The 122557-nt window shown below is 44.5% G+C and overlaps 3 protein-coding genes and 4 long non-coding RNA genes across 12 annotated transcripts; 3 read left to right on the forward strand and 4 right to left on the reverse strand.

Annotated features, from left to right (window-relative positions):
* Positions 1 to 8216: 8216 nt before the first annotated feature.
* Positions 8217 to 10409, forward strand: LOC118472078 (uncharacterized). Its single transcript, XR_004849620.1, has 2 exons — positions 8217 to 9748; positions 10098 to 10409. It is a non-coding gene; the product is annotated as an uncharacterized lncRNA (long non-coding RNA).
* A 26991-nt stretch (positions 10410 to 37400) lies between these two features.
* LOC109939580 (DNA-directed RNA polymerases II, IV and V subunit 11-like) lies at positions 37401 to 40979 on the forward strand. Of its 2 annotated transcripts, none has more exons than XM_035959214.1 (5): positions 37401 to 37586; positions 37928 to 37997; positions 38087 to 38165; positions 38258 to 38353; positions 40751 to 40979. In XM_035959214.1, the coding sequence occupies exons 2-5, from the start codon at positions 37960 to 37962 to the stop codon at positions 40793 to 40795; spliced, it is 258 nt and encodes an 85-aa protein (XP_035815107.1). In that variant the 5' UTR covers positions 37401 to 37586; positions 37928 to 37959; the 3' UTR covers positions 40796 to 40979. The 2 variants fall into 2 exon arrangements, with proteins under 2 accessions (XP_035815107.1, XP_020393352.1); XM_020537763.2 differs by lacking the exon at positions 40751 to 40979 and adding an exon at positions 38949 to 39133 and having other exon boundaries at positions 37496 to 37586.
* A 3271-nt stretch (positions 40980 to 44250) lies between these two features.
* LOC109939982 (DNA-directed RNA polymerases II, IV and V subunit 11) lies at positions 44251 to 99061 on the forward strand. 3 transcript variants are annotated; one of them, XM_020538601.2, is made up of 5 exons: positions 44251 to 44427; positions 79273 to 79362; positions 96168 to 96246; positions 96339 to 96434; positions 98833 to 99061. In XM_020538601.2, exons 1-4 carry the CDS (start codon positions 44375 to 44377, stop codon positions 96381 to 96383), a joined length of 267 nt encoding a protein of 88 aa, XP_020394190.1. In that variant the 5' UTR covers positions 44251 to 44374; the 3' UTR covers positions 96384 to 96434; positions 98833 to 99061. The 3 variants fall into 3 exon arrangements, with proteins under 3 accessions (XP_020394190.1, XP_020394191.1, XP_035815108.1); XM_020538602.2 differs by lacking the exon at positions 44251 to 44427 and adding an exon at positions 78762 to 78931; XM_035959215.1 differs by lacking the exons at positions 44251 to 44427; positions 79273 to 79362 and adding exons at positions 95551 to 95667; positions 96009 to 96098.
* On the reverse strand, positions 45993 to 100599 carry LOC109939981 (DNA-directed RNA polymerases II, IV and V subunit 11). Of its 3 annotated transcripts, none has more exons than XM_020538598.1 (5): positions 100509 to 100599; positions 100078 to 100167; positions 92415 to 92493; positions 92226 to 92321; positions 45993 to 46099 (listed from the first exon to the last, which is right to left on the reverse strand). In XM_020538598.1, exons 1-5 carry the CDS (start codon positions 100559 to 100561, stop codon positions 46055 to 46057), a joined length of 363 nt encoding a protein of 120 aa, XP_020394187.1. In that variant the 5' UTR covers positions 100562 to 100599; the 3' UTR covers positions 45993 to 46054. The 3 variants fall into 3 exon arrangements, with proteins under 3 accessions (XP_020394187.1, XP_020394188.1, XP_020394189.1); XM_020538599.2 differs by lacking the exon at positions 45993 to 46099 and adding an exon at positions 80377 to 80605; XM_020538600.2 differs by lacking the exon at positions 45993 to 46099 and adding an exon at positions 82518 to 82677.
* On the reverse strand, positions 48601 to 72087 carry LOC118472079 (uncharacterized). The gene is made up of 3 exons (XR_004849621.1): positions 71960 to 72087; positions 71772 to 71867; positions 48601 to 48724 (listed from the first exon to the last, which is right to left on the reverse strand). It is a non-coding gene; the product is annotated as an uncharacterized lncRNA (long non-coding RNA).
* On the reverse strand, positions 64432 to 64826 carry LOC103627421 (uncharacterized). The gene is made up of 3 exons (XR_553597.2): positions 64741 to 64826; positions 64558 to 64661; positions 64432 to 64491 (listed from the first exon to the last, which is right to left on the reverse strand). It is a non-coding gene; the product is annotated as an uncharacterized lncRNA (long non-coding RNA).
* On the reverse strand, positions 65560 to 65797 carry LOC103627420 (uncharacterized). Its single transcript, XR_553596.1, has 2 exons — positions 65756 to 65797; positions 65560 to 65647 (listed from the first exon to the last, which is right to left on the reverse strand). It is a non-coding gene; the product is annotated as an uncharacterized lncRNA (long non-coding RNA).
* Positions 100600 to 122557: the final 21958 nt, after the last annotated feature.

Raw genomic sequence — 122557 nt, forward strand, 5'->3', positions numbered from 1 at the left:
CAGCTAGAAGGGCACCAACATGCTCATACAGTCAATAGCACTGTGCCTGAATTCAAGCACATCTACTGAAGAATATCCTACCTCTGGTGCACCTTTATCTTTTCTGTCGTTTTATTTTTCTTGTATGAAAAACAATTCATGAAGGATTGAATTCTGATTTCATGTAATAATATTGTGCTCATATCATCGAGTGGAATGCTTCTTCTTAACGAGATTTCGAAGCTATAAAAGTCGTTCCTAAGGGAGCGCAGAGTAAGATTTTGAAGCTATAAAAGTCGTTCCTAAGGGAGCGCAGAGTAAGTTCCGAAGCTGTCGGAGAGGAAATTCTCCGGCCGGGTGGCGGAACGCACCCGCCCTAAATCCTTAGATGAGAAGGGGCTTAAGCGTTTTGCCTGTTGGCTAGATGATCGATGAACACGAGTGAACACGAGGATTTAGAGTGGTTCAGGCCACCGGAGCGTAATACCCTACTCCACTATGTGTTGTATTGAATCTGTGAGCTTGAGAGCTTGAGTGTATGAGAGTCTATGTGAATCTGAGTTGGGTCTGAGTGAGTGTCTGCCTTGTAACGTTGTGTGCCCTCCCTTTTATAGCTCAAGGGGGGCACGTACAAGGATGCTGAGCCCCGACATGTGGGCCTAGGAGCAAAACGGAGGGAATACATTATAGAAGTAACTAATGTGAGTACGCCTGAGCAATCTCCTGGTGCCATGATGTTCGTAGTCCCTGCAGTATTGATATGCTGTGGTTGCCTCCTTGGTAACGCACGAGTGATGATGAGCATAGTGCATGCGGCAGCATGGGCGTACTGCCTGCTAGTGGAATGGATAGGCACGCCGCCTACGGAATGGACTGGTCGCCGCCTGCCCACGGAATGGACATGTCTCATTAAATGTGGAGGCGGCACATCGCCTGCCAGTGGAATGGACAGGGCTCAATAAATGCGGAGGCGGTACATCGCCTACCAGTGGAATGGACAGGCGGCGCGCCTTGTCTGCAATAAATGCAGAGGCCGCGCAGCCCAGAGGCCTTACGTCAGGCTCCGCCCGTTGGCTTACGTCACGTGCACCGTGCCACGTGGTAGCATCGGGGCTCCGCCTGACCGGGCAGCAGAAGCGTACACGATATGGTCCGGACACGTGTCGGCTCCGGACCCCCGCCTGGCCTTGATTAAGGCCTAGGTATTCTTTGTCCCAGAATCCTGGGACCCTATTGTGAGTGGCCCGGACCCCACTCAGAGGGGTCCAGAACCCATCCTAGGGGTCCGGTTTGCGCCCGTGGAGGTCCTGGACCTTTCCCGGAGGTCCGGTCTGTATATACAGGGGTCCGACACCCTCCCATGGGGGTACGGACTCACTGATGATGCCTTGGAGTACATTACCTCTTCTGGCCATGTGGTGGCCCTGGAGCCGTCCACGTGGTGGGGTCGGGAGCTGTTACCGGACCATAGTAGTCACCCGAAGCTGGGGTGAGTCATGGCCTGGCCTAGCGCACAGCTCCTTTACCACGCGACTAAAGATCTCTGCGCTGGTATTGTGTCTTCATATAGTGGTAAGGGGTACCCTAGTTTTAGGTTACTGACAGTGGCCCCGGGGCCCACCTCAGGGGAGGATGCGAGCCTGCAGGTGGGGCCAAAGCTTGAACTTCACCTCAACATGTCTTGCTTGGTGATTGGCACATCGTTTCAGTGCGTTTGCTTATGTACTCACCGTTAATCCGCCCTCGGTCACGCCAACTGCCATATTTGTCCCCGCGACTGACAGTCCCACGGCCCCACATCTGGCGGTTCAATCGGGCCGCGCGCAGGGCGCTTCGTTGTCGCCGCCTTAGTTAAAAAAATATCTCTCTGCAGCGGCCCCGAAGCGGCGCGTGATCGTGCGTGGCGGTTCGCTCCCCGCGTGGCGGTTCGCTTTTTCCACACACGGAGACCAGCACACCAGCTGCATGACTTGTGGACCCGGGCCCCCGTGCTAGAGACTAGCTGTCTGGGCATCGGTCGCGCGTCGGACGGGATTTCCTGTAACGTCTCGGGGCGCGGGTGGGAGAGTCTGCCTTGAAAATGAATTCATCTCGCGTGCAGCAGTTACGCCTTAGCATTCTCCCCCAATCGCTGCGCCCTTTCGCCTTCGAGCCCTCTGCGCCCTTATGCATTCGCGCTCTCCTGCTCTACACCCGCGCCGCCACCGTCACCATGACTTCGGTTGGGCAACCCGACCGCTTCCAGTCTGAGGCGGCACTCAACCTGGTGCACGGCCTGCTCGGGTGGCATGCGCCGATGCTCACCGGAAGAATCCACGCTGGCGCCGTTCCCCTCGGTGACCTCACCGCCAGGGAGTTTGTTTTGTTCGTCTCCTACATCTCCTGCGGGTTGGCGCTGCCAATCTCGCCGCTTTTCCTGCTGCTATTGGAGGATTTCGGGCTCCAGCTTCAGCACCTCACCCCCACTCCATCCTTCAGGTGGCCATCTTCATCCACCTCTACGAGATGTTCGTGGGGGTGGCCCCCTGCACTTCCCTCTTCTGCCATTTCTTCGTGTTGGTCAAATCTGGGAAGGCTAGGACCATCTTGGTGCCTACTATTTTCAGACGAGGCCGGATTCGGCTGTGTCCTACATCTCCACCCTCGGCGGCGCAAGGTGGGAGAACTGGCGCCGACTGGGTGATCGCCAGCGCCGAAGCCAACGACCGCCTCGTCCTGCCGAGCAACGGGCCAAACCTCAACCGCAAGCTCTTGAGGACCCAGCTGTCGTTATCGCCAGATCTCTTGCCCGTGCTGGATCGGATCGAGACCTTGGCAACCGGTGGCCTGACCTCCATGCATGTGGTCGGTGATTTCTTGAAGCGTCGGGTCATGCCGCTGCAGAGGAGGTCGCGCCTGTGCTGCTGGTTCACCGACCCGAATGATATCGGTAGGATCCAGCGCGGGCTAGGTACCGATCTGTCCTGGGAGGAGCTGGAACTCCTGGTGAAGGGGATTACCAGTGAGTCCTTTATCCCTAAATCCTTGATACTCCCCTAGGACATCCTGGCGCTCTGTGATGATCCAGGGATGCGAACGGCGGTGCTGGCCTCGCTGCCGACCCTCGATGAGAGCGGCGTGGTGGTTCATCAGACCGGCGGTCGGGACCCCCTCCGCGGGATCCAGATCCCTGGAGTACCATCTGGGGGTCCCCAGCCTGCCAGTGGGGCTCCTAGTGCTGGTCCCGCCACGACCCCTAGCCCCTTGGACAAGGGCAAAGGGGCTGCAGGCGGCGCCTCCGCCCCAGGCAGCTCCAGGGGCTCGGGGGAGGAGAGGCAGCGCAGGCTACACCGTGCCGACGGGTCATTTGTCTCGGACCCCCACAGAAGCGTCAGAGGACTGCTAGTGGGGCCAAGGAGGTCGGCTCCCAGGCTCAGGGCGCAGAGGCGCGTCAGTCCTCCGCCGCCACCACCACCGGGTCCGCCGCCACCACAACCACCACCACCATCGTTCCCGCCGCCGCCACCACCACTTGGGGGTGATCTCCCCCAGGGGCACCAGCAGCAGCAACAACAACAGCAACAACAACAACAACGGCAGCAGCAACAGCAGCAACATCAAAAGCAGCGGTCGCCCCGCTTCCAGGGTCGCTGGAAGGTCCAGGGCCCCAAGTAAGTGTAGCCCCTTTTTCCATTAGTCTATCTATTATGTTGACGGGTCTTAACCCATCCTTTGCTTGTCAGGGCTTCCTCCCCCTCTGCTCCTAAGGTCGCGCCTCCTCCGCCCCCGGCTGCTACCGCCGAGACATCGCAACCGGGCTCCCATGCTCCAGCTGGGGGTCAGGCAGCAGCGGCGCCAATGTCAAGCAGCGTCGCAGCGGCGGAGGGGGTCCCAACTGCTCCGATGGCTACCACAGCCTCAAAGACGGCGATGTCGTCGAGTACACCATCGGCAGTGGCAGAGGAGGCCCCAACTGCGCCCGCCCCCACCATCGAGGTTGACGCGGGGGGCGCATCCAACTCCATCCCGCCGCCCACTCCGGAGGAGACGGAGGTGGTTTTTGGGCGGCGACTCCGGTCCGGCGCCAAGCCAGAAGCGGCACCGGTTCCCCTCCCCCCGGGTGATGTCTCGTGCCCATCAGGCTCTTCATGAGACTGAGGCGGCGATCCTGCGGGAGTGGGAGGCGCTTGAGGCCGAACACCAGTGCCTCAGCGACTGGCGTACCCAGCTGGAGGAGCGCACCAAGGCAGCGTCCCGCCAGTTCGCCTTCGAGCGGTCCGAGCTTGAGCGGGACCGCAAGGACTACAAAAAGGACCTCAAGAAGGTGTACGCCCGGGAGCTGGAGGTGAGCCGGAAGGAGAAGAGGTTGGCCAAGAAGGAGGAGGCCTTGAACTAGAGGGAGGAGGTCATCATAGAGCTCCAAGCCAAGCTGAGTGCCTTCAACGAAATCCTAGAGGAGCAGCGGGTCCAGCAGACCGCGGCTGTGGAGAGGCTGCAAAAGCTGCAGCGAGAGCTCGAGGGCAAAGCCCGCGACGCCGCCCTCACCGAGGACAAGCTTAAGGCGAAAGGAGAGTCCTTGGACAGGCGGGAGGCGAACCTCGCCAGGCGGGAGACGGACCTCGCCAGGCGGGAGAAGGATCTCGCCTTCAAGGAGGAAATGCTTGAGAGGCGGGAGAAGTTGCTGGCCGAGCATGAGCTCGAGGTGGAAGAGAAGGAGCGGACGCTGGAGGAGTGGGTCTGCCAGTTCTAGGCAGCGCAGGCGGCACCGGGGCCCCAGGTGGTGGAGGCGACGAAGAAAGCACTTGAAGATCTTCAGGCGGAGCATCGCACCGGGGTCCAGCGCATCACCGCATGGGCCAGCGAGGCGAGCACGGCTCTGGTGCCGCTAGGGGTGAGTCCCATCCCGGTGTCGCAGCTGCCGACGTCCATCTCCAACGCGCTCCCGGTGCTGGACTCCACCGCTGACCGCCTCCGATGCCTGGATCAGATTCTTGGCGCCCGCCTAGAGGCCGAGGGTGGCAGGCTCTACCGGGCGGTGATCGAGTACATCCTGACGTGCTTCCGGAGCCACGACCCGGCCATCTCCTTGGAGCCGGTGATCGCTGGTCCGGTGGCCGACACTGAAGACACCGCCTAGGAGGGCATACAAGATGTCGTGGAACTGGTGGCCGAATGTTTCCAGTGGGATCCTACTGATGATGAGTAGCTAGATCTGCAGAGAGAAGGCAAGGGTCCCGCTGGGGAGCGGCTTTGTAATATTTTTTGGTCTTTGTAAGATACTTTTGAGTACTATTTATCGAGCAGTGTTAGCACTTATCTGTATGCTATTTGTCCTTGCTGTGTGTGCCGTTACCAACTCCTCCCTGGTACTTGCCCCCCTGGGATGTAGGCTCAACGTGTCGAGGCTGGATACCAGTATACCTAAGAAAGAGTTGGTGACCCGGCCCCTAGGAGGTAGCCTTGACTAGGACCTAGACCTGTACACAGCTTCGGCTAGGAAGTGTTAGTAGCACACCCATAGGAACCATCATCTGGTATCAGCCATCCTTTGATTCATGCAACAGGACCTGCAGGATTGAGTCTGGGGAGCCAAGCCTCATGTCCGGACCTACAAGATCACAACTCCAAATACTAGGGCACCCGTTGTAGGGTGGTGGAGGCGCAAGCTTAGGGTACGAGACCAGGCTAAGCGTCTACACAGCTCTAGACCACCCCAGGAAACAAGCGCTCATTCTCTAGAACCAGACCCGCAGGTTGTTGGACCCCCTGTATCAGGATAGGGGTCCCGAACTGCAAGCCTGGCTTACTCAATTCGGATGTCATCATACCAGCAAGGGTGGGAACTGTATGGGTGGGTTAGATAAAATAGCTCGAAACTGTAGCAGAATAAAACCATCACATAAGCACATCTAGGGGGTAAATCCTTTCTTTATAACTTGATATACATACGTGTAGATCAACAGGCTGGGCTTATGAGGGCGGACCTCACCGGGCTGACGTACACATATGCACAACCCAGTTACAAAAAGAAGAAACCTCAACCCCTCAGACTTGCTCCTATGGATAGAACTTACGGAGATGCTCTATGTTCCAGGGATTGGGAAGAGGCACTCCTTCAGTTGTGGCAAGGCGGACACACCCGGGTCGGCATACTTTCCATCACCTTGAAGGGTCCTTCCCAACTGGGGGAGAGTTTGTGGAGCCCTTCTCGGTTCAGTACTCGCCTTAGGACTAGGTCCCCGACCCCGAGCTCCCTACTATGCACGAACCGTTGATGGTAGCGCCTGAGCGCTTGGTTGTACCGTGCATTTTGGATCGCTGCTTGCCATCTGCGCTCGTCGATGAAGTCCACGTCCTCACATCGTAGCTGTTCCTGCATAGACTCATCAAACGACTGGACCCGTGGGGAGCCCATAAGGATTTCTGGGGGAAGGCAGGCTTCGGCCCCGTAGACCAGGAAGAACGGGGTCTCCCCGGTAGCTCGGCTGGGTGTGGTCCGATTCCCCCATAGCACGGACGGTAGCTCATTGGCCCAATTTGCACCATGTTTTTTCAAGCAGTCATAGGTGCGTGTCTTGAGTCCCCTGAGGATCTCTGCATTTTCCCTCTCAACTTGGCCGTTGCTCCTGGGATGAGCCACAGACGCAAAGCAGAGTTGGGTGCCGATGCCCTCGCAATACTCCTGGAAGAGTCGACTTGTAAACTGGGTCCCGTTGTCCGTAATGATACGGCTTGGGACCCCGAATCTGCAGACGATCGACTTGAGGAAGGCAACAGCAGCACCTTGGGTGATGCTAACCACAGGGGTGGCCTCAGGCCACTTCGTGAACTTGTCGATGGCGACGAAAAGGAATCGGTACCCACCGACGGCCCTAGGGAATGGTCCTAGGATATCCATCCCCCCATACGGTGAATGGCCAGGAGGGTGGAATCATCTGCAGAGCCTAAGCTGGTGTGTGTATCTGCTTTGCATGGAATTGACACGCCTTGCAGGACTTTACCATCTCAGTTGCATCCTGGAGAGCTGTTGGCCAGTAAAAACCATGCCGGAAGGCCTTACCAACAAGTGTGCGGGATGCTGAATGACTTCCGCACTCTCCTCCATGGATCTCCGTGAGTAACTCACGGCCCTCCTCCTAGGTGATGCACCGCATAAGAATGTCGTTGGCGCCACGGCGGTAGAGAACCTCTTCCACCACCGCTTAGCGTTTAGCCAACCGCACTATACGCTCTGCGGACACATGATCTTCAGGAAGGATATTTTTCTTCAGGTAGTCCCGAATCTCGGAGATCCATGCATCGGGACCACTCTGAGATATTGGCTGTGGCGCTAAGGGGCTGGCAAGACCTCCTGAAGCACACACAATCTTTGGTGGGTTGACTGGGTTTTGTATATGGTCTGCCACCGGGACCGCTAGCTTCGAGGTGCTAGTCTCGCCCCCTTCATCCAGTTCGGCAGGCTGGGCGGTGGATGTAACACCCCAGGTGTTTATATTCCGCTCGACAACGAGTATGAATTTAAGCACGTAATATCAGTGGGTAAACGGACGCTAAATTTTAATCATCTTCGCCTATCGCGATTTTAATATCGCGTCGGTTTCGTCTGTCGCGAGTGTGACATCGTTTTTATTTTCATCTATCCGGACTCGTCCTAAATTTTCGTGATGTTCGGAACCTAGTTGTTCCGAAAATCGATGCGTCCGGTGATTATTTAAAATTCATCGCTCGTGCGTATACGAGTTCGGAAGCTCGACTCACTCTGTGATTTTGTCCGAAACAAGATTTATTAGAACTCGACGACTAAAATGTTCAAGGCAAAATAATCCGAATCGCACACCGTCTGAGAAAAATCATGTGCGAGATTAATAATCAGAAGTATTTGGTAATAAATCGATTAAAACAGATAAAGGTAATTAGAGCTGAACTCGAATAATTTCTAATCGGTTTAACTTCAACGAAATCAGTCGTAAATTAAAATACCAAAGCCGAAATCCGTGTAGTTCGGTCCGTGTGTTCTCGTCTCGATCTAAATCTCCAGATATAAATCACGGGAGAAAACTCAACTGATTCCGAAAAATTTACCAAATCACATCCTATCAAATTGTTGTTATCAATCCTAATTATTCGATCCATTTTTCGCTAAAATCTGGAGTTAGAAATATCTGCGAATTTCTAAAAACAAAAAAGATAAAAGAAAATCAAAAAAAGGAAAAATATCCCGCCTGGCCTTATCCCGCCGCCCCCTGTTCAGATTTTTCACGCCGCTTCTTCTTTATCTTCTCCCTAGCCGCCTTCATCTTGTTCGTGGCTCCAGTGCCCACACGGTCACGGAGCACCAGTTCTGGTGCTGCGGAAGCAGCCATCCGCGCCCAGGCTCGCCCTCGCTCCATCTCTTCCCTGACGCGCGTCCTCCCTGCGTCGCGCCTCGTGCTCCGTGCGCGTGCTCATCTCCCTCCACGCCGCGCGCCCCTGGAGTCTCCTCGCCGTGCGTCGCTGCTCCATGGCTGGCTCCCTGAGCTCGGCCCCTGGCTTCTATGCTACGCGCGCGCGGTTTCCTCTCTCCTCCCTTCATTTCTCTTCAGCCGTCGCGCCCTAGTTCTCTGCTCGGCCATGGAGGTCGCGGTTCCCTGATCTCCTGCTCGCCTGGCCACGCCGAGCTCCATCCAGGGCCGGAGTCTCTTTGCTCGGATTTCGTCGGGCCCGCGAGCTCCCCTACGCGCTCGTACTCCAGCTCGGTTTTCCTTCACCGCGGCTCTCCCTGACCCAGCTTCTCTCTCCCCATGGCCACGGCACCCCTGCTCCCTGGTACAGCGCGCAGCTTGCCTGCTCGGCTGTAGCCACCGCGCGTTCCCCTGCCCTCGGCTTCCTGCATCGCGTGGTCGCACCCCTCCCTTGCTTCTCCAGCTCGACCGTTCCTCCTCTCTTTTCCTGCTAATCGCGCGCCATGGTGTTCTCTGTGCGCGCCCCAAGCTCCCAGCTTCCCCGACGTTTCCCCCTGTGTCGCGCCTGCTGCCGGCGTTTTTCCCTGACGCGCGCTCCGCCTTGCCATCTCCCTGCACGCCGTGGTATCCCGGCTCTTCCTAGCTCGGACCGCGCTCAGTCCCCAGCTCGCCGCGTCCGGTCGAGCTCTCTGCGCACACGTCGCGCGCAGCCGTGTCCCTATGCTCGCCGTGGCCGGTCCCCTGCGTCGCGCCCGGGATTTTGTCGCGCATCCCTGCGCCCCACTGTTCCGTGACACTCGTGCTGGCTCACTTCATCACCGATTTCTAAAGAACCAGCTTCGTCTGTTTGTCGGTCTCATTCTAATTTGATTTGGAATTATTGCGCCTCAGCCTTGATCTGTCAAGGCTGTCACGGCCGCCGCCAAATCGTTAGAGTCGTTCAACTCGCCGATCACATCTTGGTCGGTCGTCGATTTCTTATTCGCCATGGTACAACACCGCTGTTAGATCCTGTCTCCAACCTGTCATGGCGCTTGCCGGACTTCGCCGGTGAAGTTCGTCGTGGTCATCTGGTCCCAGCCCGACCCATCCGTACGCTCGCTCCTCATCCATCGGGTTTCGGCGTGTTCGCGTTTACCGTCGAGTCATCGAACCCATCATCCCCTGCTCGACCCCCACCTTACCAGCTCGCTCCAGACTTCAATCGAAGGTCGTCGTCGTTCCGCGCGTCATCAAGAAATCCCAAACGTCGGGTGAAGACGAAGCCAGCAGCGTGGTGTTCACCAAGTGCGCGACAAAAAGCTCGAACAAGTCGTCGATTTCGTGGTTTCAAATCGGATGTCATAAGGGTAAGTTTATTCGTATTCCAGTCAACTAGGTCTATAAAATAGATTAAATAGAATTTTTGGTCACAATAAATATTATTAATTTAGCATGCGTATATTGTGATGATCGATTTAGATAAATCGGTAAATCAAGTAATTAAGATACACAGTTTAAAGAGCTAATAAAAAGCTAGGAATAAAAATAGATTTTCTAGTGTTATTATGTCAGTTTGGTTAATGGATGAAGTCGATACCCTACTTAATTAGTTATCTTATTCTAGATTGGGTGTTTAATTCGCTGTCGTATAAGTATTATTTAGGTTTGCGATATTCCTCCTTATATGCATACATGTGCATTATGCATATCATTCAGGTACCTTAATTAATCATGTGATGCGGAAGACGACCCAAGTCGATCCCAAGCGTGGGCTAATCCGCATGGTGATGTTGATGGATGAACCTGAAGATAGGATGATCTAATCAAGTGCTAGGACAAGGATGATCGCCAAGTGGACGTCACCTAACAACACTGACCTAGTGTTATTCAGGCAAGCCCCGGTGCATTTGTCACCTCCTTGTGTTTTAAAATCTTTATCACCTTGTTTGATGCATTAGGTGATAGGAGTTGTATGCTAAACGATTGATGCATTTTCTTCCTTGAAAAATTGATTACCCTTCCTTGATACCCTTTTTGAAAAGGATTTTTGATGCTTAGCCTTGCTCTAGAAAAACAAAATGTTTTGTTTTTAAAACAAAAGTGATGCTTTAGTGGGTGGGAATGTTTTCAAAAAAAATTGTGATGGTGAATCCATCAGGGCCTTGATGGGTTCAACATCGGAAAAGATGTACCTCTGCTAGGTACCAAACTTTGGGTTTTAAATGATAAAGCTGATACCGGGTGGTTGACTTGCACGAGAAAGGAGTCTCGGTGTAGTGTCTCCGTCTGAGTCGATTAAGGACCGTGTTGATGTAGGCTTGATGATCGAGGACCCTTTAACTGGTCACATGCCTCATCATGGGTAAGCTTTGCCTCGGCAAGACTAATACCAGAATAAGATAACACGCAATGGTCGTGGAGAGATGGCGAGAGTAGTGTGTACCCTCCATGGCAAGAGGTTGGACGGTGGTGTATCTGTGCTCTCGGTTAGCGTGAACCTGATCTGGTCTTAAGAACCCCGATGGCGAGTTGACATATGCAAGGGTTAAGTGCTACATATGTCGTGTGATCGGATATCCCCAGCTGGGTATTAATCGATTCGGATCGCCGTAACTTCGCGGACATGAAGACTTGGTCACTGACTTACACATAGAAATCCAGTGAACTGATGGGATGATAAAAGACGGCTAGTGCAGGTCAACTGATTAAACTAGGGTAGAAAGAACTCTAGATGCAGGTAATTTTACTTAACCTGACAAGTAAAAATGGATTTTTAAGGATCCACTCATAGTAAGCATTCTGCAAAACAGAGTCTTTGATTCTTGATAAGCCATACCTTGAATCCCTCTAGCCAGCATATCCTTGAGAGTCTTTTCTTTAGTCGGGTAAGTCTTGCTGAGTAATTCCATACTTAGGGTTTTATTCCCTGTTGTTTTTCAGGTTATAGTTTTGTGCTGCTGATGATGGTGTTAAGTGCCGGTGGGCTCGGCCTTCTTATAAGTCTAAGTAACCCTTCTATACTTCTTATTGAGGATGATCCCTTGAGCTAGCATATATTTCAAACTTATACTTTTGCAATCACTCCGATAAAATAATGTAAAATTTTTGTAACTTGTAAAAATTGGTAATAAGATTTCAGCTGCAAAAATATTGGTATGTGTGATTTGTGTTACTTAATCTTGCGGTCCTGGTTGTAAGTGGTTTATCCGATGTCCTTGGGCAATTGGACGGATCCTGTTAAGTTATCTGGTGCACATGCATAGCCGTCTGAGGTCTTTGAGACAAGGACAGGTGCATGTGGGCCCAATAACTTGGGAGGTTCTACCACAGCTGGTATCGGAGCAGGATTAAGTATATACGGTCACATACGTATTTTCAAAACAAAAGTTTTTGTTTCGAAAAACCTATTTTCAACTAAACACATTGTTTGGCTTTGAAAAACAGATTTGAAAAACTATAATGCTAGCGACATCCTCTATTAAGCCCTAAGTTAAGGACTATCAGGTGGCTTAGTTTAAAACCACTAACCCACAACCAGGGGTATTGCATACATGCGTACTTTTATTTTTGAGGCCATTCAGTTTTGAATGGATCGACGCTCAGGTAAGGTGAGATGTGAGAGCATGACCGAACAACCGTCGGTCTAGGGGAGTGCTTAATTGTGGCGCTTGACTATATACATGTTCTACATATGTATATATGAAAGCTGCGATGTGGAGTAATTATTTTTCTGGGAATTCAGTACCCCATGGATGTGTATGGGTATACAGACATGGGAATACTGAGAAGTGTAATGTACTTGTAATGACGCACCTACGCTCAGGTAAGAAGGTGAGTTACCATAATGAGTTGCCCTATGGTTAAAGTGTGGCAACGGTGCCTATGTGTGGCTCGACGCTTAATGATGGGCTGGCCTCCATATAGCAATATATGGAGTATAAACTGTGATAAACTGTCATGTGTGAATTGCATCATTGGGAAATTGGGCTGTGATGGAATTTTCTGTAGGTACACTAACCTCGAAAACGTATGTGTAGCTGACGCCTAGCAAAATACCGAGAGAGAATGTATGCCACCGATATAGAACGTTATTGCCACATTATGTTGGCAAAATCAGTGAGGACGTGTAGGACGAGCATGCATCCTGATTGTTGCATCATGTTTGTCACCTATACATCCAAAATGCTTCTCTCATCTTTATTCCAGCAACCATTGATTGTAGTTAATGTGGTGAATTGCGGTATTATGAACGTCAGTGAAATAGTTATTCTCTGTTTCCTTAGGTAACCTGTTAGGGTGTTATATGTGTTTGCTCTTGAACTTGATGTGCCAATAGAGAGTTGGTGACTTGATTGCCTAAACCCAAAATTAGGCCATGTTCTTATTTAGTGAACCATGACTTAAGTTTGAATTTTCCGTTATCCCTCCATGACCAAACACATACAAATAAATGCCTAGATAATTTCTTTGTTGAACATAAAAGTGTACCCGAGCTTAAAACAAGAATCTCGAGTCATGTTTCCTTCTAAAACCATTCCCTTGTTTGATTTGTGCAAGCTGATGTCTCTATTCTAGTTTGCCTGTTCTTGAAGATCGCCGTGTTGTTTTACCAACCTAGTTTAGGAAAGCATGTCCGATCATTTTCTTGAATTTGGTGCCTTTAATTTTCTCATATCTATCGAAGGCATACCAACTTAATCTTATGTTTGTTTTCCCTCCGTATCTAATCAGATACTAATCCTTGACCTTGTAATCTCTATGATGGGCATAGAAATATGCTTGGGGCTGAATTAACAGTCTCCCATTGTACTCCCTTCATTAACAAATTTAGGTTATGGCCATGCCTTGTTCATTTCATCGGGTCATGATATGTTTGGCTCTCTACTTGTAACCATCCTTACAAGTGGAGTATCTCTTTGTACATTGTCACCCTTGCCCAATTCATTTGTGTCGCGTGAGATTTCTTATTGGTTATGTCTGATAATGGTGTTATGACTAAAACCAGTGGTGCCGTGACGAAACTGAGGGCCTTCTGTGTGTGCGCACATGGTTGCGCTACTCGGCACACGCTAGTATCACAATTAGTAGTCATAATCCATTATGATATTATATCAATATGTTATCTTCCGTCAACCTCCTCCTTGAAACAATTTCTATGTTGTTTGTCGAGGTGACCAAGCAACATCTATCATCTCTGTTGGATCAAAAGGGCATACCACTTTCATTTGTGGTTGATCTTGGTAGTGACTTCACACATACAAGTTTCATTTGCATCTTTTGTGTAAAGGTGAAGCCTTGGAGCTTTTTAGTGTTGAAAAACAGCTGGTTAGCTCTCAAAATGGAGATTTGTTTCCCCTGCTGCTGAGATGCAGGAGTTTGTTCATTCGCTCTCTTATTTAATCCATGCATGCCCGAACCAAGTCAGTTTATCTCGCATGAAGAAACGAATGAACAACGTGACCAAATGGATTCCTACCCAAGTGTATGATCTCTTGTTAACAAATGTGAACTCGTAACCCTTGGCTTATCGATGGTACCGAGAGGACTTACTTGCTACCCAAGTCAGTTGGTTTTGACTAACTTGTAACAAATGTGAACTCGTTACAAATGTGAACTCGTTACCCAAGTCAGTTGGTTTTGACTAACTTGTAACTGCATTGTGAACAAAAGTTGAGTTTAGAGATCGTTTTGCCGAGGTTTCTAAACTCACTTTTGTACAACCCCTCTTAAGGAAGTGTTTATAAGAACCGGGATTAAGTTGGCCAATGACTACCTAGTTATCGCTCTAGTCATGCCCCGATTGCCTCACGTGTGTTTTTCCAGCATGTGTGATTAAGTCGATCCATGATTAGTGCTCGATAAAATGGATTGGTTACGAAAACATCATCTACATATCTCTCCGCTGGTGGTTTTCTCGAATCTATATCACCTTTCGTGGACTTGGATTCTCTGGCTAACACGAGTTAACTGTGATGTTGTTTGACATTCACACCCGTCTCGTGTGCTATAAACTTACCATGACCACTTGTTGGTAAACCTCCTTCTGTGTGTTTTACCCAAGAGGTTGCATCTGGTTCTGTTTGGGTAAAATCGCGTATCTGTCGCTTGCTCAACAGACTCAGATAATACAGTGTCATCAGAAAAAGCAAACTGCACACATGAAACCTTATGTGTTCCTCTGGTAGACATCGTCTCTATTGGTGGACATTTCTAAATTAGCTTAAAGCGATGCATGTTATGCCCACTAGAGAAACGACATCCTGAGACACTTATCTTTATTTGGAATTGTCTCATGATTATCGCTGATATGGACATGGGTTACATGCTTCTCTACTCTTAAAAGTCTTTCGCTCCGAATCTCGGGACGAGATTCTTTTAAGGGGGAGGGTTGTAACACCCTATGTGTTTATATTCCGCTCGACAACGAGTATGGATTTAAGCACGTAATATCAGTGGGTAAACGGACGCTAAATTTTAATAATCTTTGTCTATCGCGATTTTAATATCGCATCAGTTTCGTCTGTCGCGAGTGCGACATCGTTTTTATTTTCATCTATCCAGGCCCGTTCTAAATTTTCGTGATGTTCGGAACCTAGTTGTTCCGAAAATCGGTGCGTCCGGTGATTATTTAAAATTCATCGCTCGCGCGTATACGAGTTTGGAAGCTCGACTCACTCTGTGATTTTGTTCGAAACAAGATTTATTAGAACTCGACGACTAAAATGTTCAAGGCAAAATAATCCGAATCGCACACCATCTGAGAAAAATCATGCGCAAGATTAATAACCAGAAGTATTTGGTAATAAATCGATTAAAACAGATAAAGGTAATTAGAGCCGAACTCGAATAATTTCTAATCGGTTTAACTTCAATGAAATCAATCGTAAATTAAAATACCAAAGCCGAAATCCGTGTAGTTCGGTCCGTGTGTTCTCGTCTCGATCTAAATCTCCAGATATAAATCACGGGAGAAAACTCAACTGATTCCGAAAAATTTACCAAATCACATCCTGTCAAATGGTTGTTATCAATCCTATTTATTCGATCCATTTTTTGTTAAAATCTGGAGTTAGAAATATCTGCGAATTTCTAAAAAGAATTTCTAAAAACAAAAAAGATAAAAGAAAATCAAAAAAGGAAAAATATCCCGCCTGGCCTTATCCCGCCGCTCCCCTGTTCAGATTTTTCACGCTGCTTCTTCTTTATCTTCTCCCTGGCCGCCTTCATCTTGTTCGTGGCTACAGTGCCCACACGGAGCACCGGTTCTGGTGCTGCGGAAGCAGCCATCCGCGCCCAGGCTCGCCCTCGCTCCATCTCTTCCCTGACGCGCGTCCTCCCTGCATCGCGCGTCGTGCTCCGTGCGCGCGCTCATCTCCCTCCGCGCCGCGCGTCTGGGTGCCTGCACGCGCCTGGAGTCTCCTCGCCGTGCGCCGTTGCTCCATGGCCGGCTCCTTGAGCTTGGCCCCTGGCTTCTCTGCTACGCGCGCGCGGTTTCCTCTCTCCTCCCTTCATTTCTCTTCAGCCGTCGCGCCCTGGTTCTCTGCTCGGCCATGGAGGTCGCGGTTCCCTGATCTCCTGCTCGCCTGGCCACGCCGAGCTCCATCCAGGGCCGGAGTCTCCTCTTTGCTCGGATTTGGTCGGGCCCACGAGCTCCCCTACGCGCTCGTACTCTATCTCGGTTTTCCTTCACCACGGCTCTCCCTCTCCAAGCTCCCTCCCCCAGCTTCTCTCTCCCCATGGCCGCGGCACCCCTGCTCCCTGGTACAGCGCGCAGCTTGCCTGCTCGGCTGTAGCCGCCGCGCGTTCCCCTGCCCTCGGCTTCCTGCATCGCGTGGTCGCGCCCCTCCCTTGCTTCTCCAGCTCGACCGTTCCTCCTCTATTTTCCTGCTAATTGCGCGCCGTGGTGTTCTCTGTGCGTGCCCCAAGCTCCCAGCTTCCCCGACGTTTCCCCCTGTGCCGCGCCTGCTGCCGGCGTTTTTCCCTGACGCGCGCTCCGCCTTGACGTCTCCCTGCGCGCCGTGGTATCCCGGCTCTTTCTAGCTCGGACCGCGCTCAGTCCCCAGCTCGCCACGTCCGGTCGAGCTCTCTGCGCACACGTCACGCGCAGCCGTGTCCCTATGCTCGCCGTGGTCGGTCCCCTGCGTCGCGCCAGGGATTTTGTCACGCGTCCCTGCGCCCTACTGGTCCGTCTCATTCTAATTTGATTTGGAATTATTGCGCCTCAGCATTGATCTGTCGCGTCCGCCGCCAAATCGTCAGAGTCGTTCAACTAGCCGATCACATCTTGGCCGGTCGTCGATTTCCTATTCGCCATAGTACAACACCGCTGTTAGATCCTGTCTCCAACCCGCCATGGCGCTTGCCGGACTTCACCGGTGAAGTTCGTCGTGGTCCTCTGGTCCCAGCCCGACCCATCCGTGCGCTCTCTCCTCATCCATCGGGTTTCGGCGTGTTCGCGTTTACCGTCGAGTCATTGAACTCATCATCCCCTGCTCGACCCCCACCTTACCAGCTCGCTCCAGACTTCAATTCAAGGTTGTCGTCATTCCACGCGTCATCAAGAAATCCCAAGCATCGGGTGAAGACGAAGCCAGCAGCGTGGTGTTCACCAAGTGCGCGACAAAAAGCTTGAACAAGTCGTTAATTTCGTGGTTTCAAATCGGATGTTATAAGGGTAATGTTGGGGACTTGCTCTTAAATGCTATGAATTAAGAACAAGGCAATACAAAAAGGGGTTATTGTTTAATGTCCTTCGTCCTTCGAAGCATTATTTTCCTTAGGATATAACGATCTTTGGACGAAGGTCATGAAGGACATACCTTCATCATCACAGTATATAATGATGAAGGACGAAACATATGAAACATAAGAAATAATATGAATAATCATATGACATTATCTATATATATATATCTTTATTATATTATCATGAATGAATAAAAACAACATTGATTCACTTTTGTACCTTCGGCTTGAGAGAAGACAAAAGTACAAGCGTGACGCATGAGCGAGTACAAATCAGCGTGAACAGTGTGAGATCACTGTTCATCTATTTATAGGCACGGGACGCAGCCCATGTAAAGTTACACCCATGCCTTTTACATCTGCTAATAACTCTATAATAATCCATCGAGGTCAAAATAGCATTTTCATCTTTAAGTCGGTATCATTTTCTGCTGTCATGCCGAAGCTCTCCTGCGCACAGCTTCGGGATCAACTCGTCCTTCGTCCCAATCACCCTTCGTCTCGATCAGGCTTCGTCCCGACCATGCTCTCTGTATCGTATATGCTTGTGATCCGAGTCCGAAGGTACCTGTTCATATATTTCACTTGGAAAACATTGTCAAATCATGTTTTTGAGGACCTTCGGAGGACGAAGGCCCCCAACAGTAGCCCCTCGTAATATTAATTTGTAATAAATTCAGATTGCGATATGGACGAAGGCCTTAAGCCGAAGGTCCGAAAAAACACCTTCCCTTTGCTAGAATAGCAACAGTCACTGACAAGTGGGGTTCTCCAATTTTCGATGCACTAGGCGTATAAATAAGAGCACGCCGCGAGCACGTTTGGCACGTTTCTTGCCATCTGCTCTTGCTTTCCCAATTTTTAGATCTTGCCTACCATCGCTTGGCTGGCTTTTTAGATTTTTTAGCTTCGGCTCTAAGAGCACGTTTTCAACATTTCCGAAGATGCCTCAAGATAACAAAGCTGTCGCCGAAACAAAACTAAGCCTTTCTGAGGAGAAGAATCTTGGGTTTCTTGAGTCAATAGCAAAGACAAATACAGAGAAAATTACTAGGGAGATTTTTGAAGGTTTATCTGAAGACACTGGTGATAGTGACAGCTATGATGTGGAAAGCGGCGGGGAAGACTCCGAAGATCGACCTTGGCGACCAAGCCATGCAGTTTTTGGAAAATCGAGTATTAAACAAAGTCATCTCGATAACATGAGGGGGAGATATTTTTGAGACATGTCTATTGTGAGGGCAGATGACGGAGAGAGGACTGTGCCTACTCTCGAAGAGAATGAAGTTGTGATCTTCCGAAGCTTTTTTAAAGCTGGGCTTTGGTTCCCCTTAAGCAAATTTGTGGTTGAGGTTTTAAAGACCTATCAGGTCTACCTTCATCAAATTACTCCCGAAGCAATAATAAGAATGGGAATCTTCGTCTGGGCCATGAGGAGCCAGGGCTTGGAGCCAAATGCAAAAAGTTTCTGCAGTATGCATGAATTGTTATATGAGACGAAACCCTGGGGCAAAGAACAATATCATAACAATTTTGGCTGCTATAGCTTCGTCGCTCGCTCTGGCTCGAGCTGCCCCATGCCAACCTTCCGGAAAAGATGGCCTAGGGACTGGATGAAGGAATGGTTTTATGTAAAAATGATTTAAAGGCACGAGAAGACATTAAAGATATTATCATGCGCCCTATCTGGCAACGCTTCGGCCTCCAGAAGCCGAAGGTGGAAATTGATGAAGCAGCCGAAGAATGCCGAAAGGCCTTCGGCATAGTCTGTTCCTTCATCGGGACAAGAGACCTAGTTCAAGAGCATGTGGCCTATAGGATATGGCCATTGGTAGCCAACTGGGATATGCCAAATGAAACTATCAACAACCCCCTCGAAGGTGGTTTGATTCGACTAAAATATGCCTTCAGATTTGGAGACCAATTTGACGAGCCAGACGATGATTGGCTGAAGAGTGTCGAAGCTACAAGTGATGAACTGCTTGGGCCGTACTCCAAAACAGAAGATAATGCATTATCAGCAGCCTTCGGAAGCCGAAAAAACAAGAGACTCAACAGAGTTTTCGACGCTATTAGGTTCATGTACCCTGACTACCGCTACCCGTTACGGGGGCAAAAAAGAAAAGGTACAACCTCCGGGAAAGATGATGCTTCAGCTGCTCCAAGCGAGCCTGCGCCGAAGAGGAAAAAGGTGAAAGTCTTTACTCACCGACCGCACTTTATTGAACCGGCCATAGTGCCCGAGTTTGTCGGTGAGACCTCTTCGGCTACTGAAGCCAAAGAAATTGCGCTTGCGCAGAAAACTGAAGAGCTGAGAGCAAGGCCGAAGGTTGAAAGAATTGAAGAGCTGAGAGCCGAAGGGACAAGAGCATCAGAAGTTTTAAGTCCTTCGGCAGGAGTTGAAGTGCCAAAAACCCAGAAAGGTCTAGCAGTGACCCCCAAAAGAAAAAGGATGGTTAATGTTCTAGATGTACTGGAGACAATAAAGTCTTCATGTGCCACTCCGAAGAAACCTGTCGAAGCTCCGAAAATGCAAATTGAGGCAAAACCATCCGAAGACGAAGCTGCAAAGAGCCAGACCGAAGCCAAGGCTGGGCCTTCAGAGCCCGCCAAGGAGAAATCCTTGGAAACCGGAGAAGAAACGAAAAAAGAGACTATAAAGCAAATTCTGCCTGGAAAAAACTCTCTCTTCAGCTCCCGAAGCATCTTCCAGGGAATCTGATTACATTATGCGACATGCTTCGGGCAAAAGGCTATCTGAAGAGGAAAAGCGAGAAGCTCATCATTATGCCCCGAAATTAAAATATCCAAAAGGGGCGTTGATATTTAACGGCAGTGGAGAGGAAGACTTCTTGTATTGTCTCCCAGACAACAAAGAGATCTCTGTCTGCCGGGAGATAGGAAGAAGCTTCGGTTTCCCGACGCTAGAAGATGGGCTCTCAGTATTATCAAAAGATGAATTTGCCGACAGCTTAGCATACAATAGCTTAAAGGTGAGAAAATGAATTTTACTGAAAAGCAAAATTTTTCCATTTTCTTATACTTAATACCGTATTCCTTTTTCAGGGCCTTATTCTTAGCAACGCCCTCAGGGCGCAAAAAAGTGCTGAAGACGAAGGATGTACTATAGCTTTGAACAACCTTCATTCCGAAGTAATTGAACTAAGGAACGAAGGTCTTGAAAAAGATAAAATATTAAACTCATTGGTAAACAAAATAAAAGAAGATGAAGCTTCCTTCAGAGCCCAAACTGAAGCTCAGAAGTGCGAAATTAAAGATCTTCATAAACAGCTGGCTGAAGTGAAGTTAAAATGTGCAATTGCCGAAGCTGACCGAGACGCCAGTGACTACTGGAAAAATTACTGGGAAAAACAGTTGTGGAGCTTCGTTCTTCAAAAGAAAGATGCTATGAAAAATCTGTGGCATGTGTACAAAAGATAAAAACCAGTTTCGCCAAAATCGGCGCGTATTCAAATGAGGACAACTTCGTACTAGGCGATCCCGATGGTCCAATCGAATGGATCAACGGCGAAACCGAAGCCTTTGAGGAAGTTTTGAGTGGCCGTGGAGATGTCTGCGCCTTCTCAGGTGCCAGGGGAATTGCGGCTATCTTGGAGAAGGCAGGATGCGAACACGTGAAGGTTCTGGCCCAAGCCAAAGCTGCGTTCTCTATTGAAGATACAAAAGACCCCTCAGCCGAGGCGAGCTTAGTTGGCGGAAAGTTTTTCACCGACATCTGGGAAAATGGTGGCCGAGGGATGGCTCACGAAATTATAAAGAAAAGTGAAGGAGATACTCACGATGCTAGAGAAGCAGCAAAGGCAGCTGAAAAAACTGCAGAACTTGAAAGGCGGATAGGTATTACCTAATTGCTTTTGACTTATGTTTTATTTCTGTGACTTCGAACTTATTTATGTTTTGTATCGCAGCTGAACTATCTCCTCCCCCGGAGCCTTTCGAGTCATTGGCCGACCCCGAAGCAAAAAAGGAAGATGAAACTACAAAGATGGCCGAAGCTATTATGGACGAAGTTGTGACTCAACTACTAAACGAAGCTACAAAAGAAGTTTTAAAAGAAGAATAGCTGTTATTGTAAAAACATTTGGAATGTAATATTTGTCAAACAAAGTGTGTAGTATTTCTATAATTTTGAATGTAATATATAAGCTGCTTGCAACTCAATTCTTTACGATGCATGAAACTTTACATACATACCGTTTTTTGAGCCTTCGGCGAAAAAACACCTTCCCTTCTTTTCATGCTTCGTGAAGAATATCCATATTTCGTAAAAAACATCCAGCCTCCGTAAAAACATTATGCTTCGTAAGCAATAGATCTTTTCATATTAGAATTGACAAAACTGTACTTCTTCAAAACTTATTTTGTGCCTTGGCACTGCTTCTTCGAAATAATCACCGAAGATCAACATTATATCCCCTTCTTGTGCCATTGATGCAATATGATGTATGATGTTATGCCATGCAAATGATGTGATGATGTATGCTATGCAAAATGATATTTGTGCCAAAGATACACGATGTATCAGCGTTGACTTTTTGCTGTAAGCCTCCCTTGGGAGCTTCTTCGCCTTTTACTTCGGCGGAATCAGCGTTGACTTTTCGCTGTAAGTTCTGCATCCCCTTAGGAACGTCTTTTGAACTTCTTCGCCTTTTACTTTCGGCGGTATCAGCGTTGACTTTTCGCTGTAAGCCTCCCTTAGGAGCTTCTTTGCCTTTTACTTTCGGCGGTATCAGCATTGACTTTTCGTTGTATGCTCTGCATTCCCTTGGGAACGACTTTTGAGCAGAAAACTTACTATGCGCTCCCTTAGGAACGCCTTTTTGTAGCTTCGTCGTACTCTGCGTCCCCTTAGGGACGACTTTCGAGCTTCTCCCTGTTTTTCTTTCTTTTTCTCTCTCTGCACCCGAAGGTGCATGCTCAGTCTTTACATTTACATATTTTTGGGGGATTTTGCTCTCTTAGAGCTGAATAAAAGAGGAAAATTACAAGTTATGGTCCCATTAAAAACCTTTCTCCCCCTTTAGAAAGGAAAAGGGGGCCATGGAAAAATAAAATAAAGTAAAAAAGATTACATCAAGTTGTACATAAAATCGCCGAAGCTCATCCGCATTCCAAGATCTAGGAATGTCGTTGCCGTCCATATCCTTTAATCTGTAGGAACCGAGTCTTGACGACTTTTTGTAGCTTTGGCAATATAGCTTCGGCAATATAGCTTCGGCAAGCTTACGCTACACTCCCTTAAGAACGACTTTTGTAGCTTCGGCCATTTTTGAAGCTTCGTGAATCTGTGAAGAAGGTTTATTCCACTATGGCAATGACGAAGTTATCACAAGAAAATGAAAACAGGAAAAAAGCTAGGTTTTCAATAATTGTTCCTTACTGAAAGAAAAATTGATAATGGATATGAAAATTGTTTTTAGGAGTAGGATATCTCTCAGTAGATATGCTTCGACTCTGGCACAGTACTATTGACTATGCGAGCTTCGGACTCCTCTCTGAAGTCTCGTTGCCGATGAGTGTGTTGGCTCCCTTCTGGCTGCTGACCTCGTTGTATTGGTGGTGGAGGTCGAAGCTGTTGCCAAGATGCCTGAGATTGGCTTGCCGAAGCAACAGAAGTTGTAGGATGGTTGCCTACATACTCCGGTATGTAGGGTGAGTGATACGAAGCAGTATGCATGACTTGCTTCGGCTGGTTCTGCTGAGCTGCAGCTTCTGCTATTTCCTTTTGTTTCTGAATGGTGACATGGCACATTCTTGTAGTATGACCCTTGTCCTCACCACAGAATAAACAGTAAATTCTTCTAGGCTGATCTCCAAAACTTCCTCCGAAGCCCCTAGCGCCTCTGCCTCTTGGAACTGACGGCCGGAAAGAGCTTTGCTGCTGCCCCGAAGTTTGCGAGGAATGCTGTGGCCTCTGTTGCTGAAGCTTTCTTCGGCGACATGACGAAGGTCAGTGCTTGCCGAAGGTGGTCGAAAAGGGTTCACCGGAGGTGGGCGCCAATGTTGGGGACTTGCTCTTAAATGCTATGAATTAAGAACAAGGCAACACAAAAAGGGGTTATTGTTTAATGCCCTTCGTCCTTCGAAGCATTATTTCCCTTAGGATATAACGATCTTTGCACGAAGGTCATGAAGGACATACCTTCATCATCACAGTATATAATGATGAAAGACGAAGCATATGAAACATAAGAAATGACATGAATAATCATATGACATTATCTATATATATCTTTATTATATTATCATGAATGAATAAAAACAACATTGATTCACATTTGTACCTTCGGCTTGAGAGAAGGCAAAAGTACAAGCGTGACGCATGAGCGAGTACAAATCAGCGTGAACAGTATGAGATCACTGTTCATCTATTTATAGGCACGGGACGCAGCCCATGTAAAGTTACACCCATGCCCTTTACATCTGCTAATAACTCTATAATAATCCATCGAGGTTAAAATAGCCTTTTCATCTTTAAGTCGGTATCCTTTTCTACTGTCATGCCGAAGCTCTCCTACGCACAGCTTCGGGATCAACTCGTCCTTCGTCCCAATCACCCTTCATCTCGATCAGGCTTCGTCCCGACCATGCTCTCTATATCGCATATGCTTGTGATCCGAGTCCGAAGGTACCTGTTCATATATTTCACTTGAAAAACATTGTCAAATCATGTTTTTGAGGACCTTCGGAGGACGAAGGCCCCCAACAGGTAAGTTGATTCGTATTCCAGTCAACTAGGTCTATAAAATAGATTAAATAGAATTGTTGGTCACAATAAATGTTATTAATTTAGCATGCGTATATTGTGATGATAGATTTAGATAAATCGGTAAATCAAGTAATTAAGATACACAGTTTAAAGAGCTAATAAAAAGCTAGGAATAAAAATAGATTTTCTAGTGTTATTATGTCAGTTTGGTTAATGGATGAAGTCGATGCCCTGCTTAATTAGTCAGCTTATTCTAGGTTGGGTGTTTAATTCGCTGTCATATAAGTATTATTTAGGTTTGCGATATTCCTCCTTATATGCATACATGTGCATTATGCATATCATTCAGGTACGTTAATTAATCACGTGATGCGGAAGACAACCCAAGTCGACCCCAAGCACGGGCTAATCTGCATGGTGATGTTGATGGACGAACCTGAAGATAGGATGATCTGATCAAGTGCTAGGACAAGGATGATTGCCAAGTGGACGTCACCTAACAACACTAACCTAGTGTTATTCAGGCAAGCCCCGGTGCATTTGCCACCTCCTTGTGTTTTAAAATCTTTATCACCTTGTTTGATGCATTAGGTGATAGGAGTTGTGTGCTAAACCGTTGATGCATTTCCTTCCTTAAAAAATTGATTACCCTTCCTTGATACCCTTTTTGAAAAGGATTTTTGATGCTTAGCCTTGCTCTAGAAAAACAAAATGTTTTGTTTTTAAAACAAAAGTGATGCTTTAGTGGGTGGGAATGTTTTCAAAAAAATGTGATGGTGAATCCATTAGGGCCTTGATGGGTTCAACATCGGAAAAGATGTACCTCTACCAGGTACCAAACTTTGGGTTTTAAATGATAAAGCTGAGACCGGGCGGTTGACTTGCACGAGAAAGGAGTCTCGGTGTAGTGTCTCCGTCTGAGTCGATTAAGGACCGTGTCGATGTAGGCTTGATGATCGAGGACCCTTTAACTGGTCACATGCCTCATCATGGGTAAGCTTTGCCTCGGGCAGACTAATACCAGAATAAGATAACACGCAATGGGCGTGGAGAGATGGCAAGAGTAGCGTGTACCCTCCGTGGTAAGAGGCGGGACGATGGTGTATCTGTGCTCTCGGTTGGCGTGAACCTGATCTAGTCTTAAGAACCCCAGTGGTGAGTTGACATATGCAAGGGTTAAGTGCTACATATGTCGTGTGATCGGAGATCCCCAGCTGGGTATTAATCGATTCGGATCGCCGTAACTTCACTGACATGAAGACTTGGTCACTGACTTACACGTAGAAATCCAGTGAACTGATGGGATGATAAAAGATGGCTAGTGCAGGTCAAGTGATTGAACTAGGGTAGAAAGAACTCTAGATGCAGGTAATTTTACTTAACCTGACAAGTAAAAATGGATTTTTAAGGATCCACTCATAGTAAGCTTTCTGCAAAACAGAGTCTTTGATTCTTGATAAGCCATACCTTGAATCCCTCTAGCCAGCATACCCTTGAGAGTCTTTTCTTTAGTCGGGTAAGTCTTGCTGACTAATTCCATACTCAGGGTTTTATTCCCTGTTGTTTTTCAGGTTATAGTTTTGTGTTGCTGATGATGGTGTTAAGTGTCGGCGGGCTCGGCCTTCTTATAAGTCTAAGTAACCCTTCTATACTTCTTATTGAGGATGATCCCTTGAGCTAGCATATATTTCAAACTTATACTTTTGCAATCACTCCGATAAAATAATGTAAAATTTTTGTAACTTGTAAAATTTGGTAATAAGATTTCCGCTGCAAAAATATTGGTGTGTGTGTGATTTCTGTTACTTAATCTTGCGGTCCTGGTTGTAAGTGGTTTATTCGATGTCCTTGGGGCAATCGGACAGATCCTGTTAAGTTATCTGGTGCACATGCATAGCCGTCTGAGGTCTTTGAGACAAGGACAGGTGCATGTGGGCCCAATAACTTGGGAGGTTCTGCCACAATGGGTCTCAGTAGCCATCTTTCGAAGACGCCCTCGGGCACGGGTGCCCAAGTTGATGCCCTCACGGAGAGTTCATCTACCGCCGAGTTGTCAGCCCGAGGAACATGTTGCAGTTCCAGGGTCGTGAAGTCTTTTTCCAGCTTCTTTACGTGGAGGAGGTAAGCTGCGAGCCTGGGCTCGTTGCAGCTACACTCCTCGCGGACTTGCTTTATGATCAGCTGGGAGTCCCCCTTCACGAGGAGCTGTTGGATCCCCAGGGATAGGGCGGCCAACAAGCCAAAGATCAATGCTTCATACTCTGCCATATTGTTGGTGGCCTTGAACTCAAGGTGCACCATGTACTTCACTTGATCTCCGTTGGGGTCGATGAGGACCACCCCAGCCCCGCCAACTTGTTGACGGGCAGATCCGTCGAAGAAGAGCGTCCAGTGGGGCCCGGTGAAGACCAGACCCCTGGGCTCCACAGGTGTGGGGTCCGAATCGGGATCCGGACCCCTAGGGGCACTCGGGGGAGGTGTCCACTCCACGATGAAGTCTGCCAGAACCTGGCTCTTGATGGTGTGGCGAGGTTGGAAGTCCAGCTGGAACTCAGCGAGCTCCACGGCCCACTTGGCGATATTGCCTGTGGCGTTAGAGTTGTGGAGGATGGCCCTTAACGGAAAGGAGGTCACCACCACGACCCTGTGTGCCTGGAAATAGTGGCGCAGCTTCCTGGACGCAACAAGCACAGCATAAAGGAGTTTGTGTGTATCAAGGTACCTGGCTTCTGCTTCATGGAGGACCTCGCTGACGTAGTAGACTGGCTTTTGAACGGTCCGGACCCCAGCAGAGCCCTCAGGTTCCTGGCCTTCTAGCGCCACCTGGTCTTCTTGTGTCGTCCTTTAGACAACCAGCACCATGCTCACTGCTTATGCAGCCGTCGCGATGTATAAATACAATGGCTCCCCAGGTTCTGGGGCTACCAGTATTGGTAGGGATACCATGTGCTGCTTCAACTCTTGAAAGGCTTGTTCCGCCTCTTTGGTCCAAGAGAATGGGCCGGACTTCCGCAACAGCTTGAAGAAGGGCAGCACCCTCTCAGCCAGCCTTGAAATGAAGCGGCTAAGGGCGGCTAATGACCCCGTAAGCTTCTGGACATCCTTGATACGGGCTGGAGGCCTCATCGCATCAATCGCCTTGATCTTCTCCGGGTTTGCTTCAATGCCTCGGTGCGAAACTAGGAACCCCAGCAACTTCCCTGCGGAGACACCAAAGACGCACTTGTCCGGGTTCAGCTTCGTGCGTGTTGCCCGCAGCTTGTCGAAGACCAGGGTTAAGTCTTCCACTAGGGTCAACCCTCTCTTAGTCTTGACCACGATGTCATCAACGTATACTTCCACCTTGTCCCTAATCAGGTCCCCGAAAGTCTTACTCATTGCCTACACAAATGTTGGCAAGGCGTTTTTCAGACCGTAAGGTATTACGACATAGCAGTAAAGCCCATCCACTATTACAAAAGAGGTATGCTTCCTATCTTCCCTAGACATCTGGATTTGATGGAAACCAGAGTAAGCATCTAAGAAGGACAAGAGGTCGCACCCGGAGGTAAAGTCCACGATTTGATCTATACGTGGAAGTGGATACGGGTCCTTGGGACAAGCCTTATTAAGGCTAGTGTAGTCGATGCACATCCGAAGCTTCCCATTTGCCTTGGGGACGATGACTGGGTTGGCCAGCCACACTGGGTGATGAACCTCTTTGATGAAGCCGGCGTCTAGCAGCTTCCGGACCTCCTTTTGGATGAAGTCCTACCGCTCAATGGACTGTCTCCGAGGCTTCTGACTCACCGGTTTGGCATCAGGGTTGATCTTCAGATGGTGCTCGATCACCTCCCTGGGGATCCCAGGCATCTGCGACGGCTCCCATGCGAAGACGTCGGCATTTGCCTGGAGGAAGGCGACGAGCGCGAGTTCCTATTTTTCCTCTAGATCACCCGCAATGCGAGTGGTCTAGGGGGAATCCGCGTAGAGCTGGATGGCCGCACCTTCGACACCTTCGTAGGTGCCTTGGTACCAGAGGTCGAGGGGTTCCTCCCTCCATCGTCCGGGCGAGCAGTTTCTGCCACCAGGGCGTGCAGCTTCTCCACAGCCGCAAGCGCAGCGGCGCGGTCGCCCCGCACGTTGAGGACCCTAGCTGGAGACGACATCTTGAGGACCAAATACCCGTAATGGGCAATGGCCATGAACCGGTACAGGGCCGGCCTGCCAATGATGGCATTGAATGGGAGGTTAACCTCCGCACCGTCGAACTGGATGTTCTTCGTGCGGAAGTTTTCCTCTGTCCCGAATGTAACCGGGAGCGTGATGCTCCCAAGGGGATACACCGGTTGCGCGCCCACTCTGGAGAATGGACGAGAGGGTCCCAGTCGGGACCCTGGGATCTGCAGCTACCTGAACGCAGCGTGGCTGATGACATTGTGCCCAGCCCCACCGTCGATCAGGACGTGATGCAGCTTGATGTTGGCGATGACAGGGCGGTGATGAGCAGCAGTATGCTGGCCCCTGCCATGTTCTCGGGGCAGTCGGATGCCCCGAAGGAGATAGTTGTGCTCCACCACCGTTGGTGTGGGGCCGCTTTCGGGACCCATGGGGTCACCGACAGGACCTCACGGCGCAGGGACTTCACGTTCCTGCGGGAGGTGAGCTCCCAGCTTCCACCGTACATCACGTACAACTTCTTGCGGCGGTCGGTATCATCACCGGAGTCGGAGTCTCCAATGAGGATGTCTTTGAGGACCTGCTCGGGGGACTGATACCCGAGGTCCCGTTCTCCCGCGGCCACATCACCGTCGTCGACCCTCTCCTTGCCAGGCCGGCGACGAGGTGGGGAGCCATCCTTGGACGTCTACTCACGCCGCTCACTAACGCGCTTCGTGAGCTTGATGATCTCGCGGCACTCCACGGCGCTGTGGCGACTGTTGGGGTGCCCAGGGCATGAGCCGCTATTGCCTCCCTATGGTCACGGGTGCTTGTTGCGCTCGTTCCGGCCCCCAGTCGCGGCTGCGACGACCGGAGCAGCAGACGGCGGCCTCTCGTGGCCGCGGTTCTTCTTCTTCTTCTTTTTGCCGTCTTGGGTGACGACACCCGAGCCATCCGTCTGGGCAACTCCGGTCTGTGGTGCCGAGTGCCATGCACGGCCCTCGGCAGCTCTTGCGCACTTGTCAGCTAGAGCGAAGAGCGTGGTGATAGTTTCCACATCGTGCATGGCCAACTTCTCCAGCATCTTTTCATCACGCACCCCCTGGCGGAAAGCGGTGATGATGGAAGCATTAGAGATACGGGGTATAGTCCCTCGTACCTTGGTGAAGCGGGAGATGAAAGCCTGGAGAGTTTCCCCGGATTCCTACCTCACTGCATGGAGGTGAGCCTCCACGCCATGCTGTTGATAAGCGCTGGCGAAGTTCACCGTGAACCACGCGTAGAGCTCTTCCCAGGAGTAGATCAATCCTGGGGTGAGGTTCATGAGCCAAGTCCGGGCCGGCCCAGACAAGGCTACATGGAAGTATGTTGCCATTACAGCAGTGTCTCCACCTGCTGCCGTGATGGCGGTGACGTATACTTGCAAGAATTCCGACGGATTTGACATACCGTCGTACTTCTCCGGTAGGTGTGGCCGGAACTTGGATGGCCAGGCCACCGCGTGGAGATGATCCGCCAGTGCAGCGCAGCCCACGCCGACCAATGGGACACCCGCCTGGATCCGGGCACCCGTTGGAGTTTGCGGTGCAACCGTAGCGAAGTCGTGGTCAAGGTTGCGACCCTCAAAGTTTAGCCGGCGCTCACGCGCCCTCTCTAGAGAGATGCGGACATCCTGGCCCGCACGCCTGCGGTTGAGTTCTGCCCGCAGGTCATCAGGCCTCTCCAGAGATACTGGAGCGTCCTCTCCCGCACGTCTGCGTATGAGCTCCGCCCACAGGTCCTCAGTCGGTGCGGCCCTCACCGAGGGTGAGCGCACCGACGCCGACGCCTCATGTTGACGCCGGGATGACCGAGGCCTGGGCCTGGCTAAGCCAGAATGTGCCATGCCGAGCAGTCGGTCGACATCGTCACGCCACTGCTTCATGGCCCCCGACGAGGCCGTGGAGCTAGGAGGGTGGCGTAGCAACTCCCTGGCTACAGACAAGGCCCTAGGCGCAGCCCTTGACGCCCTGGACGCTTGCACAGGAGTGTGCTACCGCACAGAGCGCACAACAGCAGCACCAGGCATAGGGCGGCTGGAGGCCCGCGGCGTGGAAGACACGACTTCTTCCTCGATCGAAGTCTTCGGGATCGAAGTCATGGTGCTCGACGATCTGGACCATGGTGTCGAGCAGGAAAACAAGCAAAAACCTAATGCCAAGGCCCCTACCTGGCGCGCCAAATGTCGGAGAGGAAATTCTCCGGCCGGGTGGCGGAACGCACCCACCCTAAATCCTTAGATGAGGAGGGGCCTAAGCGTTTTGCCTATCGGCTAGATGATCGATGAACACGAGTGAACACGAGGATTTAGAGTGGTTCAGGCCACCGGAGCGTAATACCCTACTCCACTGTGTGTTGTATTGAATCTGTGAGCTTGAGAGCTTGAGTGTATGAGAGTTTGTGTGAATCTGAGTAGGGTTTGAGTGAGTGTCTTCCTTGTAACGTCATGTGCCCTCTCTTTTATAGCTCAAGGGGGGCACGTACAAGGATGTTGAGCCCTGACATGTGGGCCCAGGAGCAAAATGGAGGGAATACATTATAGAAGTAACTAATGTGAGTACGCCTGAGCAATCTCCTGGCGCCATGATGTCCGTAGTCCCTGCAGTATTGATATCCTGCAGCTGCCTCCTTGGTAACGCGCGAGTGATGATGAGCATAGTGCACGCGGCAGCATGGGCGTACTGCCTGCCAATGGAATGGATAGGCATGCCGCCTACAGAATGGACTGGTCGCCGCCTGCCCGCGGAATGGATAGGTCTCATTAAATGCGGAGGCGGCACATCGCCTGCCAGTGGAATGGACAGGGCTCAATAAATGCTGAGGCGACACATCGCCTGCCAGTGGAATGGACAGGTAGCGCACCTTGTCCGCAATAAATGCAGAGGTCGTGCAGCCCAGAGGCCTTACGTCAGGCTCTGCCCGTTGGCTTACGTCACGTGCACCGTGCCACGTGGCAGCATCGGGGCTCCGCCTGAGCGGGGAGAAGAAGCGTACACGGTATGGTCCGGACACGTGTCGGCTTCGGACCCCCGCCTGGCCTTGATTAAGGCCTGGGTATTCTTTGTCCCAGAATCTCGGGACCCTGCTGTGAGTGGCCCGGACCCCACTCAAAGGGGTCCGGTTTGCGCCCGTGGAGGTCCTGGACCTTTCCCGGAGGTCCGGTATGTATATACAGGGGTCCGACACCCTCCCATGGGGGTCCGGACTCACTGATGATGCCTTGGAGTACATTACCTCTTCTGGCCGCGTGGTGGCCCTGGAGCCGTTCACGTGGTGGGGTCGGGAGCTGTTACCAGCCCAGAGTAGTCACCCAAAGCTGGGGCGAGTCACGGCCTGGCCTAGCGCACAACTCCTTTACCACGGGACTAAAGATCTCCACGCTGGTACTATGTCTTCATACAGTAGTAAGGGGTACCCTAGTTTTAGGGTACTGACAGAAGCTATAAAAGTCGTTCCTAAGGGAGCGCAGAGTAAGATTTCAAAGTTATAAAAGTCATTCCTAAGGGAGTGTAGAGTAAGTTCCGAAGCTATAAAAGTCATTCCTAAGGGAGCGCAGAGTAAGTTCCGAAGCTATAAAAGTCGTTCATAAGGGAGCGCAGAGTAAGTTCCAAAGCTACAAAAGTCGTTCCTAAGGGAGCGCAGAGTAAGTTCTAAAGCTCAAAAGTCGTTCCTAAGAGAATGCAGAGCCAAAATACCACCAAAATAGAAGGTGAAGAAGCTCCAAAGTCGTCCCTAAGGGGATGCAGAGCTTAAATGCCACCGAAATAGAAGGTGAAGAAGCTCCAAAGTCATTCCTAAGGGGATGCAGAGCTTAAATACCACCGAAATATAAGGTGAAGAGACTCAAAAGACGTCCCTACGGGGATGCAGAGTCTGAGAGTGTTTTCTGTACGGATATGTGTCTTTGGCATAAACATCATGCTGCATTATATCATCGCATCATTCCGCATAGCATTACATCATACATCATGTCGCATCAATAGCAAGAATTGAGCACGAAGCAAACCTTCGGCAGTTACATGATGAATGAAAGTGTGCCAGAGCACGAAGCAAACCTTCGGCAATTACAATCTTACCAGGAATTTTTTTGTCGACAACAATATCATACAACAGCTTTTCTATATAAGGGTTTTTTTCTTTACAAAGCATGAAAAGAAGGGAAGGTGTTTTTTCGTCGAAGGCTCAAAAATGGTATGTACGCAAATTTCATGCATCGCAAAGAAATATATTACATTAATGTACACATAGATATACAATGTTTAACTTGTATGCATATTACATCACACAAATGTTGAATTTTCTAGCTACACAAAAGTCTAGTCTTCCTTCAAATTTTTCTCAGCAGCTTGGCTCAGAAGTTTGTTGATAGATTCGTCAATAGCTTCTTCAGCAATTCTTATAGTTTCCAGTGCCGCCTTCATTGCTGGATCAGCTTCGGGATCATAGGGCTCATGTGGCGGAGAAATTTCAGCTACAGCAAAAGTAATAAGTTGTTAATTTGAAGCCAGAAAAAATACTAAAACTTTGAAACATTTAAAATACCTATGCGCCTTGCGCGCTCGGCAGCCTCTTCGGCTCGCCTGGCTTCTTCTCGAGCCTCATGAGTTTCTTTCTCATTCTTCTTTATTGCCTCATTGGCTAGTTCTCAGTCGCCTTTCATCCAAATGTTGGAGTAAAATTTTCCTCCCATCAGAGTCGCTTCAGCCGAAGGATCCTTCGTGTCCTCCACGGTAAAGACAGCCTCTGTCTAGGTTGCAGCTTTAATGTGTTCGCAGCCAGATTTTTCCAAAATTGCTGCAACCCCTCTGGCACTGGCAAAGGCGTAGAAATCACCACGATCACTAAGGATCTCTTCAAAAGCTTCGACTTCTTCACTGATCCATTCGATGATTCCTTCGGGATCGCCTCTAATAAATTTTTGCTCGGATGAGTAAGCACCCACCTTGGCAAAACTGTCTTTTAGCTTCTTGGCACAATCCAAGGATTTTTCATAATATCTTTCCTTTGATTCCCAAAGCTCATCTACATTCTTTTGCAACCTTGCGCTAGTCCACTCGCTTATTTCTTGCTTCGCCTTAGCCACTTCAAAATCTTCATTCTTCTCGGCAAGTTTTTTCTTTAAATTTTCAATTTTGACTCTATGAGTTTCGAACTACGCGACAAGATTGGCTTCACTAGCCCTGACTTTGTTTACTAAGGAAAGCAAAATTTTATCTTTCTCTGCAGCTTCATTCCTTAGTTTGATAACCTCTGACCGAAGGTTACCAAGTGCTATCTGGCAGCTTTCATCCTCAACATTTTTCTGTGCTCTCAAAGCGTTGCTCAGAATTAAGCCCTAAAAAAAGGGGGAGACAAAGGATCATCACAAGAATAAGAGACACAGAAAGTAATCTGCTTACAAGACTATAGCTTTTGTACCTTCAGACTATTGTACGCAAGGCTGTCTGCGAGGTCATCCTTCGACATAGCAGAAAGGCCAACTTCAAGCTTCGGAAATCCTATGTTTTTTTCCATCTCCCGGCAAACAGTTATTTCCTTGTTGTCCGGGAGGCAGTATAGAAAGTCATCTTCATCGATGCCATTGTACACTAAGGCCCCCTTCGGGTACTTCAGTTCCCGAGCGTAGTATTTGGCTTCTGCAATCTCCTCTTCAGACAACCTTTTACCCGAAGCATGTCGAATAATAAAGTCAAGTCCTTCAGAAGGTGCCTCGGGAGTAGGAGATTCAATCTTCTTGGGCGTGTCCTCTTTCTCCGGAATAAGACCGACGTCTGAGGGTCCTTGTTCAACACTCCGCCCAGTCCCAACAGGCTCTGTTTCAAATGGCATTGAGGGTCCAGCTTCGGGTTCAGCACGAGCTGTAGCAGCTTCGGCAGTCTCCTTTGCAGGAGAAGGAGTTGATGCCCTTATCGACTCCATGACAGCGTCCAGCACGCTTGCCATCCTCCTCCTCTTGGGAGTTATTGCAGGGGCTTTCGAGACCTTCGGTAATTCTGGCTCTGGTGGCGGACTCAAGATTTTTGGTAGCCCTACCGTTTCCTCTCGCTCTGGCTCTTCGACTGCCTTTCCTTTGGCTTCGGCAGCATGTTTTGGTGCTTCGGCCGACTCGGTTGCAGGAACCTTTGGCACTTCAGCCAATTCTTCCTTGGAGCCAGCAGGAGTAGGCCGCCCTGGCTCAGCAGTGGAAGTTGTCCCTTCACCAAGCTTCGGCACCGTGGTCATTTCAATATATCTAGGCCAATGCGTTAAAACCTTGATCTTTTTGCCCTTTGGCGCAGCAGAAATGGCTGAAGTAGCAGTTTTCCTTTTCTTTCCTTTCTTTCGCGAGGGATAAGTATAGTCTGGGTACACGAAGCCAATAACGTCAAAAACTCTGTTTAACCTTTTCTTGCCTCTTCCTTCGAAGGCTAAGGTCATGGCATCATCTTCGGCTCTCGTGTATGCCCCAAGCAACTCATCGCTAGTCGCCTCAACACAGATCATCCAGTCATCATTCGGCTCGTCAAACTGATCTCTGTATCTGAAGGTGTATTTCAAATAAACCAAACCGCCTTGACTGGACCCGGCAGCAGTCTCCTTCGGCATCTCCCAGTCATTCACAAGAGGCCACACTCTGTAGGCTATGTGCTCCTGGACTAGGTCTCTTGTACCGATAAAGGCACAAACATTGTTGAAAGCCTTCTGGCAAGCTTCGATATCGTTCCCAAGCACAGTAGTCGGCCTTCTGATGCCGAAGCGAAACTAGATAGGGCACTAGATAATCCCCTTTATGTCTTCCCTTTCAATCAGATTATTCTTTACATAAAACCATTCCTCCATCCAGGCCCCTGGCCACCTTTTCCGAAACGTTGGAACTGGATAACTCACATCAGAACGAGGCACGAAGCCATAACAACCAAAATTATTGTGATACTGCTCCTTGCCAGTGGCCTTCGTCTCATACAGCAGCTCGTGCATGTTACAGAATCATTTTGCGCTTGGCTCTAGCCCTTGGCTCCTCACGGCCCAAACAAAAATACCCATCATGATTATAGCTTCGGGAGTAATCTGATGAAGAAAAATTTCAAAGGTCTTTAACACTTCCACCAGAAATTTGCTCAATGGAAATCGAAGCCCTGCCTTCATGAAGCTCCTGTAAACAACAACTTCATCCTCCTCGGGTGCAGGGGCGGCGCTGTCCCCCAGCTCTCACAATAGACATATCACGAAAATATTTTCCCTTCATAGCATCAATCTGACTTTGTTTGATGGATGACTTTCTGAAGATGCTATGACTCGGCCGCCAGGGCTGATCTTCAGCATCTTCGTTCCCACTTTCCACATCAAAGTTCTCGCTATCATCAGAATCCTCAGTTAACCCAACTAACATTTCATTCATAATCTTCTCTGTGTTTGTCTTATCCATAGCCTCGTAAAACCCAGCTAGAGCAGGGTCCACAATCTTCTTCTCTTCAGACATCTAACGAGCACTTGCGCAAATGCCGAAGCTCACAAATCAAGCGAAATCTGACAGAGCAAGAAAATTCAAGCTTGAAAAAACTAGCACAAGCGATTGAGATGGTGCATCAAATGTTGTCGCTGCGGGTTCCTATTTATACGCCCAGTGCACTGCAACTTGGCGGGCCCTACGTGTCATTGACTTTCGCTATTCTAGCGAAGAGAAAGTGTTTTTTCGGACCTCCGGCTAAAGGCCTTCGCTCACATCGCAGTCTGAATTTGTTAAATGCAAAAACAAATTAATACTACGAGGGGCTACTATTGTGGGTCTTCCTCTTCCGAAGGTCCTCAAAAACTCAACTAACATGTTTTTTAGTATCAGACCGTTATAGGAGGCTTCGACTTTGAGATGAAGGTGTGCATAGTATGAAGGTGTGGTCTGAAGGAAGGACAAGCTAGCTTCGAAGCTGTGGCTGAAGGAGCTTCGGCTTGGCACGACGACGATGGTGAAAGGAGAAACCGACCTAAACGAGAAAAGACTGCTTAGTCCTCGATAACTTGTCTTACAATCAACAGTAAATGTCAGGGGCATGAATGTAATTTTGTCCAGGCTGTGTCCTGTGCCTATAAATAGATGAACAATAACATCGTATTGTTCACGCTGACTTGTAATCACTCTCGCGTCACTCCCGCTTTTTCACCTTCTATCAAGCCGAATGTACAAATGTAATATAAATGTTATTGATGTTTATCCATGTTTATAAAATAAGAATATAAATAGTCCAATAATTTGAAATGATTGTTCATATTCTCTTTGTGTTTCAAATGTCTCTGTTTACATCCTTGCTTACTGAAATGATGAAGGTATACCATTCATAACCTTCGTCTGAAGATTATTATATTTCAAGGAAGATAATGCTTCGAAAGACGAATGTCCCTAATCGTTAACAATTATGTTGCTTTGTTTTTGATGTATAGCATCCGAGAGCAAGGACCAACAATTAGTTACAATAAGGGTCTGTTTGGTTGGGCTGTGGCTGTGAAAAAAGTTGCTGTGGGCTATGAGCTGTAGAAAAAGCTGTTGTAGGCTGTGAGCCGTTAAAAAGCTAAAAACCGTTTGGTGGAAACCACTAAAAGTCATTAAAAGTTCTTCGATACATGTTTTCACAGTTCCATCCGAAAAGCCACTAAAAGCAGGTTCAGGGGTGCTTTTAGATTTACACTGTGAGAAAGTCAGCTTTTAGAAAAAGCTGCTTCCTAGATCCAGCCCTTTGGTTAACTTTTGGCTTTTAGGGGGCAAAAGCCAATGCTAAAAGTCAAACCAAACACACCCTAAATTTCGACCCTAATCGGGCGAGTTAGAATACCGGTCCAGGGATACGGTCCGCGAGCAGGTACCAACCACGTTTAGTCTGTTTTAACGTAAAACTAAAATAACAGAAGCGTAAAACTATGTTATATCGGGCATCAGAACCAGCCTAACTAGAAGCAAGCTAGCAGTCCGACGATGTCATCAACTACACAGTGATTGTCGTGTGAGAAATCTTTATGCTTTTTGTGAGAAATCTTTATGTTTTTTTCACGAATACTCTAGAAGAATAAGTAATAAAAACTAAAAAGAGGGAGAGAGAAAACAATTGCTTGAAAAAGGAACGACCCATGTAACAAGAAGGCTCGTGCAGTTGCGCTCCACCTCAAGCCTCAACCCGCCTGCTCTCTCTCTCTCTCGCTCTTCACCCCCTCCGGTCTCTGCCTCTCTCCAGCGTCGAGTGGGCTACCGGCTACCGCCGCCGCCGCCGTACACTAGTTCTCAGGTCTTCGTGGGACCCTTCTCCGGCAACGAGCACCCATCAGGTACGCCCGACCGTTCTATTCCCTTTCTGCTGTGCAAAATCGAGCACCCAAAGCCTAACCTAAGCTATTAGGTTATTTGTAGTCGGTTCTGATCTAATTGCAAGTGCATCTAGTAACTTGGATTTTTCACAAAAAAATATCGGGTGTTCACGCCCGGCCCCTGCGCTTGCAGCTACTGAAGAGACAGGAGCAAAGAGTTAACAGGAGATGAATGCCCCTAACCGTTATTAGCGTTTCGTCGTGCCAGAGGGCACCAAGAAGTGAGCCATTCACCATACTTGCCCTACTGTCTACCTGCATGCAATCGTTGACTCAATTGATTTTCGTTGTTCATGACTCTGGGAAGTGAGACGTATGTTTCAAGCAACGCCTACAATTCTCTTGTTGATATTAAAAACAGTTCTGCGAGTTATGTTAAGTGAATCTTTTGGCATTAAGCTAAGGAACTGTGACACTTCTCTTGTTTCTGATCATTTCATGCTTGTGCAATCCTTTTAATTTTATGGACCCACCTAAGTCCTTCTATCGCACTTGCTCATTTTGTGATTAGTTGTAGGTTATGGTTGTGCTCCTGATGAACTGATGATAATTATCAATGCAGAGTGTCCTATGAGAGGGATACAAAGATTGTGAATGCTGCATCATTCACTGTCGAACGCGAGGATCACACTGTAGGCAATATCCTCTGCATGTAAGTACAATTTAATTTCTTTTCTTTAACGCTTCCCATCTTATGGTTTGTTTGGTTGACATGATACAGGCAGTTGCACAGAGACCCAAATGTTCTCTTTGCCGGGTATAAGCTCCCTCACCCACTCCAGTACAAGATCATTGTTAGGGTATGATTCAAGTTCCATTTGTGTTTTCCCTTTTTATACTGATTCATTGAGCTAGTTCCCTAGTTAATTAGTTATTTATTTGTGTACGACAGATCCACACAACGAGCCAGTCCTCCCCGACGCAGGCCTACACCCAGGCTATCAATGATCTAGACAAAGAGCTTGAGTACCTTAAGCAAGCTTTTGAGGTTAGAGGTCTTTCTGATATTTACTCTAATTGCTAGTTACAATTTTCAGCAAATGCACCTTTATGCCATGGACCAGTGAGAACAAAATGAGGAGGAATAGTTTAACTTGTTTTTCTTCCATTTTTATTTAACTGCGACTGTAATGTTGGCCATGCAATTGAATTTTACATGTGTTGATTGCATCAATCAAGAATTAGATTTTATACATAATCACATACCTAAAATTTGTGCTAATTGTATCAAATTAAGGAGTTGGCTCTATACATGACTTCATACCTTGAATTTGTGACTATATTCCTACCTCATTTTGTCCATTTGACAATGCTGCTACAGACACCAACAGACCATCATTGAACCTTTTCTACTTTATGATACAAAGATGTGAACTATGGACTACTTGATGAACTACTAGATGTTCAACACAGGAATGCCTTTGGCAAAATTTGCATATTCACTCTCCCGTCATACTGTTACCCTTAAGTTCATTTGAATCTCTTTTTATTTCCAAGAAGTATCTCGCTACTTTAGTCCTACTAGGAAAAGTTCTTTGGGATCACTCTTTGTAAATGTTAGTTTCGACTCTTGTTTTTTTCAGGTTGCATGGCATTTCTTTGTGCAATTTTGTATCGCTAAACAACGAAAAGTTTTAGTTAGCATTAACCAGTGGTACATAGCAAGGCAGGCTGTGTGGTTCTATGGGTGTAATGTATTTAAGAATGTTTTGTATAAAGTATTGTTTCTGTAGGAAAAAGTGCTTGATTTGACATGAATGTGGCAGTAATTTTGACAGATTTGTTGGGAGGGGAAGTGTCTGCTTTTTTCTTGTTAATACAAAGAAAACAGCTCTTCTGCATTTTCAAGAAAAAAAGTATCGGCTTTGTTTGCTAGTACAGACATGTTCAAAGGATAGTTCTTTTATTCTTGCTTAAAAAAAGATGTTTGAACTCTGAAGTAGCAAGCACCAAAGGTCTGGGCATGTTAATTTTTTCTGTTCATGATGCATTTGCCACAGAATCAGTGTTGTTAAGTGCCAATCTTACCTTCTTTTTTGAATGCAACCAACCTTAGATTCTAAAACAAAGCACTTAAGCAACGTCTCACAAAAATCTAAATGGTAAATTGATGTTTTCCACTTTCCGGTATGTCCACGTGTTCCTATGCTATTTGCATGCTAGTTGTCAAGTTATTCTTTGGTACACTAGAAAAAAATCTTCTTAAATTTCATTCAGGAAATTTTGGTATTACTCCCTCCGTCCCCTTTTGATAATCATACCAGGGAAAAATATGTACCAAGTGATCATCATTTTGTCATGGACGGAGCCTTATCAGCGTAAATGTGGCATTGGCCACTTGGGTTCCAGCTCCAATGCAAGTTCCCTTACTGATTTACGTTAGTGTTCTTCTATTATTCCAGTGGTTCTCCATGCAAGAGGGCTGTGCTGTACAGGGGAAAGAAATGATTTCTGGCGTGAAATTAATGTTTTGCACCGTCACTAGCTGCAGATAAACATGAGTGATTAGCCAGCCTTGGTCTCTCTCAGTCTCAGTGTCCCTCTCCTATGTGCCGATCATAAAGGCAAGGAGGGAATAGTTTATTCTTCCTGGTTGCATGGCATGACATTCTGCCAGAGTATAGTGCTACGTGAAGTAAATTTAGTTTGCACTGATTCATGATGGAGAACAAGTCGGTGTGAGTTTGTGCATTGTGCTTGAGGGGGTGCTTTATTTTAAAAAAACTCGTGTGTTGAGAGTAATTAATTTGGACGTCGAATAATTCATGGTATTTGGCTGTAGCTTGACACGAAATATTTGGGAAAATTATAGAGTATTGTTATTTATTTTCGGTGAACCTTACCCTACCCCCACCCCAAGTATAGATAGATGCTTGAAATGTCTCCAGTATCCTAGGCGTGCACATTTGCCTATTGGTGTTGTACCATCTGACAGTAACATGATTACATTTGAAACACTACGGAGAGTAGACCATAGAGTGGTGTCTCGATTTATTAGTTCTAATTTTCTGCATCTTCAGCTAAGTGACAACAACCTTTGTACCTTGGAACATAATATAAAAATCTGAATGACGTTCAAATTGAATATGCATTAACAGAGTGGTGATTGTCCTGTTAGTTAGGTCATTTGCTAGTTGTTACTAGGGGATAACTAGACTAGATCTCTGTACCATATCTTGCTGATTACCTGGCATCGCCGGAGTTTTGCCTTTTAATTGTTTGCCTTTAGTTGTTTACTTTGGGTCAGGTGTTCTTCTCCCTAAAAATTACTGTATTGGACCATCCTCCAATTCATATTCATTTTCGACCCTGAACATCCATCTCTTGATGACATGTACGGCATGCATGGTACTTATGAGTGACATTCTGAGCGTTTTGTTTTCAGGATGAGAAGAACAGGTACGAGGACATGATGAAGCAGGGGTTCTAGATGAATGGAATGGTGTGGGAGATAAACTTCCCGTGTTAGTTTTATCCTAGGCGAGTCAACAATGAAACGAACGCCCAAGGATTGTGAATGTCTGATCCCTGAACTGAGGTTGCTTGCTGTCGTTTTACTGTCATGCTTGTGTCAATATTGTATTATTGCAAACACACCAATGGAGTTTTACATTGACATCCTCAGATTGTCCGCAACTAGATAATTACATGCATGCCTGTCTTCAACATAAAATATATAACGGTCCATTTCGACCCTTTTGTCTGGGCTGAAATAGGTTCTACTCCATGAACTTAGCAATTTAGCTATGGGTCGTATGGATCTATTTATTTTGAAGGAATTAAAATTTACTTAATAAAGTATTCTATTTGGCTTGGAATTTGATATTCCGTCACTTTTCAAAGTTTAAATATAAGTCTACCTCAAATTTATGGGATACATGATAGTAAATGATTTTGTATAGCAGCAGAATATGTTTCTACTCAGCAACTTATTAGACGCTCTTCGTGTCATTTCTCTGTAGTAAAAATGTAGCATATAAATATTTCTCATATATTGCTAATAATAATATATAAATATATTTCGCATAAAATTATATTAGCTTAGTTGATTTTTGCCTAAATTACTATTATTATTATAATAACTAGACGGGGCGATAGAATTTGATAAGTATTACATGCGTTCATGCTTAATAGATTAAAAAAAATCACGCCCCTAATGCTACGACTAGAAGATCTATAAATTTTTTTGTCTTGCACTGTAGCTTACACTGTTTACAGGGTGGATGGAGACGAGTAAGTTGTTGTGCTCAAGATACATTGTCTTGCACTGTAGCTTACATTGTTGTTGTTGTTGTTGTCTTGCGTTAGATGGATGTTGTTGCTCATCGCCGTATGCATTACCACATGGGTATTAGGTTGTGTCCAACAGTATGCATATCGACTCTCGCATAACGATGCACTATTCACGCTTTCAGTAGGTCATGGATGTCGTCACTCAAAATGTGCGGTCGACCATGCGGATGCACATCTCCTCTGCGAGAGGATGCACATCTGAATGCGCATGCTGCTGGAAACCATTGCTTCGTAGTCTTTGTATTCGCCATGCAAGGGCCTGTGCGTCCTTCCTCCTGTGACGGATACAAAGACTACGAAAGATGGGAAGCGTTAAAGAAAAGAAATTAAATTGTACTTACATGCGGAGGATATTGCCTACAGTGTGATCCTCGCGTTCGACAGTGAATGATGCAGCATTCAAAATCTGTGTATCCCTCTCATAGGACACTCTGCATTGATAATTATCATCAGTTCATCAGGAGCACAACCATAACCTACAACTAATCACAAAATGGGCAAGTGCGATAGAAGGCCTCAGGTGGGTCCATAAAATTAAAAGGATTGCACAAGCGTGAAATGATCAGAAACAAGAGAAGTGTCACAGTTCCATAGCTTAATGCCAAAAGATTCACTTAACAAAACTCGCAGAACTGTTTTTAATATCAACAAGAGAATTGTAGGCGTTGCTTGAAACATACGTCTCACTTCCCAGAGTCATGAACAACGAAAATCAATTGAGTAAACGATTGCATGCAGGTAGACAGTAGGGCAAGTATGGTGAATGGTTCACTTCTTGGTGCCCTCTGGCACGATGAAACACTCATAACGGTCAGGGGCATTCATCTCCTGTTAACTCTTTGCTCCTGTCTCTTCAGTAGCTGCAAGCGCAGGGGCCGGGCGTGAACACCCGATATTTTTTGTGAAAAAATCCAAGTTACTAGATGCACTTGCAATTAGATCAGAACCGACTACAAATAACCTAATAGCTTAGGTTAGGCTTTGGGTGCTCGGTTTTGCACAGCAGAAAGGGAATAGAACGGCCGGGCGTACCTGATGGGTGCTCGTTGCCGGAGAAGGGTCCCACGAAGACCTGAGAACTGGTGTAGGGCGGCGGCGGCGGTAGCCGGTAGCCCAGTCGACGCTGGAGAGAGGCGAAGACCGGAGGGGGTGAAGAGCGAGAGAGAGAGAGAGAGAGCAGGCGGGTTGAGGCTTGAGGTGGAGCGCAACTGCACGGGCCTTCTTGTTACATGGGCCGTTCCTTTTTCAAGCAATTGTTTTCTCTCTCCCTCTTTTTAGTTTTTATTACTTATTCTTCTAGAGTATTCGTGAAAAAAAAACATAAAGATTTCTCACAAAAAGCATAAAGATTTCTCACACGACAATCACTGTGTAGTTGATGACATCGTCGGACTGCTAGCTTGCTTCTAGTTAGGCTGGTTCTGATGCCCGATATAACATAGTTTTACGCTTCTGTTATTTTAGTTTTACGTTAAAACAGACTAAACGTGGTTGGTACCTGCTCGCGGACCGTATCCCTGGACCGGTATTCTAACTCGCCTGATTAGGGTCGAAATTTAGGGTGTGTTTGGTTTGACTTTTAGCATTAGCTTTTGCCCCCTAAAAGCCAAAAGTTAACCAAAGTGCTGGATCTAGGAAGCAGCTTTTTCTAAAAGCTGACTTTCTCACAGTGTAAATCTAAAAGCACCCCTGAACCTGCTTTTAGTGGCTTTTCGGATGAAACTGTGAAAACATATATCGAAGAACTTTTAATGACTTTTAGTGGTTTCCACCAAAAGTCATTAAATGCTTTTAGTGGCTTTTTCGATATATGTTTTCACAGTTCCATCCGAAAAGCCACTAAAAGCATGTTCAGGGGTGCTTTTAGATTTACACTGTGAGAAAGTCAGCTTTTAGAAAAAGCTGCTTCCTAGATCCAGCCCTTTGGTTAACTTTTGGCTTTTAGGGGGCAAAAGCCAATGCTAAAAGTCAAACCAAACACACCCTAAATTTCGACCCTGATCGGGCGAGTTAGAATACCGGTCCAGGGATACGGTCCGCGAGCAGGTACCAACCACGTTTAGTCTGTTTTAACATAAAACTAAAATAACAGAAGCGTAAAACTATGTTATATCGGGCATCAGAACCAGCCTAACTAGAAGCAAGCTAGCAGTCCGACGATGTCATCAACTACACAGTGATTGTCGTGTGAGAAATCTTTATGCTTTTTGTGAGAAATCTTTATGTTTTTTTCACGAATACTCTAGAAGAATAAGTAATAAAAACTAAAAAGAGGGAGAGAAAAAACAATTGCTTGAAAAAGGAACGGCCCATGTAACAAGAAGGCACGTGCAGTTGCGCTCCACCTCAAGCCTCAACCCGCCTGCTCTCTCTCTCTCTCTCTCGCTCTTCACCCCCTCCGGTCTCCGCCTCTCTCCAGCGTCGACTGGGCTACCGGCTACCGTCGTCGCCGCCCTACACCAGTTCTCAGGTCTTCGTGGGACCCTTCTCCGGCAACGAGCACCCATCAGGTACGCCCGACCGTTCTATTCCCTTTCTGCTCTGCAAAACCGAGCACCCAAAGCCTAACCTAAGCTATTAGGTTATTTGTAGTCGGTTCTGATCTAATTGCAAGTGCATCTAGTAACTTGGATTTTTTCGCAAAAAATATCGGGTGTTCACGCATGGCCCTGCGCTTGCAGCTACTGAAGAGACAGGAGCAAAGAGTTAACAGGAGATGAATGCCCCTGACCGTTATGAGCGTTTCGTCGTGCCAGAGGGCACCAAGAAGTGAGCCATTCACCATACTTGCCCTACTGTCTACCAGCATGCAATCGTTGACTCAATTGATTTTCGTTGTTCATGACTCTGGGAAGTGAGACGTATGTTTCAAGCAACGCCGACAATTCTCTTGTTGATATTAAAAACAGTTCTGCGAGTTATGTTAAGTGAATCTTTTGGCATTAAGCTATGGAACTGTGACACTTCTCTTGTTTCTGATCATTTCACGCTTGTGCAATCCTTTTAATTTTATGGACCCACCTGAGGCCTTCTATCGCACTTGCTCATTTTGTGATTAGTTGTAGGTTATGGTTGTGCTCCTGATGAACTGGTGTTAATTATCAATGCAGGGTGTCCTATGAGAGGGATACCAAGATTTTGAATGCTGCATCATTCACTGTCGAACGCGAGGATCACACTGTAGGCAATATCCTCCGCATGTAAGTACAATTTAATTTCTTTTCTTTAACGCTTCCCATCTTTCGTAGTCTTTGTATCCGTCATAGGAGGAAGGACGCACAGGCCCTTGCATGGCGAATACAAAGACTACGAAGCAATGGTTTCCAGCAGCATGCGCATTCAGATGTGCATCCTCTCGCAGAGGAGATGTGCATCAGCATGGTCGACCGCACATTTTGAGCGACGATATCCGTGACCTACTGAAAGCGTGAATATGCATCGTTATGCGAGAGTCGATATGCATACTGTTGGACACAACCTAATACCCATGTGGTAATGCGTACGGTGATGAGCAACAACATCCATCTAACGCAAGACAACAACAACAACGTAAGCTACAGTGCAAGACAATGTATCTTGAGCACAGCAGCTTACTCGTCTCCATCCACCCTGTAAATAGTGTAAGCTACAGTGCAAGACAAAAAAAATATAGATCTTCTAGTCGTAGCCTTAGGGGCGTGATTTTTCTTAATCTATTAAGCATGAACGCATGTAATACTTATCAAATTCTATCGCCCCGTCTAGTTATTATAATAATAATAGTAATTTAGGCAAAAATCAACTAAGCTAATATAATTTTATGTGAAATATATTTATATATTATTATTAGCAATATATGAGAAATATTTATATGCTACATTTTTACTACAGAGAAATGACACGAAGAGCGTCTAATAAGTTGCTGAGTAGAAACATATTCTGCTGCTATACAAAATCATTTACTATCATCTATCCCATAAATTTGAGATAGACTTATATTTAAACTTTGAAAAGTGACGGAATATCAAATTCCAAGCCAAATAGAATACTTTATTAAGTAAATTTTAATTCCTTCAAAATAAATAGATCCATACGACCCATAGCTAAATTGCTAAGTTCATGGAGTAGAACCTATTTCAGCCCAGACAAAAGGGTCGAAATGGACCGTTATATATTTTATGTTGAAGATAGGCATGCATGTAATTATCTAGTTGCGGACAATCTGAGGATGTCAATGTAAAACTCCATTGGTGTGTTTGCAATAATACGATATTGACACAAGCATGACAGTAAAACGACAGCAAGCAACCTCAGTTCAGGGATCAGACATTCACAATCCTTGGGCATTCGTTTCATTGTTGACTCGCCTAGGATAAAACTAACACGGGAAGTTTATCTCCCACACCATTCCATTCATCTAGAACCCCTGCTTCATCCTGTCCTCGTACCTGTTCTTCTCATCCTGAAAACAAAACGCTCAGAATGTCACTCATAAGTAGGGCTGGGCATTCGGTCTATTAGGGTAATTCGGTTCGGTCTATTCGGGTTTTTGAAATTTCGGGTTATGAAAAATGAGAACCGAAATTTCCAAAATAATTTTAGGAACCGAACCCGAATGGACCCACAATTTCGGTTCGGTCTATTCGGTCCACCGAATAGACTCGAATAGTAGAGAGACTATTATCTTTTGTTAAAATATATACAATTTATAATTAATTGGAAGTACTATTATTACAATAAGTGACAATAAAAAATAGCATACTGAGATATATATACTATCGTTAAGATGATATCATAATTTTTAGCTAATAAACTCATAAATCATATAATAATATCATCATATATTAAGAGGTTTTTTATATTTCGGGTTATTCGGTCTATTCGGGTTTTAAAGCTTAGGAACCGAACCCGAACCCATAACCCGAAATATAGCACAAATAGGAACCGAACCCGAACCCGAAAACCCGAATAGACCGATAATTCGGTCTATTCGGGTTCGGGTTCGGTTCGGGTTCGGGTTTCGGTTTTAAAATGCCCACCCCTACTCATAAGTACCATGCATGTCGTACATGTCATCAAGAGATGGACGTTCAGGGTCGAAAATGAATATGAATTGGAGGATGGTCCAATACAGTAATTTCTAGGGAGAAGAACACCTGACCCAAAGTAAACAACTAAAGGCAAACAATTAAAAGGCAAAACTCCGGCGATGCCAGGTAATCAGCAAGATATGGTACAGAGATCTAGTCTAGTTATCCCCTAGTAACAACTAGCAAATGACCTTACTAACAGGACAATCACCACTCTGTTAATGCATATTCAATTTGAACGTCATTCAGATTTTTATATTATGTTCCAAGGTACAAAGGCTGTTGTCACTTAGATGAAGATGCAGAAAATTAGAACTAATAAATCGAGACACCACTCTATGGTCTCCTCTCCGTAGTGTTTCAAATGTAATCATGTTACTGTAAAATGGTACAACACCAATAGGCAAATGTGCACGCCTAGGATACTGGAGACATTTCAAGCATCTATCTATACTGGGGGTGGAGGTAGGGTAAGGTTCACCGAAAATAAATAACAATACTCTGTAATTTTCCCAAATATTTCATGTCAAGCTACAGCCAAATACCATGAATTATTCGACGTCCAAATTAATTACTCTCAACACACGAGTTTTTTTTAAAATAAAGCACCCCCCTCAAGCACAATGCACAAACTCACACCGACTTGTTCTCCATCATGAATCAGTGCAAACTAAATTTACCTCACGTAGCTCTATACTATGGCAGAATGTCATGCCATGCAACCAGGAAGAATAAACTATTCCCTCCTTGCCTTTATGATCAGCACATAGGAGAGGGACACTGAGACTGAGAGAGACCAAGGCTAGCTAATCACTCATGTTTATCTGCAGCTAGCGACGGTGCAAAACATTAATTTCACGCTAGAAATCATTTCTTTCCCCTGTACAGCATAGCCCTCTTGCATGGAGAACCACTGGAACAATAGAAGAACACTAACGTAAATCAGTAAGGGAACTTGCATTGGAGCTGGAACCCAAGTGGACAATGCCACATTTACGCTGATAAGGCTCCGTCCATGACAAAATGATGATCACTTGGTACAGATTTTTTCCCTGGTATGATTATCAAAAGGGGACGGAGGGAGTAATACTAAAATTTCCTGAATGAAATTTAAGAAGATTTTTTTCTAGTGTACCAAAGAATAACTTGATAACTAGCATGCAAATAGCATAGGAACATGTGGACGTACCGGAAAGTGGAAAACATCAATTTACCATTTAGATTTTTGTGAGACGTTGCTTAAGTGCTTTGTTTTAGAATCTAAGGTTGGTTGCATTCAAAAAAGAAGGTAAGATTGGCACTTAACAACACTGATTATGTGGCAAATGCATCATGAACAGAAAAAATTAACATGCCCAGGCCTTTGGTGCTTGCTACTTCAGAGTTCAAACATCTTTTTTTAAGCAAGAATAAAAGAACTATCCTTTGAACATGTCTGTACTAGCAAACAAAGCCGATACTTTTTTTTCTTGAAAACGCAGAAGAGCTATTTTCTTTGTATTAACAAGAAAAAAGCAGACACTTCCCCTGCCAACAAATCTGTCAAAATTACTGCCACATTCATGTCAAATCAAGCACTTTTTCCTACAGAAACAATACTTTATACAAAACATTCTTAAATACATTACACCCATAGAACCACACAGCCTGCCTTGCTATGTACCACCGGTTAATGCTAACTAAAACTTTTCGTTGTTTAGCGATACAAAATTGCACAAAGAAATGCCATGCAACCTGAAAAAAAACAAGAGTCGAAACTAACATTTACAAAGAGAGATCCCAAAGAACTTTTCCTAGTAGGACTAAAGTAGCGAGATACTTCTTGGAAATAAAAAGAGATTCAAATGAACTTAAGGGTATCAGTTTAACGGGAGAGTGAATATGCAAATTTTGCCAAAGGCATTCCTGTGTTGAACATCTAGTAGTTCATCAAGTAGTCCATAGTTCACATCTTTGTATCATAAAGTAGAAAAGGTTCAATGATGGTCTGTTGGTGTCTGTAGCAGCATTGTTAAATGGACAAAATGAGGTAGGAATATAGTCACAAATTCAAGGTATGAAGTCATGTATAGAGCCAACTCCTTAATTTGATACAATTAGCACAAATTTTAGGTATGTGATTATGTATAAAATCTAATTCTTGATTGATGCAATCAACACATGTAAAATTCAATTGCATGGCCAATATTACAGTCGCAGTTAAATAAAAATGGAAGAAAAACAAGTTAAACTATTCCTCCTCATTTTGTTCTCACTGGTCCAACTACACCAAAATGCTTAACTTCCTAGAGCCTAAACCGTAGGAAGTTAGAGCAAAACTCTCGGAAGTTATACAAACCGTCGGAAGTTAGCAGAAACCGTCGGAAGTTAGTCCGTCGGAACATTTTGGTCGGAAGTTAGGGTAACTTCCGACGGCCTCTCGGAAGTTAAGTAAACTTCCTAGAGGGTTGTTCGCCTCTCGGAAGTTAATGCTTAACTTCCGAGAGGGCGCTTCCCTCTCGGAAGTTAAGGGCCGACGCCGTCCAGCACAGGACTAACGCCGTCCAGGAATAACTTCCGATGGCCTCTCGGAAGTTAAGAATTAACTTCCGAGAGTTTGCTATTCCTCTCGGAAGTTAAATTGACCAGCACTAAAAATACAATTTATTTTTGGTAATTCAACAGCCACAATACACAACATATTGCATATAACAAATATATTTGACAGCCACAATACACAACATATCACATATAACATCTCACATACATAATCTCTACTACTACATAAGACACTACTGTAGACGTCCACAGTCATTTGGTGCATGGTTCTGCCTCGGTTGGCCGCCATCAACGCTCGTGGCCGCAATCCCCGCCGCCCGGGCTCTCCTCCCTCCCGCAAACCGTGCGGCCACAGTCCCAGCCGCCCCTAAACTCCTCTCTCCTCACCCCAAATCGCCGCCCACGGATCTCCGACACCAGTGCAGTGACCCAGCCTCGTGGCCAACCTCTGCGGCGTGCAGCCGGGGCCGGGGCCGCGTCTGCTTCGGCAACCGTACGCGTCGCAGCCGTGCGGAACGGGCCACGCGCGTCGGCTCAACGGAGGAGCGCGTCGCGGCCAGCCTAGAGCGCGACCGGGGACTCGCGGCCGCGGCCATGGTGGCACGCCGGACCAGGAGAGCGGAGGCCGCTGCGAGGGTGATCGAGATGTACAGTAAGTCAGTAACGACCCCGCCTACCGGTTCCTGCATGGCCGACCTCTTTGCGGGGCTCATCGCGGAGGACATGCGCAAGCTCGCGACCGGCAAGGTCCGGGAGTTCTCGCTCTCCGCCAAGTGGTGCCCGTCGCTGGACTCCTCCTACGACCACTCCACGCTCATCTGTGAGGCCATCGCGCGCCGCCTCTTCCCCAAGGGATCCGTGCCCGAGCTCGCCGCGCCGCCTCTTCCCCAAGGGATCCGCACCCGAGCTCGCCGTGCCGCCTCTTCCCCAAGGGCTCCGCGCTCGAGCTCGCCGCGCCGCCTCTTCCCCAAGGGCTCCACGCCGCCTCTTCCCCAAGGGCTCCGCGTTCAAGGCCTACACACGGCTCTGGCGCCTGCAGCAGGAGCGCCGCCGGGACCTCGTCGCCGTCGGCCTCCGCCGCTGGGAGATCGGCGAGGTGGCCTCCCGGATCGGCCAGCTCTACTACGCGCGCTACCTCCGCGCCACCGAGCCGCGCTCGCTTGTCGGCGCCTACGTCTTCTACGAGGCCATATATAGCCGCGACTACTTCGGCGTGGCCGCGGCTACGGTGGGGACGAACAGCGGCGGTGGCGGCGTCAGCCGGCACCAGGCGCTCCTGATCCGGTGCAAGGAGCTTCAGTTCATTGCGCGGTTCCTCGTCGTATCCATGCTGATGTGGTGGGCCCGCCTCTCCCCGCCGCGATCTCCCCTCCCCTCCCCGCCGCGATCTCCCCTCCCCGCTGCTATCTCCCCTCGCCTCCCCTCCTCGTCGTGGTCTCCTCTTCTAGCAACAACGACGATGGGGTGGCCAGGACAAAGAATCTGACAGAGCACGACCTCAGCTTTAGATTTCGTCCTCCCCGGCCTCGATACCCCACCGTGTGATGCCCTCCCCCAGCCTCCACCCCTGCCACCGAGCCGCCATTGGGTCCTTCGCGCAGACGATGGCGGGGGCTGCTGCTGGCGCCAGCGAGGAGGCGGTGGAGAGGGCGCACGGGCTCTGCTAGGGCTGCATGAGGGAGCACGCTGATCTACTCAGCTCTGTCCGAAACGATAGCCCAGGGTTCATTTCTTTCTTCCTATGAACTCTTCCACTGTTGCTTTGTATGTGTCGCTTCTATCGTCGTGTGCATTGTGCCCGTCTTAACACTTCTATCGAAATCTTTGCTAGGCCAACAGTGGCATGTCTCGCACTCTCGCAGGATTGGTTGCTGGACCAGTTTGGTGTTCTTCATGATGGGAAGAAGTCGTACCCGACCATTCTGGCATGTATGTTGGTAGTTTCTCTTGAGGTTTGTTTCCTGTCACTTCTGGTTAGCATCAGAATGGATTTAGTGTAATCGGTTTTTCATTTTGTCATACTATAGAACTTGGTTTGCAAGTTGTGAACAATGTTGATGATGCAGAGTTTATATTAGCCCATGGTATTGAAGTCTTTGGTTCACCTTCTAGCAATCCTCTTCCCAAAAGTCTCGAGAAGCTTGAGCAAGTTCTAATGCTTGGCCTAGAAAAGTGACTTCCAATGGTGCTGCCTAATCCAGAATTCCAGATTATGTCACTGTCGAAGCTCGAGATCTTCGTGTCATGTCTGGTATGTTTTTTCTGAACACGCTGGATAGGTGTGTATCCTTATAGAGTAGAGAGATAAAATGAGAAACACCCCCATACAAAGCAACATCTCCACCTTACCTAGGAGATAAGATAAAGTTGCAGCAAAACACCAAAGTTAATCATCTAATATACATGTAAACAATGAACCGACCTTACTGAAAACACTCGCACTGGACCCTCTCTGCGACCAAAAAAATAGCTCCTAGAGTTTTCAAGGACTAGAGCCTCAACTCATCTTTGTAGAAGTGTTGTGCTGATGGAAGTGATGGGGTTGCATGGATTTCTTAAACGGGTTATTGCTTTCTGACTTAATAATGATAACTTCTCAGGCTTGTAACTACTTTGTTCATTTCATTGGCATGCATGTAATACATGAATCCTAGCACAGTTTAGTAACTTCCTCTTTCAGGTGTGGCTCAATATTATCCAACATTTACGTGTTCACAAGTTAGGCGGTCTTTTCTGTTACTAGGTCAGACAAGTGCTTAATATCCTATCATATACCAAAACAGAAAGTCGTCATTGGCCAACAACATTCGAACTGACTGTTGTGCCTCGAGCTCTGATTAACCCTTGAATTTTACTAACCAGTTGCAACCATTGCAATGATTTTGAAGCCAGCTTTCTAACTAGATGTCAATGTATACCAGCTTGTTGTTTCTCCACATTCTTCCGATGTAGTAGCTATTCCCTTGCCTGTAGTCATGCAATTGTAAAATTGTCTTTATATGTTTACGATGATGAGATCAGTATTTAACATTTGGATGAGGAACTAGGTCTGCACTTTCATGTTACATTTTTTGTCCATTCAGTTGTTCTTTCAGATGGTGTCTGTGTTGTTTCTTCCTCCAGCATCAGCATCTGTTTTGATATGTGCTACTGTTTATTTATAGAAAAAAGTGGAAATGTTGAGTTTAATTTTTCAATAATGTTCTAAAAAAGGGCATCCATATTTGATGCACTATTCTAAGCTATTTTTAAAATTAGTCACGCTTTCATTCTTATAGCCCCCACTCTGTGTTCAGGACTTAGGGATGCTTGATATCCTTGAATGGGCACCGGAAATAAGTTACATATGGACTACGATGATCGATGCCGTGATCTCCAAGTTAGAGAGCAAAACAGGGGAGAACCTGATGGTCACCGAAATCGTCGGCCCAAAACAAATTGCAGAGGTATGCTCTTGTTCACCACCACAAAAATTTTCAAAGCAATGCCAAATTGTCTGTTGGTAATGCAATCATGCAGGTGGTATGTAATACCCAATTTGTAAAAGATCATATATAAAAGGGAAAAGTTATCTCCTTTAGGTATATGTGTACTTTGTATCTACTTATCATCACAAATGAATAGCATATTTAAAGACAAGTAACTAATAAAAAAGTTGTACCACTAAACTATGCATCATGCTGAGTTTTATTTTATGTGCATTTTGTGGCAATACAAAAATAAAGTAAAGATAAATATGTTAATATCTAGATGAGGAGTTAAGATTTAAAGGAAACCCTAGAATTGGGAAAAAAGAGAAGAAAACACTATGCAAATAGTGTAAAATAAAAATTTTAAAATGAACTAAAATTTAGTTTATGTGCTCATGTAAATATAGAAAAAAATTAACCTGAGTTTGAACTTACCAAAAAAATAGATTCAAATTTGAAATCTAAATTTGAAAAGGGAGAAAACAGAAAAGAAAAGGAAAAAAAGGAAAACCTGCCTGGGCCTCGGATTCCCTCCTTTCGGCCCAATTCGGCCCCCTCCCCTCTTTCCTCGAACGCGCGCGCAGCCCAGTACCATTCCCGCTGTCCCACCTACTGACAACCGGGTCCCACGGACCAGTCCCTCATCGCGAGTGTCCCACTGCGCCCGTGGCCCACTGGTGGGCAGCCTCAACGGGATTCTCGCGCACGCACCCAGACACCACCATGCGGGTCCCGCGCGGTCAGCTCTCTCCTTTCCCTCACGCTCGGCCGTTGAAGAACTCCCGGATCCTTCGCCATGGCCGTTGACCGCGCCTTGCTCCGCAAAACTCGCGCCACATCGGACTCTCCGCGGCAGGCCTACAAAAGGACCAAATCCCCACCTCCTCCGCGACAACCTGGAGGCCAAAGCTCTAGCCGCCGCTAGGATTAAGGAATAACGAGGTCCAGTCGCCGGTGGAATCGCGCCCACGTCGCCGATTGGTCACAGCGTGTGGCCTTGGTGCATCCGGTTGGGCATCGCGGTAGTGCGGGTGGCCGTCAGTGGAGCGAAAGGGCACCACGACTCCGACAATTGCTCACCGGAGTACCTTCATCAACATCGGATCCGCCGTGCGCCGAGGACAGGAGCGTTCGCCCTACGATTGTCGGTATGAACCATCCTCTGAAGTTCGCCGATGTGCTAATTTGAATTTGCGGGTGTTAGAACTAGGGGTAGTGCGTTGTAGAGATGAATTGACCGGCGTCGGTGCCCACGCCGCCGTTGTGGTCGTGCGCCGCCGCGCTGGTGCCCGGCGCGTTGGGGAGAAGGGCGTGGACCGTTGAAACCGCATCCAACGGTTCAGATTAGTGGAGATCGTGGCCGTGGGTCACGAGATCTAGGCTCTGTGTGGATCTCACGAGCATAAAATCTGGTTCGTCGATTCGGGATCATGCGGCCGTGGTTACATATCGGTTCGGTGGAGTGTGGAGCAGATCCGGGCGCTTGACTTATGATTGGACGGCCAGATTTGGCCAGTACCCCTTCGCGATGGCCATTTCTTCAAAGAGCCCCTGTAGTTGTTAATAATTGACCCGTAGTCCGCGCAAGTGGTGCCCTGTGTCTCGGTTTCTTTTATGCCAGAGCCCCTGAGTTTCCCAGAAATTGGGGCCCAATCCAGAGAGTTATAAAATCAAGAAAATGAATTAGAAAATGAGTTTTTAGTATAAAAACAATTCATAGAATTTGTATAATTCATAGAAAATGCATATGAACTCCAAATTGATCCATTCCAGTTCCAAAATTTTTATAATATTATTGTCTAACCATTAGTGCCTCTGTTTTAACATGAAAGATGAATTAAAAATTTATCTAGCACTTAATCTTGTATTAAGCACATAAAACATTAGAAAATCCATAACTTAAAATCTATAACTCCAAAATTAATGATTCCTGTTCCTATAATCTTATTTTAATATGTAGATTATTATTATGTATTTTGTTTGCATGTTTGGTGTGATGTTAATATTGCCTATACATTGCCTGTTTGTATTGCTACGACTAGCGTGAGGTCGCGAGTCATCTGAAGATCATCCTGGTACCTGGAATCTCAAGACCCAGGCAAGTTGTGCCCTTGATCACTTCTTTTACCCACTCATGTTCTGATTAATCATAATGATCTGCATAGGTTAATTTTGATGGGACCCAATAGGTCACCCTAGTTTGTTCGTCCTGAATACCTTGTTTACCCCTGAATCACTTGGGTAGTTCTGCTACTGCTTTATATGGTTTTGGGTTAATATTTCATTACATCCATGTTCCAATTATGTTGTTATTCTATTTATGTTCATGACAAGATCATTAAATGTTAATTGGAACATAGAGCTTAACTTGAGAACCACGTGCCACCACAAGGGTTTAATGGGACGCCCTTGGCTGACTAATTAGGAAAGCTAGTGGAGGACTACCTTACCCGAAAGGGGCAAGGGCAGTAGGGGAGTGGTCAGTGTAGGGAGGCCCTCGGGAGGATTTTGCTGTGATGGCGGTCCTGCAAGGGATTCCTGGGAAGGCCCTCGGGAGGATTTTGCTGTGATGGCGGTCCTGCAAGGGATTCCTGGGGAGGCCCTCGGGAGGATTTTGCTGTGATGGCGGTCCTGCAAGGGATTCCTGCATTGGAGCTTCCTATAAACTGTAGCGGGTTTTCTGAAGCTAGTGGAACTTTGTAAAGGCCTCGTAGTGTTACCCTGCCTCGCCTCCTCGGTAGAGGTGTATGGGAAGTCGCGATCTCTTGGCAGATGGGTAACATGACTTGTGGGTAAAGGGTACCACCTCTGCAGAGTGTAAAACTGGTATACTAGCCGAGCTCACGGTCATGAGCAGCTCAGGACTCTCTGATGATTAATTTATGGAACTAAATTCAATTTGTCATATGCATTGCATCGCGGGTGAAGTTGTTATTTTTGTTCTACTACTTAATTGGGTTTGGTATTTACTTATACTTAGTAACTGCTAATAAAATTTTGACCAACTTTAAAAGCAATGCTCAGCTCTAACCATCTTCTTTGGTAAGCCTTACACTTCACGTGAGCTCCCACCTTTGGCGAGTTCATGCACATTATTCCCCACAACTTGTTGAGCGATGAACGTATGTGAGCTCACTCTTGCTGTCTCACACCCCCCCACAGGTCAAGAGCAGGTACTGCAGGATGATGCTCATGGAGGATGCTGTGGCGAGTTCGTGAGAGGTCTAGGCCGTCGTCTCCCAGTCAACTTCGGGTTGCTGGATCGTTGTCTCCATATAATGTAATTATTTATTTATTTTGTACAGAACTCCGATTATATAGTAAAGATGTGACATTCGATCCTGTGCCATGATTCATCATATGTGTGAGACTTGGTCCCAGCACACCTGGTGATTATGTTTACGCCCGGGCTTTGGACCCCCCTACAACCCGGGTGTTACAGAAGTGGTATCAGAGGAATGTTGACTGTAGGACGAAACCTAGATAGAACTGGACAACCATTCTTTACTTACCCTTGCTACTCAGATTCTTTTCTAAACTTTTCTTAATCTTTTCTCATCTATTTCCGCTTTACTCTGATTATTCTTACCTTTTCATTCTAAAGACAAATGTGGATTTCACACTTTGAAATCCTGTGCCTAAAGTGACTTTAGGAATAGGAGACCTACTCTTAGGAACAAAAACAAAACTATTTTTATAGGTATTTGTATGCTTGAATGTTTGTTCTTATGATACTTGTTTGATTTGGATCTTTGATTGAGTGTGATTAGTTGTGGGGTAATGTCCACAATCACATCTGCATATACATATAGAAAAAAAAACGGTTATAAAAATATCTAAATGAACTAGGTTATCCCTCATCAAAGAATCTAGCCTAGCAAAATCCATCTTATCTTGAAAAAGTCTATCCTACACTCATAGATCCATCTTATCCTAAAAAAAATATATATTCTCATCTTATCTTGAAAAGATTTATCTTATCCTAATAGATCTATCTGACCTCAAAAGATTCTACCTTATCCTTATGAATTCATCTTACACCAATAAGCATATTTATCCCGCGCTAGTGTAACAACCATGATCTAGCCTAAAATAAATAAGATCTTATCTAGTCAAACTAGTCACACTAATCTAACCTAGATCTGATCTAATCTAAAGTGACTTATCAAACATGTTAGATAATACTGATGAAATAGATTAGACTCTACTCCTATAGAACGGGTCTTAACTTAGTTCACCCTGCACTAAATTAAGAATGACAGATCGACTTGGCCATATGCAACTACCTTAACCATTCAATAGTTGCATAACCCCACAATTTTAACATAGCAAGAGATTCTAACCTACCTACACCATACAATCCATCCTACTCACATATGTCCTAGCCATATGTCCTTAACTCGGATGACAACTCCAAGAAATAAAGGCCAAAGAAGACCAACCATGTCAAAGAAGGATAAGAATCAACTCAAGACTTCAAAGATCAAGTTGAATCGCCAGCGGAATCAAGATCCATAGTTTAGGATGAAGTCTTTCCTTATTATACCCTTGCCACAACCTCTACTTGCCATAACCGTACCTGACCTAATGAATATCTAGACATACAATATTCATATCATCTACTAACTGTTAAAAAAAAAACTTGAACAAAACTTTGATTCCCAAAACCAAATGAGAAACTAAAATTCTAGACCAAACCTATTATATCCCTTTTCTTACAAATCTCGAGGACGAGATTACTTTTAAGGGGGGTAGGATTTGTAATACCCAATTTGTAAAAGATCATATATAAAAGGGAAAAGTTATCTCCTTTAGGTATATGTGTACTTTGTATCTACTTATCATCACAAATGAATAGCATATTTAAAGACAAGTAACTAATAAAAAAGTTGTACCACTAAACTATGCATCATGCTGAGTTTTATTTTATGTGCATTTTGTGGCAATACAAAAATAAAGTAAAGATAAATATGTTAATATCTAGATGAGGAGTTAAGATTTAAAGGAAACCCTAGAATTGGGAAAAAAGAGAAGAAAACACTATGCAAATAGTGTAAAATAAAAATTTTAAAATGAACTAAAATTTAGTTTATGTGCTCATGTAAATATAGAAAAAAATTAACCTGAGTTTGAACTTACCAAAAAAATAGATTCAAATTTGAAATCTAAATTTGAAAAGGGAGAAAACAGAAAAGAAAAGGAAAAAAAGGAAAACCTGCCTGGGCCTCGGATTCCCTCCTTTCGGCCCAATTCGGCCCCCTCCCCTCTTTCCTCGAACGCGCGCGCGGCCCAGTACCATTCCCGCTGTCCCACCTACTGACAACCGGGTCCCACGGACCAGTCCCTCATCGCGAGTGTCCCACTGCGCCCGTGGCCCACTGGTGGGCAGCCTCAACGGGATTCTCGCGCACGCACCCAGACACCACCATGCGGGTCCCGCGCGGTCAGCTCTCTCCTTTCCCTCACGCTCGGCCGTTGAAGAACTCCCGGATCCTTCGCCATGGCCGTTGACCGCGCCTTGCTCCGCAAAACTCGCGCCACATCGGACTCTCCGCGGCAGGCCTACAAAAGGACCAAATCCCCACCTCCTCCGCGACAACCTGGAGGCCAAAGCTCTAGCCGCCGCTAGGATTAAGGAATAACGAGGTCCAGTCGCCGGTGGAATCGCGCCCACGTCGCCGATTGGTCACAGCGTGTGGCCTTGGTGCATCCGGTTGGGCATCGCGGTAGTGCGGGTGGCCGTCAGTGGAGCGAAAGGGCACCACGACTCCGACAATTGCTCACCGGAGTACCTTCATCAACATCGGATCCGCCGTGCGCCGAGGACAGGAGCGTTCGCCCTACGATTGTCGGTATGAACCATCCTCTGAAGTTCGCCGATGTGCTAATTTGAATTTGCGGGTGTTAGAACTAGGGGTAGTGCGTTGTAGAGATGAATTGACCGGCGTCGGTGCCCACGCCGCCGTTGTGGTCGTGCGCCGCCGCGCTGGTGCCCGGCGCGTTGGGGAGAAGGGCGTGGACCGTTGAAACCGCATCCAACGGTTCAGATTAGTGGAGATCGTGGCCGTGGGTCACGAGATCTAGGCTCTGTGTGGATCTCACGAGCATAAAATCTGGTTCGTCGATTCGGGATCATGCGGCCGTGGTTACATATCGGTTCGGTGGAGTGTGGAGCAGATCCGGGCGCTTGACTTATGATTGGACGGCCAGATTTGGCCAGTACCCCTTCGCGATGGCCATTTCTTCAAAGAGCCCCTGTAGTTGTTAATAATTGACCCGTAGTCCGCGCAAGTGGTGCCCTGTGTCTCGGTTTCTTTTATGCCAGAGCCCCTGAGTTTCCCAGAAATTGGGGCCCAATCCAGAGAGTTATAAAATCAAGAAAATGAATTAGAAAATGAGTTTTTAGTATAAAAACAATTCATAGAATTTGTATAATTCATAGAAAATGCATATGAACTCCAAATTGATCCATTCCAGTTCCAAAATTTTTATAATATTATTGTCTAACCATTAGTGCCTCTGTTTTAACATGAAAGATGAATTAAAAATTTATCTAGCACTTAATCTTGTATTAAGCACATAAAACATTAGAAAATCCATAACTTAAAATCTATAACTCCAAAATTAATGATTCCTGTTCCTATAATCTTATTTTAATATGTAGATTATTATTATGTATTTTGTTTGCATGTTTGGTGTGATGTTAATATTGCCTATACATTGCCTGTTTGTATTGCTACGACTAGCGTGAGGTCGCGAGTCATCTGAAGATCATCCTGGTACCTGGAATCTCAAGACCCAGGCAAGTTGTGCCCTTGATCACTTCTTTTACCCACTCATGTTCTGATTAATCATAATGATCTGCATAGGTTAATTTTGATGGGACCCAATAGGTCACCCTAGTTTGTTCGTCCTGAATACCTTGTTTACCCCTGAATCACTTGGGTAGTTCTGCTACTGCTTTATATGTTTTTGGGTTAATATTTCATTACATCCATGTTCCAATTATGTTGTTATTCTATTTATGTTCATGACAAGATCATTAAATGTTAATTGGAACATAGAGCTTAACTTGAGAACCACGTGCCACCACAAGGGTTTAATGGGACGCCCTTGGCTGACTAATTAGGAAAGCTAGTGGAGGACTACCTTACCCGAAAGGGGCAAGGGCAGTAGGGGAGTGGTCAGTGTAGGGAGGCCCTCGGGAGGATTTTGCTGTGATGGCGGTCCTGCAAGGGATTCCTGGGAAGGCCCTCGGGAGGATTTTGCTGTGATGGCGGTCCTGCAAGGGATTCCTGGGGAGGCCCTCGGGAGGATTTTGCTGTGATGGCGGTCCTGCAAGGGATTCCTGCATTGGAGCTTCCTATAAACTGTAGCGGGTTTTCTGAAGCTAGTGGAACTTTGTAAAGGCCTCGTAGTGTTACCCTGCCTCGCCTCCTCGGTAGAGGTGTATGGGAAGTCGCGATCTCTTGGCAGATGGGTAACATGACTTGTGGGTAAAGGGTACCACCTCTGCAGAGTGTAAAACTGGTATACTAGCCGAGCTCACGGTCATGAGCAGCTCAGGACTCTCTGATGATTAATTTATGGAACTAAATTCAATTTGTCATATGCATTGCATCGCGGGTGAAGTTGTTATTTTTGTTCTACTACTTAATTGGGTTTGGTATTTACTTATACTTAGTAACTGCTAATAAAATTTTGACCAACTTTAAAAGCAATGCTCAGCTCTAACCATCTTCTTTGGTAAGCCTTACACTTCACGTGAGCTCCCACCTTTGGCGAGTTCATGCACATTATTCCCCACAACTTGTTGAGCGATGAACGTATGTGAGCTCACTCTTGCTGTCTCACACCCCCCCACAGGTCAAGAGCAGGTACTGCAGGATGATGCTCATGGAGGATGCTGTGGCGAGTTCGTGAGAGGTCTAGGCCGTCGTCTCCCAGTCAACTTCGGGTTGCTGGATCGTTGTCTCCATATAATGTAATTATTTATTTATTTTGTACAGAACTCCGATTATATAGTAAAGATGTGACATTCGATCCTGTGCCATGATTCATCATATGTGTGAGACTTGGTCCCAGCACACCTGGTGATTATGTTTACGCCCGGGCTTTGGACCCCCCTACAACCCGGGTGTTACATGGTAAGCTGGTGGACAGTGACTCGGCTTAGCCATTACAATAAGGAGAGGCTGGTTGTCCTAGCTGACAGGCTTCACCAGAGGGTGGTCAGCCAGACAGAGGTTGTGAACGCCGTCGCAGATGCAGTGTTGAGGTCGAGGGCAAGTCTTGGCAGGCTACAACAACCCACTGCCTCATTCGTGGAGCAGCACTCGGTTGCCCACCTCATCAGAGCACCACCTGGATAAGTAGCTTAAAATGCTTGCTATATGTTGTATTTTAACTGTGTTATCGGATGGGCTCGTGTTTTGACATGGGCTGGATTTTTTTACCTATGACTGAAGTTATGCCAGCCGTGAAGAGGGTGGGTAGCTGACCAAACAAGTGAGGAAACCGTACAATGCGATCCTCTTTGATGAGGTAGAGAAGGCCCATGTCAGCGTGTTCAACACCCTGCTTTAGGTCCTCGACAACCGTAAGCTGATGAATGGGCAAGGCAGGACAGTGGACTTTAGGAACACCTTGATCATCATGACATCGAACCTTGGCACTGAGCACCTCCTCGCCGGGATGGTGGGCAAGAACTCCATGAAGGTTGCTCGTGATCTGGTCATGCAGGAGGTACCCATTGCAATAATATCCACAATTGCACTCATTGACTATTATAACTGTCGTTCATCAACTTATCAACTGAATTGCATATGATTCTTCTGCTTTTCTTATATTTTATAGGTCGAGAGCGCGCACCCGGCGGCCATGGCGGCAGAGAGCGTCAGCAGGACCACATTGTGGGCGGCGGATACCGCGCGGAGAGCCGGCGGAGGCAACGCTAGGAGGCGGGGGAGGACGAGGCGGCGGAGGATGAGCCTTAAGTATTCTTCTGCCCTACAAATCAATTAAAATACTGCTACATTATGCAGGCCATTGACACCAATACAGAGCATCCTGAGCCTGAGCACAAAGACCTTCTAAGAGGTAAGTATTAACAGCAATCTGCATCTTCACATTACTTTGACAGCAGGATTGGCATTGCCTCATTGACATGATGCCATCCAAATTATATTTTCACAGTCTATGAAGTGGGAGATGGCTCCACTATGGGTTGCCTCCACTCAATTGGATCTGATCTTACTCAAACTCGGGAGCTGCCAGAACTGCAACAGAATGTGTCCATGCGGAGCGGGCAAGAAGCTTCCACAGTCGGTAAGGATTCCAGCAGGACTCCAACAAGTGTGCGTGAGGTATCTACACAATCTAATCTCGCAGTAGTCAAGAAATGTTACAATCTAGGGTCTTGGTGATCTCAAATATTGTGTTAAATGTATTTGTCTAAAATTTTCTTGCAGCTGGTTGTACCTGTTTGTTCCCTAGAAAGTGGAGTGCTTGGAAAGAGAATCAAAAGGTCTCTAACTGGTGGAAATGAGATGCAGTCTACCCAGGACAAGCGATCCAGGAAGGCTAGCATGGTAAACTTTGACATTTCTCCTCTGAAATGATCATAAGTCACACATAACTCAATCCTACAAAATCGATATGTTCATCTTATACCCAACATCACTGCTGCATGACAGCATGAATGATGAGCTGTAATATTCCTTGAAAATCCTGCAGGTGAATGAAGCAATACTCCAACATGTCAAGTACCAAAACCCTCAGGCTCAGTGAGGTGGGTGACAGGAGTAGCTAACCATAGTTCAGGTCCTTGTGCAGGCAGACAAATAAACAAGTACAACAGTCACTATAGAAGTAGCTTCCACTCCCTATGTTTTGCAAGGTAGAGAGTTCCACAATGTAGATTGCAGTCCCAATGTTTTGCAAGGTAGTAAAAGTTATATGCATCTGTTAGCCTATCGATCTGGTGATGAACATTCTCTTCTACAAAGTCAAAAGATGTTTTATTGACACGTAAATTGGACATATAAAGCTTCTGTTGAATGCATGATAGTTCAATAGATTATGGATCATATATTCCACTTATTTTCTACTTTCATATTGCTATTGTTATCTAGCGTTCTCAATATTTTCTTTAGAATATAGCTTCTGAACCATCTATGAGTATTAGTTGTTGGTAGGACATGGTAATTTATTCCTAGCATCCATTACTGCCATGGCAAAGTATTTTGTTGTGTCCAAGAGTGACGTCAATCACATACTATGACTTGTGAATCTATCGACTATAAAGTGTATTTACTGTTGGAGCATTTGAGACAATTGCCTTTCTGTCCCAGCTTACCGTCGCTGGCCATGCTGCTATTTTGCAGTGCTTTATTATTGAGTAATGAACATGCATGAAGCTAAAGCCATGAGATGCCAATCATATATTTGTATGTTTTGGGCAGTAGGATTTGCATAGTTGCTAGCTTGAAGATAATGGTACCTGATTTACCTCACATTAATCCAAACTCACTATCCCCTAATCTTGTTGCAAATGTTGCAGTGTGACTCATCGGAACCTGATTTATGTGATTCAGGATGCAATGGTGTGCTGATGACGACGCCCTTCAGTCATCTCCAAGGCTGGTGGCCTTGAAGGAGAGAAGGATTACCGTTACACTAGGAGTGATGGTAAAAATGCAAGTTTGACAAGTCTAAGATTATTGCTTCAATTCAGAACTTTGGTGTTGTGTCTGTGGATGAGAGTCAAAATGTTGCTATCCTTATCAAACATGGGCCACTGGCAAGTAAGTAAAAGATAAAGAATCTGTTGAAATACATAGAATTCAATATCAAACAATGAAATCGTTGATGCAAACAATGAAATCGTTGATGCGCGTTCTCTGTTTCATGCAGTTGGCATCAATGCTGCCTACATGCAGACATACATCGAAGGCATGCCATGTCCATACATATGTGGAAGACACCTAGACCATGTTGTTCTCCTTGTTGGCTATGGCGCAGCTGGTTTTGCCCCCATCCACCTCAAGGACAAGCCTTACTGGATCATCAAGAACTCGTGGGGCATGAACTGGAGGGAGAACGAATACTACAAGATATGCAGGGTTCCAACATTTGCAACAAGTGCGGTAACACCATTCATGTATTAACAATCAAAAGTGTGATAAATATGACACAAACCTCCATCAAAATCGGTTCAATATTGGTTGTTGGTAAAGATTTTTGCGAGGTTGATGATAATATATATATTGTTTATTTTCATGTAATCATTGTGAATTAATATTTCATTGAATGATTTATATTCTATCGCAATGCACGACACTCTACTATCATATATAGAGCTAATGGCTGTAATGTGCTGGTGAAATAGTTAGATTAAAATAACAATATAACACACATTTGTACATAATTTACCGTGGTATTATACGTTTCCGTTGCAACGCACGAGCACTCACCTAGTAACAACATAAGAATTCACAAGTCTCAAAAGACACAAGTCTCAAAAGACACAAGTCTCACAAGTCAAATCCACCTCGACATAAGAATTCACAAGTCTCACAAGACACAAGTTTGAAGTCTCACAAAACACATCGAATGGAAGCCCACTACTGTCGATCAACATCAGAGAATAGCGTAGAGTGATGCTCGCTACCTCCACTGGCGAAGAGCGCATTGACAAAGTCTAACCCGTCATCTTGTTGCTGCGCCGGCAAGGTAGCTGGAGGAGTCTCATATACCTATACAAATGACATTCATGGAGTTACACCGTAATGTAACAAGTAAATTATGATAAATTTGCATACCTGATGTTCGGTAGGTGGAGGTGGAGGTGAAGGCCAAGGAAAATGTATGGGAGGTGGAGGTGGGGGGGCATCGGAACCTGTATCCCTTGGGCTTGTGCTAGTTGCTACCAAATTTCCGAACACAATAATGTCAGTGTTTTAAATCAATATATAACTTAAAATGAATGATCTTTTTGAACTTACTTGTATCAGTGCTTGCTGTTGTTGAAACTGAGTAGCATAGTATTCTTGTTGAGCAGCATGTTGCCTCAAGTATTCCTCGTGAACCCTTTGTCGCTCCTGATGTTGCCTAAGCTCTTCTCGTAGTCGCTCAACTTCTGCAGTATCCTGAGTAGAGCGACGGGAGCTACGAGCAGCAGACCTCGACGAACCTCCCCTCTGAACCGTCACCTGGCTCGAGTCGATGACGTTATCGAAAATTGAGTACCTTCAAACAAGTAACATCATGACAGATTCAAAAATAATGTATTGTACTTAAACCGATGAAACAAGATAAGGTATGTAGAGTCCACACCTTCCATGGGATTTTCCACCACTTGCATACACAGCCTGAGGATCAATAGGTGCGGTCCTCCAGTCATAGTCCGATCCATGCTGACTAGACATCGCCTCAGCATATGTAGCCTCCATACAAAAGAACAATGCAATCTTACATCACTGGGCACATACATAAATTCATATGAACAAAATCTACCAAGCATTTCAAAACAATCACCAGACGATCTGTTGCCTTTTGGCTACACAACACATCTGGATTTGCAGGATCTGGTCCTCTGTGCCCCCTCAGGTATATTTGAACATCACTGGGCACTACACCACTACTAGCTTCCTGTACGTACATTTGACAAACATTATAATCAGAAATGACATCAAGTCATATACAATCAACAAAACTACACCACTGCTAGTTTCCTGTACTTACCATTCGTTTTTCCAAACGAAAGTGATCATCGCCTCCATACTTGTGATACGACTCGGTTCCACGATTGGAACTTTGTCGTATAGACTTTGCCTTGAAATTATCCGAAGCCCAATAACGGCATAAGGCACGCCAAGCAGCATCATTGGCGGCTATCCATGGAATCGAATGCTACGGAAACACAATTCATTTATAAGTAACTGTAACATATACAAGGAACATAGTACATCATATGCAAAAACATCAATTTTTTCCAACATAAGCAAAAACATCAATTACCTGAAGAAAATCTTGCTCAGTCATAGAAAGTCCATATTGTGATGCCTCGCTCTTACTGGTTGCACGTCGTCCTTCACTACTCAACATAGCTTGGTTAATCACCTGGATTCGAACATAGTACATCATATCTGCAACAACATCTGTCGCGTTCTTATGGAACACGGAGTGTGCATGCTCGGTATGAGTATCTCCATCAGGCAACTTATAATATTTCTGAAAAATAAACATAGTCAAGAATCCATAATATGAATCAATCATTAAGCTGATAACTTCGCAAGAAGATAGATAAACATACCCAGAAGTCATGCCAAACTGCACCTTGCGCATTCCCATGTTGCGCGTTAACCGCAAGGTCGTATTGATCCCATCTTGTGACAGGGACCTCAATACCATCCTCAATCACCAATCCAGACCATCTCATACGACAGATATTGCCCAACACTTTATTTACTTGCCTTACACGATCTTTGTCGGTGAAACTACTATCCAGCCAAGCCCTAACAACACAAGCACAATTGTCAAATTCAAAAAATAATTGTTTATCCTCAATGTGTAAGACATAAGAACAAAGCAAAGATGCTCTTACCCATCTCCACTCGGGATTATCTTAACCTTGTTAACTGGTTCTTTAGGAGGGGGGACCCAACTAGTCTTCCGCGGCTTCCGGACCCGTGAAGACCCTCCAACTCCCTCGCTTCCAGAACCTCCTCCTGAAACACCAGCTTCCCCTTCCCTTGACCCACTAGCTCCCCCAACTCCCGACCCTCCATCATTGGGCCATTCACCCCACCTTGTCTCCACCTCCCTACCCTGGACATCCTCATCATCTTCCACTTGTCTCCACTCCTCTGTCTCTTCCTCATCTTCAGGCTCATCCTATAGATCAAAATCAATAATTTAGTTATTCGAACTCATACAAATATTACATTACAAAACAAATATATTGGTTACCTCGTTCCTCTGTACGCCGAATGCCTGACCCTGCAACTCTGGAACATGCTCCAACAAAGCTCTACGCCTGCTCGAGCTTGAACTAGTGCCCTGGAACACTAAGTCCTCCTTTCTCCCAAAAATGGAGGCTCTCCTCGCTAGTCCCTTAGCGAGCTGCTTGACCTTTTTAGACATCCTGTTATTAAAACAAAATCAAATTAGTAATTGAGCATAATGTAAATGAACATAATGTATTGAAATGAACATAATGTAAATGAACATAATGTATTGAAATGAACAATAAATATATAATTACTTTTTAGTCGTATTCAAAATCAGGATCAAATTGTTTTCTTCGATTCGATGTTTCCTTCTTTGACTTCCGTTTCCATTTTTTGGGACTTACTACATCTTCAGGATCTCCCACTAATGATTCTGGCAAAACCTCAGTATCTGTATTAAAATTGATTGGAAGTTCATCTTCTTGGTAAATTTCTTCAACTTCCGCCTCGAACCATTCACCCTTGGTGTGTAACTGTTCACGAGGATTCACTTTGTACACTACCCATGTGGCTTCCACCTTTATAGATGGATACGGTATGTAGTACATCTGGTCAACTTGGTGAGCAAGAACAAATTTGCTACATGCACTTGTTTTGAGCTCATGTTTGACTTCTACCATGCCAAATTGGTTTTCTACAGTCCCTTGATTGGGATCAAACCAATCACATTTGAAAAACACCACCTTAAGATTTTTGCTCCCGGCGAAGTCGTACTCGAGTATGTCATTAATAACTCCATAATAATTCATCTCTCTTCCACGATCATCGACTGCCCTGCATACAACTCCAGTATTTTTTGTCGCCGCAAATGGACGAGTACATTCAAATTTGGTCGAACGAAAACGAAACCCCTTAATGTCGTAACGACCGTAGCTTCTGACTTTTACGATTGCGTAAGACATCTGAAGCAAGTCCTCGTCTAAATTTGGAATTTTGTCACACTGCCAATCAGATGGTGAAATCAGATTTCTAAAACAAAATATATAAAGTAGAACAAGAGTGTTAGGTTATTTACATAATTTCGAAACCAATTAATGAAATTGGGCTTCCCATGTCTTCCTCGAAGCGCGTTTTCATACTGCCTCGAGGACAATTTCTCATTAAGATGCGATTGGAATTCTCTGTTACAACAAGTAAACAAATGAGGTGCGTAACACGATTACTACAAGTAAACAAATTGAAATATGGAGTCATCTTACTTGAAATATTGAGTCATTTCATCCATATTTTCATACATATAGAGCAAAGCGTCCAACTTTTCTTCGCGCTCAGGATGATATTCTGTGGATGCCCCGACAGTCTTGCCCTCAATCTCAAAAATTTGGAGATTGCTGCTGGTCACTACTTTGTCATCATGATACCTCAATGTAGGGGCATTGATATTGTGCTCGTCTGCAAAGTATACACTCGTGAAGGCTGCTACCTCTTTATATTTGAATTCTTCAGCTATACACCCTTCAACTCTTCCTTTGTTACCAACCATTGAACTAAGCTTCTTTAATGCCCTTTCAATATGGTACATCCACTTGTATTGCACAGGACCACCAACCTTAGCTTCATATGGAAGGTGGACAAGTAGATGTTGCATTGGATTGAAGAATCCTGGGGGGAATATTTTTTCCAACTTGCATATAACGACAGGAATTTGTCTCCAACTTCTCCATCACATCTTTGTTTATTTCTTTAGCACAAAGTTGCCTATAAAAGTAGCTTAACTCAGCTAGAGCCTGCCAGATACTGACTTTCAAGTACCCACAGAACATTATAGGGAGGAGCCTTTCCATCATTATATGATAATCATGGCTCTTCAATCCAGTTATTTTATTTGTATTTAAGTTCACAACTCTCCTAAACCCAACCGCATAACCATCTGGGAATTTCAAATTTTTCAACCATTCCATTACTTCTTTCTTCTGTTTAGGTTTTAGACAAAATTGAGCACGCGGCTTTTTTCCATTTTTGTCGAGTTCCTGGGTTGGTCGGTTACAAAGTTTTGCTATGTCCTTTCTGGCCTTTATATTGTCTTTTGTTTTGTCACCTAGATTCATGCAAGTACTTAGAATGCTTAAACAACATTACGTTCCTGATGCATGACGTCAATGTTATGCATCAGAATCAATGCCTTAACATAAGGTAGTTCCCATAAACCACATTTATGTGTCCAGTTATGCTCGGTTCCAAAACCTATGTATCCATCACCACTTTCATTCTCTTTCAAATTATTAAGCATAGCCTCAATCTCTATTCCGCTAAGACGCCTGGGCGGTCCCTTTGTCATGATAGTGCCCTTCTTAAAGGTGTTAACCTTGAACCTATACGGGTGTTTTTGGGGCAAGAAGCATCTGTGGCAGTCAAAGTAACAGATCTTCCCTCCAAACTCAAGGCGGAAACAATCTGTATCCTTGCCACATATTGGACATGTCAGAGTTCCATGGCAGCTCCATCCAGCAAATAAACTGTATGCCATGAAATCATGAATGGACCACAAATACGCAACTCGAAGTGTGAATATCTCGTTTTTGTAGCAATCGTATGCTTCGACTCCTTTCCATAACTTTTTGAGATCATCGATCAAGGGTTGCATCATCACATTCAGCCCTTTCCCAGGATGGTCTGGACCAGGAATAATTAGGGAAAGAAACATGTAATCATATTTCATGCACAGATGAGGTGGAAGGTTGTATGGAATCACAAATACATGCCAACAAGAATATGATGATGCGTTCGTATTGAAAGGTGTGAAACCATCTGTCGCCAACCCAATTCGAATATTTCTCGCTTCACTAGCAAAATCTGGATCAAAGTCATCTAGAGCCTTCCACGCATCACTGTCAGACAGGTGCGTCATCACATGAGTGTCCCCTCGTTCACGTTCTTTATGCCATCTCATGTGCCTAGCTGTGTTCCTCGAAAGAAACAAACGCTTAACACGAGGCGCAAGAGGCATATAACGAAGTTGCTTTTGGGCTACAGTTGATGTGACCATTTCACCATCATCGTTTTTAACCTCTACATATCTCGACTTGCCACACTTTAGACACTTACTATCATTCTCATGATCTTTCCAGAACAGCATACAATTATCTGGACAGACATCGATTTTCTGATAGTCCATACCTAGACCAGAGAGCAGTTTCCTGCACTGATACACGTCTTTCGGCATCTTGTGATTTGGTGGAAACACTTCGCTGATTAAGCTCAAGAGCTCGTTGTAACAATTGTTCGAGAACACGAACTTAGACTTAATAGCCATAAGTCGAGTCACGAAAGCAAGGATGGAAACTGTTGTGTGTTCGTGCAACAGCTCTTCTGCAGCCTTAAGAAGGTCGAAGAACTTTTTAACCTCTGGAGGAGGCGCCTCCTCAGGATTTGGTGGAAACACTAAATCAGGATCCCCCTTAAATCTTCAAGCATCTCATCCATTCTATCGTATTCCACGTCATCATTGTTGTCGGCTTCCGATGCATTTTCACGGGGAAACTCCTCGCCGTGATACACCCAAACTTCATAGTCAGGCATGTAGCCATATTTGCAAAGGTGTCCTAACAGAGTTCTCTTGTCTTGACATCTATAAATACGACACATACTACATGGACACCACACATCTGTGCCAGTTCTTGACAAAGTAAAAGCACGAGCAATAAAAGCCTCTGTCTTTCTTATCCACTCTGCTGAGGGATCATTCATACGCCAACCTTCATACATCCATCGACGGTCCTCACCCACCATATTTGATTCTAAAATAGTAGAACACAAGATTCATAAATTTTTTCCGGTACTAAACGCATATCGATCGTGTCACTACATCTATAGGAAAAGATAGTTCCTAAACCCACCCATGAGTGACCGATAGAGCAACAATTTATGACGAGCAACGAGTCCGAACGAAATTTCAGCAGCATAACCCCGTTGTTCTCCATTTGCATGCCCATAAATGGTGCAATAGAGAGCAACAGGGTTATGCCACCGAAATCTCGTTCGGACCCGTCATCGTCATAAATCCATAGCTCTATCATCCACTAACAGGCTGTCCAAAAAAGGGACAATTCCGGACCAATACGAGTTATATGTGTATCATGTGACTCGTGCCTATCTGGAATGAGCGACACATAGGTTTCACAACACTACGACAATTTTGCAAAAATATTACTAACACGCAACAAACAAGAGACTAACATAATTAAATTATATGCACCACCTAGCTTATTAAGTTAATTAACCCTATTAACATAACTTTCTATGGTTTAAAAACAGTTAACTCTCGGAAGTTAGCATATTTAATATAAAAAATATAATACAAACACTCGGAAGTAATTACCTGAAGCGACGAAACGGTGACGCGACAGCGGTGACTGGCGGAGCCAGGCCGGGCGAGTAGGCGGGCGCGCGGCCGAGCAGGCGGCGGTGGAGCAGGCCGAGCAGGCGGGCGCGCGGCCGAGCAGGCAGGCCCGCGGCCGAGCAGGCGGGCACGCGGGGCGAGCGCAGCAGGCGGCGGTGGAGCGCGGCGGCGAGCCGTCTGCTGCTCCAGCGAGCGGCGGCGCGTTCCGGCGAGAGGCCTGGCGGTGGAGTGGCGGTGGAGCGCGGACGCCAATGGAGATACGGCGGCGCGGAAGTTGGAAAATGGGAGACGGACAGAGACGGGCACGCGCCGTTAGCCTAAAAATGTTAACTCCCTAAACCCTATGCAAAACCGTCGGAAGTTAAGGCCTACCCCGACCGGTCAACGCTTGAATGCTTAACTTCCGAGAGGCCCCGGTACAGCCGTTGGAAGTTAAGTTAACTTCCGAGAGGCCGTCGGAAGTTAACTTCCAAGAGGCCCTGGTACAGCCGTCGGAAGTTAAGTTAACTTCCGAGAGGCCCTGGTCGCCTCTCGGAAATTATTAATGTCCTACGGTTTTGAAAAAAAAACCCGTAGGAAGTTATTAGCCTCTCGGAAGTTGCTTATTTCGGTGTAGTGGGCATAAAGGTGCATTTGCTGAAAATTGTAACTAGCAATTAGAGTAAATATCAGAAAGACCTCTAACCTCAAAAGCTTGCTTAAGGTACTCAATCTCTTTGTCTAGATCATTGATAGCCTGGGTGTAGGCCTGCGTCGGGGAGGACTGGCTCGTTGTGTGGATCTGTCGTACACAAATAAATAACTAATTAACTGGGGAACTAGCTCAATGAATTAGTATAAAAAGGGAAAACACAAATGGAACTTGAATCATACCCTAACAATGATCTTGTACTGGAGTGGGTGAGGGAGCTTATACCTGGCAAAGAGAACATTTGGGTCTCTATGCAACTGCATGTATCATGTCAACCAAACAAACCATAAGATGGGAAGCGTTAAAGAAAAGAAATTAAATTGTACTTACATGCGGAGGATATTGCCTACAGTGTGATCCTCGCGTTCGTCAGTGAATGATGCAGCATTCACAATCTTTGTATCCCTCTCATAGGACACTCTGCATTGATAATTATCATCAGTTCATCAGGAGCACAACCATAACCTACAACTAATCACAAAATGAGCAAGTGCGATAGAAGGCCTCAGGTGGGTCCATAAAATTAAAAGGATTGCACAAGCGTGAAATGATCAGAAACAAGAGAAGTGTCACAGTTCCATAGCTTAATGCCAAAAGATTCACTTAACATAACTCGCAGAACTGTTTTTAATATCAACAAGAGAATTGTAGGCGTTGCTTGAAACTTACGTCTCACTTCCCAGAGTCATGAACAACGAAAATCAATTGAGTCAACGATTGCATGCAGGTAGACAGTAGGGCAAGTATGGTGAATGGCTCACTTCTTGGTGCCCTCTGGCACGACGAAATGCTCATAACGGTCAGGGGCATTCATCTCCTGTTAACTCATTGCTCCTGTCTCTTCAGTAGCTGCAAGCGCAAGGGCCGGTCGTGAACACCCGATATTTTTTTGCGAAAAAATCCAAGTTACTAGATGCACTTGCAATTAGATCAGAACCGACTACAAATTCGTATGACCAGGTAAGCTAGCTTTGCGATAAGGCAGTAGGCATGCATCTAGCAGACCCAAGACCAAGACGCCATCACCATTCTTTCCACGTCTCTACCTGACCAGCTCGACAGCTCCCCAACTGCGAAAGAGTCCACAACGACGCCCTTTCTTTCCCCGTCTGCCTCCGGATCCTATCTCCCCTGCCTGCTCGGTCGACTCCCTCGTCGCTGAATGCATACATCAAAAACCCTAAACCCTAAACCCTAAATGCTCTTGGTTGCTTTGTTTTTTATGTATAGCATCCGAGAGCAAGGACCAACAATTAGTTACAATAAGGGTCTGTTTGGTTGGGCTGTGGCTGTGAAAAAAGTTGCTGTGGGCTGTGAGCTGTAGAAAAAGCTGTTGTAGGCTGTGAGCCGTTAAAAAGCTAAAAACCGTTTAGTGGAAACCACTAAAAGTCATTAAAAGTTCTTCGATATTTGTTTTCACAGTTCCATCCGAAAAGCCACTAAAAGCAGGTTCAGGGGTGCTTTTAGATTTACACTGTGAGAAAGTCAGCTTTTAGAAAAAGCTGCTTCCTAGATCCAGCCCTTTGGTTAACTTTTGGCTTTTAGGGGGCAAAAGCCAATGCTAAAAGTCAAACCAAACACACCCTAAATTTCGACCCTGATCGGGCGAGTTAGAATACCGGTCCAGGGATATGGTCCGTGAGCAGGTACCAACCACGTTTAGTCTGTTTTAACGTAAAACTAAAATAACAGAAGCGTAAAACTATGTTATATCGGGCATCAGAACCAGCCTAACTAGAAGCAAGCTAGCAGTCCGACGATGTCATCAACTACACAGTGATTGTCGTGTGAGAAATCTTTATGCTTTTTGTGAGAAATCTTTATGTTTTTTTCACGAATACTCTAGAAGAATAAGTAATAAAAACTAAAAAGAGGGAGAGAGAAAACAATTGCATGAAAAAGGAACGGCCCATGTAACAAGAAGGCCCGTGCAGTTGCGCTCCACCTCAAGCCTCAACCCGCCTGCTCTCTCTCTCTCTCTCTCTCTCTCTCGCTCTTCACCCCCTCCGGTCTCCGCCTCTCTCCAGCGTCGACTGGGCTACCGGCTACCGCCGCCGCCACCCTACACCAGTTCTCAGGTCTTCGTATAATACCCTAAAAACTAAACCATGTTTATAATCCTAATATGGTCTGTCCTACTGATGATCGGAGACCGTAGATGCATAAATATCGTCAAGACGATTCCGATCGACTACTAGTTTGCCTTGTTTGGAGTCCGAATGAGTTTTTTCAAGTGCCGGTCGATCTGAGCCATTGGATATTAGGATTAGGGGAGTTTTCTTCTATTTATACCTCCCTAACCCTAGCAGCCACGTCCTCCCACCCTAGCAGCCATCCCCTTTTGTGCCTTGCCCCAAGAGAAGAGAGGAAGAACAAGGGAGAGAAGAGAGGGAAGATTAGGGCACGCAGTCGCCTGTCGTCGTCATCGTTCCTCTTCAAGAATTGGTGGTTATGCTCCGGATCATGCTTAGTACATTTTCTTCTTCGATGAAGGCAAGTGAATGTAGCGGTGGTTGCTACCGTTTTGACTTGTTATTTTTATCGCCTACACTCTAATATTCAGAATTATTGAATTCTTTCATAATTGAACTTTATGATGATGCTTTACATGATGGTATTATATTGATGCTCAATCATATATTGATGATGATTATGGTTCGAGTATGACCCATGTGACTAATTCACACCCCTGAAGGACGATGAAGTATTATTTGAGGTTTGTATTGTATGTGAAGGAAGTGAAGTATATTGATAAATGCAGCATGCCATATGCATTGCATGACTCATTTGCATCTGAAGTTTTGTCGTGACCTATGGTCCGACCGTACCGATATAACTTAGCATTGTACGTTGCCCGAGGAGGGGTACGATGCGGCTTCATACCCTCAGAGGTATGAAGGCAGAGGACATATGCATTGCATTCATATGCATTCATTGAAATGATATTTGCAGATGATGTGGTTTTATACCCTCAGAGGTGTGAAGGTAGAATACATACACATTGCATTCCTATGCATACATTGAAGTGATATTTGCAGATATTGTTGACGCAGGGAAGTGTTATACAACCTATTGTGGTTGTTCGAGGAAATGAGATAGTATTGGTTATATTGGAACTATTGAATTCTATACCTACAAGTATTTCTCATCTTAATTGAGATTCTTTTAAAATGTTGATTAATTCAACTTGTGGTTTAAATATCTTGTCATAACAATTTGCTTGCTGAGATGTTTCATCTCACTCTTGCATTACTCAATGCAGGTGCTTGATGCTTATCAAGGGGAGTGGGAAGTAGCGGCACGTTGCACGCATAGTTTAAAGAACCAAATAATTAGCTTGGGTTATTGACTTTTGAGGTTCATACTTTAAAGTATGATGTAGGCATAAGCTGGTTCATTCGTGGTTTATCGTCCTTGATGAGAATTATATCATGCTAGTATGATTCATTTTGTATTCATATATCTCTTTTGCTTCTGCGATGCTTATAAATACAAAGTAGTTGCTGCCGAATTTTTTATTTCTTAGTTTCGGCTGTTGGTAGTGAGATTTAGTAGCATCTCGGGGTATTTGTGGATCCCGGGGTGTTACAGTTGGTATCAAAGCCTAGGCTTTAGATTCTAGGTAAATTGAACATGAAATGCACACATGCACATATAGGAAGGCATGGGTTCAAATATCTTTGATATATATTAGTGTCTTTGAAGTGCAGATGACAATAATTTCACCCCTCCCTATTCCTTTACGGTAATGTGGTAAGTTGTTTATGACTTAATGCCTGATATATATTATTTCTAAATTTTGATATTGTTTTCTTAATGCAATTGATATCGCTGGTCCTTTGTGAGATTGAAGTTGTTATTATGCTTGTGTTATACAAGTATGCCTATGTTGTTTTTCACCATGTTTTCATGGTTGAGCTTTATTACAATAATATTGTTATATATGCTTGATTGAGGATGTTTCTAAGAGGAGTGTGACTTGCGTGTTTTGGGTTACAATGTAATCATCAATTTGAATTTAAGTTGTTGAGTGGTTGGTGGATAGCTCCAACTATCTTTGCAAAGAATGATTGTTTTTGTCAAGAAAACCAGTTCTAAAAGAAATGAATATTGGTACTTTTATATGGATTTTGGGTGAAGACTTTACATAGCCAGAATGGCTTACATGTTTCTCTTCTATCATGTGTTTTTAGTAGCCACAAAACCTAGGTGTGGTTTAAAGTGGTTGCATGTTAGTCATGCTTTTTGTAGAATAAATCTTTGGTTTTCTTGATCCATTGATTATGTATTAAAACGTTGAGGATCTGATGGTTCTCTTCCCGATGTATGCTTGTGGAGCCATTGTTGGACCACTTATCTATTTGTTTGAATGAAGTCATCACCTAGCCTAGAGTTGGTTGTGTGTGTTAGTCACCTATTTCTAAATGATGTGGTTCTTACATCAGATTGAGATGTTTGTCATGTGTGTGAAGGATTACAGGGTTATTATTGACCATGTATGTCTGGTACTTTGAGTGCATCGTATGATGGAATGAAATGTAAGTTTCTGAACTACAGTAGATGAAGACTTATATTATGTGTAGGTTAACCTTACTAGTTTGGATATTTTTTTAGTCGAGTTGTTGGATGAAGTATAGTGACATTAGTTAAGCAAAGTATTGTGTTGTTGCTGTGCTGTGAGTGCTCTTTGTGGAGTTTTTGGCATTGGTTCGATGAACTCTGCCGCACAGAATGTTATTGGCTTCTTGTTGGCTTTATTGCTCCATTAGTTCTGTAGACTTTCTCCCTTTTGTGGGGTGTAAAGAACGTTAGATTACATGATTATCTTTTTCATGACGTCAAGAACAAGGTTTAGGAAGATTAGGAGTTTTGTTTCAATAGAACTACTTGTTTCGTGGTGCTTTGATGTGAGGTGTATGATCTTCTTATACATTCATCTGGTGTGGATGTTTGACAATTGAATTAAAATGAATTGTTGAAGTTGGTAAGGGTTGTGCTTAGTGCATATTACCTCTTCATAAAAAGAGTGTTGTTTTAAGACATTGATCTTGATGTATAGCTGCATCCAAATTCAATGATGGCAAATCCTAGTGTTGATTGCACCTATGACAATGCCTTGGGAATTCGTTTTATATTGTTTTATGATTGTTGTCAAGGTGTGTCATTTTCTTTGGTAAATTAATCCAACTTACAGGTCGTTTCATGAAAAACTCTTTTCATGATCTCGTCAAGGCTACTAGTCTACTATATGAGTCTATTTAGGGTGTTTGACCGAGTTTTACCGTTGGTGAATGTCTTGATTTGTAGAAGTGGCTGAATTCGAGGACGAATTCTTTTAAGGGGGGTAGAATATAATATCCTAAAAACTAAACCATGTTTATAATCCTAATATGGTCTGTCCTACTGATGATCGGAGACCGTAGATGCATAGATATCGTCGAGACGATTCTGATCGACTACTAGTTTGCCTTGTTTGGAGTCCGAATGAGTTTTTTCAAGTGTCGGTCGATCTGAGCCATTGGATATTAGGATTCGGGGAGTTTTCTTCTATTTATACCTCCCTAACCCTAGCAGCCACGTCCTCCCACCCTAGCAGCCATCCCCTTTTGTGCCTTGCCCCAAGAGAAGAGAGGAAGAACAAGGGAGAGAAGAGAGGGAAGATTAGGGCACGCAGTCGCCTGTCGTCGTCATCGTTCCTCTTCAAGAATTGGTGGTTATGCTCCGGATCATGCTTAGTACATTTTCTTCTTCGATGAAGGCAAGTGAATGTAGCGGTGGTTGCTACCGTTTTGACTTGTTATTTTTATCGCCTACACTCTAATATTCAGAATTATTGAATTCTTTCATAATTGAACTTTATGATGATGCTTTACATGATGGTATTATATTGATGCTCAATCATATATTGATGATGATTATGGTTCGAGTATGACCCATGTGACTAATTCACACCCCTGAAGGACGATGAAGTATTATTTGAGGTTTGTATGTATGTGAAGGAAGTGAAGTATATTGATAAATGCAGCATGCCATATGCATTGCATGACTCATTTGCATCTGAAGTTTTGTCGTGACCTATGGTCCGACCGTACCGGTACAACTTAGCATCGTATGTTGCCCGAGGAGGGGTACGATGCGGCTTCATACCCTCAGAGGTATGAAGGCAGAGGACATATGCATTGCATTCATATGCATTCATTGAAATGATATTTGCAGATGATGTGGTTTTATACCCTCAGAGGTGTGAAGGTAGAATACATACACATTGCATTCCTATGCATACATTGAAGTGATATTTGCAGATATTGTTGACGCAGGGAAGTGTTATACAACCTATTGTGGTTGTTCGAGGAAATGAGATAGTATTGGTTATATTGGAACTATTGAATTCTATACCTACAAGTATTTCTCATCTTAATTGAGATTCTTTTAAAATGTTGATTAATTCAACTTGTGGTTTAAATATCTTGTCATAACAATTTGCTTGCTGAGAAGTTTCATCTCACTCTTGCATTACTCAATGCAGGTGCTTGATGCTTATCAAGGGGAGTGGGAAGTAGCGGCACGTTGCACGCATAGTTTAAAGAACCAAATAATTAGCTTGGGTTATTGACTTTTGAGGTTCATACTTTAAAGTATGATGTAGGCATAAGCTGGTTCATTCGTGGTTTATCGTCCTTGATGAGAATTATATCATGCTAGTATGATTCATTTTGTATTCATATATCTCTTTTGCTTCTGCGATGCTTATAAATACAAAGTAGATGCTGCCGAATTTTTTATTTCTTAGTTTTCGGCTGTTGGTAGTGAGATTTAGTAGCATCTCGGGGTATTTGTGGATCCCGGGGTGTTACAATTCGTGGGACCCTTCTCCGGCAACGAGCACCCATCAGGTACGCCCGGCCGTTCTATTCCCTTTCTGCTATGCAAAACCGAGCACCCAAAGCCTAACCTAAGCTATTAGGTTATTTGTAGTCGGTTCTGATCTAATTGCAAGTGCATCTAGTAACTTGGATTTTTTCGCAAAAAAATATCGGGTGTTCACGCCTGGCCCCTGCGCTTGCAGCTACTGAAGAGACAGGAGCAAAGAGTTAACAGGAGATGAATGTCCCTGACCGTTATGAGCATTTCGTCGTGTCAGAGGGCACCAAGAAGTGAGCCATTCACCATACTTGCCCTAGTGTCTACCTGCATGCAATCGTTGACTCAATTGATTTTCGTTGTTCATGACTCTGGGAAGTGAGACGTATGTTTCAAGCAACGCCTACAATTCTCTTGTTGATATTAAAAACAGTTCTGCGAGTTATGTTAAGTGAATCTTTTGGCATTAAGCTATGGAACTGTGACACTTCTCTTGTTTCTGATCATTTCACGCTTGTGCAATCCTTTTAATTTTATGGACCCACCTGAGGCCTTCTATCGCACTTGCTCATTTTGTGATTAGTTGTAGGTTATGGTTGTGCTCCTGATGAACTGATGATAATTATCAATGCAGAGTGTCCTATGAGAGGGATACAAAGATTGTGAATGCTGCATCATTCACTGTCGAACGCGAGGATCACACTGTAGGCAATATCCTCCGCATGTAAGTACAATTTAATTTCTTTTCTTTAACGCTTCCCATCTTTCATAGTCTTTGTATCCGTCACAGGAGGAAGGACGCACAGGCCCTTGCATGGCGAATACAAAGACTACGAAGCAATGGTTTCCAGCAGCATGCGCATTCAGATGTGCATCCTCTCGCAGAGGAGATGTGCATCCGCATGGTCGACCGCACATTTTGAGCGACGACATCCGTGACCTACTGAAAGCGTGAATAGTGCATCGTTATGCGAGAGTCGATATGCATACTGTTGGACACAACCTAATACCCATGTGGTAATGCGTACGGCGATGAGCAACAACATCCATCTAACGCAAGACAACAACAACAATGTAAGCTACAGTGTAAGATAATGTATCTTGAGCACAGCAGCTTACTCGTCTCCATCCACCCTGTAAACAGTGTAAGCTACAGTGCAAGACAAAAAATTTATAGATCTTCTAGTCGTAGCCTTAGGGGCGTGATTTTTTTTTAATCTATTAAGCATGAACGCGTGTAATACTTATCAAATTCTATCGCCCCGTCTAGTTATTATAATAATAGTAGTAATTTAGGCAAAAATCAACTAAGCTAATATAATTTTATGCGAAATATATTTATATATTATTATTAGCAATATATGAGAAATATTTATATGCTACATTTTTACTACAGAGAAATGACACGAAGAGCGTCTAATAAGTTGCTGAGCAGAAACATATTCTGCTGCTATACAAAATCATTTACTATCATCTATCCCATAAATTTGAGATAGACTTATATTTAAACTTTGAAAAGTGACGGAATATCAAATTCCAAGCCAAATAGAATACTTTATTAAGTAAATTTTAATTCCTTCAAAATAAATAGATCCATACGACCCATAGCTAAATTGCTAAGTTCATGGAGTAGAACCTATTTCAGCCCAGACAAAAGGGTCGAAATGGACCGTTATATATTTTATGTTGAAGATAGGCATGCATGTAATTATCTAGTTGCGGACAATCTGAGGATGTCAATGTAAAACTCCATTGGTGTGTTTGCAATAATACGATATTGACACAAGCATGACAGTAAAACGACAGCAAGCAACCTCAGTTCAGGGATCAGACATTCACAATCCTTGGGCGTTCGTTTCATTGTTGACTCGCCTAGGATAAAACTAACACGGGAAGTTTATCTCCCACACCATTCCATTCATCTAGAACCCCTGCTTCATCCTGTCCTCGTACCTATTCTTCTCATCCTGAAAACAAAACGCTCAGAATGTCACTCATAAGTACCATGCATGTCGTACATGTCATCAAGAGATGGACGTTCAGGGTCGAAAATGAATATGAATTGGAGGATGGTCCAATACAGTAATTTCTAGGGAGAAGAACACCTGACCCAAAGTAAACAACTAAAGGCAAACAATTAAAAGGCAAAACTCCGGCGATGCCAGGTAATCAGCAAGATATGGTACAGAGATCTAGTCTAGTTATCCCCTAGTAACAACTAGCAAATGACCTAACTAACAGGACAATCACCACTCTGTTAATGCATATTCAATTTGAACGTCATTCAGATTTTTATATTATGTTCCAAGGTACAAAGGCTGTTGTCACTTAGCTAAAGATGCAGAAAATTAGAACTAATAAATCGAGACACCACTCTATGGTCTACTCTCCATAGTGTTTCAAATGTAATCATGTTACTGTCAGATGGTACAACACCAATAGGCAAATGTGCACGCCTAGGATACTGGAGACATTTCAAGCATCTATCTATACTGGGGGTGGGGGTGGGGGTAGGGTAAGCTTCACCGAAAATAAATAACAATACTCTATAATTTTCCCAAATATTTCATGTCAAGCTACAGCCAAATACCATGAATTATTCGACGTCCAAATTAATTACTCTCAACACACGAGTTTTTTTAAAATAAAGCACCCCCCCTCAAGCACAATGCACAAACTCACACCAACTTGTTCTCCATCATGAATTAGTGCAAACTAAATTTACCTCACGTAGCACTATATTATGGCAGAATGTCATGCCATGCAACCAGGAAGAATAAACTATTCCCTCCTTGCCTTTATGATTAGCACATTGGAGAGGGACACTGAGACTGAGAGAGACCAAGGCTGGCTAATCACTCATGTTTATCTGCAGCTAGCGACAGTGTAAAACATTAATTTCACGCCAGAAATCATTTATTTCCCGTGTACAGCACAGCCCTCTTGCATGGAGAACCACTGGAACAATAGAAGAACACTAACGTAAATCAGGAAGGGAACTTGCATTGGAGCTGGAACCCAAGTGGCCAATGCCACATTAACGCTGATAAGGCTCCGTCCATGACAAAATGATGATCACTTGGTACAGATTTTTTTCCCTGGTATGATTATCAAAAGGGGACGGAGGGAGTAATACCAAAATTTCCTGAATGAAATTTAAGAAGATTTTTTTCTAGTGTACCAAAGAATAACTTGACAACTAGCATGCAAATAGCATAGGAACACGTGGACGTACCGGAAAGTGGAAAACATCAATTTACCATTTAGATTTTTGTGAGACGTTGCTTAAGTGCTTTGTTTTAGAATCTAAGGTTGGTTGCATTCAAAAAAGAAGGTAAGATTGGCACTTAACAACACTGATTTTGTGGCAAATGCATCATGAACAGAAAAAATTAACATGCCCAGGCCTTTGGTGCTTGCTACTTCAGAGTTCAAACATCTTTTTTTAAGCAAGAATAAAAGAACTATCCTTTGAACATGTCTGTACTAGCAAACAAAGCCGATACTTTTTTTCTTGAAAACGCAGAAGAGTTGTTTTCTTTGTATTAACAAGAAAAAAGCAGACACTTCCCCTCCCAACAAATCTGTCAAAATTACTGCCACATTCATGTCAAATCAAGCACTTTTTCCTACAGAAACAATACTTTATACAAAACATTCTTAAATACATTACACCCACAGAACCACACAGTCTGCCTTGCTATGTACCACTGGTTAATGCTAACTAAAACTTTTCGTTGTTTAGTGATACAAAATTGCACAAAGAAATGCCATGCAACCTAAAAAACAAGAGTCGAAACTAACATTTACAAAGAGAGATCCCAAAGAACTTTTCCTAGTAGGACTAAAGTAGCGAGATACTTCTTGGAAATAAAAAGAGATTCAAATGAACTTAAGGGTATCAGTTTGACGGGAGAGTGAATATGCAAATTTTGCCAAAGGCATTCCTGTGTTGAACATCTAGTAGTTCATCAAGTAGTCCATAGTTCACATCTTTGTATCATAAAGTAGAAAAGGTTCAATGATGGTCTGTTGGTGTCTGTAGCAGCATTGTCAAATGGACAAAATGAGGTAGGAATATAGTCACAAATTCAAGGTATGAAGTCTTGTATAGAGCCAACTCCTTAATTTGATACAATTAGCACAAATTTGAGGTATGTGATTATGTATAAAATCTAATTCTTGATTGATGCAATCAACACATGTAAAATTCAATTGCATGGCCAACATTACAGTCGCAGTTAAATAAAAATGGAAGAAAAACAAGTTAAACTATTCCTCCTCATTTTGTTCTCACTGGTCCATGGCATAAAGGTGCATTTGTTGAAAATTGTAACTAGCAATTAGAGTAAATATCAGAAAGACCTTGTGATACCCAATTTTCTGAAAAGAAGTTAAATGTATTTTTCCCTTTTCTTTCGTGATCTGTGTAGTTGGGGTTGGAGTTTTTTAGGAAGCATTCACCAATAAAACAGTAGAATATTTGTTGGATTTGTGCGTTGCGGTCGGGAGCAGACGTGAGAGCGAGTTTGGGCCGTGGATCTCGATCCGGCGGTGGGGAGCCCATTAGTTTCCCCCCTAAACCCTAGCCGCCCCTCCCTCTCACTCCCCCCACCCCTTTGGCCGCCCCTCCCCTCTCTCTTCCACTCTTGCAGCCGCCCCAATCCCTCCCCTTCTTCCCCAAGTGATTGCAGCGCCACCCCTAAACCCTAGCCCCCCCCCCCCCCCCTCTTCCTCTCCAAGGTGGAGCCTCCCCGCTTGGTGTCCGTCGTGTGGGTGCGAGTCTTCCATGGGAATTTGGAGGGAGGAAGAAGGAAGAAAAGAAGGAGGAAAGGAGGAACCCAAGGTGATTTTCGTGATCATTTTGTTGTATTTGTGCTGCAATCCAATTGGTTACATGTTTACCTATGCGATTTGGTAGAGGTGCTGTCCAGAAATTTAGTGGGTGGACGAACAGCAGTAGTTCAAGAGATTTCTGGGAATTTTTCGTGGGCAATTAGTAGCGATCAGTGGGAGAATCATGTAGAGCTTTGTCATACCTTTCCAACGAGTACTTATGCACTCGATTTGGAGTTATAATTTAGGAGATATCGTTGTTTGAATCCGGTTATGTTGCTGTCGAAAAAAACAGATTTTTCAGGTGGGTGAACAGCAGTAGTATTAGCAGTTTCTGGGAATTTTTCGTGGGTATTTAGTGTTAACCAGTATGATAATCATGTAGGGCTTTTTTCTTATCTTTCCAATAAGTACTTATGTGCTTGATTTGGAATTATATTTTAAAAGATATCGCTGTTTGAATCCGGGTATGTCGCTGTCCAAAAGACAAAAAAACAGATTACAGGGTTCATCTTGTGGACTGTTTTGGGCTAATTAGATGTTGGAATTTAATTATAAATTGTATACAAACCTTGTGGGGAATTTCATGTAGATGCCTCTGGAGTTTTTGTTTGTTACCACTGCTGTCATAATTTTAAAGTTATGAAATTATTAAGCAGCGCCGCTGCAGTTTGGTGGGTGTGGGGAGAGATGTAACCCGCGGCGGGGTTTGAGTTTGTGCGTAGGTGCGGCGTCGTTTATGAGCCTGATTATGTGAAATTGGTGCACTAAGTTGTGTGTCAAAAACAGGTGGTGGACTTCCGGATCGTACTTAGGGATTTGCCCGAACTTCCGGTAAAGGCAAGTAAATACAGTGGTGGTTGTTACCGTTTGGGTTGCATCCTATTCCCTGACATTGAGTATGCATAAGTTTTAATTATGTTAATCATTGAATTCTATGATGAAGTTTATTTGTTTGGAAGTATTAATTCTCAATTGTCTAATATTGTGGATGATCATAATTTGGTAATGATATATGTGGTTGATTCCCATCTTGGATGAAGTTGAAGTATTTTTTTGAATCACGTTACATGAAGTGTTGTAGGCATGACATGCTCATCGCATCATCCATCTTGCATTTTGAAGTTATGTCGTGATCTTATGGTCTGACCGTACCGGTACATTTTTAGCATCGTACGTTGCCCGAGGAGGGGTACGATGCGGCTTCATATCCTTAGAGGTATGAAGGCAGAAGTCATCCTTGCATTTGCAGACATTTGCACTCATGAGGTATATATGAAGTGTGACATTACTATGTTACTATTGTGGTTTCTACCTGCGAGGTGCGGTGACTAGGTGTGTTGTACGTTGTATACGTGCTGCACCTTCGTAATAAGAAGGTTGTGGAATCAAGTGGTGGTAAAACAATGTTCTTATGTGGTTAAACAGTTTGATATTATTTTACTTGCTGAGATGTGTCATCTCACTCTTGCATTACTCAATGCAGGTACTTGATACATGTTGGGAATGAGGGGAGTAGCAGCACGTCCACTTTCACTCTCACAATAACGCTGCCCAGGCGCAACCATGATTTAATTAGAAACTTATTGTCAAAGGAAGTTTGTTTTTTTAACTAGTCGTGCGCACTAGTTAATTCACTTCATGTGGTATGTTTAACTTCTCTTTGCTAGCCGATTAATAATACTTAGTATGTTTTTGTCATGATATATGTTTGTACACTATTGCCCCCTCATTTATGCAATTTTGCAAGGGGGATGCTGCCGAAATTTTATATATAGATGTCAGAAGTGTTGTTTAGTAGCATTCCGGGGTGTTGGTGGACCCCGGGGTGTTACAGTTGGTATCAAAGCATAGGCTTTAGATTCTACGCAATTTGAAGATAAATTTGACACACTTGCACATATAGGAAGGGTATGGGTTCGTATCTCTTTCATATTAGTATTTTATTGTATAGATGACTAGAACTTCCTTACTCCAAATCCCTTTATGGTTTGATGGGGTATGTCGTTAACGACGTAATGCTTGATATGATATGTTACTTCTATTTAGTATTGGTTTCTTGATGTGGTTGTTATTGAAGATATTATGCAAGTGAAGCTACTAATGTACTTGTTTTATATACATATCGTCATGATGTTTTTTTGGGATGCAATGTTTTCAAATCTCTGAGCTATTACCATCATATATTTCTATATGCTTGACTGTGGATGTTTTTTTCCCAAAAGGATTCTTGGGTTCTTGTACTTATAGGACCAATTGTTTATTGAGCTTGTGTATAGTGGGTCTAATCCGACTTGGTGTAGTGTGAAAACACTATATAATGTAGTTTTATGGTGTTGTTGAGTTTGATTGACTGTTGGGTTACAACCCAACTTATCAATGTAATATTTCCATGGGTGCAATGCTTTGCGCCTCACTTTTTTAGGCTAGTGTGGCTACTTGCTAACTTGATCTTAGTATAAAATTGGTTTGTCTTCATAGAGCAGATGCAACGTTGTAATGTCTATGAAATCTTTAGACTGGTAGAACTCGAGTGAATTTGTGACATGACGTAGATTGATAAGTCCAACCATGTCTACCTGATAGGTTTTCTTATTATGTGCAACCTTATCTTTAACCATAAATAAGGTGGTTTCAAGTGGATTTTATGTCGTGCATGTTTTCCTTCTATGGCTTGTTTCAATAGCCATAAAGGCTATGCATATTTTTTAGTTGTTGCAGGCTAGTCATGTGGGCGATATTGACAACCCGTTTTATATTTTTTTTATTTGCCAACATTGTATGGCAGTTTGATTTTTTTATCAGCAGTTTCTCTATGCATGCTTGTTGAATCATTATTTGGACCGCTTTATCTTAAACGAAGTCAATGCTTAACTGGGAGTTGCTTATGTTTGTTAGTCATCGATCTCTTTAATGATGGGGTTGTTGCATCGGATTGAGATTTTTCTTATATGAATAAGGTTTGATAGATCATGTATGTCTACTACTTTGAATGCATCCTGTGATATCACGAAGTACAAATTGTTCAAGTGCAATAATAGTAGGTTTTGTTGTATGTGAGGTTAATCAAGGTAGTTTGGTTATGTGGATTGTCTTATTGACGTCCAATTACTCCTGTTGAGCATAGTATCGTGTTATTATTTTAGTATTGAAAGTAATATTTATGAAGCTTTTGCATGAGTCTGTGTCAAGAAGTACATTAGTTTTTCTTGTTATCCCTCCATTGCTTTATGAGTATTGCAAATTTTATCTCTTTTGAGAGGAGGAAAAGACGTTACATGACATGAGCACCATTTGCTTCACATCAACAGAATAGTTGTGGAGAGCTCTAATAGTTGGATTCTAGTGTAATAACAACCATGTTTTATAGTGCTAGAGACGGGTATGTCAGGTGTTTCATACATTGTCGATACATGGATGTTTGACCTTAGTGGCATTAACAAATGAGGTTGTTGAATTCGTTGATTGTGGTGCTTAGTGTTCTAACCTATTAGGTAAAGTGTTGCTTAAAGGCTTTGGGGAGTTGCATCCCCATTTGGTAGTGGAAAATCCTAATGTTAGTCGCACCTGCCAATGCCTTGGGTTTTATTTTATATTGTTTTTTTATTATGGGTAAGGTGTTGTTTTATTTTGGGAGTCATTTTAAATTAGCTGGAGGCTGAATCAGGCTTCACTTATCTAGAATGTTTTGTAGTAGGTTTCTTCATCTTTGCATAGGATGCTCAATCACCCAGTTTGGTCTAAACATTTGAGAGTTATGGGTTTCCTATAGCAGCCTTAATTTTGTACGGAAGTATAGACATTGAATACGGTAAATTTTGGGTTTTGTTGGATTATGAAAGTTTTAGTAATTTAATGATCTTCCCAAAGAGTATTGGTTTGTAATTTTCATTGCATATAATTGGAGTTAGGCTACTCTGAAGTTGTTGCACCATTGTGTCTGAACTTTAGGTGTCGTTAAAACCACTAATAAATCGACCGCGTTTTGATAGTTTCAGAGCCCAAATTTGGGAATTCTCTTTAAGAAAAACTTTTAGTTTTTCTTAGTACCTTTTAATGGGTATTTACTTGTAATTGTCTGTTAAATAGATTGGGAGAGGTGGTTGTCCGGATATAAGTCGAATCTCTGATGTGCAGTATCTCAGGCTGAGTTTAGCTGTAGGTCATGCAGAGTTGAGGGCTATAAAGATAAATTTGGGTGGAACTTTATTGCAAAAGTCGTGGACAATTTCCAAACTTTTCCAACGCGTGTTTGTTGTAGTTTTAAGTTGAGTATAGCAGGAGTTATAGTATTTTGAATTTTAGTTGTCCATTATTTCTAACCTATCAGTTTTGCAACAAAGCAGTTGCATTGTTTTATCGGTTTGGAAACTAATTCTGAGACACTCATTATAATAAAAGTTTTAGGGAATGTTATAATCTTTTCAATGAGTTTATATTTGTAAAATTTTGTTAGATGGAGAGAGTTATGAGGTTTTGAATTTATAGGTCATGTTCCGTCAGGTTCTGGTGGCAGATCATGTATGTCACCTTACAAGTCAAATTAAAAAAATGGAGATAAAAAAAACTTTGTTTATCCTTTGAATACATAAGTTGTAGGTCATGAAGTTTAGATGATTTTACAATATTTCTTTGTTATCATTGCTTTTATAGTGAAAGAGGTAGAGACAGAATGAGCATTTATGCTGTTGATTGTCAATTTTCTATTTAGGGATATTTCTTTGGGAGTTTGGTTTAGTTATGGTGAGCTCTTTCGCAATCCATGTTAATTATGTTTTATGGTGGGAGGGAATAGATGTAGTGGTTGTGATAGTTATCTTGTTATTGTATATGTGGAGCGTGGGCTGAAACAGAGAGATAGCGAGGGATATTTGAATAGGCCAGTATGTATTGTTGTGAAGCCATGTTTTCTGGTCTTGGTGTGTTTGCGTGAGTATGAAATAGTTACGTCGTGTGAAGTCTAGGTGGAGATGCAGATTGTCTGAGTTATTGGATGGATATATGGGCAGGCATAGTATACTTAAATTGATTCTTGCTTGCATGATGTGAGATCAGGCTTAAAATGATTTAAAAAGTAAGCATATTGCTTCTACCCTTATGTTGGCTCTAAGTGTCTCGTAATGAAGAACCTAAAGTTATTAGTCCTTCGATGAACGCTTAATCTTAGAAGAGTATAGAACCTGAATAAATCTATTGCTTGTTGTTTGGGACTACATGACCAGTTTTGGTTATGCCGCTAGTTCAATGAATTACACCATGTTTTTGGTAGAGGTGTTGTATATAAAAAGTTGTAGCCAACTTCTTCATCTTACTTGTGTAAAATTTCATGACCATAGGTCTAGTAGTTTGGGAGTTATGATTTTCTCAAGTCTAGTCTTGGAATCTGTCCAGATTCTGTACAGATTTCGAAACTGACCTTGTTTGCCCAAGTTAAACTTCGAATCAGTTCTTATAAATTATAAAGAAGTGGTAGTACTTTCCTTAAGCTTTCCAACAAATTTTGGATCACCTTTTTTGGTGACCTATAAGTTAAGCTACATCCGTTTTAATTGGAATCTTTGAATCTGTCCAAATTTGGACAGCAAAGCCTTTCTTATGTCTTTTGATCTTGATATACATTGAATTAACCTGATAGGTTTATAAATGAAATATAGACAATTTTACTGGCTTTCTAAAAAGTCTAGGAGCGCCTGAATGGGATGACTGAGACTCCAAATATGGATTTTTGAAGTGAGTAGTTGAATTCTGTTCAAGTCTAGACAAAATTTACGTTTCGCATTGTTTGGCCTTTCTAAGTGTCAAATCTTGAGGTGATGATAATACCAAGGGTATAGTGGACTTTGTAAGCTTTCCATAAAGTCCTAGTTTACTTCTATTGGATGCATATTTTGTGAGTTATGAGGAAAATAAATTACCGTTGTGCTGCTGTCTAGAAATATGCAAGCATTAAATTGATCTTTTGAAGTTACTCTTGTTTGGATAGGTTTGGTTTAGGCTATTTGAGCACAGTATGTATTGCATTCATATATATATATTTATTGAAGTACTTGCATGTGTCAATGTTGATTTGGTGTCAGGAAAGCTTTGTCCGAGTTATATAGGACCGTCTACTATCTTAGCCCGAGTTGGCAGCTTGGCTTAGCACCTACAATTGTCGGAGTCTATGATCAGAGTACACCATGTATTCCATGTCTTTATGTTGAGGAAGTATTTGCGGAATCCAGACCATCAAATCGAGCTAGAGCCGATTCCTGTGTAGCAAGACCAGACTCTAGAGTGTCGTCTGCTGCGTATCTTAGAATCCTAGGAGCTTGAGAAGCTGATGCGGCAGAAGTACCCGAACCTTTCTTTATGTGTGAGTTTTGTTGATTCATTGATCTTTCCTTGTCGTTCCGATAGAAGCGTCGGAATTCGAGGTCGAATTCTTTTTAAGGGGGTAGAGTGTGATACCCAATTTTCTGAAAAGAAGTTAAATGTATTTTTCCCTTTTCTTTCGTGATCTGTGTAGTTGGGGTTGGAGTTTTTTAGGAAGCATTCACCAATAAAACAGTAGAATATTTGTTGGATTTGTGCGTTGCGGTCGGGAGCAGACGTGAGAGCGAGTTTGGGCCGTGGATCTCGATCCGGCGGTGGGGAGCCCATTAGTTTCCCCCCTAAACCCTAGCCGCCCCTCCCTCTCACTCCCCCCACCCCTTTGGCCGCCCCTCCCCTCTCTCTTCCACTCTTGCAGCCGCCCCAATCCCTCCCCTTCTTCCCCAAGTGATTGCAGCGCCACCCCTAAACCCTAGCCCCCCCCCCCTCTTTCTCTCCAAGGTGGAGCCTCCCCGCTTGGTGTCCGTCGTGTGGGTGCGAGTCTTCCATGGGAATTTGGAGGGAGGAAGAAGGAAGAAAAGAAGGAGGAAAGGAGGAACCCAAGGTGATTTTCGTGATCATTTTGTTGTATTTGTGCTGCAATCCAATTGGTTACATGTTTACCTATGCGATTTGGTAGAGGTGCTGTCCAGAAATTTAGTGGGTGGACGAACAGCAGTAGTTCAAGAGATTTCTGGGAATTTTTCGTGGGCAATTAGTAGCGATCAGTGGGAGAATCATGTAGAGCTTTGTCATACCTTTCCAACGAGTACTTATGCGCTCGATTTGGAGTTATAATTTAGGAGATATCGTTGTTTGAATCCGGTTATGTTGCTGTCCAAAAAAACAGATTTTTCAGGTAGGTGAACAGCAGTAGTATTAGCAGTTTCTGGGAATTTTTCGTGGGTATTTAGTGTTAACCAGTATGATAATCATGTAGGGCTTTTTCTTATCTTTCCAATAAGTACTTATGTGCTTGATTTGGAATTATATTTTAAAAGATATCGCTGTTTGAATCCGGGTATGTCGCTGTCCAAAAGACAAAAAAACAGATTACAGGGTTCATCTTGTGGACTGTTTTGGGCTAATTAGATGTTGGAATTTAATTATAAATTGTATATAAACCTTGTGGGGAATTTCATGTAGATGCCTCTGGAGTTTTTGTTTGTTACCACTGCTGTCATAATTTTAAAGTTATGAAATTATTAAACAGCGCCGCTGCAGTTTGGTGGGTGTGGGGAGAGATGTAACCCGCGGCGGGGTTTGAGTTTGTGCGTAGGTGCGGCGTCGTTTATGAGCCTGATTATGTGAAATTGGTGCACTAAGTTGTGTGTCAAAAACAGGTGGTGGACTTCCGGATCGTACTTAGGGATTTGCCCGAACTTCCGGTAAAGGCAAGTAAATACAGTGGTGGTTGTTACCGTTTGGGTTGCATCCTGTTCCCTGACATTGAGTATGCATAAGTTTTAATTATGTTAATCATTGAATTCTATGATGAAGTTTATTTGTTTGGAAGTATTAATTCTCAATTGTCTAATATTGTGGATGATCATAATTTGGTAATGATATATGTGGTTGATTCCCATCTTGGATGAAGTTGAAGTATTTTTTTGAATCACGTTACATGAAGTGTTGTAGGCATGACATGCTCATCGCATCATCCATCTTGCATTTTGAAGTTATGTCGTGATCTTATGGTCCGACCGTACCGGTACATTTTTAGCATCGTACGTTGCTCGAGGAGGGGTACGATGCGGCTTCATATCCTTAGAGGTATGAAGGCAGAAGTCATCCTTGCATTTGCAGACATTTGCACTCATGAGGTATATATGAAGTGTGACATTACTATGTTACTATTGTGGTTTCTACCTGCGAGGTGCGGTGACTAGGTGTGTTGTACGTTGTATACGTGCTGCACCTTCGTAATAAGAAGGTTGTGGAATCAAGTGGTGGTAAAACAATGTTCTTATGTGGTTAAACAGTTTGATATTATTTTACTTGCTGAGATGTGTCATCTCACTCTTGCATTACTCAATGCAGGTACTTGATACATGTTGGGAATGAGGGGAGTAGCAGCACGTCCACTTTCACTCTCACAATAACGCTGCCCAGGCGCAACCATGATTTAATTAGAAACTTATTGTCAAAGGAAGTTTGTTTTTTTAACTAGTCGTGCGCACTAGTTAATTCACTTCATGTGGTATGTTTAACTTCTCTTTGCTAGCCGATTAATAATACTTAGTATGTTTTTGTCATGATATATGTTTGTACACTATTGCCCCCTCATTTATGCAATTTTGCAAGGGGGATGCTGCCGAAATTTTATATATAGATGTCAGAAGTGTTGTTTAGTAGCATTCCGGGGTGTTGGTGGACCCCGGGGTGTTACAGACCTCTAACCTCAAAAGCTTGCTTAAGGTACTCAAGCTCTTTATCTAGATCATTAATAGCCTGGGTGTAGGCCTGCGTCGGGGAGGACTGGCTCGTTGTGTGGATCTATCGTACACAAATAAATAACTAATTAACTGGGGAACTAGCTCAATGAATCAGTATAAAAAAGGGAAAACACAAATGGAACTTGAATCATACCCTAACAATGATCTTGTACTGGAGTGGGTGAGGGAGCTTATACCCGGCAAAGAGAACATTTGGGTCTCTGTGCAACTGCCTGTATCATGTCAACCAAACAAACCATAAGATGGGAAGCGTTAAAGAAAAGAAATTAAATTGTACTTACATGTGGAGGATATTGCCTACAGTGTGATCCTCGCGTTCGACAGTGAATGATGCAGCACTCACAATCTTTGTATCCCTCTCATAGGACACTCTGCATTGATAATTATCATCAGTTCATCAGGAGCACAACCATAACCTACAACTAATCACAAAATGAGCAAGTGCGATAGAAGGCCTCAGGTGGGTCCATAAAATTAAAAGGATTGCACAAGCGTGAAATTATCAGAAACAAGAGAAGTGTCACAGTTCCATAGCTCAATGCCAAAAGATTCACTTAACATAACTCGCAAAACTGTTTTTAATATCAACAAGAGAATTGTAGGCATTGCTTGAAACATACGTCTCACTTCCCAGAGTCATGAACAACGAAAATCAATTGAGTCAACGATTGCATGCAGGTAGACAGTAGGGCAAGTATGGTGAATGGCTCACTTCTTGGTGCCCTCTGGCACGACGAAACGCTCAGAACGGTCAGGGGCATTCATCTCCTGTTAACTCTTTGCTCCTGTCTCTTCAGTAGCTGCAAGCGCAGGGGCCGGGCGTGAACACCCGATATTTTTTTGCGAAAAAATCCAAGTTACTAGATGCACTTGCAATTAGATCAGAACCGACTACAAATTCGTATGACCAGGTAAGCTAGCTTTGCGATAAGGCAGTAGGCATGCATCTAGCAGACCCAAGACCAAGATGCCATCACCATTCTTTCCACCATGGTTATTAAAGCGGTAAAACGTTAAAACGTTATGAACCAACTTTTCAACGTTTAAACGTTTAAATGAACGTTGAAACGTCTTTTCAGACTAACATAAAATATGATATACTCTTTTAACCTCTTTTCCGGAAGGTAGATGAGACACATATACAAGTTTCAATGGGAATATTCAAACAGGTAAAAGAAGAAACGAAAAGAAAACCATGTGTGGCTTCTTCAGAAGGAACCCAGTATTCTAGTAAAAACAGTGTGCTTGAAGCAATAGCACGCAGACACACCTCAACATTATATTTGAGCATCAGACCAAAATCACAACAACAGAAACTGCAGCTTCATGGTTGCAATCAAGGGCACGGCACAAAATTTTAATCTAAATGAAAAAAGATATGAAGAATCTTATAACAAAAAAAACTACCGGTTAGCAACCCAATGAGCCTATGCACAAAACCGAAGGCGTCCTTCAGAAGCCGGATAAACAGTAGTGCACCTCAAGCTCATCCCATGGAGACTTTAGCACCACCACTCAAGCCCAAATCGTTGTGCATGCATAGCTCAGAAAGACAAGCGAGCAGGATGGACGATTCTACTGTAGCATGATTAAAAATAGCATCAGCACTTCAGCTTCAGCAGCATTCGTCAATATTGCATATGCATGGTGGCTGGTGCACTGGCTGGCTGCGTAGTGCACCGTGTTTTGGATACGAACAGCAGAAGAATACGAACAGGGGTTGGACCTGCCGACCTGGGCGGTTGCGCACTGGCGGCTCGCTGGAGCAGGCGCGCTGCGCACTGGGCGGTTGCGCCTGGACTGCTCACTGGCGGCGGCTGTAGGTGGAGGGAGGACTGGAGGAGGGAGGAGGGAGGAGGGGGGACCGGAGGAGGCCGGGAGGAGGGAGGAGGGGGCAGCGGCGTACCTGGAGGGCGGAGGACGGCCGACGGCGGCAGCGTCTGTCTCTGGCGGCTCCGCGGCTGTGCGTCTGGCAGTTTGGCGGCTGAAGCAAGCTTGCTGGTTAAAGGCCCATTAAGGCCCAACAACTTATAGACGCACAGAACGTCCGTAGAACGGGTAAAACGTCCGGAATGCGCGTTCTGACGTTTAAACGTCGCTTAAACGTCCAAAACGAACGTTCTACGCAGTTTTTTTAAAACGTACGGACGCTTTAACTCCTAATCACGTTTTAGCGCTTAAACGACGCTTAATCATCGTTTAAACAACGCTTTAATAACCATGCTTTCCACGTCTCAACCTGACTAGCTCGACAGCTCCCCAACTGCGAAAGAGTCCACAACGACGACCTTTCTTTCCCCGTCTGCCTCCGGATCCTATCTCCCCTGCCTGCTCGGTCGACTCCCTCGTCGCTGAGTCTAGTTCTGAGAAAAAAATCAGATAGACAGACTCACGCCCGTGAAGTCGCCGAGAGAGAGAGCACACAACATGAAAAAAATCAAGATCTATAGAGTTGACCTTGTCGAGAGGAAGGGGATGCCTTCGGAGAAGACGATGGAGCGGCAACATAGTTGCTCGCGGGGATGGCGTCCGGGGAGGCGAGGCTAGGGATGGCGTCGGGGAGGTGCTCCCGAGGCTGGACGTTGGCGTCGCGGAGAGCAGGGGCCTCAGCTGTTGGGGAAGATGCTGCCGAGGTCAGGGTTGGCGGCGTCGCGGGATCGTCGGAGAGAATCGTCTGGCCTCCGGAGGCCAGGGTTGTTTCCAACCAGAAAAAAGGCTCCCTAGACGAAAGCCCGTCGGATGATGGGCTTCCAAACAAACAGATGAATAAACCCAAGAAAAGTGTTCGTGTGAACTTTCTTCCTAGGAAAAAGGCCAGGAAACCTATGGGTTTTTGGGCTGCCAAACTAGCCCTAAGGAGGTGTTTATTAAAGTTTAATAAAAGCCACGTATTTGTCCTGTTGTCCCTCCCTTTTAAGATAAAACAACTTTCTGAGCTTCAAGCCTCAACCCGCCTGCTCTCTCTCTCTCTCTCTCTCTCTCTCTCTCTCTCTCTCTCGCTCTTCACCCCCTCCGGTCTCCGCCTCTCTCCAGCGTCGACTGGACTACCGGCTACCGCCGCCACCGCCCTACACCAATTCTCAGGTCTTCGTGGGACCCTTCTCCGGCAACGAGCACCCATCAGGTATGCCCGGCCGTTATATTCCCTTTCTGTTGTGCAAAACCGAGCACCCAAAGCCTAACCTAAGCTATTAGGTTATTTGTAGTCGGTTCTGATCTAATTGCAAGTGCATCTAGTAACTTGGATTTTTTCGCAAAAAAAATATCAGGTGTTCACGCCCGGCCCCTGCGCTTGCAACTACTGAAGAGACGGGAGCAAAGAGTTAACAGGAGATGAATGCCCCTGACCGTTATGAGCGTTTTGTTGTGCCAGAGGGCACCAAGAAGTGAGCCATTCACCATACTTGCCCTACTGTCTACCTGCATGCAATCGTTGACTCAATTGATTTTCGTTGTTCATGACTCTGGGAAGTGAGACGTATGTTTCAAGCAACGCCTACAATTCTCTTGTTGGTATTAAAAACAGTTCTGCGAGTTATGTTAAGTGAATATTTTGGCATTAAGCTATGGAACTGTGACACTTCTCTTGTTTCTGATCATTTCACGCTTGTGCAATCCTTTTAATTTTATGGACCCACCTGAGGCCTTCTATCGCACTTTCTCATTTTGTGATTAGTTGTAGGTTATGGTTGTGCTCCTGATGAACTGATGATAATTATCAATGCAGAGTGTCCTATGAGAGGGATACAAAGATTGTGAATGTTGTATCATTCACTGTCGAACGTGAGGATCACATTGTAGGCAATATCCTCCGCATGTAAGTACAATTTAATTTCTTTTCTTTAACGCTTCCCATCTTATGGTTTGTTTTGTTGACATGATACAGGCAGTTGCACAGAGACCCAAATGTTCTCTTTGCCGGGTATAAGCTCCCTCACCCACTCCAGTACAAGATCATTGTTAGGGTATGATTCAAGTTCTATTTGTGTTTTCCCTTTTTATACTGATTCATTGAGCTAGTTCCCCAATTAATTAGTTATTTATTTGTGTACGACAGATCCACACAACGAGCCAGTCCTCCCCGACGCAGGCCTACACCTAGGCTATCAATGATCTAGACAAAGAGCTTGAGTACCTTAAGCAAGCTTTTGAGGTTAGAGGTCTTTCTGATATTTACTCTAATTGCTAGTTACAATTTTTAGCAAATGCACCTTTATGCCATGGACCAGTGAGAACAAAATGAGGAGGAATAGTTTAACTTGTTTTTCTTCCATTTTTATTTAACTGCGACTGTAATGTTGGCCATGCAATTGAATTTTACATGTGTTGATTGCATCAATCAAGAATTAGATTTTATACATAATCACATACCTCAAATTTGTGCTAATTGTATCAAATTAAGGAGTTGGCTCTATACATGACTTCATACCTTGAATTTGTGACTATATTCTTACCTCATTTTGTCCATTTGACAATGCTGCTACAGACACCAACAGACCATCATTGAACCTTTTCTACTTTATGATACAAAGATGTGAACTATGGACTACTTGATGAACTACTAGATGTTCAACACAGGAATGCCTTTGGCAAAATTTGCATATTCACTCTCCCGTCAAACTGATACCCTTAAGTCCATTTAAATCTCTTTTTATTTCCAAGAAGTATCTCGCTACTTTAGTCCTACTAGGAAAAGTTCTTTGGGATCTCTATTTGTAAATGTTAGTTTCGACTCTTGTTTTTTTTCAGGTTGCATGGCATTTCTTTGTGCAATTTTGTATCGCTAAACAACGAAAAGTTTTAGTTAGCATTAACCAGTGGTACATAGCAAGGCAGACTGTGTGGTTCTGTGGATGTAATGTATTTAAGAATGTTTTGTATAAAGTATTGTTTCTGTAGGAAAAAGTGCTTGATTTGACATGAATGTGGCAGTAATTTTGACAGATTTGTTGGGAGGGGAAGTGTCTGCTTTTTTCTTTACAAAGAAAACAGCTCTTCTGCGTTTTCAAGAAAAAAAGTATCGGCTTTGTTTGCTAGTACAGACATGTTCAAAGGATAGTTCTTTTATTCTTGCTTAAAAAAAGATGTTTGAACTCTGAAGTAGCAAGCACCAAAGGCCTGGGCATGTTAATTTTTTCTGTTCATGATGCATTTGCCACAGAATCAGTGTTGTTAAGTGCCAATCTTACCTTCTTTTTTGAATGCAACCAACCTTAGATTCTAAAACAAAGCACTTAAGCAACGTCTCACAAAAATCTAAATGGTAAATTGATGTTTTCCACTTTCCGGTACGTCCACGTGTTCCTATGCTATTTGCATGCTAGTTGTCAAGTTATTCTTTGGTACACTAGAAAAAAAATCTTCTTAAATTTCATTCAGGAAATTTTGGTATTACTCCCTTCGTCCCCTTTTGATAATCATACCAGGGAAAAACAATCTGTACCAAGTGATCATCATTTTGTCATGGACGGAGCCTTATCAGCGTAAATGTGGCATTGGCCACTTGGGTTCCAGCTCCAATGCAAGTTCCCTTACTGATTTACGTTAGTGTTCTTCTATTGTTCCAGTGGTTCTCCATGCAAGAGGGTTGTGCTGTACAGGGGAAAGAAATGATTTCTGGCGTGAAATTAATGTTTTGCACCGTCGCTAGCTGCAGATAAACATGAGTGATTAGCCAGCCTTGGTCTCTCTCAGTCTCAGTGTCCCTCTCCTATGTGTTGATCATAAAGGCAAGGAGGGAATAGTTTATTCTTCCTGGTTGCATGGCATAACATTCTGCCATAGTATAGTGCTACGTGAGGTAAATTTAGTTTGCACTGATTCATGATGGAGAACAAGTCGGTGTGAGTTTGTGCATTGTGCTTGAGGGGGGTGCTTTATTTTAAAAAAACTCGTGTGTTGAGAGTAATTAATTTGGACGTCGAATAATTCATGGTATTTGGTTGTAGCTTGACATGAAATATTTGGGAAAATTATAGAGTATTGTTATTTATTTTCGGTGAAGCTTACCCTACCCCCACCCCCAGTATAGATAGATGCTTGAAATGTCTCCAGTATCCTAGGCGTGCACATTTGCCTATTGGTGTTGTACCATCTGACAGTAACATGATTACATTTGAAACACTACGTAGAGTAGACCATAGAGTGGTGTCTCGATTTATTAGTTCTAATTTTCTGCATCTTTAGCTAAGTGACAACAGCCTTTGTACCTTGGAACATAATATAAAAATCTGAATGACGTTCAAATTGAATATGCATTAACAGAGTGGTGATTGTCCTGTTAGTTAGGTCATTTGCTAGTTGTTACTAGGGGATAACTAGACTAGATCTCTGTACCATATCTTGCTGATTACCTGGCATCGCCGGAGTTTTGCCTTTTAATTGTTTGCCTTTAGTTGTTTACTTTGGGTCAGGTGTTCTTCTCCCTAGAAATTACTGTATTGGACCATCCTCCAATTCATATTCATTTTCGACCCTGAACGTCCATCTCTTGATGACATGTACGACATGCATGGTACTTATGAGTGACATTCTGAGCGTTTTGTTTTCAGGATGAGAAGAACAGGTACGAGGACAGGATGAAGCAGGGGTTCTAGATGAATGGAATGGTGTGGGAGATAAACTTCCCGTGTTAGTTTTATCCTAGGCGAGTCAACAATGAAACGAACGCCCAAGGATTGTGAATGTCTGATCCCTGAACTGAGGTTGCTTGCTGTCGTTTTACTGTCATGCTTGTGTCAATATCGTATTATTGCAAACACACCAATGGAGTTTTACATTGACATCCTCAGATTGTCCGCAACTAGATAATTACATGCATGCCTGTCTTCAACATAAAATATATAACGGTCCATTTCGACCCTTTTGTCTGGGCTGAAATAGGTTCTACTCCATGAACTTAGCAATTTAGCTATGGGTCGTATGGATCTATTTATTTTGAAGGAATTAAAATTTACTTAATAAAGTATTCTATTTGGCTTGGAATTTGATATTCCGTCGCTTTTCAAAGTTTAAATATAAGTCTATCTCAAATTTATGGGATACATGATAGTAAATGATTTTGTATAGCAGCAGAATATGTTTCTACTCAGCAACTTATTAGACGCTCTTCGTGTCATTTCTCTGTAGTAAAAATGTAGCATATAAATATTTCTCATATATTGCTAATAATAATATATAAATATATTTCGCATAAAATTATATTAGCTTAGTTGATTTTTGCCTAAATTACTATTATTATTATAATAACTAGACGGGGCGATAGAATTTGATAAGTATTACATGCGTTCATGCTTAATAGATTAAAAAAAATCATGCCCCTAAGGCTACGACTAGAAGATCTATAAATTTTTTGTCTTGCACTGTAGCTTACACTGTTTACAGGGTGGATGGAGACGAGTAAGCTGTTGTGCTCAAGATACATTGTCTTGCATTTTAGCTTACGTTGTTGTTGTTGTTGTCTTGCATTAGATGGATGTTGTTGCTCATCGCCGTACGCATTACCACATGGGTATTAGGTTGTGTCCAACAGTATGCATATCGACTCTCGCATAACGATGCACTATTCACGCTTTCAGTAGGTCACGGATGTCGTCGCTCAAAATGTGCGGTCGACCATGCGGATGCACATCTCCTCTGCGAGAGGATGCACATCTGAATGCGCATGCTGCTGGAAACCATTGCTTCGTAGTCTTTGTATTCGCCATGCAAGGGCATGTGCGTCCTTCCTCCTGTGACGGATACAAAGACTACGAAAGATGGGAAGCGTTAAAGAAAAGAAATTAAATTGTACTTACATGCGGAGGATATTGCCTACAGTGTGATCCTCGCGTTCGACAGTGAATGATGCAGCATTCACAATCTTTGTATCCCTCTCATAGGACACTCTGCATTGATAATTATCATCAGTTCATCAGGAGCACAACCATAACCTACAACTAATCACAAAATGAGCAAGTGCGATAGAAGGCCTTAGGTGGGTCCATAAAATTAAAAGGATTGCACAAGCGTGAAATGATCAGAAACAAGAGAAGTGTCACAGTTCCATAGCTTAATGCCAAAAGATTCACTTAACATAACTCGCAGAACTATTTTTAATATCAACAAGAGAATTGTAGGCGTTGCTTGAAACATACGTCTCACTTCCCAGAGTCATGAACAACGAAAATCAATTGAGTCAACGATTGCATGCAGGTAGACAGTAGGGCAAGTATGGTGAATGGCTCACTTCTTGGTGCCCTCTGGCACGACGAAACGCTCATAACGGTCAGGGGCATTCATCTCTTGTTAACTCTTTGCTCCTGTCTCTTCAGTAGCTGCAAGCGCAGGGGCCGGGCGTGAACACCCGATATTTTTTTGTGAAAAAATCCAAGTTACTAGATGCACTTGCAATTAGATCAGAACCGACTACAAATAACCTAATAGCTTAGGTTAGGCTTTGGGTGCTCGGTTTTGCACAGCAGAAAGGGAATAGAACGGCCGGGCGTACCTGATGGGTGCTCGTTGCCGGAGAAGGGTCCCACGAAGACCTGAGAACTGGTGTAGGGCGGCGGCGGCGGTAACCGGTAGCCCAGTCGACGCTGGAGAGAGGCGGAGACCGGAGGGGGTGAAGAGCGAGAGAGAGAGAGCAAGCGGGTTGAGGCTTGAGGTGGAGCGCAACTGCACGGGCCTTCTTGTTACATGGGTCGTTCCTTTTTCAAGCAATTGTTTTCTCTCTCCCTCTTTTTAGTTTTTATTACTTATTCTTCTAGAGTATTCGTGAAAAAAAACATAAAGATTTCTCACAAAAAGCATAAAGATTTCTCACACGACAATCACTGTGTAGTTGATGACATCGTCGGACTGCTAGCTTGCTTCTAGTTAGGCTGGTTCTGATGCCCGATATAACATAGTTTTATGCTTCTGTTATTTTAGTTTTACGTTAAAACAGACTAAACGTGGTTGGTACCTGCTCGCGGACCGTATCCCTGGACCGGTATTCTAACTCGCCCGATCAGGGTTGAAATTTAGGGTGTGTTTGGTTTGACTTTTAGCATTGGCTTTTGCCCCCTAAAAGCCAAAAGTTAACCAAAGGGCTCGATCTAGGAAGCAGCTTTTTCTAAAAGCTGACTTTCTCACAGTGTAAATCTAAAAGCACCCCTGAACCTGCTTTTAGTGGCTTTTCGGATGGAACTGTGAAAACATATATCGAAGAACTTTTAATGACTTTAAGTGGTTTCCACCAAACGGTTTTTAGCTTTTTAACGGCTCATAGCCTACAGCAGCTTTTTCTACAGCTCACAGCCCACAGCAACTTTTTTCACAGCCACAGCCCAACCAAACAGACCCTTATTGTAACTAATTGTTGGTCCTTGCTCTCGGATGCTATACATCAAAAACAAAGCAACCGAGAGCATTTAGGGTTTAGGGTTTATGGTTTAGGGTTTACGGTTTAGGGTTTAGGGTTTAGGGTTTATGATTTAGGGTTTAGGGTTTAGGGTTTAGGGTTTAGGGTTTTTGATGTATAGCATCCGAGAGCAAGGACCAACAATTAGTTACAATAAGGGTCTGTTTGGTTGGGCTGTTGTAGGATCTAGGACACCGGCTAGAGGGGGGGTGAATAGACGGTTTTGACTAAAATCAAAAACACTCGGTAAATTTAATCAATATAACAAGAGGAATAAATTCTCTAGTGATAACAAGTAAACAATATATGAGAATAAACTACGGTGATAGAATACTTGAGGAAACAATATGCAAAACACTAATCACTTGCAAGTCAATAAGTGATGCAAGAAAGCAAAGACACGAATTTGATCCCGTGGTATCGGTGATTTGCCGATCACCCCTAATCCACGTTGAGGTGGACTTCAAGCTCTCACTTGCTCCTCTATCAAGACACGTCTTGATCTTTGAGCCAAGTGGACAAGAAATCACTCAATACCTCGATTCCACTAATGTCACCTTTGCCGCTCCGGCGAGGTAGGCGCGAACCCCTCACAATCAACACCGCGGCTTCTCCACAATCTTCTTGGAGAGCTTGACGGAGACAATCACCCAAGCCGTCTAGGAGGCGGCAACCTCCAAGAGTAATAAGTCGATGACGCTTGCTCGGTGTACCACCTAGTGCCTCAAGGATCACCAAGGGTTGCAAATGCACTAGGAACACTCAATCTCTCACTAGAATGCAATCTCAAGCAAAGAGTGTGAGAGAGTGAGTTGGAGGATCACAAATGAGCTCAATGTGTGCAAGGAATGACCAAGAGAGCTCTCACACACGAGCTACCCTTCTATTTATACCCCTCCATCAAAATCCAACCGTTATGTGCAAAAAGCACATGTTCTGCGCACACGCGGACGGTCCGCGCCCTAGGGCCAGACGGTCCGCCGTACACATAACGGCTATAAATGCCGTTTGAAATCTGTCAGAGGTGTCAGAAAAGGTAGGTCCGGACAGTCCGCCCAACATGGCCGGACCGTCCGCGACCTGGCAACTTGAAACACCAAGGCCTCGGACTAAACACAGTTAGCACAGGCGGACCGTCCGCCTATAATTCCGGACGGTCCGAGACCTGGATGCAGTACTGTCCGGACCTGCCCCCCCCCCCCCCGGACAGTCCGTAGAACAAAACCAAGAAATCACACAGTCCCTGACCAAAAACATTTTTGACACTTGCGGACTGTCCGCCCTTCATGGCCGGACGGTCCGCACTATAATTCAGGGACTGACCCGAAACCAGCTTTCTCTGGTCAGGACTGCGGACGGTCCGGCCCTAAGGCCCGGACGGTCCGCAGTGCAAAGTAACAAAGTGGCTCCCGAAGTGATCAGACTTCGGACCCTTCTGGTGGATCGCGGACGGTCCGCCCACAAGGCCCGGACGGTCCGCGCATCCAAGACTTTGCAATTCTCAAACTTGCTTTTGAAGGAACGTTTAACTCAATAAATTTGAAGCGCTGTTAGTCCTCATGCAAATGCAACCACTAGATGCTCTATGAGGCACTAAGTTTTACACTGATCAAGGTTATTGACCCCTCTTAATAGTACGGCTATCTAACCTACTAATCCGGTCAAGTATCTTCTCTAAACTCCTCAAGACCGGCAAAAACAAAACCTATATTATACCTTTGCCTTCATTTGATCCACAACCAATGCTTATGATTCTCCAATATTTCCTGTTCTATGTGGTCCAACCCTGCATTCTTATTTCTCCAAGAATCGTTAGTCCACAAGCAATTGTCATTAATTACCAAAACATCACTAAAGGGGCCTAGATGATTCACAATCTCCCCCTTTTTGGTAATTGATGACAACACTACATAGTATATTTAAAGAGAAGTTTAGTTTTTCCAAATCTCTCTTATACCTAAGGTATAGGATAGATTTTGGAGATGTGATTCAAAGGACTTATCTAGATTTGAAGTTCTGTCCGAAAGAGAGATAAATCCCAATAAAAACTCAGTATGTAAGAAAAGCTCCCCCTAAGTGTGTGCAGGATTATTTGAAACTGAAGATATAACACATATAATATGTCGGAGTTTGATGGAGATTTCCCTACAATCATGGTTATCAAGGCATACAAGAGATATTCTGTAGAGTAAGCGCAACAATATCCTTGATCAACCATACACAGAGTAATTTGAACTAAAACATAGTTCAACCCACAGAATATTACAAATAATAGTCCACAGACATACGACATAGAATTAACAAAGGCATAAACTAATGCATGCAACATAAAAAGGTAACTATGCATATGCATGGTCTTAATGTCCACATATATAAACCACCAACTCCGCCTGAATATGACATCTGACAACTTCTCTTCTCAGCACTTCTCTCCCCCTTTGGCATCAATTGCCACAAAGGAGAAGCCTCACTGACCACTAGGAGGAGGATGCATGTTATAGTAGTGAGTGCTGAACGTGTCAAAAAGAGAGGAGAACTGGCTAAAATCTTGCTGGAGTTGTTGCTGCCTCTGACTGATCTCATGCATGCTGTCATTGGTAGAAAGATTGTCAAACTGACTGGAGAGAGCGCCCATGTTATCTTGAAAACTCTGTTGCATATTATTTAGCCTGGTCATGATGGGATCAGTGACATTAGTCTGAATGTGATCGCGAAGCTCAGAAAACTCAGAGTTGATCCCATCCCAGTTATCTTCAAAACGAGATTGGATAACATCCAGGCGGTGATCCATGTGAGTCATCATGCCCTCAAAACGAGTATCAATATGAGACTGAAGCCCCTGCTGCATAGTGTGAAAATATGGATCAAAGTAGCCCGGACCAGGCTCCCAAAATTGCTGAGGCTGAGGAGGAGGTGGAGGAGGAGGCATCTGCTCACCCTCAACATCAGGAGCTGCTCCACCCTCATAGCCAGGGTCCTCCTCATCATCTGGGAAGGGAGTGAGTGGCCTGGTGAGAAACCCGATCTCATTCTTAAAAGGCCTGAACGGTGTGTGAACAATCTCGCAGGGCCCCTCAAATCTTGTCTTGGCTTTGATGAGAGCCATAATGTAAGGAGCATATGCTAAATTTTGATTCTTGTCCATTTTCAAATCATTAAGCTGTCTCATCATGAAAAGAACAATGTTGATGACCTCACCATTCATGATGTGCTGGATAATGTTCCAGAATTTATCTCGGATTTTACTCTTATCACCACTCTTGGGAAGTATAGTCACTCTGGCAATCTTGTTGATTACAGCAGGATGATGCCTGAGTCCTGCTGTCTCCCCAAATCTCCTGGGTATTCCTAGTCTGGCTGGTTCATAGAATTGTATAAATTCCTCAAAATTATCTTCAGTATAGAGATCCACCCCAGCGGAAATGATGCCATAATCTAGACTGTTGGCAGTGGCAAAGTCAGCAAAAGAAGCAGAATAGCGCTTGAATCCAGTCATCCAAGTGACAGATTCTTCTTCTATATCAATCTCTGAGGTTGCCAGAAATTGCTTAACAGACATTTCATTGAAGTCTGTGTGCTGCCCCATAAACTGATACAGTCCACACGTTTCAAATTTAGGGATCAGACCCTCCATTACTGATTGACTTAGAAAGAATGACCAATCAATCACCTGATGCTTATGCAGATTTGTGTCCACCAAGGTGCCCCAAAAAACATCAAACTGCAGCTGAGTGTGGAAAAATTGAATGTTGGTGTCAGATGGCAGAGTGTACTGGTTCACAGTCCGTCTTGAGCAGTACTCAGCCATAGAGAACCTTCGCTTTGGATAGGTCCATCCAGAGGTGTCAATGGGATAATCAGGGTGAACATGGGGAAAGTCTTCAGTATCCATAGATTCAGTGCCCCCAGCTGAGGATTGGGCCTCTGAATCAGTGGTCGGTGTATAGTCAGCGTCATCTCCACGAGGGCGCTTTGATTTAAAGCGACCTGCAAGTTTCTTGCGGAGACCACCAAAACCACTGCAATAATGTGACAGACATCCATAGATAAATAGTTGATACACATCACCACAATAGAGATGAATAAAGCTGGATTGCTCTGTCAGGGTCCGGACGGTCCGCGCTAGGTGGCCGGACAGTCCGCGCCAGAAGCCCGGACGGTCCGTGCCCACTAGGCGGACGGTCCGCGACCGACCAGGGGCGACTCCAAAGAACCCTAGCCGCCACATATGGTGAAGTGATGATTTTGCAGAGAATACCCATCCAATCGAGTTCAAAATTTTTACAGCATTCATAGTGAATAATACCAACAATCCCACCAACTGGATTTGTAAAACTACTTCTCAATTTCAGATCAGATAGGAAACCCAAATAATCTCAAAACTTGAAGAAATTTGATGAAATCCACAAGATTTATGAAATACCGTGATGAAGACATGTTGATCGAACGTTGCCACAAGCTGTCGGACTGTCCGTGCGCAACGTCACTTCTCCGTCCGCGCAAGAACGACAAAGGAGACTATTTGGCAAGTGAGTGGAGAGCAAGAGCACAAATGACAAGTCTACGGTCTCAGTCTGCTTTTGCTGCCTGTCGCGGACGGTCCGCGCAGGGGCGGCGGACGGTCCGCGGCCTGATGATTTCGAACGGTCTGCATTGCTGGTCGGACTGTCCAATGCCTGATACTGCGGACTGTCCGCGGTCCAAGGGCGGACGGTCCGCGGCCTGATATTCAGATTGTCCAAGTCTATCCACTTTCTGATTTTTGAAGTTCAAATCCGAATTGGTGCTCATATATGGACATTTTGACCAATCCAAGGGTTAGTATGTATGCATATACATATTATGTAGTTGAGTAATGCAAATTTTTCATATCAATCAACGTAAATCAATGCAAGATAAAAATGCATTAAAAATACGAGATAAATAGCATACGGAGCACATTACACATGTGTGACCAACTTCAAGCCACATTTGAGAGATCGATCACATTCATTTCACTTCTTAGAGTACAAAATCTTGTTTCATCCAATGGCTTTGTAAAAATGTCCGCTAATTGATCATCCGTACCAATGGAATAAATAGAGATATCTCCCTTTCCAACATGATCTCTTAAGAAGTGATGCCTTATATCAATATGCTTAGTTCTTGAGTGTTGGACCGGATTGGTAGCCAATTTTACTGCACTCTCATTATCACACATGAGAGGCACATTTTTGAAAATAATCCCATAATCCAATAAAGTTTGTTTCATCCATAATAGTTGAGCACAACAATTTCCGGCCGATATATATTCCGCCTCGGCGGTAGAGAGAGCAACCGAATTTTGTTTTTTAGAAGACCATGAAACAAGAGATCTTCCAAGAAATTGACAACAACCGGAGGTGCTTTTTCTATCAACTTTGCACCCCGCATAGTCCGAATCCGAATATCCAATTAATTCAAATTGAGCACCTTTGGGATACCATAGACCAATATTGGGAGTATACTTCAAATATCTTAGAATTCTTTTAGCGGCCTTCAAGTGAATCTCTCTAGGCGAAGCTTGAAATCGAGCACACATGCATACACTAAACATAACATCGGGCCTAGATGCGGTGATATAAAGCAAACTACCAATTATTGAACGATAAAGTTTTTGATCAACCATAGTACCTCCTTCATCTAGGTCTAGATGACCATTTGTAGCCATAGGAGTCTTGATTGGCTTTGCATTTTCTAAACCAAATTTCTTGAGCATGTCCTTCAAATATTTTGATTGACTAATAAAAATTCCATCTTTCAATTGTTTGATTTGAAGGCCAAGAAAGAAGCTCAATTCACCTATCATAGACATCCCAAATTCATTTGACATCATTTTTCCGAACTCCTCACAAAATAATTCATTAGTAGATCCAAAAATGATATCATCAACATAGATTTGACAAACAAATAAATCTTTGCCAATTCTTTTAGTGAATAGAGTAGTGTCAACCTTCCCAATTTTGAAGTCTTTGGAAAGTAAGAAATCCCTAAGCCTTTCATACCAAGCGCGTGGAGCTTGCTTAAGCCCATAGAGAGCTTTAGAAAGCTTGAACACATGGTTAGGTCTTTTGGGGTCCTCAAAACCGGGAGGTTGTTCAACATACACTAGTTCACTAATCTTACCATTTAGAAAAGCACTCTTTACATCCATTTGGTAGAGCTTGATATTATGTGCACAAGCATAAGCAAGAAGAATCCGGATTGCTTCCAATCTTGCCACGGGAGCAAATGTCTCACCAAAATCCAATCCTTCAACTTGAGTATATCCTTGTGCAACTAATCTTGCCTTGTTTCTTACTACCACACCATCTTCATTGTGCTTGTTGCGAAACACCCATTTTGTACCAATAACATTGTGGTTCTTTGGTCTCTCAACAAGCTCCCAAACTTCATTTCGAGCAAAGTTATTTAATTCTTCATGCATTGCATTTACCCAATCAACATCAAGTAGAGCTTCATCTACACGGTTAGGTTCCATACATGATACAAAAGAGAAATGTTCACAAAATGAAGCTATGCGAGAGCGAGTTTGAACACCCTTACTAATATCACCCACAATTTGATCAACCGGGTTTATGATTTAGGGTTTAGGGTTTAGGGTTTAGGGTTTAGGGTTTTTGATGTATAGCATCCGAGAGCAAGGACCAACAATTAGTTACAATAAGGGTCTGTTTGGTTGGGCTGTTGTAGGATCTAGGACACCGGCTAGAGGGGGGGTGAATAGACGGTTTTGACTAAAATCAAAAACACTCGGTAAATTTAATCAATATAACAAGAGGAATAAATTCTCTAGTGATAACAAGTAAACAATATATGAGAATAAACTACGGTGATAGAATACTTGAGGAAACAATATGCAAAACACTAATCACTTGCAAGTCAATAAGTGATGCAAGAAAGCAAAGACACGAATTTGATCCCGTGGTATCGGTGATTTGCCGATCACCCCTAATCCACGTTGAGGTGGACTTCAAGCTCTCACTTGCTCCTCTATCAAGACACGTCTTGATCTTTGAGCCAAGTGGACAAGAAATCACTCAATACCTCGATTCCACTAATGTCACCTTTGCCGCTCCGGCGAGGTAGGCGCGAACCCCTCACAATCAACACCGCGGCTTCTCCACAATCTTCTTGGAGAGCTTGACGGAGACAATCACCCAAGCCGTCTAGGAGGCGGCAACCTCCAAGAGTAATAAGTCGATGACGCTTGCTCGGTGTACCACCTAGTGCCTCAAGGATCACCAAGGGTTGCAAATGCACTAGGAACACTCAATCTCTCACTAGAATGCAATCTCAAGCAAAGAGTGTGAGAGAGTGAGTTGGAGGATCACAAATGAGCTCAATGTGTGCAAGGAATGACCAAGAGAGCTCTCACACACGAGCTACCCTTCTATTTATACCCCTCCATCAAAATCCAACCGTTATGTGCAAAAAGCACATGTTCTGCGCACACGCGGACGGTCCGCGCCCTAGGGCCAGACGGTCCACCGTACACATAACGGCTATAAATGTCGTTTGAAATCTGTCAGAGGTGTCAGAAAAGGTAGGTCCGGACAGTCCGCCCAACATGGCCGGACCGTCCGCGACCTGGCAACTTGAAACACCAAGGCCTCGGACTAAACACAGTTAGCACAGGCGGACCGTCCGCCTATAATTCCGGACGGTCCGAGACCTGGATGCAGTACTGTCCGGACCTGCCCCCCCCCCCCCGGACAGTCCGTAGAACAAAACCAAGAAATCACACAGTCCCTGACCAAAAACATTTTTGACACTTGCGGACTGTCCGCCCTTCATGGCCGGACGGTCCGCACTATAATTCAGGGACTGACCCGAAACCAGCTTTCTCTGGTCAGGACTGCGGACGGTCCGGCCCTAAGGCCCGGACGGTCCGCAGTGCAAAGTAACAAAGTGGCTCCCGAAGTGATCAGACTTCGGGCCCTTCTGGTGGATCGCGGACGGTCCGCCCACAAGGCCCGGATGGTCCGCGCATCCAAGACTTTGCAATTCTCAAACTTGCTTTTGAAGGAACGTTTAACTCAATAAATTTGAAGCGCTGTTAGTCCTCATGCAAATGCAACCACTAGATGCTCTATGAGGCACTAAGTTTTACACTGATCAAGGTTATTGACCCCTCTTAATAGTACGGCTATCTAACCTACTAATCCGGTCAAGTATCTTCTCTAAACTCCTCAAGACCGGCAAAAACAAAACCTATATTATACCTTTGCCTTCATTTGATCCACAACCAATGCTTATGATTCTCCAATATTTCCTGTTCTATGTGGTCCAACCCTGCATTCTTATTTCTCCAAGAATCGTTAGTCCACAAGCAATTGTCATTAATTACCAAAACATCACTAAAGGGGCCTAGATGATTCACAGCTGTGACTGTGAACAAAGTTGTTGTGGGCTGTGAGCTGTAGAAAAGCTGTTGTAGGCTGTGAGCCGTTAAAAAGCTAAAAACCGTTTGGTGGAAACCACTAAAAGTCATTAAAAGTTCTTCGATATATGTTTTCACAGTTCCATCCGAAAAGCCACTAAAAGCAGGTTCAGGGGTGCTTTTAGATTTACACTGTGAGAAAGTCAGCTTTTAGAAAAAGCTGCTTCCTAGATCCAGCTCTTTGGTTAACTTTTGGCTTTTAGGGGGCAAAAGCCAATGCTAAAAGTCAAACCAAACACACCCTAAATTTCGATCCTGATCGGGCGAGTTAGAATACCAGTCCAGGGATACGGTCCGCGAGTAGGTACCAACCACGTTTAGTCTATTTTAACGTAAAACTAAAATAATAGAAGCATAAAACTATGTTATATCGAGCATCAGAACCAGCCTAACTACAAGCAAGCTAGCAGTCCGACGATGTCATCAACTACACAGTGATTGTCGTGTGAGAAATCTTTATGCTTTTTGTGAGAAATCTTTATGTTTTTTTTCACGAATACTCTAGAAGAATAAGTAATAAAAACTAAAAAGAGGGAGAGAGAAAACAATTGCTTGAAAAAGGAACGGCCCATGCAACAAGAAGGCCCGTGCAGTTGCGCTCCACCTCAAGCCTCAACCCGCCTGCTCTCTCTCTCTCTCGCTCTTCACCCCCTCCGGTCTCCGCCTCTCTCCAGCGTTGAGTGGGCTACCGGCTACCGCCGTCGCCGCCCTACACCAGTTCTCAGGTCTTCGTGGGACCCTTCTCCGGCAACGAGCACCCATCAGGTACGCCCGGCCGTTCTATTCCCTTTCTGCTGTGCAAAACCGAGCACCCAAAGCCTAACCTAAGCTATTAGGTTATTTGTAGTCGGTTCTGATCTAATTGCAAGTGCATCTAGTAACTTGGATTTTTTTGCAAAAAAATATCGGGTGTTCACGCCCGGCCCCTGCGCTTGCAGGTACTGAAGAGACAGGAGCAAAGATTTAACAGGAGATGAATGCCCCTGACCGTTATGAGCGTTTCGTCGTGCCAGAGGGCACCAAGAAGTGAGCCATTCACCATACTTGCCCTAGTGTCTACCTGCATGCAATCGTTGACTCAATTGATTTTCGTTGTTCATGACTCTAGGAAGTGAGACGTATGTTTCAAGCAACGCCTACAATTCTCTTGTTGATATTAAAAACAGTTCTGCGAGTTATGTTAAGTGAATCTTTTGGCATTAAGCTATGGAACTGTGACACTTCTCTTGTTTCTGATCATTTCACGCTTGTGCAATCCTTTTAATTTTATGGACCCACCTGAGGCCTTCTATCGCACTTGCTCATTTTGTGATTAGTTTTAGGTTATGGTTGTGCTCCTGATGAACTGATGATAATTATCAACGCAGAGTGTCCTATGAGAGGGATACAAAGATTATGAATGCTGCATCATTCACTGTCGAACGCGAGGATCACACTGTAGGCAATATCCTCCGCATGTAAGTACAATTTAATTTCTTTTCTTTAACGCTTCCCATCTTTCGTAGTCTTTGTATCCGTCACAGGAGGAAGGACGCACAGGCCCTTGCATGGCGGATACAAAGACTACATAGCAATGGTTTCCAGCAGCATGCGCATTCAGATGTGCATCCTCTCGCAGAGGAGATGTGCATCCGCATGGTCGACCGCACATTTTGAGTGACGACATCCGTGACCTACTGAAAGCGTGAATAGTGCATCGTTATGCGAGAGTCGATATGCATACTATTGGACACAACCTAATACCCATGTGGTAATGCGTACGGCGATGAGCAACAACATCCATCTAACGCAAGACAACAACAACAACGTAAGCTACACTGCAAGACAATGTATCTTGAGCACAGCAGCTTACTCGTCTCCATCCACCCTGTAAACAGTGTATGCTACAGTGTAAGACAAAAAAATTATAGATCTTCTAGTCGTAGCCTTAGGGGCGTGATTTTTTTAATCTATTAAGCATGAACGCATGTAATACTTATCAAATTCTATCGCCCCGTCTAGTTATTATAATAATAGTAGTAATTTAGGCAAAAATCAACTAAGCTAATATAATTTTATGCGAAATATATTTATATATTATTATTAGCAATATATGAGAAATATTTATATGCTACATTTTTACTACAGAGAAATGACACGAAGAGCGTCTAATAAGTTGCTGAGTAGAAACATGTTCTGCTGCTATACAAAATCATTTACTATCATCTATCCCATAAATTTGAGATAGACTTATATTTAAACTTTGAAAAGTGACGTGTTGGGGGGCCTTCGGCTTCCGAAGGTCCTCAAAAACATAACTTGTCAATGTTTTCCAAGTGAAATATATGAACAGGTACCTTCGGACTCGTATCACGAGCATAGAGTATGGTCAGGACGAAGCCTGAGCGAGACGAAGGGTGACCAGGACGAGGGATGAGCTGATCACGAAGCTGTGCGTAGGAGAGCTTCGGCACAATAGCAGAAAAGGAAACCGACTTAAAGATGAAAAGGCTATTTAGACCTCGATGGATTACTATAAGTTATTAGCAAATGTGAAGGGCATGTTGTAATTTTACATGGGCTGCGTCCCGTGCCTATAAATAGGTGAACAGTGCTCCCGTACTGTTCACGCTGACTTGGCATTTGCTTTTGCGTCACGCTTGTACTTCCAACTACCTTCGAGCCGAAGGTATCAATGTAATTCGATATTGTGCATACTAATTCATGATATAATAAAATATCTTAATAATGTTATAATATTATTATTCATGACATCTTCTATGTTTCATATGCTTCGTCTTTTATCATTATATATTGTTATGATGAAGGTATGTCCTTCATGACCTTCGTCCATAGATCGTTATATCCTAAGGGAAATAATGCTTCGAAGGACGAAGGGCGTTGATCAATAACCCCTTTCTGTGTTGCCTTGTCCTTAATTCATAGCATTTGAGAACAAGTCCCCAACATTGGCGCCCACCTCCGGTGAACTCACTTCCACTTTTCGAGTTTTGAACACCTTCGGCAAGCATCAACCTTCGTCATGCCGCCGAAGAAAGCTTTAGCAGCAGGGGCTGCCGCTCTGCAGCCACTGGATCCCAATCAGGACGCTTTCTCTCTTCGGGAAGCCCGAAGCCAGAAGAGGAAGGCCACCAGTCCAACACCTCAAGAGGACGATTTGGATCAAGAAATACAAAACTTGGAGATGCTCCATCAACAGGTCCAACGGAAGAATGAAAAGATGGCTCGTCTAGCTGACCTGCAAAGGCAGATAGACGAAGCCTCTGAAGAAGTTCGTCATCTTGTTCAAGATGAGCAGAACCGAAGGCCTCCACGTAGAGAGCTTCATCAGGAGGGATTCTACAACGAGGACGACTGGTATGAAGATTTCCATCATGGAAATTTTACTTTTGATGATGCTTCTCCTCTGTCAGCAGAACTGCAGGCTACACCTTGGCCTCCGATTTACAAGCCACCTCAGCTCCCTATGTACGACGGACATTCAGATCCAAAGCAGTTTCTGATGAGCTACGAAGCAACAATATCTTCTTATGGTGGCAATACTGCAGTCATGGCGAAGTCTTTCGTTATGGCTGTCAGAAATGTTGCACAAACCTGGTACTCCTCTCTTCGGCCAGGAACGATCACATCATGGCAGAAGCTGAAGGACATGCTGATTACCAGTTTCCAAGGGTTTCAGACGAAGCCTGTTACTGTTCAAGCTCTGTTCCAGTGCATGCAAGATCACGAGGAGTACCTTCAGGCCTACGTCCGAAGGTTCTTGCGTCTAAGGGCACAAGCACCAACAGTGCCCAATGAAATTGTCATTGAGGCCATGATTAAGGGGCTTCGGCCGGGACCTTCAGCCCAATACTTTGCCAGGAAACCCCCTCAAACTTTGGAGAAGCTGCTCCAGAAGATGGATGAGTATATTCGAGCTGACAATGACTTCCGCCAAAGAAGGGAGGAAGCATACAGGTTCTCTGAAATGACCAGGGGCTTCGGAGGAAGAAACCACCCAAGGCACGTCAGGTCAATTCACAACTCTACTCAGAGTAACGACGGAGGAAGCCAACAATAGAGGCCACAGTATTCCTCACAAGCTTCGGGGCAGCAGCAAAGCTCTTTCCGGCCGCCAGCTCCAAGGGGCAGAGGCGCCAGGGGCTTCGAAGGAAGGTTTGGGGATCAACCCAGGAAGATTTATTGTCTATTCTGTGGTGAGGACAAGGGCCACACCACCAGGATGTGCCATGTTACCATCCAGAAGCAAAAGGAGATCGCAGAAGTTGCAGCACAACAGAGTCAGTCGAAGCAAGTCATGCATACTGCTTCGTACCATTCGCCTTACATTCCAGAGTATGTAGGCAACCACCCTACGGCTTCTGTTGCTTCGGCAAGCCAACCTCAGGTATCCTGGCAACAGCCTCCACCTCCACCACCAATGCAACGAGGCCAGCAGCCAGAAGGGAGTCAGCACACTCACCTCCAACGAGACTTCAGAGAGGAGTCCGAAGCTCGCACAGTCAACAGTACTGTGCCACAGTCGAAGCATATCTACTGAAGGATATCCTACTTTTAAGAACAATTTTTATCCATTGTTAATTTTTCTTTAATAAGGAACAATTATTGAAAATTTAGCTTTTTTGTCATTTTCATTTTCTTGTAATGGCTTTGTTATTGCCATCGCGGAATAAACCTTCTTCACAGAATCACGAAGCTACAGAAGTTTCATATCCGAAACTACAAAAAGTCGTTCCTAAGGGAGCGCAGTGTAAGTTTGCCGAAGCTACAAAAAGTCGTTCCTAAGGGAGCGCAGCGTAAGTTTTCTGCTCAAAAGTTGTTCCCAAGGGAATGCAGAGCATACAGCGAAAAATAAACGCTGATACCGCCTAAGTAAAAGGCGAAGCGCGAAAAGTCAACGCGAATACCGCCGAAAGTAAAAGGCGAAGAAGCTCCTAAGGGAGGCTTACAGCGAAAAATAAACGCTGATTCCGCTGAAGTAAAAGGCGAAGAAGCTCCTAAGGGAGGCTTACAGCGAAAAGTCAACGCTGGTACAAAAAGATTGTATGATCTATTGCAGGGATGTGTGTGTATCTTCGGCACAAATATCATTTTGCGTACCATAACATCATCACATCGTTGTGCATAACATAAGCATCATACATCATATTGCATGTGGCACAAGAAGGGGATACAATATTGATCTTCGGAGAATGCTTTGAAAAAGTGAAAATCGTGCTAAGGCACAAGATAAATTTTGAAGAAGTGTAGCTTCATCGGAAAGACAACAAAAAACTTTTTTATAGCTTCGGAGAATGATTTTACGAAGCTCGGATATTCTTCATCAGAGCAACGTGGAAATTGTTGAGATATATAAAAGTTTTTCTTCACGAAGCATGAAAAGAAGGGAAGGTGTTTTTTCGCCGAAGGCTCAAAAACGGTATGTATGTAAAATTTCATGCATCGTAAAGAATTGAACCATAAATAGCTCATATATTACATTCAAAGTTACAAAATATTACACAGATTACATTTCAAATGTTTTTACAATAGCATATAGTCTTCCCTAAGTACTACTTCTGCAGCTTCGTTCAGTAGTTGATCGACAACTTTGTCCATGATGGCTTCGGCCATGTAAGGAAAATGGACCCCGGGCCATTTGGCTAATTGAGTTTTGGTGTTTGATGAACAACACAATCCGTGAACTAATAAGTTTTCTAGTGTTTGTGTTTGTAGTTCACAGGATGCGAAGAGAATTGGACCAAGGCAATGAGGATGCAACACCTCAAAAGAAGACATAAAAAGATGCATAGGAGTCCAATGCTCAAGAACAAAGAAGCCCGAAGAAATCAGCGAAGAAAACCAAGACAAGGGCTGTCAGCCAGCGCCAGGTGGCGCACCGGACATCGGTGTCCGGTGTGCACCGGACTGTCCGGTGAGGCACCGGACAGTCTGCGCAGAGAGGCCGCAGAAAGGCGCTCTCTGGCTGTAGCACCGGACTGTCCGGTGTGCACCGGTCTGTCCGGTGTGCCAATGGGCAGAAAGGCAACGGTCGGATCCAACGGTCGACTGCTACAGGCGCCAACGGTCGGCTGACGTGGCGTGCACCGGACATCTACTGTTCAGTGTCCGGTGGTGCACCGGACTGTCCGGTGCACCCGACGACAGAAAGCTGCTGCTTTCTGTCCAACGGCTAGTTGAGGGTGTGGAGGCTATAAATACCACCCCAACCGGCCATCCTCTTGTGTGAGAGCCCAAGTAACATTCCAATACACATAGTGCATATCTCCAAGTGCTCAAACACCCAAGTGCTTAATAGAATCACTCGGTGATTAGCGTAGGTGCTTTGCGAAGTGCTTAGGTTAGTTAGACCGCTTTAGCGCTTGCTCTAGGTGAATCCTAGTTAGTTGAGTGAGTTTAGATAAACCTCACAACCCCTCGGCTCTTGCGCGAGCCGTTGTAATTGTACCGAGTGGGGCGAGAGTCTTGCGAGACCGTGACAACCGCGTTTGTGTCACGGCCGCCACCGTGTACCGGAGGGAACGAGGCCCGCGGCGTTTCGGCCGGAAGCTCGATAGTGGAGACGGCGGGGAGCGTCCGAGAGGAGCCGGAAGCGGAGCACCACTTGCGCGTGGAGAAGGCCCGCGGCTCTCTACGGAGTTACTCGACTGTGGTGCTTGGCCCTCGCGTGGGCTTCCCTTTGCGTAGGGGCACCAACGAGGATTAGTCGGGACCTTGCGCGGTTCCGGATACCTCGGTAAAAATACCGGCGTCATCCACAAGAGTTTGCTTCTCTACTTAGCTCTTTACATTCCGCATTTATATTAAGCATTTAAGTTTCAATCTTGTAGTCATACTTATTTAGTATAGATTGAAACTTAGCCTTTTGCGGTAGAGATAGCAACACTTAGACTAAACCTAGTTTGCACATTCTAGTTTTGATTACTTGCATAGGTTTTGCTCTAGGGATTTAATTGTGGCCTAGTTTAGTAAAAGTTTTAGAAGTCCTAATTCACCCCCCCCCCCTCTTAGGCGTCACCCGTTTCCTTCAATTGGTATCAGAGGCCGGTTTGGCTCATTTGAAACGCTTTAGCTTCACCGCTAAAAGAGCCGACGCTTTTTAGAGGAAGGGATGGATACCCATAGGCCACCACACTTTGACGGCACCAACTTCCCATATTATAGTGCTAGAATGGCTTGTTACCTAGAGGCCGTTGATCTAGGTGTTTGGAGAGTCACTCGTGACGGGATGAAACCCCTCAAGAATCCCGAGAAACCCACCACGAGTGAGGAAAAAGAAATCCATTTAAATGCTAGAGCCAAAAATTGCTTGTATGAATCTCTTAGCATGGATATTTTCAATCAAGTATTTACCCTGAAAACTGCTAATGAGATTTGGCTAAAATTGCATGAGCTCCATGACGGCACATCCAATGTCCGTGAGCAAAAACATTGCCTAGTCTTAAATGAGTATAATTCTTTTACTATGAAAGATGATGAGCTTGTTAGAGACATGTATTCTCGTTTGAATCTAATAATCAATGAGCTCAACTCTATTGGCATAAATAAGCTAGGTGATGCGGACATTGTGAGGAAGATTATCTCCCTGCTACCACAACAAAGATACGGGAGCATCATCACCATCCTTCATAACATGGAGGACTTGAGCAACATGACCCCGACCATCGTGATTGGGAAAATCGCGGCCTTTGAGATGTCGCGAAAAATGAGTCGGGGAGAGGAGCCAACTTCCTCAAAGCCATATGCTTTTGCATGTGATGAAAGGAAGGGCAAAAAGAAGGCTCCCACTCCAAGTTCCTCAAGTGAAGAAGAGGAAGAAGAAGAAAGTGATGATGATGAAGATAATCAACCATGCACATCATCCTCCAAGGACGAAGAAACAATCCGACGCGTCGGAAAGGTAATGAGGATGATCCGCAAGATTAATCTAATGGGTGTGCCCCTGCAGGTCGAGGATCTTCTCTTTAACATTGACAGGAAAAAGCAAAGGAAGAGAGGATGCTTCGCATGTGGGGAGAAGGGCCACTTCAGGGACAACTGTCCAAATATGGCCAAACCCAAAAAGGAGAGGAGCAAAGGCAAGGCGCTCACAAGTGTTAGAACTTGGGATGACTCTTCAAGTGAAGATGAACCTCCAAGGACGCGCAGCCACCGGTCCTCGTCACGATCATCACGGTCATCACACAAATGCCTTATGGCAAGAGGTAACAAAAGCATTCCATCCTCTAGTGATGAAAGTAGTAGTGATGATGAAGGTGAGGGAAAGGCCTCTCTAGAAGAGCTTGCAGAAGCCGTTAATTTTTTCCAGGATGTTTGCACTAAGCAAAAAGCTCAACTTAAAACTTTGAAAAATAAGTTGGTTAGCTCTCAAAATGATTACAAAGGTTTGCTAGAAAAATTTGAAACTTTTGCAAACTTAAATAGTGAGCTATCAACTAAAATTGAGCTATTAGAGTCTAGTGCTCCATCCACTGCTACCGATGATAGCCTTATTAAAAAGAATGAAAAACTTAAGGCTAAGTTAGCTAGCTCCCAAGAAGCTATTGAAAATTTGCTAGAGAAAATGGAAATTCTTAGCATACACAATAATGAGCTAACTACTAAGCTAGAAAACACTGGTAGCACCCCAGCAGCATCTTTAGTTGAAATACCTGAAATAATTAAGAAAGATGCTTCTACTTCCTGCTTTGATTTAATTGATGATTCTAACCCCTGCAACCAAGTTGTTGTTGAGAATATTGTTGTAGAGACATGTTCTGATGAGGTTGCAAAGGAAAATGAACAATTAAAGCAAGAAGTGGCTCGTCTTGGCAAGGCCTTGTATGACAAGAAAGGCAAAGCCAAACAAATCCGACCTCCACAGGATAACACCACTGCGGGAGTGAACAAGCCTGTAGAGGGAGAAACTGTGATTTGTAGGCTGTGCCACAAGGAAGGCCACAAGTCTTTCCAATGCAAGGCGATGACCGGGGATAAACAAAGGCAAAAGCTCAAGCAAAAGCCATCAAGCAAAATCTCCAGCACCTACATCAAAAAGGTGAACAAAAAGGAAGCTACACCATACTTAATCAAGAAGAAAAAGAATGGAAAGGTGATAGCAATCAAGGCCAACAAGCAAGCCAACAAAGGAAAGGGGGCCAAACGCATCTGGGTGCCAAAGGAAATAATTTCAACCATGAAAAGCACCAAGAAGGTTTGGATCCCGAAAGGGAAGTGAGTGGCTCGAAGGTCTTCGGGAAATTTGGAGACTTGGCAAAGTTGGGATGTATATCATGGGATACATCATATTGGATCAAGTTTATTGCCAAGTGGGTTAGTAAAGATTTTGGACCCAAATTTCCCACCCATGACTAAGGTAACTAGTTTTATTGTATTCTTTGTTTTTCCAATTGGTATCTATTCATCTAGTTTACCTTTCTTGCCTAGTATTACATTTGTTATGTACTTTTGTTCAAAATCATGCATACTAGGTAAATCATATGGTAGGATTGCTTGTTTTTAATTCATATACTTAAGCAAACCTACATGGCTTAAAATGTTTATTTAAGCATGGCACATAGCTTCTATATCACTCCATAGTAAATGATGCATCAATTGAAAATTTTGATTTCTATAAAGTGTATCATTTAACTTATATGTGCCAAAGTTAGGATTATGGATAATTTACCCCTCTTGATATCAAATCAAAGTGCATGTCTCCTACAAGTATTCAAAACTTGTATGCACACCTTTAGGGGGAGGTTACTCTATAATCTAACACTTTGAGACTAACACCTTTTCAAGTCTATTTCATGTGATAGTCTCATTGTAAGGAAAATGAAGTCCCCGGAGAAAGACAACAATCTTCCACTGCAAAATCTCCAAGAACTCTCATGTCTCTCAAGCTCGCCATTGGTCTTCAATTGGTATCTTTTGAGACTACTTTCAGTATCATTTACATGTCTTCTCCAATATTTGATTAGACTATATTTCATATCATATGCTTCCATGTTGCTAAAAATGCATAAGTAGTTAACTCATATTCTGTTACCTATGCATAAGGGAAGTTAGTCTTTTCAAATCATGTCTTGCACCTCTAATTTTCACATGCTTTTTCCTAAGTAGAGGATCTCTGTCAGGGGGAGTATTTCTTCATCTCTAAAGGGGGGAGAAAAACTCTTTCTAAAGGAGAATACTCATTTAGGGGGAGTAATCTTTTGAGGAACTCCTACAAGTGGTATCTTTCATGACTTAATTTAATATCCTTCTAGTGATATCATTTGATACAATTCTTGTTGAGGGCAAGCTTTTATTTACTTCCTACATGCTTTTAATGTCTTCCTTTTCGGTGGTTGATGCCAAAGGGGGAGAAGTTTAGGGACCAAAGCAATGAAAACTATATCAAACACCAAACACCACCAATTTAAAATTTTATATCTATAAATGGCTTTTCAAGTGGTTTTGGTTATTTGGTCCAAAAATAGGAAGTAAGTGAATTATGGAGTTAGGGGGAGGCTTAAGTCCATAATATCACATTGTGGGGACAATCATGTATCCTAGCAAGTAGATTGCATATTTTCATTCAAATACTTGTATTATTTGCTTGCTTTGGTTGTGTTGTCATCAATCACCAAAAAGGGGGAGATTGTAAGGAAAATGGACCCCGGGCCATTTGGCTAATTGAGTTTTGGTGTTTGATGAACAACACAATCCGTGAACTAATAAGTTTTCTAGTGTTTGTGTTTGTAGTTCACAGGATGCGAAGAGAATTGGACCAAGGCAATGAGGATGCAACACCTCAAAAGAAGACATAAAAAGATGCATAGGAGTCCAATGCTCAAGAACAAAGAAGCCCGAAGAAATCAGCGAAGAAAACCAAGACAAGGGCTGTCAGCCAGCGCCAGGTGGCGCACCGGACATCGGTGTCCGGTGTGCACCGGACTGTCCGGTGAGGCACCGGACAGTCTGCGCAGAGAGGCCGCAGAAAGGCGCTCTCTGGCTGTAGCACCGGACTGTCCGGTGTGCACCGGTCTGTCCGGTGTGCCAATGGGCAGAAAGGCAACGGTCGGATCCAACGGTCGACTGCTACAGGCGCCAACGGTCGGCTGACGTGGCGTGCACCGGACATCTACTGTTCAGTGTCCGGTGGTGCACCGGACTGTCCGGTGCACCCGACGACAGAAAGCTGCTGCTTTCTGTCCAACGGCTAGTTGAGGGTGTGGAGGCTATAAATACCACCCCAACCGGCCATCCTCTTGTGTGAGAGCCCAAGTAACATTCCAATACACATAGTGCATATCTCCAAGTGCTCAAACACCCAAGTGCTTAATAGAATCACTCGGTGATTAGCGTAGGTGCTTTGCGAAGTGCTTAGGTTAGTTAGACCGCTTTAGCGCTTGCTCTAGGTGAATCCTAGTTAGTTGAGTGAGTTTAGATAAACCTCACAACCCCTCGGCTCTTGCGCGAGCCGTTGTAATTGTACCGAGTGGGGCGAGAGTCTTGCGAGACCGTGACAACCGCGTTTGTGTCACGGCCGCCACCGTGTACCGGAGGGAACGAGGCCCGCGGCGTTTCGGCCGGAAGCTCGATAGTGGAGACGGCGGGGAGCGTCCGAGAGGAGCCGGAAGCGGAGCACCACTTGCGCGTGGAGAAGGCCCGCGGCTCTCTACGGAGTTACTCGACTGTGGTGCTTGGCCCTCGCGTGGGCTTCCCTTTGCGTAGGGGCACCAACGAGGATTAGTCGGGACCTTGCGCGGTTCCGGATACCTCGGTAAAAATACCGGCGTCATCCACAAGAGTTTGCTTCTCTACTTAGCTCTTTACATTCCGCATTTATATTAAGCATTTAAGTTTCAATCTTGTAGTCATACTTATTTAGTATAGATTGAAACTTAGCCTTTTGCGGTAGAGATAGCAACACTTAGACTAAACCTAGTTTGCACATTCTAGTTTTGATTACTTGCATAGGTTTTGCTCTAGGGATTTAATTGTGGCCTAGTTTAGTAAAAGTTTTAGAAGTCCTAATTCACCCCCCCCTCTTAGGCGTCACCCGTTTCCTTCAGGCCATTTTTCTAATTTCGTCGTCCCCCTTCGTGTGGGGATCCGCCGATGGCTCAGCAGGCTCTGAGGGAGGAGAAGATACGGCTATATTACAAACCGTAAACAAGTTCGAAATCAAAAGATTACAACAAAAAGCCAAAAATCACTAGTTAATACCTATTTGCCCTTCGGGCTCAGCACTTTTCTCAGCGGCCTCTGCTACTTTTCTAGCGTCATGGATACCTTTCTCGCTTTTTCGTATAATTTCTTGGGCCATTTCTCGGCCACCATTGTCCCAGATGTCGGTGAAAAATTTTCCACCGACCTGGCTTGCTTCGGCCGAGGGGTCTTTTATATCTTCAGAGGATAAGGCGGCTTCGGATTGTGCCAAGAGGTTCACATGGTCACAGCC

The sequence above is a fragment of the Zea mays genome, chromosome 5 (assembly GCF_902167145.1).
Source record: "Zea mays cultivar B73 chromosome 5, Zm-B73-REFERENCE-NAM-5.0, whole genome shotgun sequence".
In the NCBI taxonomy this organism is placed as follows: Eukaryota; Viridiplantae; Streptophyta; class Magnoliopsida; order Poales; family Poaceae; genus Zea; species Zea mays.

Coding starts and splice junctions, on each gene's coding strand:
- LOC109939580 (XM_020537763.2), top strand. CDS start 37,960: ATGCTGCATCATTCACTGTCGAACGCGAGGATCACACT. Junction 38,166..38,257: donor AGTACAAGATCATTGTTAGG/GTATGATTCAAG, acceptor TGTGTACGACAG/ATCCACACAACGAGCCAGTC. Junction 38,354..38,948: donor ACCTTAAGCAAGCTTTTGAG/GTTAGAGGTCTT, acceptor TGTTTTTTTCAG/GTTGCATGGCATTTCTTTGT.
- LOC109939981 (XM_020538598.1), bottom strand. CDS start 100,561: ATGAATGCCCCTGACCGTTATGAGCGTTTCGTCGTGCCAGAGGGCACC. Junction 92,322..92,414: donor AGTACAAGATCATTGTTAGG/GTATGATTCAAG, acceptor TGTGTACGATAG/ATCCACACAACGAGCCAGTC. Junction 46,100..92,225: donor ACCTTAAGCAAGCTTTTGAG/GTTAGAGGTCTG, acceptor TTTTGTTTTCAG/GATGAGAAGAACAGGTACGA.
- LOC109939982 (XM_020538601.2), top strand. CDS start 44,375: ATGAATGCCCCTGACCGTTATGAGCGTTTCGTCGTGCCAGAGGGCACC. Junction 79,363..96,167: donor GTAGGCAATATCCTCCGCAT/GTAAGTACAATT, acceptor GACATGATACAG/GCAGTTGCACAGAGACCCAA. Junction 96,247..96,338: donor AGTACAAGATCATTGTTAGG/GTATGATTCAAG, acceptor TGTGTACGACAG/ATCCACACAACGAGCCAGTC.